The 137,512-nt window shown below is 35.6% G+C and overlaps 1 protein-coding gene across 4 annotated transcripts; it reads right to left on the reverse strand.

The window, feature by feature from the left end:
* Window positions 1–12,651: 12,651 nt before the first annotated feature.
* LOC149540080 (uncharacterized) lies at window positions 12,652–121,661 on the reverse strand. Of its 4 annotated transcripts, none has more exons than XM_089801275.1 (13): window positions 120,264–121,661; window positions 120,135–120,167; window positions 120,005–120,037; window positions 119,879–119,908; window positions 119,748–119,780; window positions 119,619–119,651; window positions 119,485–119,517; window positions 119,355–119,387; window positions 63,840–63,987; window positions 63,331–63,507; window positions 63,087–63,170; window positions 13,911–13,992; window positions 12,652–13,787 (listed from the first exon to the last, which is right to left on the reverse strand). In XM_089801275.1, exons 1-13 carry the CDS (start codon window positions 120,596–120,598, stop codon window positions 13,261–13,263), a joined length of 1,581 nt encoding a protein of 526 aa, XP_089657401.1. In that variant the 5' UTR covers window positions 120,599–121,661; the 3' UTR covers window positions 12,652–13,260. The 4 variants fall into 4 exon arrangements, with proteins under 4 accessions (XP_089657401.1, XP_089657403.1, XP_089657402.1 ...); XM_089801277.1 differs by having other exon boundaries at window positions 12,652–13,728; window positions 120,264–121,660; XM_089801276.1 differs by having other exon boundaries at window positions 12,652–13,728; window positions 63,840–64,005; window positions 120,264–120,735.
* Between the last annotated feature and the right edge of the window lie 15,851 nt (window positions 121,662–137,512).

The following is a 137,512-nucleotide window of genomic DNA, read 5'->3' on the forward strand; positions in this document are numbered from 1 at the left end:
ACCAATTGGATAACATTATTCATAATAAGCACAAAGACATATTTTGCAATATGTATTTTTTTTCCATCAAGAACTTGTGCTTCCCTTGTTCACATTCAACATACATGCGTACTGGACTCCTCAATTGCCCATACGCACATCCTCACACACAACCTCTCTCCATCTCTTTAAACTCTTCCTCTCACATAACCTTGCCACTGGTTTCTCACATGCAGTATTTCTTCTTTTGTTACTCACATGTGCAACTTAATTATCCTACTACACAACCCAATCAATCTTGTGCATACTCTTCACCATCTCTAGCTTGCTCACAACATCCTCTCTCCTTGAAAGTTGTTGCTCAACTCTTTGGACATTTTCATCTATCTTCATATTATTAGGCCTTCATTATCTATTATTGCCTACCTCACCTACAACTAAGCCCCAATGACTTCCACACAACTTTTCTATTATTCCTCCTCTACATTTGCACTTCTTCTATCTTGTCAAATTGACCAATTCCTCTCAATTAATATTCCTTCCTATTACCCTCTATCCTAGGATGTTTGTCCAAATTTCTTCTTTGGCTATTAATGAACGACCTCACCTTGGTTCCTTATTGTCTTCTAAATTCTCACACGCCCTTCTTCAACTCCTATTTACAGACCTCTTCCTCAGATCCTACTAAAAAATCTTAGCATTCAAACTCTATCTAGATCCTTGTCCTCTTCAATCATGTCATCAATATTGAAATGCCAATATTCTATCTAAACCTCTCGAAGATATCATATTATCATTATTCTACAGACTCTAGCTTTCAAAAAATGTTGATAGTTAGAGTTGTTGCACCAAAAGATTGACCTATCAATGCCTGATACAACCACTAGACTTATAGAACACATGAGGCAATTAAACCATGTCATGAATCTCGAAAGGAACGTTGGTAGTTAGTCCAACAACTTGATCACCTCCATAATGATTCATACCAATCTCCATCCTACATTTTCACATTCACAATTAATGTGCATCTTTGCGGCCAGTTCATCATTCATGCCACCTAATCTTTGATATTTATATGAATTTTATGAACATGAGTATTTCATTTCTTGTTGACTAATTGTACACTTTGATATCCATATTAATACTTCACAATCAACTCAAAGTATGGAAAATGTGTATTTGAAACATTTTCCCTTATTTTGAACTCACCTCAATGCATTTGTCCTCAATGCAAAGCCCAATTTACAAGAGGATTGTTTCCATATAAATTTGTTGAGTAATCAAATTATGTTCTAGATTTGACTCTCCAAATCCCAAAGATTTAAGTTGAATCTACAATTTATATTCAAGTTGAATCTACAATTTATACATTCCATTAGCTAGACCAAATCTATTCCCTCCAAAATAAACTTTATTCAAAATAACATTGTGGATTTGATCCATTAAATTAAATTTAAATTGGCCACTAGTCAACTTATTACTTCTTGATCATGAAATGTGTGATTTGCACATTGTAGTGTTATATAGAAGGACGAGCCTTATTTCACTTTTAAGAAATTTAATTTGTTAATAATCCGTCAGTTTAAGAGAATCCATAAAATTATGTTGCATAATGATCTTACATGAAAATACATCTCAATAGCAACAAACAAGGCATATGACTCGACTGCTTGATCCATCTTCAATCATTATTTAAATTGTTTGACCAAGGATATCCTTGCGTAGAAAGCTCCTAAAGGTGTGCCCCAACACTTCCATTCTTTAGACGCATGTTAAAACATTAACTTAAACATGTTCTAGACATAAAAAGGTTGGTTACGGTCGATGAGAGCCTTGCAATAAAGGTCACGTGACTTTCTATGGAAGACATGAAATTCTTTAGGGATAGAAATATTTCTGCAGTTGCCATGAAAAATTTTCCTAAGTCTATTAAGGAAAATAATTTGTTGGCAAAGGTGAATAAAAGTTGTTGTGAACCTAAGAAGATACAATTGATCTAGAGGGAGCTACTCAAAGCTATTATGGAGTAGTTCATGCTTGATGGTCATTTCACTAGGGTTTATGGTTATCATTTCATGTTTCTCAACCATTTCATATACTAGGTGAATATCTCCTTTCCTTTCTATTTACTTTCCTCTCTCAATTTAGCATTTAAAACCATAGAGATAACCCTCATAACTTGGTCCTTCATGAGGGTTTAATCCTACTATTTTTTTAGCACTTCAAAGTCAGAGCTCTTGGGCTCCATTCTATGCCTATTTCATATTCTAAAGGGTGATAGGAAGTATAGTGTTAGATTTGGTGATAAGGATTGGGACACAAACATGGATGAGGAGGGGGCCTCCCCACTTCCTTGAAGAAACCTAAAAAGGTAGCTAAGGAAATTGTTAATCCTTTGTCTACAAGAAAAGGGAAGAGAAAGATTTCCTCTCACTCCCTCATTTCTAGAAGCAAAACTGTGGTTAAGAGGAAACAAGGTTGTGGTAAAGGGAAATAAGTAGTCTTTAATGTGTCTTTTGGTTTTCAAGAGCATGATGAGACCATTTCTCTAAATCCTACTATGGACAAGGATGGCAAGTCTCAATCCTCTATTGGTCTGAGTGAGTCTAATTTTTAGCCTAATAAGGAGATTAAGATTGGAGTTTTGGATACTACTAGGCAAGGGTCAGTGGACTTCTTTCACTTGATAAGATGGGCTTTCCATGCAATTAAGAGCCTAAATATTCAACAATTGATTTTTTCTAGTAATGTTGAGTTGTAAACCATTGGGTTTGTAAAGGAGAATTCTTAGAATGTTGTCAAAAAGATATTTGGATAGTGGAGAAAAAGAAGTTTGTCTCTGGTTTTCCTCTTGAAGATATTTGAAGCTATGAATAAATTTTAAAAAGACTATAATTTGAAGGTTGGAGATTGGGAGGAGAAGTTGAAGAAGATTGAGTCCACCCTACAAAATATTATGTCTCACAATCGCAAAGTGCTCAAGTCCTCAACAAAAAACATGAAAATTTTGGTCACTAAGATAGAACATCTACACCAAGATCAAGAGAAGGATATGGTGCATGATGTCTCATCTAGCCTTAGCAAAATAACCCAGACTAATATGAAGAAAAAGACTACTAGTCTTCCTCGTGACATTCCTGACCTTAAGAAGGTTGCAGAGAACATAAACCAAATAGAAGTTGTAGCGGCTGAAATGTTGAAGAACTTATGTGTATCTTGTTTTCTAGTATTCACTTTTTGCTATTGGTTCCTTTGTTTTTGTCATCTCTCTTCTTTGATGGCTTTTTGTCATGTTTTATCTAATAGTGTTCTAGTGCTTTATCATTTGTAATCTTATTTTAGAAAGTTTTGAGTCCCTTCAAAACTTATTTTTGCCTTAATAAAAAACTTACTAATTTCAATTCTAGTTGCAGAAAGTTGATTAGAATCAGCAAATAAGTCTTCAACAAATTTCTCCATTATTACAATCAAAATATAATCTTTGTTCCCTCTTTATCTTTTCACAAAAAAAAAAAAGAAGACATTGGCACGATCTTCTTACATTATTGCTAGATTTTTTATTTATGACTATAATTAATTAGTTTAAGATTAGAGTAAAGATAAGACACCATTTTAACTTAGAATAATGACAAAGATAAATGACTCTTTTTTGCTCCCTATTATCCTAAGGTGAAGTGAAACAAGTAATTAAACTAATAATAATGTGTATGTTGAAATAACTAGTGCAGATTGTAGTGTAGAGATGTTACAATTCATGTTTGATGGTCTATTGATCAGTTATTGTGTTGTTGTTAATGTCAACTTAAGTTGTCTATTAGTTGTTCACCGAGGATCATTGTTCTAGACTATGCAGATTACAAATCAATTATGGCTTATTTGTGTATTGAGTTAGAGTTTACACTTGCTATGGGAGGCTCAACGATGTTTCTAAATGTTGTATGTGCAATTTCATGTAGTGCACACAAGTATGGAGAAATTTATGATTGATTAAAGTGTGAAAATTTTATTGGGTTTAACAATTTTAGAAAAACTGAATGATTTGATTAGTTTACCAAATCTATGATGATCCAATTACTATTCAAGATTTTTTTTATCTATACTCAATTATGTGATTATTGCTACAATTGTGCATGATTTGGTTTATGGGAAGACATGTTTGGGTTTGATTGAAGTATGAACACTTGAAACAATTTAAGTTTGAAATAAACTGGTAGGTTCTAGGTTGACTTTGGTAGATCTTCAATGATGTAAAGTTGAGTGATGATGTGGGACCAATGGGTCATGATGAATTTGTCATACACTAGTCATTGTAATCAAATTTCTCGAAGTCAAACATGTTCATTGGAAAAAGTGTAAGGCTAGATGTAGATGTTGAATCAATGAATGATTCAAAATGGTGATTATGTGAATCTAGTATAAAAAAAATTAGGGTTTGGTAAGATGTTTTGGGAAGTCTAAGGTGAAATTCAAGTGTAACACATTTTGGCTAAGGCAAGGGCCAACCTACAGATTGAAATGTGTATTTATATGCCTAAATGTTGTAGTTGCGAGTGTGATGGTCATGAATGGTGTGTGTGCTCAAGCTGGTAGATGAGTTCCTATAGTCAAAGGCATATGTTGAGCTAATTTGGATCTTTGCAAGCAATTGAGAGGTGTTATTCCTAGACCACTTTCCTTTTTGAATCCTAATAGATTCTCAAGTATAAATTCCTTAAATAGGTCACTCTTAACAAGGTGAGCAAGCTCCAAACATGTTTGAAGATTAATTCTCGTAACCAAGCTCATCATTAGCTTAAGTTTGAAATCCTCTAACAAGATTACTTTTAGGATGAGACAGAAATAACAATTATAGGCAAATATAACCAATATCACAAAGGAACAAAACACACATAGAAGACACAGATTTAATGTGGTTCACCCATTCCCTTAGCTACGTCCAACAAACAAGTCCAATATTATCATCCAATGATTTCGACCTGATTACAATTTGCAATCTCTTGCAACTCTATAATGTTGCAAGAAGCTAGTAAATCATCATACATGATAAAATCCCTAAACCTAAGCCATTTATACAAGACTTATGTTGCATCCAAAATCAAGGCTAAAGTATGTCATCCAATAGAAAAATAACTCTCGATGCCTTTTACCATAGTAAATACATTTTTAGGTTTAAAGGCATTGCCCCTTGACCCTACCTTGTATCACGACATGGAATGCGCTTGGGGAGCAACCTCAGGACCCTGCCTTGGGCGCCACCCCTAGACCCACGTAGAAAAATTGAAGGGAAACTATGCCAAACAAAGTGGGAAAATATTAACCTTTGAGTCTGATTAGACTCCACATAACAACAGTCTCTCCTAACAGGGCTAGAGGCAAATCCCTTAACCGAGTGACTCCTAACATGACTAAGTCTTTAACTAGGTACATTTTAGAAGAGTGCAAAATACTAGTGGATACTAGCTCCCAGCGTGATTTTTCCCTTTGACCAATGGTTTCCACGTGAAAAATACTAGTATCTTTGTGTTACTTGTGTGAATGTTCTATTAATTGTCTTATTGATAGTTTCATAAGTTTATATTATATACATGTAGTGAGTGGTTTAATTGTTAAGATCCGATTTAGTTGATGTTTATTTGATAAGTTAATAAAAGCTTGAATATGATAGATTACCCCTATAGTAGATTAGAGTAATCTTAAATCTTAAGTATATTAAATGTGTGTACAAAATAAAGAGGTCTTTAGATAAATACAAATATATTATTCTTTTATTAAGATATTAATACTTTAAAAGGACTTTTTAAAGTATTGAAAAAACATGACTAGACTGATAAAAAAACACTAATTAAGGTGAAGTTGCGTCTCGCATATAGTATATACGTACCTATTCATCAGAGCTTTGGTTATTGTAACGACCTTTAAAAAAAATCATTATTTAAACTTTGCTCTCTTTCTCTAATAAGAACTTCTGCCAGCCCTCTTCGCAGGCTGCCTGATTAGCAAGACTTTTTATAACTATTAATGATATGATATGATAGATTTTAATGACGTCCACGAGACTAAAGTAGTCTATGGGACCCATGCAATCGCCCTCCCGAGTCAGGAGCCAAACTAGTCAGTTGCAAAGTTTTGGTTAACTTGTCTCTTCTTCTCTGAATTTTGATAATCAACTCCGCTGTTCTCTTCACTTGATCTTCCTCAAATAAATAGTTGAAGTCCTTATTCTGTAGAATTTTTGTATAATCAGATCTGATGTCGTTGTAAGCCAAGCATTCCATGACAAAGTGTTGCTCTGTCTCCACTGTTCCCATATTGCAAAATAAACATGTTCTGTCTGCCCACTCTTCCTTTGGAACTTGCCATCTACCAGTTTCACATCGCAGCTGATGTGAACTAGTTCTAATTTGTGCCATCAACATTTTTGCTTTCCAGTTAATAGGTGCCCTTATATAGGCCTTTTCATCATGACTAGAAGTGGGATTAAATTCTTTAATGTAATAAGATTTTTTCCTCCCTATGTGTCTTGTCCACAGAATATTGCGAAATTTTTCATTGACAAACTTTTTTATTTCTTTAATGTTATCCGGGCAAGCTTGGATGTTGATATCCCATTTTTGCATCCATTTGTCATTTTGTTTCATCCATGTGCTTTTCCGCCTCACAAGTTTTTCCTCTATTACCAACTTGGGCCAACAATGTGTTTCTAGACCTTGGGTTTTCTTTAAATAGCTTAGCATTCGGGTCAATGCGACGGCTTCTAATGGAAAGGAACCCATCTCCGCCAAAAGGATTTCATACGGAACTGTGGTCTTGACTTTAAGATTGCATGTGATAAAGTGTTTTTGAATTCTTTCTACTTGCCGCCATTTCTGTTTGGACATACTACCGCCCCACACTTCACATCCGTATAGAATAACCGGAGTGACCAGCAAACCAAACAGAGTTTTCATGGTCGTCCAATCCCATAATTCTGCGTTCCTGCACTTGTTTTGTAAAGAGTATAACGCCTTCCAGCCCCCTTGGATTCTTTTTGATCTACAAGTATCCCAGTTGAGTTTGTTATGAAAATCGATGCCCAAGTATTTGTACTCTTCCACAATCTCAAGGGGGCTATTTTCAAACAGGAACTTGTCTTGTATGCCCCTATTCTTCTTTAGTGAGAAGATCATAATTTTGGTTTTGCTAGTGTTAACTTGCATTCCTACATCATGGCAAAAAAATTCTAGTGCTTTCAAGTGCTCTTTCAAACCTTTAGCTGTTCTAGCAAGAATTATGAGATCATCTGCATATAAGAGCAATCTTATCACGAAGTGGGCCAGCTGCACCCTCTCACCATTGGTCTTGTTTATCCACTCTTCTAACTTGTCAATATAAAGCCCAAATAGTGTGGGAGAAAGCGGACACCCTTGCTTAACCCCGATGTTGCTATCAAAATCTTCTGATAACCCTTCTGTTGTTCTGATTTTAGCTTTGACCTGCTCATATAATCTGTAAGCCGCTGACGTAAGTTCTTTAGGGACATCCAGCTCTACCATTCTATCCCATAGTTTATTACGTGGCACTGTGTCGAAAGCTTTTTTAAAGTCCACGAAACAACAAAAAGCCTCGTTCCCCGGAGTGTCCCAAACTTCCTCTATCAAATGCCTGAGAGTGATGCCGTGATCTCTAGTAGAGTGTTTTGGTCTAAAGCCTGCTTGCCCTTTTGCACGTTTGCCTTCTGTTTCAGCCCAGTTGCTGATTTTTTGTTCTACCAAACTACCAAATAACTTGCCAAATAGTGGATTGATCATGATGGTTCGGTAATTAGAAGGATTGTTTATATCTCCACTTTTGTGGAGTGGGATCACCACACTTGTAGTCCATTTTACAGGGAAACCTTCTCTATTGACACTGTTGAAAATCTTAGTGATGTGTGGTGTGAGGATTTCAGCACCCCATTTTAGGTATTCCGCTTGTAGCCCATCTATATCTTGCGCTTTACCAACAGCTAACCTTTTGATGCCTTGAATAATATCATTTTCACTGAATAACTCCCCTGTAGTCTCTGTTTCCATGATACTATGCTCTCTTAGATCACATTCGTAGAGAGTCTTGGCATATTCCAGCCATTTGGTTCCTGTTATGTTATTCACTATCTGAGTTTTTCTCTGCTGAAGCTCTTTCCAAAATTTTCTGGGGTTGTTTTTACCAAGATTAATCAACTCTATTCTTCTCTTGTTCACATACTCTTCTTTCTTCTTTTTAATCAGTTGATTATACTCTTTTCTACTTTCTTTGTTCATGTTCTTTTTCCAATTCCTTTTTGCCATTTTGCACTCCTCATCAAACCAAGGATTGGCCGGAAAAGTGTTCTTGGCTTCTTTTGTGGCCCTAGATCTTTTACACTCCTCCAATGCTTTAATGATAGTAAGAACAAGATTATCCTTGTCCATGAAATGTTGTTTTTCAGACTCTAGATGGTTTCCCGGAACCCTAGACAGCCGCAAAAGAGAGTCTTGAAAAGTATCATGGTTTTCTTGTGTCATTAAAACTTTGCCAGTCGGAATCATCTTCCTCTTCTGTAAAAGTTTTGGGACAATATGTTGATCTTTGAAGTGAGTAGTCACCCTTATCAAGATGGGGTTATGATCAGATTTTAACTCCATGGGGCAATCTTCTATGTCAAAGTTAATTATCTTTGCGACATAGTCTTGCGAGCATATAACATAATCAACAACACTTTGTCCATTGTGTCTTTTGCATGTGATGCCTCCTGATTTAGGCCACTTTTCCATACCATTGCATAAAACCATGTTGTATAGGCAGCATAAGCCTAGTAATTCAGCACCAAAATGATTAATCTTTCCCATGCTATCCTGTGAAGATCTTTCCCATTTTTGTGTCCCTTCTTCTTCGAGCCAAACTGGATCTCTGCTTTCATTGTAACTCTCCTTAAGATTGAGAGTTTGGTTGTTTGTTGTTCTAGCATTGAAATCCCCTATTAACATTATTTCCCCTAAAGAGCTAAAGGCTGTTATGTCTTTTTTTAGCGCAACAAACGGATCTTCTCGATCCAACCTATGTTTTTTATATATTTTTGAGCCTTTTGGAGCGAAGTAACATATAACCACCCTTGTAGAAATCTGATTCTCTGTTATTTTTATCCAAATATACTGCTTGTTTACATCTTCTTTCTCTAAGTTTACAAATCTGCTCCAAGTTTGTTTTATTAGAACGGTGATGCCTCCATGCCCCTTACCATTATCTATATTTTCATTCCACAGTGATACCTTCTTATATCCTTCAAAATCTGGAACTCTACATCCATCATGCTCATGAGTCTCGGTAAGCATAATGATGTCATTATCTTTAGCTATCGGCCCTAACCCAGGTCCTCTTCTCCAAGGATAACCTCTACAGTTCCAGCTAACTATAGTTAAATGTTCCTGGGTGGGCCCGAGTTCCTATTTATTGCGTGTGATTTTGTCGCTGATTTGGGCTTTGCCATCTTGTAACCACGCCCACTTGCCTTTTCCTCTTGCTGTTTTCACTTTTTCCCATTCCTTCCTCCTTTCTTCTTGCTGAGTTACGGTGAGATCATCATCAAGATATATGCGTGTGCCTCTAAGAAACTTCCTCTTGCTGAAAATGTTATTTTTATCTCCTATATTCTTCATTGTCACTCTAACATGTCTATCTTTGCCTCCTCTAATCCATTTTCCGATTCTTTGAGCTTGTATGGTTGTTCCATGCCAATCTAATTGGTCTTTAAAGAAGTCTTTAACTAAATCCGTTGTTTTCTCCTGTTCTCCATAGTCTCGTAGCCCTTTGACAACAATATTTGTTGCTTTCTCATTTCTTTCTTTTTCCTCTCTAATCTGTCTCCGAACTTGTTTTTCTATGTTGTCAATAGGAGTGTTTGCTGGCCCCTTTACTATGTTGGCCCATGATCTAACTTCTTCAATCTGTTCTCTAAGTTGATTCTCTTTTATTTCCATATTGGCCATGGCATCTTGTATATTTTTCATTTGCGAGTTTTTGTCTGCTTCTGTAGCCTCTCCTTCTCCCATAGTACTTGCTGATGTCCTCTGTTCCCCTACTTCTTTCTTCAACAATATTAATTCATACTCTCCTTTTTCCATATTAAATTGCAATTTTTGAATTTGTTCTCTAAGTGACTTGACCTCCGCTGCCAGCTTCCAGTTATCTTCAGTAACTCTTTTCATTGTGATACTTTCTATTTGGTTCCTCTCCTCAAGTGCCCACACCCTTTCCTTCATAGCTACTAAATCATTCACAAAAATGTCTGGATACCACGTCATAGGTGTCCTTGTGGGGCTGTAATTATTCGGTAGCCCATCCTCCACCATGTCTATCACCTGAGAATTATCTGGCTTCCCTTTACCGTTAATATCTCTGATATTATCAAACTGCTCAATTGTTTTAGAGATTTCAGTCGGCCTCAGACTTTGTTCTCCCTCCCTTGTGCTGTCTGGGGTTTGTGGAATCGGTTTCGGAAGTAAAGCTGCTAACTTCCCTCTTTTTGCATTTTTAAACTTTCGTATCTTTCTTCGCCTAATTATTCTTTTATATTGTTTGGCATTCACATAGATGTAGTTGCCTCCTGTGAGTGGTCCGCTAGTTTGTGATAAGCTCAAAGTGTTTGTGGGTAAATTACCATTTGTCCCTCCAAGATTGAATGAACTCGTGTGTCCGGCTGAGGGTTCTGGAATAATGAGGAAGCTCTCTTGATTCCACTTGATGATGCTGCTGTGCATTAAACTATCTCCGTATGTCAGGACCAAGCCACTATTGCCAGAGATGTCGTGTTTCGTAGCTTCTTTCAAACTAGTTTGCTGTTCTGCTGTTACGGGTGCCCTGACTATCTGATTCTCTGCCACCCTGTTACTATCAGATCCTGTGTTATGTAAGGTGGACCCATCTAGTTCTGACTGTTCCTCTCTTATCATAGGTTGATCAGTCAATGATACTTTTACAAGTATCCTATCTGCAGATGTATCTGTGATTTCCCCGTTTGTTCCGTCCATGAGGACCATATCATTCCCACCGGTGCCTTGTTTATATGTTTTTAATAGTGTTTTACTGTTGTAAACTTACCAATCCCAGGAGAAGAAACAAAGGGAGCCTGAACAGGTGCAAAATCATATGCAAGATAAAAGGAAAAGGCGTACCTGGGATCTGCTTGTCCGCCTATTGGAGGCACATATTGTTGTCTTCAAATGGAACCGAGCTGGAGCCCACTGAAAGAGAGGGACACCATATCAAGTAAAATCATCATCTGGAAGCCCGCCAATATCAAAGTCTTTAGTACTGGATGGTCCCACCGGTTGCTAAGACTACCGACCAAACCCTTAAATCTGCCCCTGCACTGATCCTGTGTCTTGTGGACCCCTCAATCAGAATGCTGGACCCCTCAAATTTGTATGTAGACCTTGTTACGTGGCAATTCCAATCCCCACAAAAATAAACAAATCGCCAGTTTGGCTCACACCCGTTCTGTTCTGTTCCACGCTCACGAACCTGCAATGACGTGGAGTACCTCTTACCTCTTGCTCTGAACCTGCATGTGGATACGTACCTGGTAGATGCTCAACCTAAAACACTGGAAGATGAAGATATTTTTCTTTAATTTCGAAGAAGTCAGTACTCGCGTTGAACAGGCGCGAGATGAAATCCTCTGAGCTTCAAAACACTGAACGTTTGGAACCGCCTCCGCTATTTAGTCTACGCTATATCGCGTGCAAATTCAGCCCTCGTTTGCAATACTTTTTTCTCCTTTCTGCAACTTTGCTCGCCAGCTGAGAAGTTCCAACTCTTCTCTTCACATGTCACTGCGGAATATGAGATACGTGGGTTCCGTTTTATTGTTGCGGCCACACAAACTGTTTCAATCGAATCAAACGTGAGCATGTAAAGTTTAAGCGCAGATTATAAAACTGCATATGAGCTTTGACACGCTATTGCCGCGTCCGTCTCCTTGCATAAGAAATCTACCAAAGTGAACTTAGTTCGATGACCTGAGAATTTTTTTATTTTAACAACATAACTTTTCATATGTCTTATGATATAACAAAGTTGTTTGAAGTTTAATTTTTTCTTAATTTATTGGTCCACAAGTTACAACAAAAATAAACCCTAGTTCGTCCTAAAATCTGCAAACCGATTGAGCTACAGAGCTTTAAACATATATACAAAATATTTAAAGGCATTAACCAGTCTTGAATTACTTCTGGGTAATCAGCAGATATCAAAATAAAGGTTAGAAAAAAATTATATGGCAACTATTGGACCAAATTCACATAAAAATTCAGTCACCTCTTAAAAAACCAGGTTTAACAAATTCTATGGTGCCCTTGCTCTTTAGAAGTATTATATATTCTCAGCCTGTACTGTACTGGGGCGAGCTCAGGATTCTCAACTTATAGGCGAAAAGAAATATATCGGCATGTCAATCAGTTACAGGCTAAAACCAATTCCATGTTTGCTGTGTGGTCCAGGGTTTGAGTCCCAGATGGAAGCCAAGTTAAAAAGATTGCTCCAAAGTTTGAAAAAAAAAAACTGTAATATTATTTTTGGAACAATATGAAACACAAGATTAAAGTCCCAAAATACATTCTAATATACGTTCCCAAACAATTGCAGATGAAAGGAAAAAAATAAGAAGGGAAACTATCATAGTCTACGAGCTGTCTTTGAACTCTTTATTTGATCTATAAAAGCAATATAATCATCATGACATCAGTAAGATAATATACATTATCTCTTTGTGACAAATATTTGCCCCCGTGTCGTACTGGTGCAGCCAATTCATGTAAGATAAAACCCCCATTGAAAGTATTTTCTAATTAATTTATTAGATCCTGACTTAAGATGTTTTGTGGCTTGTGGCTTGTGGCTTGATTCTCAACTCTTGTAGATGGAGAAGCGCATTGAACTCTCAAAACTCATCTTGCAGTGACAATTAGGAACTCTTGCACATGCTACACAGAAATCTGCATTGTTAACATGAACAGTTTGGAAACCTCAGATCTGTATTTGACCATCAAGTTTTTCACCCACATCTTGTGAGGATACCTGGTTGAGCTAAAAAGTGCCTCAATTTTGGCATAAATAATGACTCCTGATATTGGAGATCAACTCTTTTAGTGACATCAATGTGTAATGACAACCTAGCAACATTATGACAAGTCCAAAATATTCATAGACTTTTCAAGTCTATTTAGACTGACGATAAACTTGATGAGTGGACAGTGTTGTGCAATAAAGGGGAAAATAGTATATTGGTCATATTCTTCTATCACAGGTCATTCTTTTTCTAAGCTTCTTTAGCCTTCTTGTTGCCCCAAATATAAATGCTTTACTCAAAACTCCCTTATCAAGACAACATGCTAGAACTATAATGCCTCCTACAATGGCCCATTTCCATCTGTTCCCTTTCCGCACATTTGATGAACCTCGAGCTGTTGAAACTTCATCTGATGAGATTTGAGAAGGTGAAGCTTGAGCTGATGAAACATGGGGAGATGAATCTGCCAATACATCCTCTGTTTTTATGGGACTTCCCAAGTTGCTCAAAAATGCAGCAGGCACCTTTGTATTTATTCTAGCCATGAATGCAAAATGTGACATAGAAGCTCCTGACATTTGTTTATTTTGATAAATGTGCAACCCATGGCATAGCTTTTTAACTTGTGCCCACATTCCTTGACGGATTGCAAACTTCACAAGCTCCTTTGGTAAACCTGTATCTTCCTGATGAAAAAACATCACCTCACAGGCTGTTAACTGCCCACCTCCTTTCCTTGACTCCACTGTAGTGTAATGCAAGAGAAGAGTAATAAAAATCAGGGGAATGAATCCACCACTGATCTCTACTAGTCTACTGAAACTTAAATGTATATGTAGCTTTAAAAGAAGGGCATTATGAATCCTACCTGCCTGAATTCTCCAACAGGAATGGTAAGTATCAACACGTTTTGGTTTACTGCGCCTTGGTAGTGAGGGATATGGTACAGCCTGTGAACATTAAAAACAAGGATCAATGCCTATTGTCATCCAAAATGTCGATTTACTTTAACATTTTAAGAGTCCGTTATGCCAATAATACAAAGATACAGCTGTAATCATAAATGATCAAATGTACCATAAAATATTCACCATTTTTTATTGGCCATTTACAGAGTGATTCACTGAGGAGAAAGATGATTAAGAGATTTTGTATCTGCATTAGCCAAGCCATGTATAGACATTGAATCAATAGCCTCACCGTGTATGATCTATATGAGGAGTGAATTGAAAGTTGAGAAATGTAATCTATTAGAGATATGATAATTCCAGAGACCATTAGATAATGTGGAATTTTTTCTTGTTTAAAAAACCTGTGCAGAATTTTTTCTTGTCGACTGCGAAAGTATCATGTCCCTTATGTTGTAAGGCTACAGATTCAACGTACCAAATATCTATACATGGCTTGACCAACGCAAATACAAGATCTTTTAATCATCCTTCACTGTAAACTGTCCACTCTGTGGACATCAATGCTACACACCTTTTAAAAGAAAAAATCTACATAATGTAAATCTAATCTAATCACTCCAGGAGATCAGAGGCAAAACCAGTACATCTTTTGATCACATACCAATAAAATTTAGACGTGCCAAACCCTTTGAAAAAAATAAAGAAGTCACACCTCTTAATGAGATGAAACCTAATTTTTAGTCAATTAATGAGATGACATGTAAGATTTGGAGGCTGAATTCCATTGAGAGGATGGCCTTACCAAGGATAAAATAGTGGTATCATCAGCCATATTCCCCCGCTAGCACACAAAAAAGTGCACTTTATATAATCTTTGATGTACCACACAAGTGGAGAAATATACTGTAATGACTCGGGAACTTCCTAACAATTTGTGGCACTGAAAATTTGAAGTTGTTTCATCTATTGATTCTCTAAGAAAGAGAGACTAAACATTTTAAGAATTAAATATATTGAATGTGGCAATGATTTTTTCTGAATTTGTCTCAAATTGAAGCAGGGAATAACAGACTCGAGAAGACCCATGCACTTCTCCACAGATGCAGGCCAGCTCAATGGGAGGGATTGTTTATTTCATTAACTTCAACAATGACTTGAAAAGTAGGGTAAACTCTCAAGACACAAGTTGCATTTGAAGCTTTCAAAGCATTTAGAGCACTGCTCAGTCGCAAATAAAGATGACGAAAAACAAACTATGGAGCAAAATATATTTTTGATGCATTCAAAAACTTTTCAAAGCATAAGCACCACAGAATGAAGTTGCAACGAGAAACAACACAGGGTGACAGCAGAGAACTTGCAAAATGCTGAAAGAAAGAACCTTTCTATTTTTTCCCTAAAGAAAGAATCTTCCTGAAAAAAATTGCTGAGAGGTGAGTACAATAACAATCCACCAAGATGGAACATATTATTCCTAAAAAAGGCTTGATCTAGAAAAAGTGTAAGTGAAATATATGAAGCTACGTCATATAAGCTATGTGGAATCCTGGTGTATATATGTAGGAATTGCACAAACACATAAGTGCGTGCACACACATACGCACATGCACACATACAAGTGCATTCACGCACATACACACACGAGATGCTAAACTTCTTAGTAGTTTTCTCCTTCAAATGAAAAATGATTACTAGAATAGCACGTTACAATCCAAGGTGTGTCAAAAGATTACACCATCAAAAAAAGATTTTCAATAGATAACTACACAGAAATATATATTAGGTATGCTAAAAAATTTACTAGTTTTCTCCCTCAAACGAAAAAAGTTTACTAAAATAGCAGGCTATGATCTAAGTTGTGTCAAAAGAATACAACATCGACAAAGATACTTGATTCAAACCTGATAACCAATAAAGAACTAGATCCAACAAAAATGAAACACCACCAAGGCCAGCAACTAGGCCCTGGTCCATAGAAAACTTTTACTTATCATGTCTGCAAGATAACAACATAAATACAGCATTCAAAGAGACCAGTTACAATATGCCCCATTAACACAACATTTTGCATGATTGCTGCAATTATATGAGTCAAATTCAAAAGCATCACTGGAAGGAACAAATACGACATTGCTGCCATCAATGTTGTTACCAACATGTTGCATATCCTCCATAACTGTCTGATGAACAACTTCCAACTCAGCCTGCTAGTTCTAAACATAGTCAGCCTCAGTCCAATTCTGGAATGTTATATTTCTGAGTTTAGTATTATTTTTGAAGTTCCATGCATTCTTAAACGAACTGTTCATTTACTTTCCTCCTATCATGTGGCCAGAATAGTGCACTTTTCATCTCTTTTTCCCATATATTAGCGGTTGCTTCTTTCAACAATTTATAGAACCCATCTTAAGGGATTTTCATTACCATTGTAACTTGCATAACAACATGAACAAACATGAGCCCACCAAGAGATTCTGCAAGATACCTTTCCTCTGTTCTGGTGTCAAATATGAAGGGTGACATAAGAAAACAAAAAAAGAATCTAAAAATGAGGATGAATTAAAAATTAAAAAGAGGAAAAAAGTATATTAAAATAATCAACAAGGGGAAAAAAATTTGAAGGGACAATTTTTTTTAGCAGTATGGAAATTAAGAAAGGAGAGTACACTCTTTACTTTTAAATCATTGTACAATCTTTGCTCACTACCATACATTTTCCTTATTTTTTCCACATGCCTCCCCAAATTTCATGATCTTCGTTTCCTTTGCATAACACAAAACCCACAGTTCATCAACACGTTGCTCACTCGTCATCATCTTTGCAAGCTGTACGATCAATATTTAATTTTCCAACTGTAAGATTCCTACATACTTTGTCTACCATGCAACCTGTATTTTGTCACCCGTATGATTCCTACATATTTTACCAGCCATTCAACCTTTTTTTTTTTTGCCAATTCAACAATCCCTACATGCTATGTCATGCATGAATTCACCTTATTTTGTCTTTAACATACACCTAATCGATGTATCACATGTTTCAATATCATTGCTTTGTTTTTTATCATGTGACATATGCCTTTAACTCATTGTCCCTGTTGTATGTCATACCCTCTCAACTTATTTTGTCTCCACCATACACTTTGACAACAATTGTCCTACATTTTTATTGTTGTACAACCTATGATATTGTCAAATGTAGTGTACCAATCACAATTTGCCACTAAAGTGTGACGAAAATCCATTCCACACCTTACTATCACAATTGTACAACACTCCGTTGGCACTCTACCACAACCATACGAACAAATACACTCAACACCCAATAATGTACTCGTATGACAAGTCATACTCAACACTTGGCACTTGGCACTTGGCACTTGGGATTGGGCCTTCAGCAATCAACCTTCAGCAACACCTGATACTTGATCTTCAACACTTTCGACACTCAACACCCTCTGACACTAAACAATGTTGATTTAGTCTTCCAATTTGATATGCAATATTATGAGATGGCTTCAAAATGACAATAACAAAATGTGCACACATATCCAACAAACAATAATATTATAAAATTTGTCAATAGATCTTCAACACAAAAGATATCTATATTTTTTATATAATGTTCAAATTTGTCTATGAAGGAGACTTTACAAATATGCGCAAACAGGTAGACTCAAGTGAGGAATCACTCCCAACGAGATTGCACATGCCAAACTAGGGAAGGTCTTCCACCTCCAAAATAGCACACAAACTCAATTCCAACTGGAATCGCAAATACACAAGAAAAGATAACTCCATGATGATTCCCTAGAATCCAAAGTATCCAGAAGGTTATAATAGGCCAACATAATTTATTTTTTACTTAATAATTAAAATAGCTTGTATGATATTATTTAAATTTGAGACACCTTAAACAAGTAATTTAATTAAGTCATTTACATATGTCCACGATATATAGTCTTCTTAGCCCAAGAATTGATTACCCTCAAGCAATTGCAAACTCGATGCTTTTAAATCTGCTTGTTCTCTCACATGGCATCTTCAATTGGAAAATCCTTCCAATGCACTACGTATTCCTTGATGGTGTGTGACCTTAACACCCTCTCCCTAACATCAATAATCTATGCAGGCTTTGATGCAAGTGTACTCTCTTTGTCGATAGGTGGAAGCTCCTCATAGTTTATGATATGTTGCCTAGCTACTTTTTTTTGGCATAAAACATGAAACATGTTATGGATCTAACTCCCTATAGGAAGCTCCAACTCGTAGGAAATTTCTACTCTTTGTATCAAATTATATGGTCATGCACCACTCTTCAAGGAAGATTGTCTGTATGGTTGTGGTGGTGGTAGAGGAAATCTCCCACCTCAAAACTTTGGTCAATCATGTGCCATCGGTGTACATATAATGTTAATTTTGGGTCTATTGTAGATTATCCACCACCTTATACCAATCATCATGTATCTAACTATCCATCAATTGGAAAGCAAATGGGTTCTTGGATTACTCGATCGACAAATCAGCCCTCCAATCAACTGAAATCCATATCAATGAACATATGGCAATTCTCTTGGACAATGTGCTAGCCACCACATTCTTCTTCCCCTTCACATACTGTCAACATCATATGCCTATATTTTACTTACCCATTTCTATTGCCTCTCATTCAAATCCTCATGTTCCAAGAAGTATCTCAAACTATGGTGGTCACTCTTTACCACAAATTTTGCCCCAATGAGGTACTGTCAAAACTTGGCCAACACGTGCATGACGGAAAACATCTCATTATTATAGACCAAGTACGATTGCTTGTTTCCTATGAGCTTCTAACTATGAAAAACAATGGGATGACGGTCCCACGTCACACAGCGCCAATATCTTCTCCTGATGCATCACACTCAATGACAAAGGGTCTACTCAAGTCTGGTAGTGCTAGAGCTGAATACTTATTCGTGACTTTCTTTGACCTATCAAAAGCTCCTTCTGTTTCCTCATCCCAATGAAATGCTCCCTTCTTCACAAGATCTACCAGTGGTGCCCCTAGTTGAAAAAACCCTTTACAAATGTCTTGTAGTTACTAAACAATTCAAAAAATCCACGCTACTCTATGACTTTCTTGGGTGTAGGCCAATCAAGAATTATCTAAATATTCTCTTACTGTACGTAAATGCCTTGAGCACTAATGACGGGACCGAAGTCTACAACCTCAATCATCCCAAAATCACATTTGGACCTCTCCCTAAACAAGAAGTCATGATCCCCAACACCTCATCCAAATGCCTCGAATGTTCCTCCCATGCCTTGCTATAACGAAGTGCATCGCCAAAGAACAAGAAAACACAACTAATTGTTGAAGATTTTGTTTGTGCAAGATTGGAAAGTGAAAAAAGGATTTTCAAAAGATTTTAACTTTTATTTCATCACAAATCTCTTGATTTTGACTTCACATCCTTCACTAGTTTGGCCCAACTCTCATTCATACCCTCTAACTAATTTGACTACCTAACAAGCCAAAGTTGCTCAAACTCATCTCTTAGACATGGAGACTAGAAAATTGCTACCAACCAAGGCCACCTAAGATCACAACTACAACTAAGCAAAAAGGTGTCCCCATTTGCAATGGGGCGATGGTATGTAAACCTCACAACACCACTTAACCAATTAATTTAATTTACTTAGATATGTCAAGGACATTACATCACCCCATTGTGCTTCTCAATCTGTTGTACAATTACCTTTCTCATAATACTTATGTTGCATGCCCCACTCCCAATGCCTATTTCTCTCATATTGTCGGCCTCCGACCAAAACACTCTTGCCATAAAATTTCATTATTCTCAAGATTGGAATATTGAGGACTTCATAAAGAAATGTAGAGTATGTCACCTATAGTCATGTTTCATATCACTATCGATTCATGTATTTTGATTATAAACGATAGTCGATACTTGATCTACATTCGGTCTTGATAACAACCGATACTTATTATGTTTTCAATAATGTATTTTGGAATATATGTGTGTGTGTGTGTACATATTAAATCAGACTTTCATATAATAGATTTACATCAACACATATATATTAACATATATTGTATATATAGAATTTGCTTCAATTTACTATGAGACTAAATTTCTCAACAATTTCAACTATAGTATCCGACACCATCACCACAATGAAATAGATGTAGTCTTTGTAATTGAACCTCCTTCAAAGATCTCTCCATTTTTCTTGAAATGTCATTCGATGCTCATTCTATAAACAAGCTCCCATTCCTTGAGCTTGAAGACTTCCATCACGGTGAGGACACTAGTTAGATGGTATGAAGATGTCATAGCACAATATTTATAGCTTTTAGAATCTTTTTAATAACACATCAATGTATATTCAGCTATCATTGCACTTAAGAGGATACTTCAAGTTATTTTATCGAGCTGACTATTTGCCGTGACTTTTGAGAGATTTTGCCATATACTTTTCTTGGACGAATCCCCATCCTCTTTTGTGGATTTATGATGATGTTCACATTCGTTGGCCCTCAATCCAATATGTCTTCAAGACTTTATACGCCTTCTAAATATTAATACATTGATCAGAGTTCCTAATTGAGCATGTGATTGGAGGATACTACTGTCAATTTCATTTTAGGTGCATCCCGCCATGATGGAAGCCAATGAGATATTTTCTTAAGGCATTGTTTGAAACAATTCCCTAACCTTGTTTATGATTACACATTGAATGCATTTGAGGCATTTAGTCAAATGATTACTATGCTCAACCTAGCATCTACAAATATTGTGGCTCACAATTATAGAGTGGGAATGTAATGTCCCCACCATTAGTGTTACATTAGAATCCCTAATAATTATAAAAGATCGATATGATCACAATAAATCTAATTAAGTAACTTATATCCTTAAGAAGTAATTAATATTTAAAACAAATGTTCTCCATCAAGTTTATCTTGGATCATGTTATGACATTCATAATGAATGCCCTCCACCAAGTTTACACTTGGATCATTTTATGACATTCTTAAAGAATGCCCATCACCAAGTTTACACTTGGATCATTTTATGACGTTCATAATGAATGCCCCTCCACCAAGTTTAGACTTGGATCATTTTATGACATTCACAATGAATGCCCTCCACCAGGTTATACCTGGATCATTCTCCACCAAACTATTCTTGGATCATCATGTCTTTAGTTTATTATACAATTTATAAGAAGGATAATTATTCAATTAATTAATCATTGATCATGTGTGTGTGTGTGTGTTATATTAAAATCATAGAGGAAAGGAAGATTCATTAAATTGATGATAATACCTTAGAGGTTATTATGGGGCTTGATGATCTTCTAACCCTAGCCGCTTACACTATATTACCTTTACAAGAATCCAATAATGTTTAAATAGTGTGGACCAACCTTGGCCACGTCAGCGGTCTAGTTGAAGAAAATTTCTTTACTCTTGATCTTGGTGCACGTGCTTCTCTTGCCACGAGGTCCAATGACCCGTATTCGCTCGTCACATCGGTGACCTTTCCCAATTCGCTCGAACTATGTAACGGTTGCTGACAGTATGTACGATCCACGTGATTGTCAGTTTTAATTGTTCCTCTCTTCATTGTTGTCACTCGTATTTGCGTGTTGGCCCACTTGTCTTATGTTATCACCTTTCCTTGTTACTGTGATTTGAATGACTCTGTTACTTCCACAATGAGGTGGACACTTGTACTGCTTGTTGATATTTGGCACTGACATGACTTGTTTTCTCCAACTACCATTGTCAAACCTGTTCCCTTGTGACTCGTTCCTCCCTCTCTTTTCTTCTCCCCTTCACCTCTTATATGCCGATATTTATATTGTTAATTTCCATCGGTAGTGGGTCACGAACCTTAGTCTCATTATTATAATTGTATCTATTTATTATTATTAGTAATGTTTTAATTTGGGGTTAGATATGAATTAGGAAGAATTATAATATTATTTATTTGAGTTTGCATAACATAGTGGCATTAGACTTTTTGATATATTTAAATGAGATTACTTATCATTATAATTAATAATAAATAAATTTTTTTTAAGACATTATATATTCATTTAAGAAATATGTTTATACAATAATTTGGGTTCATGACAGGGAAGCACCTTTACTGATATTGACGTCCATGTTTATTCTACGTACATTGATCATGTGTTTCATTTCTATGTAATACTTTACTCATTGAGACGACACAACATTACAAAGAAGACCCATGCACTGTTCAGAGTCTTCATGCACCGTAGATCATAGCTACCCGTGCAGAGCACTCCATTTGCCTTGAGGGAGAGTGAAAGTATGCAAAAATGCTTTTCCAGTTGGACATTCTATTGATGAATCATATTACTACTCCCAATGGCATTTCATCAAATACTCATCTTACTTGCAGGTTATGTCGCCTTTCACGAGGACCACAAGAACAAAGCATGACAAAAGAGGTGGCATGTTCATTATCTAAGTCACCCGGACTTCTTTCACCATTCAATGAGTTACTAAAGAACTTATAAAACTTGCCTATGCTGCACATTGAATTGAGGACAAACTTCATATCTTGCTGACATCCACTTAAAACGATTCAAAGCTTTCCCAAAGCAATCAGTATGAGCATGGCTTGTGTATGACTTGCTTCATTGGATTGCATAAAACCAATAGCATGCTTGCCAATGCCATGGTACCTTGTCAACAATGCAGTGTGTTTAATTGCTCATTGGCTTATTCAAAGCTTTACATCCTAATCACATTTGCATCTACATCTTCGAATCATTCTGTCAAACAATTCTCGTGTTGGCTATAAAATTGGCCACCTACAAATTGATTCCACTTCGGACGAGATAGGCAGTGCCTATTTGGGCACTTTGGAGTTTGTGTTCGTACCATTATACTCATTAATGAATCACGAGCATTCCTTGAGGTGAGATTTCAATCAATAGAGGTTTAAGCATTGTCAATATGAATCTTCAGCCATGATGATATGTTTTGATAAGCAAATAAACACACGCTTTTATTCAATTTAGTATCTAATAGGATGGCAAGGATGGCATTTGGATAACCAATTCATCACTATTCCTTATGTTCATCTTTTGTGCCTTTATGCCTGCGATGGCATGCCTTATTCAATAAGTCTTGTGCATATTCTGCTATCATTTCATTCGGTTTGATTCAATTTAGTATATAATAGGATGGCAAGGATGGCATTTGGATAACCGATTCATCACCATTCCTTATGTTCATCTTTTGTGCCTTTATGCCTGCGATGGCATGCCTTATTCAATAAGTCTTGTGCATATTCTGCTATCATTTCATTCGGTTTGAGGCATCCATTTTGCTAGTAAACAGATTTGTCCTCTCACAAACACCTTCACAAACGACCCTTGAATGCCCAAATGAGAAGACAAACTGAACTAATAGTTGAGTCATTTACAATGTTATGTGTAAACACTCTGATTTTTGATACAAAGGCTCAGCTCCCTTCTAAAAGATATTCAATGAATTAAATACGGGTTTTGTCTTTAACCTGAAGACACAAAGGCTTTTGACATTCACTTATTACTATGAAATGAATGTGTTTTCAGACTTAGATAATCGAAGGAGAACTGACAAATGACCGTAAGATCACTCACTAAATCCTCCCCATCGCAGAGAAATTGAAGCATTAAATATCTCAATTCACAAAACATGAATACACAACTAATAAGTTCCCTTACTTGAGTAATTCCCTTGACATGATAACAGAACTATGTTCGAATATGAAAGAAATAACCACAAGATTAATTTCAATCAAAAAGATAAGGAATCAGACCACAGGATCTAGAATGCATAACCTTATCTTTAGCTCAAACACATAGCCAAAATAACCATGATTATTCATCCTTGCAACCCTATCAAGCTATCAAACTAATTAGAAAATGTAATATATTAAATTCCCCCTCTTCCTTGCTACAAAACAGGACAAATATATTCTTCCCCTTCTCTTTAGCTACAGGACCTCTGCAAAAAAAGAACCCTTGACTTGGCATTCAATTGCATATTTATCTTCTCCTCTCGTTAGTTCTCTTTCAGCTATGAAAATTAATTCTTGCACATCGTCCCCTTGCAAGTATTTTGACAAATTTATGTTCAGTTCCAAGAACATTATTTAGATATCACCGATATACCCATAGCTTGAGCTTGTTATATGACACACATATAACACATACATATTTGACATGTGATACAACGAACATTCCTCATGTCATTCTAAAGGGAATGCTTTATTCTGTAGAACCAAGTTGTTGTATGCACAGAGATACGACATTTGTCAAGACACTATCTTTGACAACCCACACCAAGATGTTTCTCAAGAAGACTTCACATCTATTGCCATATCATGTGGGACAAAAACTAAAATATGAACGGTTGATTCATCGACCTAAGAGCTCCATTTCCAATTAGAATCAGTTCTCACTCTAAAATGAGTTACAACTGTGGGTTTTCCATCATTGCTAGGTCGTTTTCTTTATACTGTGGGTTTCCCATTTCCACGTGCTTCATATTTGCATAAGGATACCTCTGTATTTTCTAACTCGTACGCCCGACTTACGTATTTGGAAGCCATTGTGAGCTAGGATGACTTCATACTAGCTCTTACCTTAGTCATCAAACTATCTTTCGCCCTTTATGTAATGTCCCCACTATTAGGGTTAGTTTGGGACAAGTAATCCCTACAAAATAATGGTTAGAATCACAACAATAACAAAACTAACTATATTATTCTACCCTCTAAGTTTACCAACCTTAAGGACGTCTCCAAGTCGGGCTTCCTAGCTCATAACTACCTCGTCGTCTTCCTGAGAGAGCACCCCTTAAGATTCTTCTTGGACGGGCATCCTCTATCCAAGGCTACTCACATATGCATATGTTGACAACATCAGAATATTTTGGCACATTGATTATCGGCCATGGCAGACAATGGAGATCTTGATATCTCACATGCTCTATGGTTTGAGTCTCATTAATATCCATGGTGCTAACCACATAAGTTAACACAATATTATCTACAAGTATGATTCATTAATATAAATAAATTTATAAATATAATTAAACAAATATAATCCATAAACATACCTTTCATACCTTCTTTTCTTGGTCCATGTGGCTCTATCTTTAGTTGGCCCTTCAATGAATTATTCCTTATAAAATTATCTCAACTCTATATTTACTTTCCAAATTCTTCCTTTTATAATTATAAGGAAAGGACAAAATATACTTTTTTTGTTTCTTCTTTTCCAAGAGTCACAACCTTTCATCATACAAATCCTTTGAAAAGTTACAACACTTCAGAGTTATAATCCTTTCGAAAAGTCGCATCACTTCGTAACTAAAATCCTTTGGAAAAGTTTCAATACTTTATAATCAAAATATTTTTGAAGTCTCACAACCATTCATAATTACGACCCTTTCAAAGGTTCACATCCTTTCAATATCATTGATACCTTTTCGGAAAGTCACTTCCTTATTTTCTTCATATTACTTTCCTTTTCCATTTTTCCTCTTTGAACTCCCCTCTTCTTCTATCTATTTTTCTTCTCTCTAAAATAAACTATCTTCACTTTTATATCTTAACTTTAAGGAGTCATGTCTTTTTGTTAAACATCTCTTGATGTTTCATTAGATTTAGTTAAATTACATATTCTATGTTATATTATTTATTTACTTAATTATTTGTGTTTATTATTATTCATTATTAAATTCTATTTAGAAAGTTAACATACTTTCTATAGTAATGTCTCTAGTAATTAATTTTATTTCTTTATTTACTCATTGAAACTTTATTTTTATTTATTTATTTAAAAGATCATACTAAATATTATTTCATTAATAATATAGATTAAATAATTATTATTTCCTAGTTTTATATTTTAGTATTAGTTTTAATATAACTTTATTATCATTATTTAATTAATAACATTGTATTATCTAATTATTATTAAAATCTATTCTTAAAAATGGAATATGACACTTTGCCCACTGCTAGACATTTCTAATGGCCAACAATCAAATTATTGCCTTCCCATATCGGAGAATGCCATTGGTAAAAATCATCATTGCATACATAGTTTCTTGCATTCAAATTCATTTCAAATTCACTATTCTTGTCTTGGCAAGGCCAGTTACTCTTAGAAATTTACGGCATCCTCTTCAATGTCGCCTCCAATTCAATAACTTGTCGAGCATTAGAAATACACCTTCCATGATCACATGATTACCAACACATCGGATTGCAATCAACCGTATTTTCTCATTCCGACTCCATGTGTTTGTGAGCAGGAGAATAGATAAAATTGCCATTGAATATGCTTTGTAATGAGTGTAGTTCAAACATTTGAACATTGGATTAGTTGGGAAAAGGTGGATTCGCATTCCCATTTCTCATGAATTGGGCAAATACATTGGCATTTTGTCAAATAATTGGTAAATATCATGCTTGTGGAGTTCCATGCCATTGCTTTTATGGGATCCTCATCCCAAAGTTTGGGTAATTTGCAGCTAGATGACTCTATCGATGGATTCCATGGGGAATGCTCAATCCACGAGCATTTTGCCAAATAGCTCAAAGCACATTCTCCTATCGGTGCCAAGCACGTTGAAGCGGTACATTCAGGCCGGTGTTTCAAAGATACCACACAATACTCGATAAAATGTGCCATAGCATTCTGTTTTGAGGATGTTGCTATTGGAAATGCTTTAAGTAATTGTTCACTTGCTACACTTTCATCAATGGTGATGGTTCATGGATTATGCTAGTAGAGTTCTGATTCTCATTGTCGTTTCACCCTTTGAAGCTTTGGGTTCTTAAAGGAATGTTTTCTGCATATAACCGTATTTCCTCTTCGATCATGAACAACGATGATGCCTGTGCTTTTATAAAGACAAGTTCGCTGAACTTGAGGCTGATTCATGTGAACTCCAATTAGGGAAAACATTAGAATGTGGGTGTGTTGAGAATCTAGATGTCAAAACACCTCTTTCTCTGGTGAGAGCTATGTCAGAACTCAATGGCACGAGGCAAAGTTGTGAGAGAGACATGTTTAATGATCTTTATCGACAAGTAGAAGACTTTCCTGACATTTGATTTCAGTGACCATGTATGACGAAGCATTCCATCAAAAGCTCGTCTTCTTTCCTTGATAATATGCAGTGGTCGACGCAGTCAATGAAATCTATTTTTCCATTGTGTGTATGTGTCATTGGGTATATGTTATTCCAATGCAGCTTGATGTCTTAGGCACAATTTACACACAAAGAGACCCGAAAGTCTTCACAAGCTGACCCCTTGCTAATACTTGGACATATAATGTGAATGTCAAGCTATTGACACCGTTTTTTTAACCTCGAGATTCAACTCTAAAAAGTCCCATGGTAATAAGACTTTAGTGCGTCGAACGCAACAATGTAATATACCAACTTTTGATCAAACAGTTGTCTTCTGAACAATGTCTCTTCTAAGATTATATTCGCAATCCTTTGAAATACCATTATCTGAAAATGGTTTCTCCTTCCGAAAGCTTATCACGTCTTCCACCTTCTGGGTTAGATATGATATGAACCTTGGAACAGTGGACTGCATCAACCACATGCCTTTGAACTTTGACCTTTGTATGGATGGATCTTGACTTTTGAAGACTTGAATTTGAACTTTGAATGAAGAGTGTTCAAATCTTGAAATTTGATTTAGTGAGCATGGATTTGAGTTCGGAACCTTTAACTGCATATTTGAACTCATCACTTGTGTTCTTGAATAGATCACTTGTATTCTTGAACTCGAGCTTTAAACTGAACTTCGAACTTTGAATCATTGAATTTGAACTTGTACCATATGAACCCTTGAATCATTACTTTTGCATCAAACTCTGAATTTGGGTAATGAATCTTGAACTTGAACTAAACTACCTGACTGATGAATCTGCATTCTGGAATCTTTTACTTTGAACTTAACCGTGAATTGTGTCGCGTGAACCTACATACCAAGGTTTTGAATTGAATGTTGGCTTTAGAGTTAAAAATTCAAGTTCAACGTACTACCCTTTTACAATTTACACTTCACAAAAGTATCATTAGCAAGATATGGGGACAATTTCAAGGGTTTCTTTCTATGGGACTAGTATCAAATTTTTTTAAGTTGGGTGACACCAACACATTTGAAGAATTTGATTAACTGCATGCGGTGGTAATGATGTTACACAGACATTTTGTCAAACACCTCGTGCAGTTGGTCTTTGGTTCCACGTTCGGCATCTTTGCTTACCAAAGTATTTGCAAGTGCCACTCTTTATAAAAATATTTCAATTGCCTCCCAAACATTGTTTTAAAACCTCCACTATTGTACAGGCTTGAAGGATGGTGCAAAGCTTGTGGAATTAAGAATTTCACTTGCTAAATACATTGCTATGATTGCTTAAAAACCCATTCACACTTTACGCGTGATGGCATTGTCTCAAGTAGTTCATATATTTGCTTCATTCCTCACCATCCCCACACGTGTATACCAGATTATTTGAGCTATACTGGCTGACTGAAATCCAAATCGTAATGCTTCGAAAAGGTATATGCCAATGTGAGAGATTGTATTGTAGGACCAACATGTTGGAGTGTTGGCTACATGTCATTAACTTGAATGGAAGTATTGAATCAACAAAGTAGGAGCTGAGAATCTATTACACATCAAGTATCTCCCATTTGCTCGATCAATGATAACTCTCTTATATTTAACATTTTACTAAATAGTCAGCGCTCAATCAAGGAACCTTTGCATCTTTGAAAATTTCCACCATTTGCTTTATTGCTCGAATTAACATTCAAATGAAGCACTCTGTCAAACACTTAGTGAGGGACCTTATTGATTTGCAATTTGTCAATTATGGACGAAATTTTTCCTCACAATTCGAAATAAAAATGGGTCTATGCCACTGATGCTAGCAAAGTTCACTGGCAGCTTACTCAATGTCTGCTCATACTATGTGACTTTGCTCTTTGTCTTATTAGTACAGCCAAGCCATGCTCATACCCATTTCTCTATTGCCTGCCACTTGATTGGCAATTTCTACAACCATTTATTGAACATTCTGTGGAACATAGGCTAGCCTCACCCATGTTTCAATAGATTTATGTACTTTATTCCACAATTCCCATCTTGGCACAAACTGCTCAATGCTCAAATTTTTCAAGATCATGTCATTCAAACCTTTTTACAAAACTAAGTCCCTTGGTGAGGTTCTTTGAAATAACTAGCTTCTATAGACGTTTATTAACCTCTTGAATTTTAACCTTTTAATTTGGCAAAGAGGTTAAGATTTTGTAGGAAAATATGTCTTTTGAATTTCCTGCTTAATCTCCCCCACTTTTAGGAGGTTAATATTTTTGCCCAAAACACGTTTTTCAAAGTATTTTACTTAACCTTTTTTTTCGGTTAGAGAGGTTAAGGATTGGGATGGAATTACATGTTTTGGGGTAGGTTCCCTAACCTCTTTCCTCTTGAATTTTAACCTTTTAATTTGGCAAAGAGTTTAAGACTTTGTAGGAAAATGTCCTTTGAATTTCCTGCTTAATCTCCCCTCTTTTAGGAAGTTTACATTTTTGGCCAAAACACGTTTTCCAAAGTATTTTTCTTAACCTTTTTCTTGGTTAGAGAGGTTAAGGATTGGGATGGAATTGCGTGTTTTGGGGTAGGTTCCTTAACCTCTTTCAAATTTAAAGGTTAATATTTTGATTGCAAATAGGTGTTTTCAAAGCTTTCCTTAACTTCTCATAACTTTTGACTCAGGCATCGGATTCCTAAAATTCAAAGTACTGGACAAAGTTGTGAACGAGCTGGAGAACTTGGAATTATAAAATCACTAAAGAGTTGATAAATGTGTGACCATTTTAACACTCAAAATTAGGCATGTTCTATCTTATTTTAGACTAAAAATAATAAGGGATTTTGGATACTTGACCCACGCGCACAATATTACATATCAACCACAACGCAGCTACTATTTCCCACAAGTAACCTTAGTTGACATGATGAAATTTTTAAAATTTTGGGGTAGGTTTTATACCAAGGCAAAGAGTCAATTCTTGTAAAGTTTAGTAGATCGTGTTTGGTGTAGACCTATCAAAGTGTTTGATATGTATTCCGAAATATAATGGATTGGTGTCTTCCTGTTGACAAACTTAATATATTTGCTGTAAACTATAATAACCTTCTCTCAGATCAGTATTGCTGGTTGTGATTGATATGATCTACAAAATGGAAATTATACTAATATATATATATATATTGAAACATGACGTAATAGAGTCATGACTCTATACGTTCATGTCTCAACATACATACCGGTTTATTAAGTTAATGATAACCGGTGTCATATACAACTAACATATTAACCCCAATATTAATATCTATTAGCATAAGACACCACCCAATATAGAATCGAAGATGGCGCTTCAACTTATTTAATGGTTTGCCAATACATATATAAGCGGTAGTGAAAATAATATGATCTAGTGTTAGTCGCCTGAATTAGTACTGTTATGTAGTATTAACAGATAAAACAGATTTCAATACTGCACCATAAATGTTAGAATATATATATATATATATATATATATATATATATATATATATATATATATATATATATATATATAAAACTTACTAGTTTAAGTCAGATGATTCAACACTCAATTGCTAACTTCCTTAACACTCCCTCTTTAGCAATGAGAGATTGAAACTTCTGTATGCAATTGAGTAGACTTGATTATATTTGATGAAATATGATATCTGGCAAAAATCCGGTCTGAATAACCATAATAATTTATTTTCATGTTGTCCGGACAAAATTTGGCCTATAACCATGATGGATATCAATGTGTCCGGCAGAATCCAACATATAACAATGACACCAATAGTTTTCATGATGTTCGGACAAAATCCGGCCTGTAATCATGATGGATATCAATGTGTCCGGAAAAATCAGGCATATAACAATGAAACCAATAATTTTCATGATGTCCGGACAAAATCCGGCCTATAATCATGATGGATATCAATGTGTCTAGTAGAATAACCTTCAATTGTTTTGGTATTTAAAGGTTGGTCATCTATTGATAAGATCGTCACCTTATAATAGAGACCTTTAATAAAGAATATGAAAGATCGTCATCTTTCATTTAACAAGTTTGCAAACAATAACCTTCAATTGTTTTGGTATTTAAAGGTTGGTCATCTATTGATAAGATCGTCACCTTATAATAGAGACCTTTAATAAAGAATATGAAAGATTGTCATCTTTCATTTAACAAGTTTGCAAACAATAATTTATTATAATATTCATGAATAAAATTTACAAAAAATGTAATTACATATTTGTAATACCAAGTTTAGATCTAAAATACTCTATTTTCACTCTTGCAAGAGGTTTAGTGAAAATGTCAACATTTTGATCATTTGTGTTAACATAAATTAACTTGATCATATTCCTGTCAACCATGTCTCTAAAGTAGTGGTAAGGAGTCTCAATGTGCTTTGACCGATTGTGGAACACTAGATTTGTTGAAAGTTTGATGCAACTTTGATTGTCACAATGGATCATAGTGGAATCTAGTTTCTTCCCAAATAATCCAAATAATAGCTTCCTTAACCAAACTGCTTCACGTGCTCCCATGAAGGCTACCATATATTTTACTTCAGTAGAACTCAAGGCAACTGTAGGTTGTTTTCTACTGAACCATGACACCATTGCTGATCCAAGACTGAAGCAACATCCGGTGGTACTCTTTCGATTTAAGGAACAACCAGCCCAATCAAAATCTATGTAGCCTTCAAGTTTGATTTCAACATTTATGTACTTTAGTCCAAGACCAATAGTGCCACGTAGATATCTCAAAACATGTTTAGCCGCCATCAGATGTATTTTCTTAGTTTCACACATAAAGTGACTTAGAACATTTGTAGCGTAGCACATATCAGGTCTGGTGTTAACCAAAAGCATGAGAGATCCAATAATCTGTCTATAGAGGGTAGGATCAATAGATTTTGAATGTGTTGCTTCCTCTTTTAGCTTGTGTATATTAGTTTGCATTGGAATTGAAAGTGGCTTGTTGTCCATCATCCCAAATCTATTCAAAATATCCTGAGTATATTTTCCTTGGTTTAAGAATATGTAATCCTCCTTTTGACATACTTCTAGGCCCAAAAAATAATGTAGTAAACCTAGGTCTTTCATGTCAAATTCAGCAACAAGGTCTTGTTTGCATTTAGCAAGTAGATGATCTTCACCTGTTATTAAGAGATCATCAACATAAAGAACCAATATAATCATGTCTTCATTAGATATCTTGAAATAGATGTTTGGATCAACTTCATTTTTAGAGTATCCTTATTTGATGAGATAACTGTCAATTCTTTCATAACAAGCTTGAGGGCCTTGTTTCAGGCCATACAATGCTTTCTTTAGTTTACATATATAAAGATTTCCATTTTTATTACGAAACCTCCAGGCTACTCAATAGAGACTCTTCATTTATGACTCCATTTAAGAATGCAGTTTTCACATCCATTTGATGCACCTTCCATCCTTTTGCTGTTGCTAAGGCAAGAACTATCATGACTGAAGTAAAACGAGCAACAAGGGCAAAAGTTTCTTCATAATCAATACCTACTTTCTATGAAAAACCTCAGGCAACAAACCTCGCTTTATGTTTCTCAATGCTTCCATCTGCTACATATTTGATTTTATAGAGCCATTTAGGAGAAACAAAAAATTTGGCTTTAGGTCTAGGTACAATGTCCCAAACATCATTTTGAAGTATTGATTGATATTCTTCAACCATAGCATCTTTCCATGCTTGACAAGTTAGAGCTTCTTCAACAAATGTAGGTTTAGATTTAGTGAGCTCAGTTACTAGTGCAGTATAACATGATTTGTTTCTGGTTTGCTTGACTTCCTTAGTGATTTCATTTGGTTCAATATTATTTTCTTCAATCATTTTCCTTGCCCACAATGGTCTTTTTTTGGTATTAGAGATGTTTATTTTTTCTGTATCTAGTAATGAACTCGTTTCTTCTAATATATTCTCCCTCTGAATTTCAGATTGTGGACTTTCATCTAAGTCTATTGAAGGCTCATCATTTGTGCTTATGGATAGTTTTAGAGCAATGTTTTCCTTAAATATGACATCTCTGCTTACTTCTATTGATCTTTGTCCAGGAACATAGACTCGGTATCCTTTTGCGTTTTCACTATACCCAACAAAAATTCCTTTCTTTCCTAAAGGTTCTAACTTATTTCTTCTTTCTTTAGGTATATGTACATATACAGGACAACCAAAGATCCTGAGATAACTTAGGTTTATTCCTAGTGAAGACTTCTTCAGGTGTTAGATTTTCTAGGATAGAGTGTGGACATCTATTTTGAATGTATACAACAGTATTAGTAGCTTCTACCCAGAATGAAAAATGTAGGTTTTGATCATAAAGCATAGCTTTAGTTGCCTCAACAATAGTTCTATTTTTTCTTTCTGCTACACCATTATGTTGAGGATTACAAGGTATTGTATAATCCCTCTTAATCCCAACAGATGTACAAAAAGCTTTGAAATTCTTAGAAGTATATTCTCCCCCATTGTCAGATGTTAGTCTTAATTTTCTTTGACACTTGATTTTCTACCAATTCTTTGAAATCTTTGAATTTTAATAACACTTCATTTGATTCCTTAACTTTTAGAAAGAAAATCCAAGTCCTCCTAGAGTAATCATCAATGAAGATTATGTAGTAGGAGTAACCTACTAGGGAGAGAGTTGGCATGGGCCCACATAGATCAGAGTGAATTAGTTCCAAAATTGATTTAGACTTGTGTTCACTAGTAGGGAAAGGTTTTTTAATGTTCTTTCCTAGAGCACAACCTTTACATATACTTGTATGGGTAGAATTTAAGTTAGGGATTCTAGAGGTGATTTTGCCTATCTTGGGTAGTGAACTGAAACCAATATGTCCAAGTCTCCTATGCCATATTTCATTAGAATTTGTTATTTCATGATTAAGAGCTTGATTTTGAATATTACATAGTTTATATAAGGTCCCATCTCTAGTCCCGATAGTGATAGCATTTTTAAGACGTGTTTTTAGGCCAGTACAAGACTTTGTCTTCGTTGAAAGTAACTTGAAAACCTTCATCCGTAAATCCAGAGATTGAGATTAGGTTTCTTTTTATTTCAGGTACAAATAGAATATCTTTCCTTTAGTGTAACTCCGGTCCTTAATTGAATATAACAGGTCCCAATGCCTCTGATTGGATGAGTGGAGTTGTCTCCAATAGTAACTCCTTTAGATCTGTAATTTTCAAGTGTTTCAAATTTGTCTCTAAATCCTGTGTTATATGTCAAGAAGCGCCACGATCTATTATCCACACACTTTCATTAGAATTTATCTTGCTTGACAAAGCAGAGTAGAAAACTAGACTTTCATCTTTCTTACTTTCAGCTAATGAGGCTAAAATTCTTTCCCTTTCAAGACATTTGCTGAAGACATGTCCAAATTTCTCACATTTAAAGCATTTAACTTTAGAGTGATCAGCATTGTTGACCTTGTTATGCTTTTTCTTATAGTCATGTTTCTTTCCTTTAAATTTCCTTTTCTTTCCTTGATGATTAGGAGCTGAGAAAAGAGCTTGATTTTCACCCTCTTGATTTGATACAATACCTCTGGAGATTAATTTTGACTCTTCTGATGTACAATCAGTTTTTAGTTGATCAAATGAAGGGATTGAAGGTCTACTGACAACTTGAATAAATGCTTCCCATGATTGTGGTAATCCTCTAAGTGCTAATATAGAGAGTTCTTGATGTTCTACTTTGTTTCCAATGGAATTTAAGTGATTCTTAATTTCAGAGATCCTTCGAAAAAAAAGATGATGATTCTCCCTTATTCATTTTTGTATTCACCAATTGATTCTTCAGAGTGATCAATCTACTTGAGTTCTTTATTTCAAATGCATTTTTTATTGTAGTGAAAACTTCAAAGGCTTTCTTCAGATTTGCAATGGAAGGAAGAATGTGATCCTTTACGGAGTCTATTATGATTTTCTTCGCTTTAATGTTTCACCTTCTCCAAGTGATTTTTTCAGTTTCATCTTAAGGAATTGGATTATCAGATTCAATGAATGATTATAATTCTAGTTCTTCAAGAATTGTGGTAATCTGGATTTTCCATGAAAAGAAATTTACAGCACCTTCAAGGCTGTCCTCTACTCTCACATTATTTGACATATTTGCAGTACCTCTGATAGTCTCTTTACCAAGTAGGCTCTGATACCATATAGATTTTAGTAGATCATGTTATCAAAGTGTTTGATATGTATTCTGAAATATAATGGACTGGTGTCTTCCTGTTGACAAACTTAATATAGTTACTGTAACTGTAATAACCTTCTCTCAGATCAGTATTACCAGTTGGGATTGATATGATCTGCAGAATGGAAATTATACTAATATATATATATATATATATATTGAAACATGATGTAATAGAGTCATGACTCTATACGTTCATGTCTCAACATCATACTGGTTTTTTAAGTTAATGATAACCGATGTCATATACAACTAACATATGAACCCCGATATTAATATCTATTAGCATAAGACACCATCCGATATAGAATCGAAGCTGTTGCTTCAACTTATTTAATGGTCTGCCAATACATATATAATCGGTAGTGAATATAATATGATCTAGTGTTAGTCACCTGAATTAATACTGTTACGTAGTATTAACAGATAGTGCCATGTAGTATTAACAGATAAAACAGATTTCAGTACTACACTATAAATGTTAGAGAATATATATATATATATATATATATATATATATATATATATATATATATATATATATATATATATATATTACTTACTAGTTTAAGTCACTCAACTGCTAACTTCTTTAACAATTCCAAGTTCAAAACGCTGGAGGAATAATTTTCAAATTAGTTGCAATTGCTTGAGTGATCCAAGTACAATTAAAATTGAGCTAATGTACATTGTAGTTTAGGAAATTCAATATTCATCTATACTAGCTAGGAAAGAAAAGGAAATAGAAGTCATTGAGAGTAACCAAGCAAGATATCCAACACAATGGAATCACTCACATTGGAGAGTTTGATGGCTATTGAATGTCAATTATCATGGGAAAATAGTCCTAAATACCATCCATTGAAGGATGAACTATGAGATATGCAAGTAGATAAAGTCATAGAAATTCCTTATTTGAAATTTAAGGAACTTGAACAATATTTAACAAGCATGGTTGCCAATGACATTGAAATATTTATCATATAGTACATGGACTCCAATTTATTATTACATATACTCCACAAAAATTTTACCGACTATTGAACATTTCATTCTTAGATATTTTAGAATCTATATTTTCCACAAATATAAACCAATGCTAAAGACAAAGCCAAAAAAGAAGCAGCTATTCAGCTATTGTGTTGAGATAATCCAGACCCGTGCAAAGACTACCTAGCAACTAATCAACTAAAGTGTAAATTGGACCTCATCTTGAGTAGATTAATAGGGTCAACATGAGCATCAAGTCTGCTGGTTTGGATGTTCGAATATAACGTTGGATTCAATAAAACGGTATTCTTTTATTGGGCCAAGATTCTATCAGCATGTGTTCACGAATGTTTATCTTGAAACACAAGATCTTTTATATGACACAATAGATAATCACCCTATTCTTGGATGAGTCTCACATAGGTACCAATAGTTGTTGAGGGGAGATTCAAGACAAATATACAATATGATCCCCTTCCTTCTGGGTATTGGTGACAAAGATCGTGGCCAAATAGTGTAAAGGGAAATGAAGGGCTACCGCAGCAGGGTGACCTCTCGATTGTCATCCATAGAATAGTTGAGCATTAGTTATGAGCCGACCAATGATTTATAAGGGCAGCTAAAAATATATTTCTTTATCCCCCGCCCTCGTCTTCTTTATTCTTGTACTTTGTATCCCTCGGGAGAGTAATCCAGATTGTCTTGCCTCTATATCCTACTACCTATAACGAACATGGGAAGGATCAATGTCTTTTGAATTTCCCACTTAATCTCCCCCTCTTTTAGGAGGTTAATATTTTTGGCCAAAACATGTTTTTCAAAGTATTTTTCTTAACCTTCTTTTTTTTTTTGGGTTACGGAGGTTAAGGATTGGGATGGAATTACGTGTTTTGGGGTAGGTTCCTTAACCTATTTCATCTTGAATTTTAACCTTTTAATTTGGAAAAGAGGTTAAGATTTTGTAGGAAAATGTCCTTTGAGTTTCCTGCTTAATCTCCCCTCTTTTAGGAGGTTTATATTTTTGGCCAAATACGTTTTTCAAAGTTATTTTCTTAACCTTTTTTTTGGTTAGAGAGGTTAAGGATTGGGATGGAATTGCATGTTGTGGGGTAGGTTCCTTAGCCTCTTTCAAATTTAAAGGTTAATATTTTGATTGCAAATAGGTGTTTTCAAGCTCTCTTTAACTTCTCATAACTTTTGACTCAGGCATCGGATTCCCAAAATTCGAAGTACTGGACGGAGCTGTGAACGAGCTGGAGACCTTGGAATTATAACATCACTAAAAAGTTGATAAATGTGTGACCATTTCAACGCTCAAAGTTACACATGTTCTAGCTTATTTTAGGCTAAAAAAATAAGGGATTTTGGATACTTGACCCACACGCACAATAGGACTTATCAGCCACAATGCAACTACTATTTCCCACAAGTAACCTTAGTTGACATGATGAAAATTTTCAAATTTTGGGGTAGGTTTGATACCGAGGCAATGAGTCAATTCCAAGTTCAAAACATTCGAGGAATAATTTTCAAATTAGTTGCAATAAATGCTTGAGTGATCCAAGTACAATTAAAATTGAGCTAAGGTACATTGTAGTTTAGGAAATTCAATATCCATCCATACTAGCTAGGAAAGAAAAGGAAAGAGAAGTCGTTGAGAGTAACCAAGCAAGATATCCAACACAATGGACTCACTCACATTGGAGAGTTTGATGGCTATTGAATGTCAACTATCATGGGAAAATAGTCCTAAATACCATCAATTGAAGGATGAACTATGAGATGTGCAAGTAGATAAAGTCATAGAAATTCCTTATTTGAATTTTAAGGAACTTGAACAATATTTAACAAGCATGGTTGCCAATACATTGAAAATTTATCATATCGTACATGGACTCCAATTTATTATTACATATACTCCACAAAAAAATTTTACCGACTATTGAACATTTCATTCTTAGATATTTTAGAATCTATATTTTCCATAAATATAAACCAATGCTAAAGACAAAGCCAAAAAAGAAGCAGCTATTCAGCTATTGTGTTGACATAATCCAGACCCATGCAGAGACTACCTAGCAACTGATCAACGAAAGTGTAAATTAGACCTCATCTTGAGTAGATTAATAGGGTCAACATGAGCATCAAGTCTGCTGGTTTGGATGTTTGAATATAATGTTGGATTCAATAAAACAGTATTCTTTTATTGGGCCAAGATTCTATCAGTATGTGTTCACGAATTTTTATCTTGAAACACAAGATCTTTTATATGACACAATAGACAATCAACCTATTCTTGGATGAGTCTCACATAGGTACCAATAGTTTTTGAGGGGAGACTCAAGACAAATATAGAATATGATCCTCTTCCTTCTGGGTATTGGTGAGAAAGACTGTGGCCAAAGAGTGTAAAGGGAAATGAAGGGCTACCGCAGCAGGGTGACCTCTTGATTGTCGTCCATAGCATAGTTGAGCATTAGTTATGGGCCAACCAATGATTTATAAGGGCAGCTAAAAAATATATTTCTTTATCCCCCGCCCTTGTCTTATTTATTCTTGTACTTTGTATCCCTCGGGAGAGTAATCCAAATTGTCTTGCCTCTCTATCCTACTACCTCTAATGAACATGGGAAGGATCACCCATGTTACATTGATAGTAAACACCAAATAGGGATGGGTGGGAAGACCCCTCTGCATGGAGGTTTCTAGTTGTTAGGGATAGCTGCCTAACATTGATTTCTATCTAACTTGTCCTGAACCCCAACCCCAATATCCAACCATATATTACTCACCCAAGATTTTTCTCAAGTGAGAGGGCCCTTAGGTTGAGTTGACCATTTGCCCATTATAGCCCCACCCATACCCTTAGCCTATTAGAAAGGTATTTGGGCAAAGGAGGGGTGATAAAATTTGGGAACCAATCCATCTCGATCTAGATCAGTCACCTATGCTTATAGCCATACACAACTTGTCTTGAACTTCACCTACCAACCACTACCATAGAAGTCGTAGGCCCCCCCTACCACACATGAGGAAAATGTGGTGAAACAGAACCATTTGTTGAACCCCTAGGGGGATATGGGAATAAACATTTTCACTGAACCAGGAGCTAATAAAAAAACCTATTCTCTTGGTCCAACAAAGCAACGCAATAGGTCCACCGAGCACAACCTTGTAAAGGGTGTGCTATGCTAAAAAGAAGCAAGTAGGTGAGGAAGTAGTGTGGTTAGCAATGTATGTGCTACTGTTACAAGGGGAGGGTCTCCTTAAGGGTGTAGACACAAGTAGTCGTCTATCACCTCATCGTATTATTTCTACCCTACGACTATGGTCCAACCAAATCTCCCCCCTAGGGACTTCACCATTTCCCTATCTTTTTCTGTAGTCATCTCCTCTGTGTGGGTAGCCTTCTTCCTTGTAGAATCTTGAATTCTTTACTTTCTTTTCTATGATAGATGTGGGGTATTTCCATTGATACTTCTTCATTGATCTTCTCATGGTAGATGACTTCCTATTTAGGCTCTTCTTGGGACAAATAAAGAACCTAAGTATCGACTAAGAGCGACACCTCTTATCCTTCTTCTACACGTTACAAGCCTCTACCAAATTCACCTGAGTCTGACTCATTCGTGGACCTAGGAATGGGAATCAATGAGGTTAACACAAGGGTAGGCCATGGTATAGTGATCACCATACATAGTTGTAATGTTGGGCTCTGGTCATTGTTGGTAGTGTTGGCATGAATCCTCCTTCACTAGCCACCGGCTGCTAGAACAACTAATGAAGCTGCAATATCCATGACATGATCCTTGCACTTTTTGTACGAGTCCCTCCTGGTCCAAGGTAGTAGTGCAAAGGATAGCAAATTAATTTTTGACAAGAAAAGGATAGGAAACCAAAACAACCCCACAAAAGTGGAAAAATAAACAAATTAATTCATCTTTTAAGATGAACCTACACAAGTAGGCAATAGTGAGGAAGATAAAATTATCAACTACATCTTTCTTTGATGCTTCACTCACGAGGCTTCCTCCAGATACCATGTGGATTGAAATCTCTAAGGATTGATGTCATATAACTCAGTCATATACCAATTTATAGCATTTTGGCTACTGTCATAGCCAAAATTAATTTATAGCAGCTAGACGACAATTTCCCATAGCCAAGAGAAAACTATAATTTCCCCTTTTGGGTTCGCCTTATACTTTTCCCTAATTCACAAGTCCAAAATGAAACAGAAGCGAATAATATGGTGAATATGTAATTTTTACTCTAAAAAGATGAGATACACTATATAATATTTGAAGTCTGGTTTTTCATATCAGGTTGATCTATAAGATCAATCTTCTTTATTGAATGGAATTCTTTTCTCTATCTGATCTAAAAATCAGAATAATACTCTTTTATTTTGCCCCTCCTTTTTGGCTTGGAATGTAATCTCTTTTATTGGCAAAAAGATCACCATCTTTCACTAGAATTCTCACCACTTTTCATTGTTTCCCTTAAGATTAATATATGATTCCTCAAATCGCTCTCCCTTTCATCTCCCTCAAATAAAACATTCTCCCCTTCATATCCTCCAATGTGAGGAAGAGTTACACCTCTTCAGCACATTTGCCCTTTGCAATGATCACAACCTTTTTATAATTACCACCCTTTAGAAGAATCGTAAAACGTTCATCATTGTTTCCCTTTGGAAGAGTCGTAACCTTTCATATTACTATCCTTTGAAAAAGCTACTAAACTTCATCATTTCTGCCCTTTGGAAGTGTCACAATCTTTCAGAATTACCAACCTTTATCATTGTTCCCCTTTAGAAAAGTCACAACCTTTCATCATTGTTGCCCTTTTGTAAGAGTTGCAAGCATTCAAAAGTATCAACCTCTTAAAGAGTCACAACCCTTCACCATTGTCGCCCCTTTGGAAAAGTTGCATCCTTATTCTCTCTAGCTTCCTTTCTTTTTCCATCAACCTTTCCTTAATTCCTATGCTCCTTTCTTCCTTTTGTCCCCCTCAAATGAAGTATTATTCTCCCTTTTTACATCTCATATTTAAGGGGGGTCACAATTTTTATATTTAATTATGTTATTTTTATTTTTATTTTTTATTCTTTTATATTTGATTTTACTATTATTAATTTTTAATAATTTTATTTTATTATCATTTTATTATTTCTTTTATATTTTTTTGATAGGTAATAAGTCAAAGCCAAAATTAATTATTATCATTCTTTGTCATGATTGATTATTATTTGTTAAGCTTTGGTAAACTCGAACCCAAGACCTCTTGGATAAGAGGTTCACAATTACCATTGTGTTGTAGGCTCTTGCCTATTATTTATTATAATATTGTTATCATTATAACATTATTATTATCATTATAACGTTATTATTATCGATATATTATTATTGTAATAGTAATTAACCATAGGGAAATTTAATATTTCCTCATTTTTTCCTAATAACTTATTATATAAATTTGTCCTTTATAATTCTTTTGTATTTTATTATAATTCATTTCCATTTATTTATTCTTGTATTTAATTTATCATTAATAATTTATTTCTATTTTAATTTTCTTATTGATTAAAATTAATATTTATTTAATAAGCTATTTTCGAGAGTAGGGACATCACAAACATTTACCATTGCCATGAGGCAATTCCCCACAATTGTCGGTAGAACTTGATTTGAGGTTTTCAAATCATCTCCCCATTGCAAATGAAGACCCCCTCCTTTTTCTTTGCCAACAAGGGTAGTTCATCATCAAATCCCAACTTCCACCTTGTAGACTCATACATTTCTCCCTCCTTTCAAGACATAGTACAAATTGAAGGTAAAGTCGGAATAAGGTGGTGAAGTTAGGGGGCAAATGGAGATTATGTTTGATTGAGTTAAAGTATTAGAATCCTCTAGTAGGAGCTGATACTCTAACAAGAATTAATCCTCACAATGTCCAAATTTCGGCCTAGCCCTAGGCAAATTCTCAAACCTCCTAGTACTCCACTTTAATGTTGGGAGCATGACTTGAGAGCACCTAAGTTTGGAGAAGTTCATGAGAAGCTGAAACCAACGGCAATCTAAGACAAAGAAGGCAACAAACACTGGAGTGCAACTGGAATTATCCTCTGTGGAAGGCAGACTTAGCCCTCCCAAGAGGATTTTGTCCTCTTCATGTAGAGAATTCCAATATCCAAGACTTGCTGATTATATTTATGAAAGTGCACAAGGTGGAAGGCAATAAAAGATCGACCAAGTCAGGTTTAGTGATTGTATAGAGAAGGTCTGAGTTTGATGAGATACAATGATTCCCAAAAGAGGGTAGAATCCACGCTCTTATGGGGATACAATCCTCTAACCCCTTAAGGTTTCACCCACCCATCTAAGTCCTCTTGCAGGATGAATTCTGCCTTGGAGAAATCTTGTCTTCAAGATGATTAATGATGAAAATCTGTGAGGTAAGTGAGGTAATGGAATAAAGAGTTTTTGGCATGGGGTAAGATATCAAACTCAGAAAAGTATCAAAATGCAGTCGGATCTGTCCTCCCTTGAGGATTTTATCCTCTTACCTTGAAAAATCCCACCCATATTTTGATCTCAGATGTGAATATTTAAATGTCAAACATCTCATCAATGTCGGCTTTCCCATATGAGGAGAAACAATTAATATCAATAAATTCTATGGAAGGACAGGTTGGCCTGTCAGGGGGCCTAAAAACAAGTAAATGAAATCGATTTTATTGGCTGACTAAGGTCAGGTCGGCCTCCATATTGAGGTGCCACATTCCTATGTAAGAACAAGTAAATAAATCCATTTTGATATTAAAACTAGCAAATTTCCCCTCTGACTTTTGTAGGCAGCAAAATTACATCTTTTAGGCAGCAAAACATCCCTTCTTTCCAATAGCCAATTGGCCTCCTGATTGCCAGTGAATTCATCCTTATAAAAGGACAGATTTTGCTTATATCGTGAATGAAGGGGGGATAAGAAAACAAATCTGGGCATGTCATTGCAGCCTCGGGTCCATTCAATCCCAGATTTCAATGAAAATTCATTTCAGGATTGTAATTAGATCGAAACTTAGGGGATTTTGTAGCGAAGGGGAAGTATGAGCTCAAATTGGAGAGGTTTCATAATGGCAATTTGAAGAAAATAGAATCTGAAAGCAATTTGACTTTTTTTATAAAAAATCTGAGTCTTCTTTTATTTTGTTTATTTGCTCATCAATTTTATAAACTTAATACCCCTCTTCTTTTGTTTTTTGCAAGGTGAATTAAACAGAGAGGAGTTGGGATCAAGTTCAAAGGGCTTCAAGTTCGAGCTTCAAAACTCCAAGTGAGTGGAGAAATGCAAGAACAAATCAACAAAAGACAAGTCCGATTACATGACAATACCTTCAAGAATAATTAATAATGACATCAAGTTTATATATCCAAGTCAAGCCATGAAGAAAACTCAAAGAGGATGGAGAAGATTCAAGAGATGAACCAATTTGGAGAACTGAACCATTGCAATCATCCTCAATAGATTGATGGTTTCAGAGGAGTTAATCAAAGTTATAAAGGTTGAGAACCAAGAGATGTCCTCTCTTCATCAAAGGATACTTTCTAACAATCGAGCTAGACATATTTGCAGCTTTAATAGACATATTCCACGACCCAGGAGTCAAAGATCATTTTTGTATTATATTTACAAGATAAGGATGATGAGGTGGCATCTAGTTGTCTTCTCCACTCAAAAATTACAAATTCAAGCACAGTCAATCAAATCATGCCAAGTGTCCTATTTTCTCGTTGGCTATCAAAATCATTGTAGTTTTCTTATCAGCCCATGAATTGGTGCTCTCGTGTAATTGGTTGTATATTTGGAAACCCTAATTAGGTTTGTGGAGAGAAATCTTGGCCCTTGATCTTCAATCGAACTTGGCCCTTCATCGTAATTGAACATCACAAAGGCCAAGGCCTTCTCATTTGTAAATCCATTAGAATCAGATTAGTTTAGGAGAATAGAGTAGGCCAGCTAAGGGAGAGACTTGATCAAATTGTTGCTATGATGTTGTCAAAGTAATTGACATTTCATTATCGGTCTTCATGGCTAACTACTTAATATTGCTTTGAAGTGTTGCATAGTTTCCTCAATCTTTCACTTTGAGCAGGTTTCTTCTCATGTTGAAAGAGTTTAGTTAAATGGAAGTAATTGTGGATGTTTACTTGACTTGACAAATCCAGACCACTAGCCTCTTGTTGATTGTAAGTGTGTCTTGTGTGGTAAGCCGATGATTGAAATCACTTAAACTTCAATTCATATTCATCTTTAGTTTGCATCCATTTAATGGGATTGAAGATGAAATATTGATTTGAAAACCATCTAAGTGCTCCTTAGAAGCTTACACTAGGTGGGTGGAGTTTCTGATTAAGCTACATCTAGTAGAGTCCAGGTTTATCCATTCCTTTCTTTCATAGTTACGAGTAGTAGAAATTGAAGATAGCAAGTTTGAGTTGAAGTGGAAATTGGAAAACCGGTGATATTGTCATTGCACAATGTGAAGAAAAATCTTAAGAAGTGCAAGAGTTGATATCATTAAATGAATAGCGGAAGTCCGCTAAGTGATTTCCATCAAATCACATCATTTCATTGCGCGAGTATCCATAGTTAATGGAACCTTGAAGTCATTTCATGATCTTACTTTGCAAGTTTAGAATGAGAGATGACCATATCTCAAGAGAGAATTGAATATCGAATGTTTCATCTCAAAACATTGAGCATTTGATTCTACATGTTATAGTGGAATAAAACTCACATCAGCAAAGCCATAGATGCATGAGGAGTCACCTACTAGACTCATCAAAATGATGAGTAAATTCCTACATAGCTATCTAAACCTGATCCAAGTGATCAATTGGGAACTATTCAATGATATATATAGAATTTGAAGACTATGGTAGATATGGTAGATTGGTCTTACAAAAAGCTAATCAAATTTAGAGGTTTTTTAAAGGTGGGTGTAATGAAGAGTTCACCAAAAACATTTCTCTCCTGGGCAGCAGACCATTGAAACACTTGAGATGAAACAAACCTTGCATCTCACATGGATAGTCCCTTCGATGTAGGCTTGGATGGTAAAACTATAAGAAACTCTATACTCCATTAAGTCTAATTTCTGCCTTTTATATCTCTTGTTACAAATTGAAATAGCTACCCACAAAGCAAATGAAGCATTGATTGATGAGCACACATTGAAATATAATAAACATTGTCTTAATTAGTATTTGTTAAAGTAGAATAGATTTATTGCAGATTAGGAATGTAGATATTTTAATTTTATTGTCTCTAGAATACTGCTCTTACTAATCTGATATTTCTTTGCAGGTTGTTGCTAGAATAATGAGGCAATGTTCACAAAATTTTTAGATAATTCTGATAATAATAACACTTAAATTATTTCTGATTTTGTACCACAGATTTCTGAATGTAGATAAGAGAGATGGATCTCCAAATGCATTGCACCAATGATTTCGGTACTTCACATTTCATCGATCAGGTTTGAATATATATTAATTTGGAGATACATGATGATGGATAGACATGCTTACAGATCAGATTTGTATCTGATTTAGGTTACTACATCACTAATAACAATCAGTTATTACTATTAGTTTCGAATAAGAAAATTGATTGGGAAACCGTATATAGACATGATGATGGAGAGACATGTCTCCACATGTTATCAGTGATGTAGTGTGGAGACATGTCTCTCCATCATCATGTCTATATACCATTTCCCAATCGATCTCTATCATTCAAAACTGATAGTAATAACTGATTGTTATCAGTGAAGCAGTAAACCTAAATCAGATACGAATCTGATCTGTAATCACTGAAAACTATTCATTATCGATGGCAAGTGATTAATGTCTAATATTGATTAGATTGGTATTCATTAAATAGAAAAGATAATTGTCTTCAATATCGATTAAATGCAGATCAATAATTACAGATTTGTTCTTGAAAAATAACAGTAATGATAATCAATTATCGTGAATGATAATTTTCTCCTCAAATAATCAGTATAATGATATATGGCTTAATATGTAATTATGCATATATGTATATCAATATGCTTATTGTATATGGATATAGATACATGCATAGAATCATAGATCATTCTATTGATATTTTAGATTCATTTTTATCAACCGAACCTATCATTATCAACACTCCCTCTTAGCTAGGGAAGATAAAAGTTATCCAAGTATCTAACACAATAGATCCACTTATTGTGAGAAAGATTATCCCCTTACTGTGATATTAGGAGATATGTATTCACAAGAATATCAAGTCACATGATATTCTCCATAACTCAAAATATCCATATTATGGTATGTGCATTGGCATCAAGTCTCGTGATACCTACCATATGAATATTTGATTATGGCATGTCTATGGATATATTATCCACTATGATTATCTCTTACAGATCATTACAATCTACCAAATGACATCAAGTCTCATGATATCTATCATAATGTCTAAGAAATATTTATTATCATGATATGTGCACGGATATCAAGTCTCGTGATATCCATCATGATAGTGAAACAGATCACTGTAAAGTTGTCACCTTACAATGTCAATCAAATACAATTGTTGAATATTAAAAAGTCATCACCTTTCAATAATGTCCACAGAGATTCATAATTAATGGAGTCGAACACAACAATAAATGAGTTTACACATAAAAATCTTTAGGTATTAGTATGATTTACATTTTCAACCATACCAAGTTTATCTCGAAAGTGTTCAACTTTTACCCTGGAGAGAGATTTGGTTGGAATATCTATTGTCTGATCACTTGTACTAATATACTCCAACTGAATCCTATTCCTTTCTACCATGTCTTTAACATAGTGATAAGGAATCTCGATCTGTTTTGATCTATCATTGAACATTGGATTCATTGAAAGCTTGATGCAACTTTGATTGTCACAATGGATAATCATAGGATTCAAGGGCTCACCAAATAGTCCTACAAGCAATTTCTTAAGCCCCACTGCTTGTCTGGCTCTCATAGAGGTTGCAATGTACTCAACTTCTATAGAGCTTGCAACTGAAGATTGTTCCCTACTAATCCATGAGATCATTCTTGATCCTAAACAAAAACAAATCTTGATGTGCTCTGGATGTGCTCTTTCAAGCAACCACACTTCCAACACAAGTTGAGTCAATGTATCCATGTAGATCTAGGTCTACACGTTTGTATCTAAGACCATATCCAACTATGCCTTGAAGATATTCAGGATATGTTTTGCAGCAACAAGATGTATCTCCTTTGGTTCACACATAAACTAAGTGCATTCACTGCATAATAGATATTAGGTCTTGTGTTGACCAAATACACCACAGATCCAATTATCTATCTATAGAAAGTGGGATCTGCAAATGATGAGTTTACTATTGCTTCCTTTAATTTGTGCAAGTTTGTTTCCATGGGTGTGGACATGGGTTTGCACTCCAACATTACAAACCTCTTCATAATGTCAATAGTATATACTTCTCTAGAGTAAGAGTGTGACATCTAACTGCTACCAAACTTCTAACCCGAGGAAGTAATGTAGGATATCCAAATCCTAAATATCAAATTCTTAAGCTAAATCCTTTTTGCATAGGGAGATTAGGTGATCCTCTCCTATGATTAATAGGTCATCAACATATAAAATAAGAATTAAAATTTACCATCAATTACCTTAAAATAGAGGTTTGGATCTATATCATTCTTGAAAACCCCTAATCCCATGAGATAGTGATCAATCCTTTCATACCAAGCTCTAGGGGTATGTTTAAGCCCATACAAAGCCTTCTTCAATCTGCAAACATATGATTCAACATTATGTATGACAAAACCTTCAGGTTGCTCTAAATAGACTTCCTCTTCAATCGTGCCATTTAGGAATGTGGTCTTAACATCCATTTGATGGATCTTCCATGCCTTTGGTGCTGCAATAACAATTACGACTTTAACTAAAGTACATATGGCAACAAGGACAAAAGTCTCTTCATAACCAATTCCCTCTTTCTAAAAGAAACCTCTTTCAACAAACCAGGCTTTGTGTTTCTCATGCTACCATCTGTAGCATGTTTATCTTGAAGAGCCATTTTGATGATACACCAAATTTTCCTTTAGGTCTTGGTACTGTCCCATACATCATCTTTTATAATGGATTGATACATTTCTGTTACACCCCAAATTTTGCCCTAAATTTTAAGTTGAACATAGCCATTGTTTTAACGAAACAATATCATGTGAAATTGAGTTAGTTAATTATAGCCATTGTTTATTTCTTCATATCATGTGAAAATGAGTTAGTTAATTATAGCCATTGATTATTTCTTCATGATCATGTGAAATTGAGTTAGTTAATTATAGCCATTGCATTGATTTATTTATCATATGAAAGTGAGTTAGTTAATTATAGCCATTGTATCAATCTATTTATCACATGAAAGTGAGTTAGTTAATTATAGCCGTTGTATCAATTTATTCATGATCATGTGAAAGTAAGAGTTATTTATTCTAACATTGATGAAATCCCTAATAGGCACTTGATGATTTTGAATTAGCAATTTTTAAATCTTGAATTGATGTCTTGGTGAGAATGTTGTTTTGAATGATTACAGGAAGAAGATGAAAGAGAGAGGGGAAGCATTGCTAAACGGGGTCATTGGAAGGGGATGGTCGAATAGCTTAGTCATCAAAATCAACAGGTTTGACCTAAAACTATCTTGGCAAGGTTACTAGAACTTGGCAACATATTTCATGGTGGAACCACATGAGCTATAAGAACATTTAAATAAATAAAGTAAAATAAACATAAATTCTTACCTTTAAAAGACTTATCAAATATTATTATTTAACTAGTATTTTATATTCTCAAATATGAACATATGTAAATAATAATAAGATGACACCAATACATTATAAATAATAATCCACTGATGCCACCTTATCATTACGTACACATAAGCATAGATGAGAAAATATAATAATAATAAAATAATAACTTTTAAAACTTTTCATCGTCTTTCTTTCTTTCTTTCCCTCCTTTCTTTTTATCCTTTAAGTCGATTTGAATGGCTTTCAAATAGAGTCTTGTAACTGAAGGAAGCCATAGAGTCAAACTCATTCTATATATAGATTCTCTTAATCGTTTATTGGCATTCCTACTCCCTTTGCATTCGAACTCCATGCTGTTAGTTACCTTTGTAATTACAGAGCCAACCCGATAACACTCTGTCCAAATCAATTTAATCTCTCCTTACCGCGGGTCTCAGAGTAGGGTTGATGGATTATTTCAAGCGCAAGGTTCTTTCCAAATTATAGTGGAAGAGTCACGTAAGTCTTTTGCTGCAAACCGTGTACCTCTTACACTTCCTTCATGTTAAGTTGGATACCATATTTAATTCTTATGCTGTCAGCCCTGATCATAATCTCTCTCAGTATAATTTCAGCGTGTGATAATATGGCACCAATTTTACAACATAAAGTTTGTTAATCTTTTAATACAAATATGTGAAATAATAGTTAGATTTACTCTGAATCATTTATGGTCCATGGCAAGAAAGTTATCATCCCAGTTGGAATCAAATGCATCCTGATATATATATATATATATATACCAAGGAATTCACCAGGCAATGATACCAGAATATGGTGAAAGTGTAAAGTAGCATTGTGATTTTAATTTGAAAGCACCAAGGAATCACCGGCTTGATGGCCTGAAAATGGTGAAAAGGTGTAGAGAATCTGCAAATCAAGAATGACATCAGAATAAATAAATTACATGATCAATAATGCATTAGCTCATGCATGTTCCACTCATGAAGAATGTTGTCAAGCCGAGTTGGTGGAGATCGGGTTTGTAGACCCAATTTTCAAATCCTTGGCCAGAGTGGAATTAGGCAGATTTGCCGAACAAGTGATCTTTGTTGATTGTCCAGACGCTTCAGTTATTTTGCCGAATAATTGTTGGGACTTCAACCCACCCGATTACTCTGATGGCTAGACTTATGAACATCCCAAGCTTGATTCCAAGGTAGGGAGGGTCGTTCTATTAAATTAGAATAAGTGGGGATAAGTAATGGTCCGCAGTTGGAAGGCTAACCTATGTCAATACTTCTCCTCTCACCAATGTCAGGGCTTGGGCAACGAGTTAAAGAAGTTTCTCAAATTATACTATATGTTCTTTAAACCTCTGAATGTTTAGTTATTTCATTTCAAGATATAAGTCATTCACTTTACAAATAGCTGTTAATTAATTAGAAGAAGTTAAATGTTTGCAATTATCTCAATTTGTAATTAGATAGATATTTCATTTCAAGAACATCTGTTATTTAATACCAGCTAGATATTTAGAAGTAGTTAAATGATCGCAATACATAAATATCTCATTTTGTATTTTTAGATATTTCATTTCAAGAATATCTGTTACTTACTTTCAGCTGAATATTTAGAAGAAGTTAAATACATTAATATCTCATTTTGTATTTTCGGAAAACTCGGTAGAATATTTATTGTATATTGAATAGAGTTTTATTTCAGTTATAAACGGTTGATGGAAATCAATGTCATGTGATATGAATTAGGAAATCAATTGATTCAAGAATTAAAATTTGTTTAGGACAACTTGTATGTTATATATGGTATCAGAGCGTTGGGTTCGACACTGAACCTAGGGCACTCTACCTTCTTAGAACCTAATGAAAATCTAAAATGACTACAGGATGTTAGTACATAAAACTCCTCGCAAGAAAACTCGGCATCCTATCTTCCCCTATCTTATTAGAAACATGACTAAGTATGGCTACTCCTGTTGTTCTGAACCTCAAGATAATGAAACCCCGAATCAGGCAATTCTGCAAATGAAAAAGGAAAGAGTCAAGTGGGCTCTTGCCAAAAAGGCGGCTTATAGAGACAAGCTGATACAAAGCTAGAATGCTCAATAGAGCAACCCCCTATTATAGTTTCATAGATCCTGGATGGTACGAGATATGTACCAATTTGAACCAAAATGTCATGTTGTAAAGCAAGATTAAAATGCTATGTAGACTTCCTCAATAGAGGAAAATTTTGTAAATAAAATTGCTTAGTTGAGCAATGGAAATAAAATTAAGTTATTGGAAATATGTGTTGAGAGACTCTATCTCTACTTTTTTTTTTAATTTCTTCTTCCACATAATAACACAATTGTAAATTAACAGGTGGGAAACCTAAAATCTAAAAATGAATAACAACAGGAATGCAGAAAGAAAATCAAGATATAATACGCGAAAACCCTCAATCTTCCAATGAACTACTACTCCAAATCTTGCAAGAAATGCAATTAAAGTTAGAAACCATGGAAAGGAGGATGAGTGAAATGGCAGCCCAGATGGGGCAAAACCGTGAAGAAGTGCAAACCACACCCACTTTTAGAGCAGAGACAAAAGTCTCTAAACGTAATGAAACCCCCTCTCCCAAACGATCAAAAAAGCAAAAAAAGAAAGAAATAGTGGCTGATTTATCAGCAGACAAAAAGAAAATTAAACCACCTAAGTTTTCTGGTTCTGAGTCCAGAGAAGAAGCAGAAGCATGGTTGACAGAAATGGAGCAATACTTCAAGATTAGAAACTTCTCTGAGACCTCAAAGGCAGTATGGGGTATATATCATTTCACCTGGGAAGTTGCAACTTGGTAGGGAAACACTAAGGTCGAGCAAAACATTAGAACTATTGATATCATCTGGGAGAAATTCGTGGGTATATTTTGGAAACGATGGCTGCCTTAGACCTTTTATGATCGGAAACTCTTGGATTTCCAGAACTTAAAACAAGGAGATTTGTCAGTGCATAAGTATTGGGGGAAGTTTACTCGATTTCTTAAATACGTACCACCTTATCAGCAAGACATCAATCTAAAGGTGAGAAAGTTTATCATGGGACTAACTAACAGGATAGGAGGAGCTGTTGATGTTCTTGCACCTTGGACCATGGAAGAGGCTTTAGAAAAGGTTGTCCGACAAGAGCATAAGATTAGAAAGGATGACTCCATCTGGGACAACAAAAGAAAGACTACTTAGAATTCAGAAGGCGCTGATTTTGGACCGCCGAAAAAAACAATTTAAGGATTATAAGAATACCAAACCTGAAATTAAAAGCGATGGAACAAGAGATATCAAAGGTAGTTATTATGTGAACAAAAATGACAGAAATGATGAGAAGAAAGGACCACCGAGAGGATGTTTTATTTGTGGAGGAAATCATTATAAGAAGCAGTGCCCTAACCTTAGCCAATCACAGCATCCACCTTTGCTGCAACTGTAGCAAGTCTTTCAGTAGAGGATTCATCCAGCCTTGGATAATAGGCAAGCAGAGCAGCAGACAGGCCCCATTGAAACCCCGGGTAAGATTTACGGAAACCTTGTATCCATATTAATTGATGCTGGAGCAACTAAATGTTTTATATCACCTAGGTTGTTAAGTAGATTTTTAAAAAAATCTAGTTTTATGGCAAAACCATGGACAGTCGAGTATGCAAACCAGTCAAGGGCCAAGGTAGAGCAATGCATGTTTGAAGCTCAGGTTGATTTTCTGAATTTCTCTACAGAATTGAACTTATATGTAGCTTCGTTAGGGTCATGTGACATTATCATTGGAATTACTTGGCTCAATGAACATAACGCTAAGGTAGATTGTCTTGCCAAAACTGTAAACTGTGTGGATGATCAAGGTAGACCCACAAGCATTTCAGGGATTAAACATGAAATCAAATCAAAACAGATTTCTGCAATGCAACTTAAGAGATATGGGAGAAAAGGCTGTGAAATTTTCACAGTTAAGATTGAAGATACAAGAGAGCCTAAAATAACCACATATGGGGGGATGACTACATTTATGAAGATGGAGAAATTAGGCAAAAATTAAAAGAATCCTTCGAAGAAAAAATCCCTATTTGAAGAATTATCAAGATGTGTTTCCTGAAGAACTTCTTGGATTACCCCCTTCCCGGGCATTTGATTTTACCATAGACTTGATACCGGGAGTGGAACCCATATCCACGGCCCCATATAGAATGACCACCACAAAGTTAATGGAGTTACAAATTCAACTGCAGGATATGTTGGATAAGAAGATGATCCGACCAAGTGTCTCACCATGGGGAGCTCCAGTGTTATTTGTAAGAAAAAAGGCTGGAACCATGAGACTATGTATAGATTATAGGATGCTTAATAAAGTCACCATAAAAAATCGGTACCCATTGCTAAGGATAGACGATCTTTTTGATCAAATGAAGGGGGCGACCATATTTTCAAAAATTGATTTAAGGTTAGGATACCATCAACTACGAATTAAAGATGAAGATATTCATAAAACTGCCTTCAGAACTAGATATGGGCATTATGAGTTTACAGTGTTGCCATTCCAATTAACTAATGCCCCAACAACTTTCATGAATTTTATGAACAGTATATTTCAGGATTGTCTAGACAAGTTTGTATTGGTCTTATAGATGACATCTTAATATACTCCAAAAATGAAGAAGAACATCAAAGGCACTTAGAGATAGTTCTGCAAAGACTTAGAGAACACAAGTTATATGGGAAATTATCTACGTGTGCTTTTTACCAAAAGGAAATTCAGTACCTAGGGCATATTATCTCAGCACAGGGTATAGCAATAGACCCATCTAAGATAAAAACAATTAAAAAGTGCCCCATACCTAGAAACGTATCTGAAGTCAAGAGCTTCATGGGATTAGCTAGATTCTAATAAAAATTTGTTAGAAATTTCTCGAGAATAGCCTATCCAATCACTTCACTCCAAAGGAAGGGGAAGAAATTTGTTTGGACGGAAAAGTGTCAATCAACTTTCGGGTTTTTGAAAGAAAAATTGACTACTACACCTATTTTGAGGGTACCAGATCCACGAAAATAGTTTGTAGTTATCACTGATGCATCAGGTGAAGGTGTAGGGGGCGTGTTAATGCAGGAGGAACAAGTTATTGCTTATGAGTGTAGGAAACTGAAAAATTATGAACAAAATTACGCACCCCATGATCTAGAACTAGCAGCAATAGTGCATGCCTTGCAAATGTGGAGACATTATTTAATTGGAAAACCTTTTGAGCTTAGATCTGATCACCAATGTTTAAAATATATTTTCACCCAACAGAATCTTAATGCTAAACAAAGGAGATGGCTAGAATTTTTAGCAAATTATGAGTTTGACATAAGCTACATTAAAGGAAAGGTAAAAAAAGTGGCTGATGCCCTAAGCCGGAGAAGACACATCTCGGCAATCACTATGGTAAATTTTAGGTTGAGAGACCAAATTTTACAACATTTGGAACATGATGAGTTTTATATAGAAATCAGCATGGCACTTATTAGAGATCCATAGGATCCCAAGTATTCAGAGTTTAGCCTAGAAGAAGATGGATTGTTAAGATATCGCCACAAAATCTATGTGCCAAATAACCCTAAACTCTAAAGATTGATTTTAGGTGAATATCACTCAGCTCCATACTCAGGACATCCAGGAGTAACGAAAATGTTATCTGATATAAAACCTTTATATTTCTGGAAGCGAATGAAAAGGGAAATAATCGAGTTTGTTGCAAGTTGTTTAGAATGTCACAGAGTGAAGGCAGAACATCGGTACCCAGCAGGTTTGTTGCATCCAAATAAGGTACCTGAGTGGAAGTGGTAGATAATATCCATGGATTTTGTACAAGGGCTACCTATGACTCGAAATCGGCACAACACCATCTTGGTCGTGGTTGACAGATTGACTAAGGTTGCTCATTTCATACCAAGGAATTTATCTAATGGAGCACCTGAAATTGCTCATAAGTTCATAAAAGAAATTTTCAGATTACACGAGATTCTAGAGAAAATTATTTCAAAAAGGGATGTTAGGATAACTTCCAGATTCTGGCAAACATTATTTTCAGCTTTGGGCACCAAATTGAATATTAGTTCAGCCTATCATCCTGAGACAGATGGTCAGACCGAGCGAGTAAATCAAGTATTAGAGGATCTCCTAAGAGTATATTGTATGGATCGACAGTATCAATGGGAAACCCACTTACCTTTGGTAGAATTTGCATATAATAACTCTTACCAGCCTTCAATTAAAATGGCTCCTTTTGAGGCTTTGTATGGTCGTAAGTGCAGAACTCCAGTAAGTTGGAATCAATTGGAAAACAAGGTAATTGTCTAGCCTAAAATGCTTCAAGAAATGGAAGAACAAGTACTTCAAATTCGTTAGAGATTGAAGGAAGAAAACGATAGATGGAAGAGTTATCCTGATGCTAAAAGAACACCCAGAGAATTCTTAGTAGGCGACAAGGTGTTACTAAGAGTTAAACCTCAAAAGAGTACTATCAAGTTCGACAAGAATGTGAAATTAGCCCCCAAATATGTGGAACCTTTTGAGGTTTTGGAGGTTGTCAACCCAATGACTTACAGGATTGCTCTACCACCAGCCCTTGCCAGGATGCATGACGTCTTCCATGTATCGTACCTTAAAAAGTATATTAGCCACCATGAGCATATGATTGATTGGAAATTACTGCAGGTGCAAGAGCCAAGAGTGGTAGAGGTAAAACCGCTCAGAATACTCAAGGTACGTAAGCTACGCTTACAAAATCGAGAAGTATCATAGTGCAAGGTCCAGTGGACCAGTATACGGAAGATAATGCCACCTGGTAAGATTATCATGATATTTTTCAAAGATATCCCTACCTTTTCTCTGAAGTTGAAAACTGAATACTTTATTTCTTTTATTTTAACTGATAAAGTACAATTTGTTATTATTTTCATCGAGGATGATGAAAAATCTAAGGGGGTGGGTATGTTACATCCCAAATTTTGCCCTAAATTTTAAGTTGAACATAGTCGTTTTAATGAAACAATATCATGTGAAATTGAGTTAGTTAATTATAGTCGTTTGTTTCTTCATATCGTGTGAAAATGAGTTAGTTAATTATAGCCGTTGATTATTTCTTCATAATCGTGTGAAATTGAGTTAGTTAATTATAGCCATTGCATCGATTTATTTATAATATGGAAGTTAGTTAATTATAGTCGTTGTCTCGATTTATTTATCATATGAAAGTGAGTTAGTTAATTAGAGCCGTTGTATCAATTTATTCATGATCATGTGAAAGTAAGAGTTAATTATTCTGACATTGATGAAATCCCTAACGTTCCTAACGGTCACTTGATTTTGAATTAGCAATTTTTAAATCTTGAATTGATGTCTTGGCGAGAATGTTGTTTTGAATGATTACAGAAAGAAGACTAAAGAGAGAGGGGAAGCATTGTTAAACGAGGTCATCGGAAGGGGATGGTCAAATAGCTCAGTCATCAAAATTGGCAAATTTGACCTAAAACTATCTTGGCAAGGTTACTAGGACTTGGCAACATATTTCATTGTGGAACCACATGAGCTATAAAAAGAACATTTTAATAAATAAAGTAATATAAACATAAATTCTTACTTTTAAAAAACTTATCAGATATTATTACTTAACTATTATTTTACATTCTCAAATACGAACATATGTAAATAATAAGATGACACCAATACATTATAAATAATAATCCAATGATGCCACCTTATCATTACGTAAACATAAGTGTAGATGAGAAAATATAATAATAATAAAATAATAATAACTTTTAAAACTTTTCATCTTCTTTCTTTCTTTCTTTCTTTCCTTCCTTTTTATCCTTTAAGTCCATTTGAATAGCTTTTGAATAGAGTCTTGTAACTAAAGGAAGCCATAGAGTCAGACTCATTCTATATTACAGATTCTCTTAATCGTTTATCAGCATTCCTACTCCCTTTGCATTTGAACTCCATGTTATTAGTTACCTTTGTAATTACAGAGCCAACCCGATAATATTCTGTCCAAATCAATTTAATCTCTCCTTACGGCAGGTCTCAGAGCAGGGTTGACGGATTATTTCAAGTGCAAGGTTCTTTTTAAATTATAGTGGAAGAGTCACGTAAGTCTTTGCTGCAAACCGTGTACCTCTTACACTTCCTTCATGTTAAGTTGGATACCGTATTTAATTCTTAAGCCGTCAATCCTGATCACAATCTCTCTTAGTATAATTTCAACGTGTGATAATATGGCACAGATTTTACAACATAAAGTCTATTAATCTTTTAATTCGGATATGTGAAATAATAGTTAAATTTACTCTAAATCATTTATGGTCCATGGCAAGAAAGTTTTCATCCCAGTTGGAATCAAATGCATCCTGATATATATATATATATATATATATATATATATATATATATATATATATATATATATATATATGTATATATATATATATATATAAAAGAGTGATATTGAAATCAAAACATCAAGGAATTCACCAGGCGATGATGCCAGAATATGGTGAAGGTGTAAGGTATCATTGTGATTTTAATTTGAAAGCACCGAGGAATCACCAGCTTGATGGCCTGAAAATGGTGAGGAGGTGTAGAGAATCTGCAAAACAAGAATGGCATCAGAATAAATAAATAACATGATAATAATGCATTAGCTCATGCATGTTCCACTCATGAAGAATGTTGTCAAGCCAAGTTGGTGGAGATCGGGTTTGTAGACCCAATTTCAAATCCTTGGCCAGGGTGGAATTAGGCAGATTTGTCGAACAAGTGATCTTTGTTGATTGTCCAGACGCTTCAGTTATTTTGGCGAATAACTGTTGGGACTTCAACCCATCCGATTACTCTGATGGCTAGACTTATGAACATCTCAAGCCCGATCCCAAGGTAGGGAGGGTCGTTCTATCAAATTAGAATAAGTGGGGATAAGTAATGGTCTGTGGTTGGGAGGTTAAGCCTTGGTCAATGCTTCTCCTCTCACCAATGTCGGGGCTTGGGAAACAAGTTAAAGAAGTTTCTCAAATTATACTAGATGTTCTTTAAACCTCCGAATGTTTAGTTATTTTATTTCAAGATGAAAGTCATTTACTTTACAAATAGTTGTTACTTAATTAGAAGAAGTTAAATGTTCGCAATTATCTCAATTTGTAATTAGATAGATATTTCATTTCAAGAACATCTATTATTTAATTCCAGCTATGATATTTAGAAGTAGTTAAATGATCGCAGTACATAAATATCTCATTTTGTATTTTTAGATATTTCATTTCAAGAATATCTGTTACTTACTTTCAGCTGAATATTTAGAAGAAGTTAAAATACATTAATATCTCATTTTGTATCTTCGGAAAACTTGATAGAATATGTATTGTATATTGAATAGAGTTTTATTTCAGTTATAAATGGTTGATGGAAATCAATGTCATCTGATATGAATTAGGAAATCGGTTGATTCAAGAATTAAAACTTGTTTAGGAAAATCTGTATGTTACAATTTCTCACATAGCATCTTTCCATACTTGATGTTTGAGAACTCCTTCAACACAGGATGGTTCTAATTTTATGATCTCAGTCATCAAGGCAACATAACTAAAGAATCTGTGAGGTTTCTTGCTTTCCCTGAAGTTCCCTTTTCCTAGCCCAAAGTGGTCTCTTTCTATTATTGCTAGGTTCATCTAATGGAGTAGTTTCATTTTTGTTTTCAATCTCTTCGGAAGTCTCTTCTCTTGAGCCTCAGGAACATGATCCTCTTTCATATCTTTAGGACGATCGTGACCCTCTATCTCATGAGTGCTCTTGGATCTCCTGAAAGCAATGTCTTCCTCAAAAATGACATCTCTATTGAATTCAATTAATTTTTGTCTAGGTATGTATATCCTATAGGCTTTAGATGTTTCACTATAACAAAAATTCTTACATGATTTATATCGAGATTGATGTCAATGAAAGCTTCTTCAAGGGTTTAATTGTCTAGGAGTGAATGAGGATATCTATTTTGGATGTAGACAATTGTCCTAGAGGCTTTAGCACAAAATGAAGTTTCTATGCTTTAATCATACAACATAGCTCTAGCAGCTTCTATAATGGTCCTATTCTTTCTTTCAGCTGCCCCATTTTGTTGGCGATTATAAGGTACAGTAAACTCCCTCTTAATCCCAACATTCACACAAAACTCTTTAAAGATGTTTGAAGTATATTCCCTCCCATTATCTGTTCGCAATGTTTTGATTTTCTTCCCAAACATGTGAGTTTTGAATTCCTTGAACCTCATAAGGATTTCTTTAGATTCTTTACATTTAAGAAAGTATATCTAGGATTTCCTAGAGAAATCATCTACAAAAATTATATAGTACAAGAATCCTCCTATAAAGGTTAATAGGCATGGGTCCACATAAATAAGAATGAATTATTTCTTGTACATTTTTAGATTTGCTAACACTATTTTGGTCTTTCCTAATACACAACCTTTGCATGCTCCTCCATGAGTTTGAATTTGTTTGAGCAAACCGGTCAACATTTTTTCGATTGAAGATGGGGCTCAAAAATGAAGATGCCCTAATCTTCTCCGCCAAATCTAATTTGAGTTTGGGGTCTCATGAATTAGGGCTTGATTAGATTGTTGCATAATTTGTAAAGACATCTATGTCTTATTCCCTAAGTATGAGCCTTCTTGATAGTGGAGTTCTTTGGCCATGCCAGAACTTTGCCTTACATAAAGGTTATTCCATACCCTTTGTCTTCAAATGCAAAAATGGAGACTAGATTTCTTTTTATTCTTGACAAAAACAATACTTGTGTGAGTTGAAGAGATATGCCTAATTTCAAATTTATGGTACAATTTCCAATCCCTTTGATTGAGTACTTAGAATCATCCCCAATAATTACTTCCTCATCAAAATTTTCTACCAGTGTCAAAGTGTTCTCTGAATCCAGTAATATGGGGTAAGGATCCACTATCAATCTCCCAGGTATTGAGTTTGTTTGAAACTTGACTTGATAAGGCTGAATAGAAGACGAGTTTCTTTGAATCATTTTCAATGCTAGCTTTTCCAATTTCAGCAAAGGAGGCTTGTTGCTTTATCCTATCAGGAAACTTTATGGCATAATGTCCACATTTATCACATCTGAAACATTGTATTTGAGATATGTCCTTCCTCTTCTTGGAAGATCCTTATCCATAGGTGTTTTTTAATTTTAAAATTCTCCTTCTTTCCTTTCTTATGAGAGTTACTGTTCAACACATGAATGTCTTCATTGATGGTATTTTGTTGATCCCCTAGTGATCAACTTGGATTCTTCTTGAATGCAATCCATTTTTAACCAATCGAACTTGGGGAGTTTTCAATGTGCACTTATTCCTTGAATAAATGACTCACATGATAATGGGAGTGTATAGCTATCAATGTTAACTCCTTACTGTCAATCAAAAGACCAATTGTAGAAAGTTGATCTTTCAATTCAGTGATCCTCATAAAGTTTGTTGTGACAATTTCTCCCTTATTCACCTTCAAATGATGGAGTTGCCTTTTCGATGTGAGAGCTCTGTCGGTATTGTTTATTTCATATGTATCTTCAAGTGATTTGAACATGTGGTATGTAGTATCACATTTTGATACAATTGGAACTATATGTTCCCCAACTGCATCCACAATCATTTTCAGAGCCTTTTCATTGTTCTTGTTCCATTGAGTGTTCTCGGGATCATTTTTTAGTGCAAGTATGTTTGCTTTTACAAATTAGTCTAGTTCATTTACCTTCAAGATTAGCATAACCCTGAACTTCCAAGATACAAATAAAGTTTGATGCTCCTTCGAGACGATCTTCGAATCTGATTCCGCTTGTCATTATGAAGAATGGAATGTGATTTCTCCTTTAAGAGAAAATTGATATTCTAAATAATCTGCTATCTCAAATATAATAGGAACCTTAATGTGACTCTAATACCATGTTAAAGTAGAATAGATTTATTGCAGATTAGGAATGTAGACATTTTAATTTTATTGTCTCTAGAATACTGCTCTTACTAATCTGATATTTCTTTGCAGGTTGTTGCAAGAATAACGAGGCAATGATATTTCACAAGAATTTTGGATAATTCTGATAATGATAGCACTTTAATTATTTCTGATTTTGTATCACAGATTTCTTAATATACATAAGAGAGATCGATCTCCATATCCATTGTACTAATGATTTTGGTACTTCACATTTCATCGATCAGGTTTGAATATATGTATTAATTTGGAGAGACATGATGATGGATAGACATGTCTCCACATATGTGGAGACATGTCTCTCCATCATCGTGTCTATATACCATTTCCCAATTGGTATTTCTTATTCAAAACTAATAGTAATAACCGATTGTTTTAGGTGATGTAGTAACCTTAATCAGATACGAATCTGATCTATAATCGCTGCAATATATTCATTATCACTGGCAAGTGATTAATGTCTAATATCAATTAGATCGATATTCATTAAATAAAATAATTGTCTTCAATATCGATTAAATGCAGATAAATAATTACAGAATTGTACTTGGAAAATAACAGTAATGAATGATAATTTGCTCCTCAAATAATCAGTATAATGATTTATGGTTTAATATAGAGTTATGCATATATGTACATCAATATACTTACTGTATATTGATATAGATACATGCATAGAATCATAGATCATTCTATTGATATTTAACATTCATGTTTATCTGACCAAAGCTATCATTATCAACAGTTGTTTGTAGTCAAATTTATCCAGTTATGAAGCCGTTATTTAATTCAGTTATCTCAAGGGTGTGTCTGATTAAACCCTCTGTCCTCATAATCAAATGAATGATTTTATGGAGTATTTACTTTTCCTCGTGTTGATGATATCCATAAATCATCATATTTAATTTGTTTTGTTTTCTGTAATATTTGATATCTTCACATGCATATCTCTCACAATCTAAGACAAGAGCTAGATGATTAAAGTTAAGAGGTTTTAAGCCCATCTTGCAAAGACAACACTCATTGAATACGACTTCTGAATTCCCAATGATTATTGGAATCTTGATTATAATGAGGGGGTGATGGGGAATCAGGATATAACTCTCGAGTGTGCCAACTTAGATCTCTTTAGATGAGGCAACTGCCACATATGACATGGCTAGTGGATGTGACATTATAACTCATTTAGGTTGAGCTTGTTTTTTGTCTATGGTATGTACTAAATTCTAATTTTGATTTATATGATGGAAAATGTCAATATGTATGTTTTTGAAAGATATTTTGAACATTTATATATTCAGCAAATAGTCAACACCTAGGCGTCCTCCCATCGTCAATAGAGGTGGCAGAATCTAGTGGCGCCACTAGGGATAGGGAATGGAGTCCCCAAGTCCCCAGTGTGTCCCCGTCTCCGAGAAATGGGAGCAAAGTGGGGGGGGAGGCGCATCCCTGTGTTACTATGCATACCATCGTATGTTACTGAATCGATCAATTTCTTTGAATAGGGTAAATGTTATCACTTTTTCTATGGATGAGCAAAAATAGATAAATGTTCCCCCATCTTGGAAACTTGTCCCCTCGTTCCACCGTCCCCCAGTCCCCCAGGACAGTGTTACTATGGTTTGGACCTTTCTACTGTTCATTTAGCAGTAGATTTCAATATTCCAACTTTAAACAGAAGTATCACATGCCTTTTAAATTAGAGAGGACATGCTAGAACCAAGCAAGGTCAAACAAAAAACAAGAATAAATAAACTTTACAACATTATGTGGTAATAAGGCATACCTTTGTCACACAGAAGTATGTTCTTCCAGACTCCCAAATTCTACGACCAATAATGTATTCTCGGTCACCACAGAAAAGGGGAAGCTGCAGAAAAAAAGCAGTTGATCAAAAAGAAACTCAATACTATTCAATAAGAGAAAAAAATAGAACTTCTAATGCGATTAAGTGTTAGACCATGAGAAATTGGCATATACACTAGACAATGAAGCATAGTAAATTTGTGACTGCCGGATGTGTATCTGACCTTTCTAATCCAGCAACTGATCATGCATCCTGTGAGAGGGCATTCTTCCAGAGTTTCACAACGAATAAGCATATCATCCCACTGGGGGCGGAATTCATCATCCCAAAAAAAGTCCCTCGCTAGTTCTGGTGTCACATCCTCAAAGATTGTTCTTGTGCGGTACTGTGTGGGACCAATCTAGATAAAACATGACAAGATAAAACAAAAAAACATTATAGAGTAGATCTCACCAAGTTCCAACTGATCATCAGTTAGTCTATCAGTGCACACAAATACTAATATTCTTTTGCACAATGGAACAATTATTATGTAAACAGTAATAAATATTTGAAATTTCTATGATCAGCTTGGCATCTAGAACACCTCTGTAAGTAGATCAATTTACAAATAATATGTTACAAGGACAGGTTTTCGTGAAATTGAAAATGGCCACAATTCTTTTTGTACTTCTATGATTTGGTGGAGAAAAACTAACAAGAGTCGACATATACCAAAATCTTCACCATTACCTCTGGGTCACGACGCCAAGCTTGATAGGTGATGTTTTGTGTAGATTTGTCCATCATTAATTGCCACTCTGGACCTTCAGTTTTATCTTCCAACAGACCGAAAAAAAATTCTAGATCCTCATAAGTCACAATTTCTGGCTCCTGCACACTGGAAATAAACAGGCGCCTGTCATATTTACTCTGTCAAAAGTGTATCATACAAACCAATGCAACATTGTAATATAATTCAAATTAATTGTATCATTAAGTCTTTGAAATGGCACAAGCACATCTTGAAATATAAAACATAACTAAAGCTATAGAACATCAGTAGCACACAGGAAATGAAAGGTCCTGAATCTTGAAATCATGTCTTAGACTTCCATCCTTTCCGATATTCATGAAAGGTAGTCCAAAGTTTTAAATTGAACAACAATGAAGCTAAATGGAAGGCAGTCCTTGATGGTGTAAATTCTATGTAAGGGCGTGCCTTCCATTTAGCTGCATCCCTATCTTTAAAAATTATGTAGGAGATGTTGGAAATAATGAAGCTAAATGGAAGCACTCCTAGCTGACATGTTTTCTATGGAGGGCAACTCTTCATAGTTGTCAATGCTTTGAAAGTAATAGATTGCCACAAGTGGAAGGTACATGCCATTTGGATGATTCAGATTTTATTTCATAAAGGTGGTAAATTTCTGTAAGCAACAAAAGAAAATGGCAGAGTTCCTTGATAATAGAGAGGATGATCTTCAAAAAGTATCCTACTTAGAAAGTCGTGCAATGTTTGATCGGGATTGGTCTTGCTAGCCTTATTCATGATAATATGTAATGTCCATTCTTCAAACATAAGCTATATGCACACAAGATTCCAGAGCGCAATTGATAACAGTGACATTCATGACCTGTGGCGTGATCAATTAAAGATATATATGCCAGCACAGCATAGAGGTATTCTGCAACAAAATGTGATTCCCATCCTTCAGAAAAAACACGAAAGAATAAAGTAATTAAGATCAATTGCCACATACCATAGACCCACTGGCAATAGAAGACAAATGTTTTAAATAAAATAGAAAGGACATAGGTAAGGGAGTAGTTATTCAGTGGAAATTGCAACTTTATAAAATAAGAAGTTATTGGCATATTAAGAAAATTATCATACTTAAGCCTATCACAGTGAATAAAAGTTTAGTTATTTGGCTGCGATTTTTGCAAGAAATACCCTTGATTTTTTGTCTTTCCTATTGAAGTTTGGACATACAATGTTTTGCCAATACCAATAAAACAAGCATTATTCTGATCCAATTGGTTTCATTCAACTCATAGCAATTACATGTCAATGGAAAGCATAATAATCATTAACTAAAACTGAAATACAAGAACCATACAAGCTCCGGTCTCAAATCGAGAAAGTTTGGCATTCAACATGAACAATACAACTGATATACGATCTTGGCATTTAAACTGCACATGATCACTTTTTAAATAATGTGTCTTCTTGCTGCTACAGGTCTGAAAATCCTCTCGATCACCAAGTGCTCAAAACAAGAATACTGCAGGTCTGTCATCAGTTTCAATCATGCACTAATCAACGTTCAACATAACAAGCCCTTTAGTACTAAGAAAATCAATTCAACAGTCTGCTCCAGCCAACTGTGAGAAAGAGGGGCACAGCAACAATTGACCAAAGAAACTCCTGTAAAGTTTCCGCAAATTCTGTACCTTTTGATCAGACTTGTAATCTATCCTTGATTGCTGAAAATAAACTTCTTAATAAACTGAATTATGAAGGAGTTGTTTGCTTTTATCTTGAACTGAAAGCTGTTTTATCTCTGCAATAAATTGACTGGGTATCATTGCTTGAGGGAGCAGACTACTTGTATTTTTGTGTGTTCTCAAACTACAATAACACCCTCCCTAAATATCATGACTAAAGGGGTCCCTTCCTAAGTCGGCTCAAACCCTTCTCCCAGAGATTGGCAATTTGCAAGAATGGTTAACAATTAAACAGCAACTAACACAATGTGTTAAGTTAGCATTAAATATTAAACAATCTTTAGAAGTCACCGCCTATCACAAAAGGTGTTTTGGAATGTATTTAATGCCTTTATATGATATTTAAGAAGAAGAAGATTAGGTGTGGTCTGCACTCTCAGACCAGTAGATTATCACTGTTACAAACTTGACACTCCCTCTTGACTTGATAATCATAATGAGAGATAATATATCTAGCATCATCAATTACGATGAATAAGCATAGATTCGTACTCTATATCTATCTGAATCATCCTGAGAAAATAGCATCACAAGATACTAAGTCATATAACCATCTTGTCATATGACTCATCACTTATACTAGTGATGTCAATATTGCATATAATGCAATACCTACAAGATAAAATCTGAAGAGTGATCAAATTCTTCATTTATCCAAGTTGTGACTCATAAGAATTGGTAATCCTATATCACAACTTGATCTTCAGTTAAGATCTACCAGAAAACAAGATAAAGACTGAACAATGAATTCTTCCTTTATCCACATTGTGATAAATAGGCATAGAAATACTTATTCCATAAATGATCTTGGACTCACCTAAATCTAACAGTAGTTCTCTACCATTCAATACATTATCTGAGGGATCGTCACCTCTCATAATGTCTTTTATACAAGTATTCATTATCTCAGAGATCGTCACCTCTTAAATAATGAATACAGATGGTGGAGCCCATAATAGTCAATAGCCTGACAAATAAAATTATTTTATTAATAATTTAAAGAACACAACCATACCAAGTCTTCTCCTGATGTGATCACAACCATACCAAGTCTTCTCCTGAAGTGATCTATCTTCACTCTAGATAGAGGTTTGGTGAGTATGTCTGATGTCTAATCTGCAGTGCAAATGTATTCTAATTTTACAGTACTCCTGTCTACCATATCTCTTACATAGTGGTAAGGAATTTCAATATGCTTGGACCTGTCATGAAAAACTGGATTCACTAAAAGATTGATGGAACTCTGATTATCACAATGAATAATCGTAGGATTCATGGCTTGCCCAAATAATCCAACAAGTAACTTCCTTAGCCAAACTGCTTCTCGAGAGACCATTGTTGTTGCAATGTATTTGGATTCTGTGGAGCTTTGAACTATTGAGGACTGCTTTCTGCATATCCAAGATATCATTGCTGACATGAGACTAAAACAGGATCTTGAAGTACTTTCTCTGTCTTTAATACTTCGACCCCAATCTGAGTCAGTGAATCTATGCAAATCTAAATCAACTTTGTCATATTTGAGTCCCAAATTAAGAGTGTCTTGTATCTCATAATGTGTTTAATTGCAATTAGGTGAATCTCCTTTGGCTCACACATAAACTGGCTTAAAGCATTAACAACATAGCAAATATCAGGTCTTGTATTTACTAAGTACAAAGGGACCCAATCATCTGTTTGTAGATAGTGGAATCTATGGAAGGTGATTCTGCAACTACTTCTTTAAGTTTATGTAGATTTGTCTCCATTGGAGAAGACATAGTCTTGCAATTCCACATTCCAAATGTCTTCAAAATATCCGATGTATACTTCCCTTGAAAAAGTATGATACTGTCAGAATTCTATCTTACTTCCAATCCTAAGAAGTAATGAAGGAGTCCTAAGTCTTTCATCTCAAATTCTTTGATTAGATCTTTCTTACATTGATCTATGAGATGATCATCACCTGTTATTAGTAAATCATCAACATATAACATCGGAATTGCCATATCATCTCTATCTCTTTTATAATATAAATTTGGATCAACTTCATTCTTGGAAAATCCTAAGCCGGTGAGATACTTATCAATTATTTCATACCAAGCTCCTGGAGCCTACTTAAGCCCATAGAGAGCTTTCTTGAGCCTGCAAACAAAAACATTAGGATCATGAGTTTCAAATCCTTCAAGTTGCTCCAAATATACTTCTTCTGCAATCTTTCCATTTAGGAATGTTGTTTTTACATCCATCTGATATACTTTCCATCTCAATGCTGCAATTGCTAGGACTGCTCTTACAGAGGTATATCTGGCGACAGGAGGAAAAGTTTCTTCATAATCGATCCTTTCTTTCTGTGAGAATCCTCTGGCTACAAATCTATCTTTATATTTCTCAATGCTACCGTAAGCAGCATGCTTTATTTTAAATATCCACTTGGAAGAAACAACAGATTTTCCTTTAAGTCTTGGAACAATTTCCCAAACATCATTCTTCATAATAGATTGGTATTCTTCTATCACAGCTTCTTTCTAGGCTATATGTTTAATAGCATCTAAAGGATTGGTTGGTTCTGTTTTGGACAAATCATTCATGTTTGTTGTATAACTAGAAAATCTTTTAGGTCTTTTCTTTTCTCTGATTGTTCCAGAAAGTGCAACAAAGTCTTGTGTTTCCTCGACTGTTTTAATGGCCCAAAGTGGTCTTTTCTTTGAATTTTGAGTTTCTCCAAGATTTAGATTTTGAATTTCATCTTCAATTTCTTCTACGTTCTCCCTCTGAGACTTAGACTCACTATTTCTTTCAGAACTAGGTAAAGGAGAAGGTTCTTCGGAACATAGGGCTCTTTTGAATACTAGATCTTCTTCAAAAATTACATCCCTACTAAGTTCAATACTTTTTTGTCCAGGTATGAAAATCCTATATGCCTTAGATGTTTCACTATACCCTACAAAAATACCTTTCCTCTTAGCGACTTCTAACTTGGTTCTCTTTTCTTTTGGAATATGGATATATACGGGGCACCGAAAATCCTAAAATGACTTATATTGGGTTTAACCTTAGTAAAGACTTCTTCAGGAGTTTTATCCCTAAGGTAAGAGTGAGGGCTTCGATTTTGAATATAGACAGCAATACAAGAGGCTTTTGCGCAAAGATAATATTCTAGATTTTGATCAAATATCATAGCTCTAGTAGCTTCTATAATTGTTCTATTGTTTCTTTCTACTACCCCGTTTTGTTCTAGATTATAAGGAATTGTGTACTCCCTCTTAATTCTTGTTTCTGTACAAAACCATTTAAACAAATATGTGGTGTATTCTCCTCCATTATCAATTCTAAGAATTTTAATTTTATGTCCTGACAAGTTTTCAGTTAATGTTTTGAATTCTTTAAATCTCTTTAAGATTTCTTTTGATTCTTTGCACTTTAAGAAGTAAATCCATGTTTTACTATGTAATGTCCCCGTTTTGGAAGTAATTTGATTTAATTAATTTAATTAATTAAGTTGTCCAAAATAATGAGTATTTTATGAGGATGACTAATTAATTATTTTAATTAAATAAATAAGTGGTATTAAGTTAATTATTTATAAAGTTATCAAATAAATAAATATTAAAAGGTAACTTTATACTTAATTTAATAAAGTGACTTAAATAAAATAATATATCATAAAGTCACTTAATTAAAAAAAAAAAATTCTCGAAGCTTCTAGATTTTGGGCCAACCTCTTGAGGAAAAAGTATAAATAGACATCATGGGCCTCATTCTCATCATCCAAGAATTGTTGTTTGAATTGATGACTTTTTGGTGGTGGAAAAGCCAGCTAGGGTTTCAGCCATTGGAGGACCCTTTGAAGACGAAAACTCTTATTGGTTACACAATTTTGAGGCTATGAGATACCAGTTGAATTATTGTTGATTGTGGGTTTTACTTCAGAAGTCCAATCCTGTGCTTCACAGTGGAGATTATTTGAGTACAATAGTTGATGTATTATTGTACTTGCAACAACTGATGTATTGTTGCATTTGATGGAGAAGTTACTTCAGCAGCTGATGTATTGCTGAGATTGATTATGTTATTGAGCAAGATCATTACAGACCTTCATAATCCACTGTCATGGAGGTTGATCAGCCTATGTGAGTCTCATGTTTTTTCTCATACCTTTCGATTGAGGAGGCCAATCATTCTGGGTATTGTTGCATTCAATTCCTATCGTCAAGACAATTGTTTTAGGGGCAAATTGGAAGGCGTTTGGTGCTGCAATTAATTATCTAAACTTTTGCCGAGCAAGAATACGGGCAGCAGCTTGAGTATTTTGATTTGAGCTTGGAAGGTGCCTATCACATTGAATTTTTATTGTTTCTTCATCAACAACATTGGGCGTCATCATTACCAAGTTCTTCTTGCATTCACTAAGTAGTTTGCATTGTCATCATAGGCATTTTAATTGCTGCTATAAGTGAATACTCAGAAAATCAAATTTGGCACTATTGTCAAACAATTGTAAGCCAAGAGTCTTGACCAATTCATAGCATCATTGTAGTAGACATTTTATTGCAAAGAAGGAGATATAAGTTGTTGGTCAACTACTATTGTAATTGAATATGTTATTGCCATTCATGATCAACTCATTAGTTTGTATGCCAATTGTTTGTCAAAATGTCGATTGGCTGTAGGTTCTCTTTTTTGGCATAAATAATGTTATAATTATGCATACCAAATGTTTGTTAAAATACCACTTGGCTGTAAGTATATAAATGTCATCTTAGGTTGCATCCAAAGTGTTTGTCATAATTACTAGTTGCTGTAGCTGCATATTGCAAGTAGTTACAGTCTCATATATGCATTGAATAGTGTCAAAATAAGTTGCATATTCATGTTAGGTCATTGTTTAGTCAATTTAGAGTCATTTGTAAACATTCTCATTGATGCTAATTGAAGAAAAGAGTCATTAAAGAAAATTAAAATGTTATATCAGTCATATGACCCTTGTATGTGAAGTGTTTGACGAAATTCTTTGAGCCTTCAATCAGCATTTTAAGGTTAGATTTGAGTAGGGTCATTACATACTAGAGAAGTCCTCTATAAACAAGATATACTACCAAAATCCTCCAAGAGAAGGAACAGACATAGGTCCACATAAATCTAAATGAATTAATTCCAAAACATTATTTGTATTTCTAGTGCTATCATGAAATGGACTTTTGGTGTTCTTAACCAATGCACACCCTTTGCATATGCTTGAGTTGTCTTTATTTAGTTTAGGTAGACCAGTAACCATCTTCTCCATAGTTGATAAGGTTTTGAAATTTAGATGCCCTAATCTTCTGTGTCATATTTCATTTATGTCTACAATTTCATGAATTAAGGCTTGAATAGGTCAACTAGATTATGAATTCAATTCATACAAATATCATTTTCTCTGACCAATCAACTTTGCTTTCTTGATTGAGGAGTTCTTTGCCCAGGTTATTACTTTACCATCCACAAATGCAATGTTATGCCCATCATCTTCAAGTGTTGTGATTGAGATTAGATTTGTTTTTATTCTTGGTTCGTAGAGTACACCTTTAAGAAGAGAATTTCGCGATTTTAGTTTCAAGGTGCAGTTTTCAATTCCTCCGACGGGATGTGTTGAATTATCACCAATGGTAACTTCGCCATTAACCTTTTCTGAAATAGTCTAGTGCTTCTTTGAATCATGTTATATGTCTAGAAGACCCACTATCAATTACCCATTCTTTGCTTGAAATTTCATTTGATAGTGATGAATAAAATACACGATTTTCAGAATCATAGGTATCTTCTTCCCTAGTAACATTTGTACAGTTTGTAGCTTGTTTAGAATTTTCAGGACAATTAGATTTGTAGTGTCCAAACTTTCCACATTTGAAACACTTTATTTTGGATAATCTTTCTTGGGTTTGCCATTCTTTTGATTTCCCTTTTTCTTCTTGAAATGCTTCTTCTTGCCCTTATAGGAGTTTGTATTAAGGACATGAAGTTCTTCATCTTCTGTTTTCAGTTTCCCTCCTTTCTTTAATTTTCTGGATTCTTCTTGAAGACAGTGCCCCTTAAGTTTTGTTGAAGTCGGGAAGTTTATCTCTGGCACTTATTCCTTGTGCAAAAGTTTCCCATGAATCTGGTAATCCATCTATAGCCATTAGTGTTAATTTTGTGTCACTAATAATGGTTCCTATACTTGACAGTTCATCTCTAATGCCGGCAACCCTTAGAAAGTAAGAATTCATTGATTCTCCTTTCTTTATTTGTATGTGATTTAGTTGCCTTTTTAGTGCGAGAACTTGTTGCATTGTTGACCTCATATGCATTTAGTAATGCATTCATCATATCAAATGTTGTTTGATGTTTTATAAGCATAGGTATGATATCATTTTTTACTTCATCTAATATGATTTGAATGGCTTTCCTATTTCCTTTGCTCCAGATAGATTTATGAGGTTCAACTGAAGGTTGTTTGGATGTTTTATGAACAAATTGTTTTACTTCATTTTCTTCAAGAATCATCATGATTCTGAATTTCCAGGCATCAAAATGTTCTTTCCCATCAAACCTATCCTCGGGTCTGATTGTGTATGCCATTGAAGGTAGGAGAAAGGTGCTAGATATGTTTAAGGTCTGATTACTTAAAATTTGCAAAGCCTAAGTTCGACTACCAGAGCTCTGATACCTTGTAAAGTTTTTGCAAATTCTGTACCTTTTGATCAGACTTGTAATCTATCCTTCATTGTTGAAAATGAACTTCTTAATAAACTGAATTATGAAGGAGTTGTTTGCTTTATCTTGAAGTGAAAGTTGTTTTATCTCTGCAATAAATTGACTGGGTATTATTGATCGAGGGAGCAAACTTACTGTATTTTTGTGTGTTCTCAAACTACAATAACACACTCCCTAAATATAATGACTAAAGGGCATGTCCCTCAAAGGGACATGACCCTTCCTAAGTCGGTTCAAACCCCTCTCCCAGAAATCGGCAATTTGCAAGAATGGTTAACAATTAAACAGCAGCTAGCACAATATGTTAAGTTAGCATTAACTATTAAACAATCTTTAGAAGTCGCCGCCTATCACAAGAGGTATTTTGTGATAAATTTTATTGCCTTCATATGATACTTAAGAAGGAGAAGATTAGGTGCGTTCTGCACTCTCAGGCCAGTAGATTATCACTGTTACAAACTTAACAACTCCTGCTAGTTCTAAATCCTTCGATTCTGGTTCAGACCTGCTAGGAACCCCTAGGCCCCAAATATTGCATGTTTTGCAACCTTTCAGACAGGGGGAAAGCCTCGCTAAAAAACATACATCAATCAACCAAGCTGGTCACTCACCTCAAGGGACGATTGCATGCTAGATATTAAATGTCAACCCAAACCCTTATCTGGTATATCAAAACTCATTGGCTAGCAGCAATGAATCCAGAAACGAATTAAAACTCTCCAGGGGTTGTAATAGAAACATGCTTCGGCCACCAGAAAAAGTCACTTCCAGATTTCTGATAATAGCCTCCAGCAAGGAGTATGTCATAGTCACTAGCTCCTCCTATTCCTCAAATCATCCCTTCAAACTTACAATTATGTGCTGATAAAACCAGAATGTAGTATAAAATTTATAATGTGCAAAACGATCATATCTATCATGCAAACACCAAACTAAATCTCCAGACTATATCTTCAAATAGCATAGAGATTATTATCTATGAGGGCTTCCATCCTCAAAAGTTCTTGAAACAAACTCTCCAAAGACATCACAATGTCTCCAAATTCTCTGACAAAAGACATGCCAGATGAATTTCACTAGTTTTCTTTTATAGCAAACTTTACAGGTTTCACTCTCTCCACCAATCCATGTGAGAAAACATTTCTTTGTAAATAAGCCTCACATAAGGACATAAAAAGGGTCCCCCTTTAAACAATGTTGTGCAACTAGACCAAGGTGTACAATTCACTTAAGTCATAAAGTGACAATATGATAGACTTAACTAAAAAACAAGATATATTTCTTCTAACAAAATTAAACTTCACCCAACATCCAAGAATGACATAATTCACTGCTAGAAATAGCAACCACTAAAAATTATAGAAGTGTCCAAACACCAAACTTCTCCAATTTGAGATACACTGAAACTTACTATAAATATTAACTGCTAAAAATGGCCATTATTAAAATAAAAAGTATTCAACAAGTTGTTCACAATCACTCCGCAAGGTGTTGTTCATACCCATTAATCCATCTGAACTCACTGGTGCATCAGAAAAAATCCTCAAAATCCAACACCAACTGCACTATGAAAGAACAGTGAAAATGGGGACGTTACAATTTCCTTAAGAAAGGTTAAATAATAATGAACTAAAAGCATAACTAAAATTTATTTTTGTAAATGTCAATCGGAAGAAATAGATGTTTAAGAGAGAATAAGAAAGGATAACAAGGGGAGGATCCTTGAGAAAACAATTTATTACTTGATTTCCTGTTCCTTGGGGAGCATGGAACTAGGTTTTATATAGCCTGAGGACAAAAGCCCTCTAAGTCTGGAGTTGTAGAGCGGCGTTTGGAATTGGAGTTCAAAACCCACAATTCCTTAGTTTGAATATACATAGAAATTATCCTAAGGTAGATAGCAGGCAGATTTGGAGTCATTTCCTTAAAGAGTAAATTGCTGCAGACTCAGAGATTTACTAGCAGATGTTGCAGAAGATGATTTGGCCTTTTTCTGAGCTATATTCTACACCTTATATCTGAATTAGATAATGAACTATTAAGCTGCAATTTCTGGTTGATTTCAAATTTATGTTTAATTGTGCAAACCATAATTTTATTGTGAGCTAGGATTTGTTATGTTATAGGCCACCATGATTATTGGATAGCAATATTGGCATTTTAAGCAAGTGCATGCAAAATGAAATGCCCCCTCTGAAATGGGATTCAATAATAATTAATAATAATAAAATCAAAATATCCTCCACGTTGTTTTGACCCAGTTTGAGGCCCACCTTTTCAAGCTCATGGCCATCTTTGATTTGGTTCGGCTCCTTCATTGTTTTCGGGAATTTGTCGACTCGGTCGAGGGTTGTCACAAATAATCTTATCTAGCCTATTGCTCCTTTGAGGTAGTTGCAAATTTTGATTCCACTAGCACAACCCATTGCTGGTACGTCTAGGCATCTTCCTTGTTGGGTTTGGTTGGGATTGAGATAGATTGTCTTCCCTATTACGATAATAGATAAGCTTCTATTATTAGTTAATAGTTATCTATTTCTAATCTATTGTAAATATTAGAATGTTTCTAATATTTAGTTAGTTGTAGTTATCAATTAGCTTTCTTTAGCTTTCTTTTAGCTACAATAGAATATTTCTATTCTTTACGATCGTTTCCTAAGGAAACATCGCTTTATTCTTTTTGTATATATAGACCTCTCAATCTATGTTAATAACAAGCAAGTAATTTACCAATTACTTTGTAATATGGCTTCCGAGCCAACTCTTTGAATTTTTTGGAAAAATATTATAATTTCTAGTTCAAAATTATCAGAGCGATATTTTTCAAAATTATTTTCCGTGATATTTGCTTCCTACAACCATTTTTATGCGACAGTCGTCTATTTTTCTATACACTTCCGCCATTTTTTGTGGTTTTTTTTTGTAGTATGGTCGTTTCTATTCAAAACCCTAATTTTTTGGCTCGAAAATTTTTTCATTACAAATTTGTGGTGGATTTTTCGAGACTCATCTGGATAGTCTGATTTTTCTAGGTACCTCAATTTTCAAGCCAACCAATCCATAAACCAACACCATCTTCTTTCTAACTTTTTCGAGCTCTCTTCTAGGTCACCCATCAAATTTTCTGGATCTCCAATTTTTTTGTCTCGAAGAGCGTGGCTTCACATATTTTCACGCTTTTCATTGAAAAATGTGCTATGGCATCATTGACTAATATTCTACTCGAGAGCAAATCAAAATTCAATGGTTGAAATTATGGCACTTGGAAGCAACGGATAATAGCAATTTTTGAATGTTGGAATACTGATCAAATTGTTTTGGGTGTTCCATAGCATCCGATTACCCCTAGTGCTAATCAAGATACATGGGATCTGAATAATCAAGAGGCAGTGATGCTTCTCAAATTATCCGTAGCTGATGATCAGGTCTCACAAATTCCATCTGGTAAGACAGCTGCTGAGATATGGGCATATCTCAAAAATCTTCATGACACTTCCGACAAAAGCAAAGCTTTCTTTTTTAAGAACACCCTAGTTTCTGTTATCATGGATGAGCAAACATCGCTTCAGGCTCACCTAAATAGGATTCAAGAAATTTGTGATCAGTTGCTTGCCATTGGTCGCAAGATAGAGGAAGAGGACATTGTGGTTATCACTCTCTGGAGTTTACCCAAATCCTACGAACATTTTATCAAGACTCTCAACATCACGTCTTCTCATGTTGATCTGAAGATCACCAATCTCTGCACACTTCTGCTTCAGCAAGATTTATGGAAACAACAATTCAGTAGTAGTTCTAGCTCCACCTCCACAGAGCAAGCCTTTGCTACTAAATCTTTTCAGAAGGATAAAGGCAAGTCTCAGTAGTCTTCTTAGCAAAAATCCTTTGCTCTAGATTTAGAAGGTTCCTGGAAGAACATTCAATGCAACTATGGCCGCAAGTTTGGTCACGTGAAGGTTGAATGTCAGAAACACTTAGCTACCCAATCTAAGCAATAAGGTTCGTAGCCCAAAGCGAATAGTGTAGAGCACACTGAGCAGACAAAATCTGTCTTTTACACCTTCAAGGCTTAAAGACCAGCAAATCATGTAAAGCTATGTGACTGGTACATTGATTCAGGTGCCTCTCGTCATTTCACCCACCACAAAGACCGGTTCACTGACTACTAGCCTTATTCAGATTCTATTATTTTTGGTGGCGGAGAAGAGTAAACCATTATCGGTAAAGGCAACATTCAGATCTAGTCCATTGGGAGGAATCTCATTTTCTTCAATGTGTACTACGTTCTAGGGATGGAACTAAATCTACTCTTACTTAGTCAGTTGCTGCAACATTCTCCACAATTGGATGACACCTTCAGTTCACATCAATGTACCATCACTGAAAGGGCGACTCAGTCTACTATTACAGTGGGTCTTGAGGATCATAGTCTTTTCCGACGTACTGATTCTAGTGATTCTCGAAACTTAGCTATGGTTACTCGGCGGTCTTCTCTTAGCACAATTTGGCATCAACAATATGGACACTTAAATGTGCATTATCTCTCTCAACTTGCTCGGGAAGAGCTTGTCCTTCATTTGCCAGATATTTAGACTCAACAGCTTGAAGTTTCTGATGCATGCCAGGCTGGGAAGCAACATCACACACCTTCCCTCGTGGCAATTCATGGCGAGCTTATCAAGTACTTCAGCTTGTTCATACCAATATCTATGGCCCTATGGCCACTCCTGTTCTTGGGTCCAGGTATTTTATGTTTTTTGTTGATGATTTTAGTAGAAAAATGTGGGTGTATTTTCTTTTAAAAATATCAGATGCATTTCCTGTAATTCAGAAGTTCAAACCTTTAGTGAAAGAGTCTAGGTAATTTGGTATTACTCTTAGGTCAGACAATGAGGGGGAATTTTGTTCTAATGAATTCTCTAGCTTCTTGGATAGTCATGGCATCAAATGCTAGTTAACCACACCCCATGCACCACAACAGAGTAGTGTAGTTGAACGTCGGAACAAAACAACCACTGAGATGGCTCGATTCCAAAGAAGTTCTAGGCAGAAGCAGTCAAAATTGTAGTTTATCTTTTGAATCGGTCACCCATAGTACCGGTCAAAGGTAAGACTCCAAAAGAGGCCTGGTCAGGTCGCAAGCCCAGAATTAGTCACTTGAAGGTTTTTGGCTCCCTTGCTTTTGTTTGGATCCCTGATGGGTCATGCACAAAGTTGGATGCCAAGAGTCAAAAACTCATGCTTGCTAGATATAGTAGTCTTCACAAAGTCTACTGCTTGATCGCCATTGAGACATCTTTTCTCCTGTACAGTTGTGATGTAGTCTTTGATAAGCAACGAGGACCATTCATGTATGTTTCTCTTGTTCCTAATCCAAAGACCAGCCTATGAAGGCTCATGATTGGGAGTTAGGCTTCCATTAGGTCCACTGATGAGGGAGCTCCAATAGCTCCTATAGCTCTAGCTATATCGCTGATCCTTGTACAAACACCTCCAACTCCTATAGGATTACCTTGATTTATAGATGCTTCACCTGAGTTTGATTCAGATTCTTCTGATGACGAACTTGATCACAAAGCATCTCCTGATACTAATGTCAGCCATTCTCCTCTTTGACCTAAGTGGTGGGCTAAGACACTTGTTGATCTTCGTGATGATAAGCTCATTTATGGGAGAACTGTTCGGAAAAAGAGCAAACTTACAAAATCTGCTAACTTTGCTCTCATGGCCAACATTATTACTCTTAGGTCAGACAATTTGGGGGAATTTTGTTCTAATGAATTCTCTAGCTTCTTGGATAGTCATGGCATCAAACGCCAGTTAACCACACCCCACGCACCACAATAGAGTAGTGTAGTTGAACATCAGAACAAAACAATCATTGAGATGGCTCAATCAATGCTCAACCACAACCATGTTTTGAAGAAGTTTTGAGCTGAATCAGTTAACACTGTAGTTTACCTTTTGAACTAATCACCCACTCTAGCGGTCAAAGGTAAGACTCTGGAAGAGACCTGGTTAGGTTGCAAGCCCAAATTCAGTCACTTGAAAGCTTTTGGCTTTCTTGCCTATGTTTGGATCCCTAATGTGTCATGCACCAAGTTGGATGCCAAGAGTTAGTAACTTATTCTTGTTGGATACTTGCAGTCTTCACAAAGCCTATCACTTGATCGACTTTGAGACATCTCACCTCCTATACAATTGTGATGTAGTCTTTGATGAGCAACGAGGACCATTCATGTTTGTTTCTCCTGTTCTTGATCCAGCAGATCAACCTATGAAGACTCGTGATTTAGGAGTTCAACTTCCATTAGGTCCACCTAATGGGAGGGCTCTAACAACTCCAGCAACTCCAGTCATATCGATGATTGTTGTGTGTTTGAACCGCAGACATACTCTGAGGCTAAAGGAATTCCAAAGTGGGAATAGGTCATGACATCTGAACACCAAAGCCTATTGGAGAATAATACCTGAGTCCTTTTTGATCTTCCACCAAGAAAGAAACCCATTGGCTGCAAATGGGTTTACAAAATCAAATACAAATCTGATGGTACTTTGGATAAGTACAAAGCTCAATTTAGTTGTGAAGGGCTTTTCTTAGCATTAGGGTAGTGATTATGAGGAGACCTTTGCTCCTACTGCAAAGATGAGTATAATCAAATTAGTCCTAACCATGGCAGCACAGTTTGGCTGGAAGGTCCATCAGATGGATGTCAAGAATGCTTTCTTGAATGGTGATCTCCATGAAGAGGTCTACATGACGTAGCCTCCTAGTTTAAAGGTTGTTGGTAAAGACTATCAAGTTCTCAAATTGGTAAAAGCTCTCTATGGCTTGAAGTAGGCCCCTAAAACATGGTACATTAAATTTGATAAGTACCTCAATGATCCAGGCTTCCAGAGGAGTTCTTCAAACTCAAATTTTTACATCAAGACTACTAATAGTGACATCATCCTTCTCGTTATTTATGTGGATGATTTGATCATTACTAGCAATTCGACATCTTTAATTCAGAGAATCAAACACAATTTATGCCAGTTTTTTAATATGACGGACCTTGGGCTCATGCATTATTGCCTAGGTTTTGAGGTTTGGCAACAGTCTTTTGGTATATCCATCTCTCAGTCCAAATATTTCAAGGCTTTGTTAGACAAATTTTGTATGCAGGATTCCAAGCCTACATCTACACCCATGGAGAAGGGTATCAACTTATCAGTCAAGTACTATTCTACCTTGTTGATGATACTACATACAGGCAAGCAGCCTAATCTATCTCTCTACTACTAGGCCTGATATCGGCTTCACGGTCAGCTACATCTTACGCTTTATGACAGCTCCTGTAATATCCTTCTAGGTAGATTTTGAAATGAAGTTGAGTTTCTACCCACAGAATTTTATCAAACAATTGGTAAATGTAATTCTTGTGCTTATTAGTGACTCACTGAATCTTAGTTAGTGACCATATGCCAATCCCACCTTCAAATGTCTAACACTTTTTATTTATGTTTGCAAAAACTTGCAAGAGTGATATCTTAGATAAATAAAATGATAATACAGAGTTACAATAAAATAAGGATGCAGCAACTCAAAATATCTGATAACCAGGCAGTTTCCTAAGTGTTATTGAAATTCATACAAAGCCATTTGAAAGTTTAAGAAATCAAATTGAAATACAATAAGTAAGCTTCATGATAATGAAATACCCGTTCTATTGGAAGCATAGTCCGATATAAATCTGAGGAAGTATCAATACTGCCAGCAGGAATGTGGTCATGGCCTAACTAGAAGTTCGTGAGTGTTCTCAGACTTCCGTCCCAATGTTGAGTGTCAAGTCGATACTGCTACCCCGTCTCTGGTGTATTACGGCTGAGTAACCAAATACAAAATGTAGTTGGACGTCGTCCTACATACTTGCCTCCATGATGTCTGCCCGATATATGTAGTAACAACGGCCTTTAAATCAATCCTATTTGGTGATACTTGCTCTCATGGTGCTCTGTTATTCCCTCCTTGGCTGCAGTTAACTTTCTTACTATGCATGGTCCGCACAGGGACTGTCTACCAACGTTCTGCTATAATTACCAACTCTCCTCTAATTGATTCCTCGTGACTTCTAGTGGTAGGTGGTAGGTATTAGACAAGGTTCAGTTGTTATATGAACTGCTCAAGACTACAAGATGTATCTATATCATTGCGCTGGCTACTTTTGTAAAGTCTAAATGTATCATCTGTTATTTCTACTGCCAGAAGTACCAGAATACCCTACTGGGTTTATATGTACTAGAACTTGAAGTATCTACCAATATTTATGCTCACTGTAATTGTTGAAGTCCCACAGTTTGTAAACCTTCAATGCATCAATCTAGAGCTACCATTCAGAACTGTAAATAGTAAGAGGCTAGGTTGGCATCTAGACTCCTCTTTTTTCCATGAGGGGTTTTGTCCTCAAGAACAAATCCAGTCACATTAAGCAACCATTAGGATTTCATATAAATGACATATATTCGTTGTGTCGTTCCCAAGACTGAGCCTCCTTTTTATAACCTCGAAGTGAGGAAAGAGTGTTGGAATAAGAGTTGTGGGATAAAACACCAATTTTGTCTTCTAATCACTTAAGTCACTTTATAAAGTGAATGTCTTAATAAAACATAAAGTGACTTTAATAAAATACTTTAATACAATAGATGACGAACTTAAATCTTCCCTTGTGACTAGCAAGCATCCTAACTAGAAGTGTCATTAACCTATCTAGATGTGGAGATAGATTAACCAGGCACCAAAAGAGCTAGCACGAAAGAGGGGACATGACAGTCCTCCCTTCCCGGGATTGCTTGCCCTCAAGCAATCTCAATGCTGGATGCTGTAGAATAGACTCACTTTCCCAAGTGGCATCTTCATACGGTAAATCCTTCTAGTGCACTAGGTATTCTCTGACAGACTTGTTTCGTAGCTACTTTTCCCTTGTCTCAATCACCTCTGTCGGCTCCAATACAAGTCTACCCTCATCGTCAAGTGGAGGCAAGCCCTCTAACGGTACAACCTACTGACCAATTGCCTTCTTGAGGCATGAGACTAAAACACATTGTGGATTCGACTATCACTAGGTAAATCCAACTCATAAGCCACCTCCTCTTGGTGATGCAATAAGGTCCGTAAAATCTGGGTTTAAGTTTTTTTGATACCACTTTTCTTCAGTGAGTTCTGTCTATATGGCTGGAGATGAAGATAAACCATGTCACCTATCTCGAAGCTTCGCTCTATATGATGTCAATCAATTTATAACTTTTGTTGGTTCTGTGCCTGCTGAATATTATCTCTACGGGATCTAAGAATATCTTGTTGATCCTGGATCCAATCTTTGGCTAAGGGAGCCCTGTTGTCCTATAAAGCCAAATCAATGAAAGAGGGAGGTTCGTAGCCATAAAGAGCGCAGAAAGGAGGCATCAGAATAGACATATGATATGTGGAGTTATAACAATACTCCCCCAAATACAACCATTTAACCCAAGCTCTTCGCTAACTTGCAATGTAGTTCCTCAAATACCCTTCCACCCATTTATCCACTATTTCAGTTTGACTGTCCATCTATGGGTGATAGCTAGTAATGGGTGTCAACTCTATACCTACCAATCTGAAAACTTCCTACCAAAAGGTACTAAGAAACTTGTTGTCCCTATCACTCACGATAGTCTTGGGTAATCCATGAAGACGAAAAAACTCTCAAAAGAACAACTCTACGACCTGAGAGGCTGACCAATCCGCCGCAATAGCAAAGAAGTGTGCGAACTTAGTCAATCTGTCTACCAAAACAAAAATACAGTTCCTGTCTTGGACCCTCAGCAACCGCGTAATAAAATCCATGGAAATACTCTCCCACCTCTGAACTGGAATAGGGAGAGGTTGTAGTAAACCTACTTGAAAACCTTGTTCTGATTTATTCTACTGACAGGTCCGACACTCTCTAACATGCTGCAATACATCATCTTTTAGCCCCTTCCATGAGAATCTCTCTCTAACCTGCTTGTAGGTTTTGAAAAAAAACTTGGGTGACCCGCTAAAGGTGCATCATGTATAGTGTGCATAATATTCATTTTAAGTTTAGATTCTGGTACTAGGTAGATTATATTCTTATAATATATAATATCATTCATTACCTTGTACCAATCATCCTCAAGTAAACCATCCATAATCTGACAAGCACAAATATTTTTAGAATACTCAACTAACAGCTGGAACCTCCAATCTGCTGAAATCTCGGAAATGGCACAACACTCCATCACTGAGGGTCTCCTAGAAAGTGCATCAGCAACTATGTTATTTTTCCCCTTGACATATTCAATGTGAAAATCATATGCTTGAACCTTGCTGACCCATTTTTGTTGTCTTTCATTCAACTCCTCCTCTTCCAAAAAGTAACGTAGGCTGTTATGATTTGTCTTTATTGTGAACTTGCTTCCTACCAAGTATTGTTTAAACTTGGCTAAAGCATGCATTATGGCCAGCACTTCCTTATCATGGGTAGAATATAATAGCTCGCTGCCCCTAAGTTTTCGGCTCTCAAAAGCTATGGGATGACAGTACTGCATCAAAATTGCCTTGATTCCGCTCCCTGAAGCATCACACTCCAAAACAAATGGTCTAGAAAAATCAAAAAGTGCTAAAACCAGGCACGTGCTCATCACCTATTTCAGTCTATCAAAGACTGCCTCTGAATCCTCCATCCATCTAAATGCCCCTTTCTGTGTCAGATCGGTAAGGGGGGTCGTTACCTGTGAAAAACCTTTAGCGAATCACCTATAATAAGAACAAAGAACAAGGAAACCCCGCAACTCAGATACATGTCTCGGTGGTTGTCAGTCAAGAATTGCATGTATCTTCTCCTGATGTACCTTAACTCCCTCTGCACCAATCACGTGACATAGATAAAGAATCTCAGTTAGTCTGAATTTGCACTTAGACTCCTTTGCAAATAAAGAGTGTTCTTCCATGATGCTAAGGATCTCATCTAGGTGCTGCAAATGTTCCTCCCAAGCCCTGCTAATGATCAATATATCATCAAAGAAGACCAGCACACTCTTTCATAGCTGCTTTTTAAAGATGTGGTTCATACATGACTGAAAAGTAGCTAGTGTGTTAGTGAGCCCAAATGGCATCACTAAAAAGTCATAGTGTTCGTAATGACATCTGAAAGCTATCTTATGCACATCCTCTTCCCAAACTCGTATATGATGGTAACTTGATCGAAGATCTATCTTTGAAAAATAAACAACTCCATATAGCTCATCCAGAAGCTCATCAATGCAGGGAATTTGATACCTATTTTTAATGGTTCAATTATTAAGGGTGCGGTAATCGATACACATCCGAAGAGTACCATCCTTCTTCTTAACCAGTACCACTAACAAGGCAAAAGGGTTGGAACTGGGCCTGATATGTCCCATATCTAATAATTTCTTAATTGTCTTCTCTATCTCCTCCTTGCAGTGCCTGGGGTGACAATAAGGAGTGGTAATGACAAGTTTTGCGCCCTCCTCTAACTCAATGATATGCTCAAACCCTCTATCTAGTGGAATACCTAGAGGAGGGTCCTCAAATACCTTCTTATGTTTATCAAGTATCGTTTGGATGTCACAATGATACTGTTGTCCTGTACCTAGTGTTTCCTTGGAAGAGATGAAACACTGAGTAGCCCATTCAACATCATCATGCCTCAAAATGGCTTCCATTCGGTGAACTATAATCAACTTGGGTCCACTATCTGGTATGGCTTTTAGGACTATCAATTGATCACCCTATAAGAATTCTAACTGCATTGTCTCGTGATCAAATGTGTACCTGCGGAGAGTCCTTAACCACTGTCTACCCAGAATGGCATCCAACCCATCCAAATCAAAAACATTAAAATCATTCTCTAAAAGATAATCATCAAATTGTATCTAAAGACTAGATACCTTCTCTGTGCAACTCAAAACTTCACCACCTGCTACCTTCACTTCAAACTTGGGTATGCCAACTGTCTGCAATCCTCTTTTAGATACCATCCGTGTGTTGATAAAATTATGGGATGCTTCTGTATCCAAAAGGCAAACAATGCATTGTCCACTAACAACACCCTTCACCCTAAAAGGATGACATGCTGGATCACTAGAAAGGGTGGATATAACATGAGGTTGTTCAGTAGCGGTTTTCTTCTTTTTAACCTTAAGAGGCTGCTCCTCAACCTCTTCCTCTTCGCTGTCCTCAACATCATTACCTTCCTACTGCTCTCATTCATCCTCTGAAAGAACCTCAACATAGTGAATCTTGCCTTTACCAAGGCATCTATGATCAGAAGTCCAAAGTTCCCTACAAGTGAAGCACAATTTCTTCCTCCTAAGTTCATTATGTGTCTCAAAATCCATTATGAGAGGATTTGGTTTTTGCTAGTTTTTGTTCCCTTGGGACGATGTAGACCCTTTATAGGGTTTCTTCGGAGGTTGCAGTACCAAAGAAGGTGAATCCAAATCATGGGTGATCTTAATCGCATCATCCAAAGTGTTTGGTTTAAGGACCTTAACCAAACCCCTAAATCTGTCCTGTAACCCTTCTGTGAACAACATCACCTTACGTTGTTCTATCATATCCAGTACCATCACTGATATCCACCAAAACTCATCAATGAAGTTATCCAAGGACCCACACTCTGTCATAACTGAGCCAAATCCCTGTAATAAACTTCAATATCCTTCCCGTCAAAACGAGTAATCAGCTTGGAGCTGAAAATCTCAAAGTTATGAGGCCATGATCCTGGGTGACTAAACCATGATGTCACCAATCATATGTTGCTCCCTCAAGGTGCATCATGGCAAATCTAATGGCTTCTGTCTCTGCCATGGGTTTGAATGTCAAGTAGGTATCAAGCTTGTGAATCCAAGCTCTAGCAGATGTCTTACTGTTGCCATCAAAAGTAGAGAGAGATAACTTGTTCATAGCACACTTTAGGTCTCCTATCCTATTGTCTATCTGACTCCCTTTTCTGATTTGGGTACTAGACAAAGGTCAAATTATGTTTAATAGGATCGGGAATCAAATCCCATTCATCATACATTGCCTTAACATTGTCCGGTAGTAAATTTGGTGTTGCTAGTGGTGTTGCCTCTTCTTTTGCATTAAACACTAGCATTAAAGGTCTGTCAATGTTACGTGTGGGAGCTCTAACAGCTCGAGGTTATCCAGCTACACTATTTCCTCCACTATGATGGCTCGAGGCTCTCCTATTAACAGGAGCTAATTGTTGTATATTGATTGCAAGTTGTTGAAGCGCATCAGCTATGTTATTCTGCCCATCTCTAATAGCCCACAATGTTTCCCATACTTCCCTGTCCTGTTCAGTTTCATTATGTGCTATTTGAATGTTGTTTACTTGTTCTGCCTGTCCAAAATGATCAATTTGTTTAGTTTGTTCACCTGTTCCAAAAATTAATTCCTCATCCACTGAATAACTATTTTCAATCTCAATATATTTTGAAGAATCTGCTTGTTCCAGTTGTAGATGACTGAATTTATAATGTCTTTTACTCATTCCCGATTGTCATTTTTGGATAAAAATTAGTCTGCAATTATTCTGTTTTTCCCACATGATGGCAGGTCTTGTGCTCTAATACCACTGTAGTATCCTTCCAGGTAAATTTTGAAATGAAGTTGAGTTTCTACCCATAGAATTTTATCAAACAGTTGGCAAACGTAATTCTTGTGTTTATTAGTGACTCGCTAAAATCTTATTTAATGACCATATACCGATCCCATTTTCACATGTCTAACACTTCGTATTTATGTTTGCAAAAACTTGCAGGAGTGATATCTTAGATAAATAAAATGATAATACAGAGTTACAATAAAATAAGGATGCAACAACTCAAAATATCTAATAATCGGGTGGTTTCCTAAGTGTTATTGAAATTCATACAAAGCCATTCAGAATTTTAAGAAATCAAATTGAAATACAATAAGTAAGCTTCATGATAATGAAATACCCGTTCTGCTGGAAACGTAGTCTGATATAAATCTGAGGAAGTATCAATACTACCGACAGGAATGTGGTCGTGGCCTAATTGGAAGTTCGTGAGTGTTCTCAGACTCCCGTCCCAATATTGAATGTCAAGCCAATACTGCGACCCCATCTCTAGTGCATTACGGTTGAGTAATCCGATACAAAATGTAGTTGGACGTCGTCCTACATACTTACCTCCATGATGTCTGCCCAATATATATAGTAACAACGGCCTTTAAATCAAGCCTTTCTAGTGATACTTTCTCTCGTGGTGCTCTGTTATTCCCTCCTTGGCTGTGGTTACCTTTCTTACTATGTGTTGTCCACACAGGGACTGTCTACCAACGTTCTGCTATAATCACCGACTCTCCTCTAATTGATTCCTCGTGACTTCTAGTAGCAGGCGGTGGGTATTAGACAAGGTTCAATTGTTATATGAACCACTCAAGACCAAAAAATTTATCTATATCATTGCGTTGGCTACTTCCTTAAAGTTTGAATGTATCATCTGTTATTTCTACTGCCAGAAGTACTGAAATACACTACTGGGTTTATATGTACCAAAACTTGAAGTATCTGCCAATATTTATGCTCACTGTAATTGCTGAAATCCCACAGTTTGTAAACCTTCAATGCATCAATCTAGAGCTACCATTCCAAAGTGTAAATAGTAAGAGGCTAGTTTGGCATCTAGACTCCTCTTTTTTCCATGAGGGGTTTCGCCCGTAGGAACAAATCCAATCACATTAAGCAACCATTAGGATTTCATATAAATGAAATATATTCGTTGTGTCTTCCCCAAGACTAAGCCTCCTTTTTATAACCTCAAAGTGAGGATGAAGTGTTGGAATAAGAGATATGGGATAAAACACCAATTTTGTCTTCTAGTCACTTAAGTCACTTTATAAATTGAATGTCTTAATAAAACATAAAGTGATTTTATTAAAATACTTTAATACATTAGATGACAAACTTAAGTCAAATCTTCCCTTGTGACTAGCAGGCATCCTATCTGGAAGTGTTGTTAATCTATCTGGATGTGGAGATAGATTAACCAAGTGCCAAAAGAGCTAGCGCGAAAGAGGGGACATGACAGTTCCTATGGTTGATCATTAGATGGCACCAAAGCATGTGCTTCGTTATGTGAAGGGCACTTCAGATTATGGACTTCTTTACTCTCGAAGTTCTAGTCCTAGACTTAGTGGCTTCACAAATTTCAGATTGGGCAAGCTTTGTTGATGATAAAAGTCAACTTCTGGATATGTGTTCAGTTTGGGATCCAATGATGTCACATGCACCAATAAGAAGCAGCAGGCAATTTCCTTCTCCACAAAGGCTGAATATAGAGGGACTATTAAGGCAAGATGTGAAGTTGTTTGGCTTCGTTGGATGCTTGGGGATATGTAGATGTCACCAACATGACCGACCACTTTGTTGATAACAAAAGCGTTATCAAATTAGCACAGAATCCAGTCTTCCATGAATGAACCAAGCATGTGGATGTTCATTGTCACTAAATATAACAACTGGTTGAAGACGAGACAATAATCTTGTAGTATGTTCCTACCACAGATTAGACTGCAGACATTCTCACCAAGCCTCTCAGTCCTAATAAGTTTGTTGAAGTCAGAGGATAGCTTGGTGTTGTGGATAGATTAACCATTAAGGGAGGGTATTACGATAATAGATAAGTTTCTATTATTAGTTAATGGTTATCTATTTATAATCTATTGTAAATATTAGAATGTTTCTAATATTTAGTTAGTTGTAGTTATATATTAGCTTTCTTTAGCTTTCTTTTAGTTAGAATAGAATATTTTTATTCTTTACAATTGTTTCCTAAGGAAACGTTGCTTTATTCTTTTGTATATATAGATCCCTCGGTCTCTGTTAATAACAAGCAAGTATTTTACCAATTACTTTGTAATATTCCTCCTCTCTTAGTTCTCTCTCGATGCCCCCACTCACCTCCTTCCTTCTCAGCACATGAACATGTCAAACTTGGCACATACATAAAGTATATTATCACGACATGGAGTAACTTCCCAAGGGCTCCATCCAAGGATGTTCTTTTATGTTGAGCACCATATGGATATTCAAGATGCGATTATAGTGTACCCCCTTTACCTTGCTCATCGTTGGACCCACGCCTTTCGCATTTATATAGCTTATTTCAAAGTGGGCTCCCACAGGCTTTGTATTCAAACGGAACTGAGACACTATCCTTCAAGAGAAGTGAAAACTGAGACACTTTATTTTCCATTGTCCCATCTACTACGAGATCAGGGGGAGGTTTTACTGCCTGTTTAGGGAGTGCAAGTCTTTTTCTTCTTTTTTCAAATACACCAATCAGTGGTCTCTTGCGCTTTACCTCCAAGAGGCCACACAGCTCTCGGATCACACCTTGTAGCTTAAGTTTACGTCGACACAGGCTCCAGGTTAGCTTATCACCTCCTTCACATGTGTGTCTCTTACCTAGGGCACGAAGCAATCACTTGACCCTCCTATTTCGGGACACACCAGATCTGTGAGATTTGCAGACGCTATACTAAACAACAATACACCACTACTTGTGTTTCCCTGAAATAGCTCAGGGACCACTCTCGCTCTAGACCTTATCCTTCAGTTTTGGTCTACTCCTTATCGAAGAGGATTTAGTTGCACTTTCTTTGGTTGTTTTAGGCTCTTGTTTTAATTTTTTCCCGCTTGTTCATTCCTCGAGCACTATCCAGTGTTCTTATTGCTAGCTATTGCCTTGTTGTGACTCTTCCAGCCCCCAAGAATCTCTTGGGGTCTCTTGTTGAACACTAATAAATTTATCTTATCTTATACAAACTAGAAATGAGGTATTTTTTTAATAATTTGCATACTTTTCAAGAGTAACCCAAATGCAATAATATTCAGATTTAGATACCAAAGAGATGAGTTTTTAGACCTACAATATGAGTGTCCTTTGAATTCTGTTCACTTTGCCACTAAATCTCTAACAAAACAAAACTCCTTTAAGAATCAATGTTACAACCAGATTATTTTATGCATATTCCATCTTGTTTCATGTGACACATTCTTCGTACATTAAGAAAATGCCAAACATGATAAACACGATTGGATCCTCACATGTCCCCTCAAGAACATATATCATGGACTACTCTTCTTGATAAACAATATTTGTGGATGAACATGTTGACGAAGGAAATAACAAAAACATGGCTAAGGCATAATGTCCCCACTTTTGTGAGTGTCAACTTTCAAAGGATTGGCCTATTTCCTAACCCTCCTAGATTAATAAAGTTGTTCAGAGGGTCCAGTTGGCAGAGTTGAAGGCCAATTCCCACTCCAGAGTTCAAGGATGTTTAGGATTGCTCTTCATTTGGATCAGTTGGAAGACTTCCCACTTATAGTGTCTATTTCAAGAAATCAGGGTTTTCATCTTTAGCAAAGCACCTGACCAGTTTAGTGGCATTGTTAAGAGTCAGTATCATTGACTAGAGCAATTATTCAAAGACTCAATATTTATAATAAGTTACTGCTGAGGAGTTTCTATATCTAGCAGGAGCACCTAGACTCGTCGCATGCATAGTGATTGACTCATTTGTTAGTTGACACGGTTTGAGGTACTTGCCATTTATTATTTAGAGTAAGTCAAATATTGTGATGTCCCCTTCCTAAGCTAGCCATGGGTATTAATCATTAGCCCACACAATAGTGGTCTCAAGAGCTAACTAGGACTATCTAAGGGATCGTGGAGGAAAATGACCTAAGCAAAATTAATTTTATGTCAATTGGAGCTCATTTTCTACTTCAATTTAATGTGCAAGGTCATGATCAAAAGAAAGATTGTTTAAATAATATACCTCCTATGTTTATTAAGTGAATAATAAATTATAATCTGACCTGGCTGGCTCTTTCATATTTGGGAGAGCAATCATTAATAATTCACGGATGCCACTTAAGTGATTAAGAGGAGGATTATTAAGGCTATGTTGGTAATCAAGAAAACAATTAAAATAAGGATTAGAAACTGCACCTGATGTTTCAAGGAGCAGAATAGATGCAAGTCTGAGAATACATTGAGAGTGGCTGGAGGAAATACACATAGAGAGAGAGAGAGAGAGAGAGAATCATCGAGGATCTAAACAGTTTGTTGATAATATGGAGACAGGAACGTCAAGGATTCAGGAGAGGAGAGATTTCTGCAATTATTGGATACAATAGCATAGGAACAGTGCTTAGCTGAACAAAGAGCACAGAAGCAAGATCAATGAATGGATATTTTGATACAAATGATGGCTAGATAGCTGAGTATTAACGTGAATGCAGGTGATAATAATGTTGGCAATGAAGGTGGGAATAATACAATGCAAATAATGGAAGTAATAATGGGGTACATAATGGGAAAATTTGTGGAGGAGCAGACGTGGAAGATAAATTTGAGTAGGTGCCTAGACCAGTAAGAACGGTATGCTCAAGAACCATTCTACCTACCTTTCCACCCCAATTTCCAGTTCAACAAGGACGTGAATGTCAAATTACTAAATTGCAGGCTTAGTTTAGGAGAGATTAGAAAAGTAGTGGAGAAGATTTCGTGGAAGATCATGAATGGGAGGTTGAAACACGTGCCTCAAACAGGTGGTAGGGGACAAGATGTTGATTTGCAAAGAAAGTTCGTAAACTTTATTTGCTTTATTTTGATGGATCCATTAGGTTGACTACCAGGGCATGGGTATAGAAGGTGGATATGTATTTTCAGATGAACCCAGTGCCGAAAGAAGAGGCCACATGAGTGGCGGCACCATGGCATGGTGACCTTGGGCCATGACCAGATTACTTCCTATATCGATTTTACCAAGATGCTGATTGAGCATTTTCACAATAACCCTGAATTACACTTTAAGGAATTAGCTTAGTTAAACAATGGGTTCAGTAGAGACTTACATTGCAGAATATCAGAAACTTAATTTTGGTCACAGATATCTCTCTGCAGAGGTGGTGGTTGTTATTTAAGGATGGACTTGTGGAGCCTCTTCAGGGATGGATTAAGGATTTAAATCCAACCACCTTGCAAGAAGCTTATAAAAAGGATAGAGACATGGAGCCTTCATCTTCTGGAGATAAATTTCATTCTAAGGCATCCACTTCAAAGAAGATAAGAATAAGAAAATTGTCCAAAAAAACTTTCCATCTAAAAATGAAACAGCGAGGTTAGATAATGATCAACTCACTGATTTAAAGAGAAAGAAATTATGCTTCCAATGTAGAGAGCCATGGGACCTATCTCACAAATGTCCTATGAAGGCCAAGGCAGCCCAAATAGAGTATTTTTCAATAGAAGAATCCGTTTCAGAGGATGAGGATACACAATCAGATCCAGGTGACAGAAAGGAGATAAAACCCTTAGGAGATGAATCAGGTGATGGAAAAACAATTGTGTGGCTCTTTGATGATGATCAAGCAATAACATTTAGAGTGATGTATGCTAAAATGTTGAAGTGTGAATTTGGGATAACTGAACTGTTATATTTAGGACATATTATTAGCGTTGAGGGTAGTCATGTGGATCTGGAGAAAATCTGGCCTATTTCAACTGGCCACCACCCAAAAATCTTTCACACCTTACAGGATTCATAGGTTTATGTGGGTTCTACCACCACTTTGTGATGGGGTATTCATAGTCAACAGGTCCTCTCATTGATTTAACTCAAAAAAAAATGTGTTTGAGTAGACAAATAGATCACAGCAGTGCTTTGACAAGTTTAAGGAGTTGAATAGCTCTTGCCCAATTTTAGCCACTCCAGATTTCAACAAACCATTTGCGTTAAATTGGGATGCTTCAAGAGAGGGGGTTTAGCGGTTTTGATGTTGGATAACCACCCTATTGCATTTGAGAGTAGGTAGCTAAGAGTTGTTGAGAGGAGTTATAGTATTTAAGACAAGGAGAGGCTAATCATTATGCATGCATTGGCTAAATTCAAACAGTATTTAGTGGGCAGCAAATTCATTGTTAAAATGGAATATAACAGTTTGAAACATTTCCCTGGGCAAAAAGAGTTGAATGATAGACAACAAAAGTGGGTCGGCAAATTTCAAGCTTATGACATTGACATAGTTTCAGTCAAAGGAATGAAGAACCTTGTTGTTGATGCTTTGTCCCAAAGACCTCAAGTGTACGCCTTAGGGGCTATATCAGATGATTGGAGGGAGTTGATTTTAGCAAAGTATGCAAAGGATAAGTGGGCCATGAGCATCATTAATGGTACTACGAAGGATGAGGAATGTTCGGTGATGAATGATCTGATCATGCATAAGGATCAGATTTGGTTGGTACCTGGATCTGTTATTAGGCAAAAGATTTTGAGAGCTTTCCATAACTCACCTATGACGGGTCATGAAGGATACTTCAAAACTTACAAGTAGGTGAGAATGCACTTCACATGGAAGAGGCTCAAAGCAGATACACTACGACATCTAAGGGAGTGCGTCGTTTACCAGCAAAATAAACATAAGCATAAATTCCTAGGTGGGTTGTTGCAGCCCCTACCCATTACAAAGGAGACATGGGACATTGTCTCGATGGATTTCACAATGGGCTTGTCTGAGGTCCAAGGCAAGGATTGTATTTATGTATTGGTGGATCTCTTAATGAAGTATGCACACTTCTTGCCATTGCATCCACATATATGGCACTACAGGTAGCAAAGTTATTCTTCAGGGAGATTTTAGATTGCATGGATTGCCATGGACTATTGTTAGTGATCAAAATAGCAGGTTCACAAGTACCTTTTGGCAGGAGTTTTTCAGGTTATGTGGGACGGACCTTACCCTAAACACTAGCTACTGCCCTCAGACCAACAGTCAAATAGAGATTGTAAATGGATTGAGGGATATCTTCATAATTACATAGTAGGGCAGCGGAAGGCGTGGGTGAAATGGTTGCATCTTGATGAGTACTACTACAACACTACAAACCACATGTCTATCCAGATGTCACCATTCATGGCTCTCTACGAATATGATGCTTCAAGCTACTTATTTTTTGTGCAATGATAGCAAGGTACGTAGGGCTAGAGATTTATTGCAAGAGAATCAGGATAAAATGAGATCTGAGGGAAAGCATGCAAAAGGCACAAAACCAAAGGAAATAGTATGCAGATCAAAAGATAGTCGAGCAATCATTCAAGGTGGGAGAAATGATTCACCTCATGCGACAACCCTATAGGCAATCCATTCTTAAGAGGAGTGGAGCAGAGAAGTTGAAGCCTTGTTATTATGGGACCTTTGGAGTAAACAAGAGGATTAGAGAGGTGGCTTATGAGGTTGAATTACCAGCGGATAGCAAGATACATAATGTTTTTCATGTATTAGACCTCAAAAGGGCATTGGGGCACAATGTGACACCTGTAGTACAGTTTCCTTTTCTTGATGATGAAGGGAAATTAGTATTGGTTTCCGAGGTGATACTAGACACTAAAGAGTGTGTACTCTGATGGAGGACTATTAGAGAGTACTTGGTGCAATGGAAGGATTTGTCGAGTGATGATGATGCATGCGAGAGCGAGGCCATCTTACAACATCAAGGATTGAGATTTCTTGAGCACATGCAATTTCAAGGTGATGAGGCACAATGTGACACCAACTATAGAGTTACCTCCTCTTGATGATGAAGGGAAATTAGTATTGGTTCCCGATGTCATATTGGACACTAGAGAGCGTATACTCCAGTGGAGGACTATCAAAGAGTACTTGCTACTAGAGAAGGATTTCTTGAGTGACAATGCTACATGGGAGAGCAAGGCCATCTTACAACATCATGGACTGAGATTTCTTGAGAACAAACAATTTCAAAGGGAGTGGACTGTAATGTTCCCTTCTTGAGCTAGTCATGAATATGAGTCGTTAGGTCACATAGTAGTGGTCTAGACGGCTAATTAGGAGTATTCAAGCAATCATGGAGGTAAAAGACCTAAGTGAATTTGGTTTCATGTCAATTTGAGTTCATTTGCTACTTCAATTTATATTGCAAGGTCATGATCAAAGGAAAGTTTATATAAATAATATTCCTCCTATGTTCATTAGGTGAATAATTAAATTATAATCTTATGTGGCATGTCCATTTATATTTGGGAGATAATTAATAATTCACCCATGCCACTTAAGCAATTAAGCAGAGGATTATTAAGGTTATGTTGGTAATCAACCAAATGATTAAAAGACGGATCAGAAACTACACCCAGAGTTACAAGGAGAGGAGCAAACGTAAGTCTGAGAATACATTGACAGTGGCCGGAGAAAATGCGCATACGAGAAAGGAAAAAAATGGCTTTTTATATTGAGGTATTGATAGTGAAGTAATGTTAGAGCCAGAGGACAAAGACCCCTTTTGCTAATAGACTCGATACCATTTCAGATGACCTTGAGTCTTGAGAGAAGACGGTGAATGTGTGTGTTGTTTTTGATTAATGAAAACGGACTATAATCGAAGAATCACTAGGTGTCAAAGGCTAGAAAAAGAACTGCGAGAGTGTGGTTGCCATTAGAACACCTACACATGTGAGCAAGGAGAATTAGTGGGTATCGAAGACTGCCTTGAATGTTAGAAACGTACAAAATGCAAAAGTAACAGCTTAGAAGTTCACAGATATTGCTCACCAAGCATATTCAGCTGTGGCTTGGTAAGGAGAAGTGACATCATACTCGTGGTTTGGACAAGTACCACTACATTGTATTGCCTGATTGCTGAGAAAAAGAGGACTACAGTTTGTATACACCGGGTGTCTGGAAAAGTACTGCTCTCATGACAATACTGGACATAGTTGACTTCATTTCTGCTAAAGACATTCATTTAGGAGGTATTGGGAAGGTTAGAGAAACCGGTCAACCAAGGTGAGGCTATACTGAAACATCTCAGATTCACTGCATGCATTTGAGACCAGAGACAGTTCAGTTTCCTTGTTGCAATCATTGCATAAATACCTTGGTGCTCCATGAAGTTATTGTTATTAAAGGGAACTGTTGCATAGTTTTATCAATATTGTTATTGTGATATTTTTACTGTCAAACTCTACACACACACATAGTTTTATCAATATTATTATTTTGATATTTTTACTATCAAACTCTACACGCGCGCGCGCACACACACACACACACACACATGAGCAACAACATTGTCATAGCATTGGACAAGAAATATAAACCATTCCTGCAAGCAAAGTCCTAAAAAAAACTCTTAACTGAGCAGAGTACTAAAACAATCTTGGGCTTGAAAATGGAGTGGGTCATATCAATTAATGCCCATGTTGCTATTTTTGGCAGCGTACTTGGACTTGGTATTAGCAGAAGACTTCATGAGTTGATTAAGCAAAGTAAATTTATTAGGCTCAAGTTCAAGGTACTAATTATTAATAAAGAAAACATTATTAATAAATGATTATTTTAAGTAAAAATATAAAGTAAATGGGGCCAAGTGAATTATAAGTGTATTAAATGAACGTGATAAAATGAGGACCTATTAAGTTATTATCCTAAGTCAATGTGAGACTTGAAGAAGCACACATATTAATGTTTTTTTAAGTCAATTTAATAGCAAGTGGTTTTGGTGTCAAGTATTTAGAAGGGAATCATGAAATCTATTGAATTTAATGAGGCCTAAGTCATCATTAAATTTTAGTTAATGATTATTTTATAAAGTTCGAATATTGGTGCCTTACTTTGGAGGGAAAAGTAATTATATTTATAATTTCAAATGCAACAACGGTAAATAGACTTTTTAAGTTATGAGAAGTGTAAGCATGAAAATACGACTTAAGTTATGAGTAGTGTGAGTAAGAAGGTATCTGGGCGGTTTTCTACTTGTGAACTATAACAGCCAAAGCAAAGAAAAATGGATTCATTCATGACTTGGTATTTGCTTTTGTTGTGTGAAGAGAAATTGGGAACAAGGGTTTCAAGTTCTTATCTTGAAATTTGTATATTCTTTAGTGTTATTTGCACTTTGAGATGGTGAAACTATCCACTGAGATTGTGAAAGGAGGTGGCATCATTCAGCGCCATCCATTTGTGCTTCAAATTGTGAATCAAATCGAGGAGGAATTCCTATGTTTAATTCCAACAAATGCTATCAAGTCTGGAGGCCACAATTGAGTGCAGATCGAGTGTACTAATTGACCTACATTTTGAGTTTTGCTAGCCACGGGTTATATAGAGCAGCATCAGAATTGGTATAAAGTTGCATTTGAGTATTTAGTGGCAGCATTATTAATTCTAGGCCAGCATTTGAAAAGTATGGCACTTTTTTTAATCTATGGTTGCCAACGTTAAAGATTATGTTTGTTGGCAGCAAAGAAGACTCCATTCCACAGAGCTGTGATATCTCTTGGAAATACAACAATTACAAAAAATTCAGATTTCCAGGTGTTGTTTGAAAATGTAATAATTTTATTACTCAATGCATTCATTGTTCATTGTATGCAATTTGATTCCCTAAAGTGAAAAAAAGAGGAGTAATGTCATATCTTAACTATTCATAATCAGCTTATCAGATTGCATGCCAAGTGTTTGTGAAAATGTTCATTGGTTGTAGGTGCACATTTTACATGTAGAATCATAGTTATGCATTAAAAAGGCTAAAAAGGATTGCATTTGCATTTTAGTTATTTTCATGGATAAATTGGTAATCATTTACAAGCATTTAAATTTCATTGAAACCATTCCAAGCAAATAAAAACAATCTAACAATAAAAGCTAGCAAGATAGAGGTTTCATGCAAAGTGTTTGAGAAAATACCAAAAAACAAAAAGGTGTAACAATTAAGCAGGGTTCTTATAGTGGTATCAGAGCGGTTTCCTGTCATCCCATTGGGAGTTGGGAAAAATAATAATACTGATCCTATTGATGATATTTGAGTGATCAACACTCTTAAAGTTGTCGTAGTCATGGATATGATCAAGAGATTAATTGAACAAGATAATCGTATGAAGGTTACACCACAGGATATGATGGGTGACAAAAGGAATGCAATGTTTAGCATGTTTAACAAATATAATACTCTTCCTCAAAATATTATGAAAGATTTAACATTCTATCATTTTATGGAATTTCATCCAAGATTATGTGGTATTATCACAGGACAGCTCGAGATCTTTTTGCAAGAAGAGTTGGCTGGCAGGATAACAAGCAAATGTTGTTTGTTGGTAGGAGCATGAAAATTGAGGAAGAAGTGGGCAATAACAGTTCTGATTTTTATGACATAGTCATAACAATGAGCCTACTCATGTGATAGCAGCCATTCCATGTGAGAAAGATGGTTGCATGGAATTTTCTAGTGCAAACACTCAAGTTTTGGGTGTTAGAAATGAGTTATGTGATGCAGATTTAGGCCATAGAAAATCTGATTTTACAAATCAGACCTCAGAAAAGAAATCAGAAAACTGAGTGTTTGGTAACAGGTCCCAAGATCGTGACTTGCAGGGGCTTACAGTTACATTGGAGGCAGAAGTGTGCAAAGAGATTGTCAAAACAACAGCTTCTTGTTTACCAACTAAGCCATTTTTTGAGGTACATAGTAGCAATACCTTGATTGATGTTGTGTGTGCTAATGACGGCATACATGATACTACTTTTCACAAGGTGAGCAATGTAGATATAACCTCATTTCAGAGTGCAGATTGTGGGTCCGAGAGTTTGCATGGGAGCCATGAATTTCAGAGACACACCAAGATGGACAATTAAAAGTGAATGACAATACGATCGCCATAGCCATTGAGCATTATTATGTTGCTTGTCAAATGTTTAGTCTTTCCCTTACAGAGTTTCACACCTGTTAGAACCCATCGGAATAATGAAACAAAACTATTTGCAGTTATTGGCTGATGAAGACTATCTTTTTTAGTGAGATTGGACTTGCTATGATGTGCTAAGGGGAAAGAAAGATGAGGTATATGAGCTCACTAATGAGTTAGAAGTGACTACAGGTTCATTGGAGAGAACACAGTTGGTCTTCCATGAGTCTCTATCACAAATTGAGGAGCTCATGATAGAGTTGCTTCATGGACTACAAGCACAGTGAAGCTTTCTACAGTGGAAGTTGTGATAACCTTATACCTGCAGGTCATAGTTGTGAACCTGTTGAGGATGTGACCGCACTTATCACATCTGCAGGTGCAGTTGATAAAGATGTTATGAGTGGATCTATTGAGAATGGCAGGAAACCACATGTTGCATCAAGTTCTCTTGTGGTTACATTCACTGTAGTGTTGTTGGTGATCAGTCAGATGACAAAGGTCATATTCAAACCTATGATAGTCAGTGCTTGACTAAGGTAGGAGCTTTTGATCATGACTGCTTTTGTGATCCACACACAAAGGATTTGATGATGCCTTAGTATAAATTGGTTCTGCGGTTGTACCATCCTTTGTTGGATGGGTATTTTCCATATGGCATATGCTATAGATGGGATCAATGTTTACAAGTTGTATAACTTGCAGAGTCAGCACATCCATAGGAGACTAGCAGAGGATGGAGATAGTGGTTGCATACTAAATACCTTCATACGCTCTTATATCCATAGTACAAATGGATGTGAGTTCAGTTTTCTTGGGGGTCTGAGTGATGACAAGGTTAGCACTGCAGTTGGAATGGGTATCATTGGTTGGCTTCACCACTCTAGGCATGGCAAAGCTGAGATCATAGTTGAGCAGCAAAAGTCAAGGGATGTTCTTTTTGGTGGGCTTTTGCTCAGAGTTTGGGATCCCTCTAGTGCATCGGGATATCAAATAGAGCTCACTAAGGAGTTTCTAGGAGTTTGCATAATTAGGAGCGCCTACTACCATGCATGATCCCTTTCAGATGCACAATTTAGTAGTGCAAGTGTTGGACAATGTGTAAAACAGCTCATCTTGCACAATTCTGGAAAGCAAGCTTTGTCAGCCTTCCAAGTTGCTTCCCTACAAGATGTCCGCTCATGTGACATCTACAGTCAAATTTATTCCAATTTGACAATTTATGCAAGTTAGATTGGTGATGATGTTATAGGAGCTAGTTGATGATCAAAGGGACATTACACGATTCTACCCTTGGATCCGAGTGGACTGATGTGTTTTGTTTTTTTGAGATTGCTTGGGAACAAGCAATTTCAAGAAGGGGGAATTGTAATGTCCCCACTTTCGTAAGCGTCAACTTTAAGTGGATTAGCCTATTTCCTGACCCTCGTATGCTAATGGAGTTGTTCAAAGGGTCCAGTTTGCAAAGCAAAGTTGTGAGGTCAATTCTCACTCCAAAGACCAGGGATGTTCAAGATTGCTCTTCATTTAGATCAATTTGGCACACTTAGTGTCTATTTCAATAAAGTCAAGGTTTCTATCTTTAGCAAGGAACCTGAGCAGCTTGCTTACAATGTTGAGAGTTAGTATAATTGACCGAAGTTGTTATTCAAAGCCTTACTAGCTATAGTAAGTTATTGTTGAAGAGTTTCTTCATCTGGCAGGGGCACCCAAACTCATCGTAAGAGTAGTGATGGACTCATTTGTCAGTTGACTCGGTTTAGGTACTTATAGTAAGTCGATTATGCCCATTTTTTAGTTTTGGTAGTGCACTTCGACTTGGTATTACCAAACTTCATGAGTTGATTAAGAGGAATAACTTCATTGGCTTGGCATCAAGGTATTAATTATTAATAAAGGATTCTTTTTTTGAAATGATTATTAAGAGTCATAATATATAGTAAATGGAGCCAATTAACTTATAAGTGCATTAAATGAACGTGATAATATGGGGGCCTATTCAATAATTGTCCTAAGTCAACGTGGGACTTGAGGAAGCACACATATTTATGTTTTTTAAACTCAATTTAATAGCAAGGGGTTTTAGAATCAAGTATTTAGAAGGGAATTATAAAGTCCAAAACTTCAATGGGGCCTAAGTTATCATTAAATGTTATTAAATGATTATTTAAAAAGTTTGAATATTAGTGCCTAACTTTGGAGGGAAATCGGTTTTATTATAATTCAAATGCGACAAAGGCAAATAGACGTTTAAGTTATGAGAAGTGTAAGCAAGAAGACATCTAGTTGGTTTTCTACTTAAGAATTATAAAAGACAAAGGCAAAGAAAAGTGGATTCATTCATGACCTGATATTTGCTTTTGTTGTATGAAGAGAAATTTGGAATAAGGATTTCAAGTTTTTAGCTTGAAGAATTGTAAATTCTGTTGTACGGTTTTCACACCATCGCCCCAAAAATTTTGGGGACCCCCTTTTTCGGGCAAGCCTTGGCAATTTTCACAGGTTGTTTTTTTTCAGTTGCCTTGGCAAAATTTGGAGTTGTCTAGAGGTTTTTGAAGTGGTAATTTTACACCTTGGATGCCTTCAGGCCAAGAGAGGGATTTGATTTGTTTTCACCTGGTGCTAAAATTGATTTTTCGGAAAATGTAATTTTGTCCTTAGGCCAAGCAGAATTCAAAAACAACATTTTTTCGACGGTTAAAATGATCTGGTAGGATAAATTTGCAAATTTGGACTTGGATTTTTTTTTAAAATTTGATATAATTGTATAAGCTTGAGCATTTTCAAAATGGATTTTAGATTTAGTCATTCTAGAAAATCTTGATTTTTTCCGGTGAAAAGAAATTTTGATAGTGATATTGAAAATGGAGTTTGAATTTCAATTGTCGGGAAAAGGATTTGTTTAGTTAAAAATTAGAAATGGTATTGCAAAATTGAAATTGGATTAAATTGCAAAATCTCATTAATTTGGTTGAAATTTAGCATAGAGGATTTTAGAAATGTTAAAGGAAATTGGCAATTTGGAATTGAAAACCGATTTTGGCTTGCTAGATTTGATTTTAATGATATTTTAATTACCAAAATGTTGTTAAATGAAAATTTTGACATCTCTTAGGCTTACCTTGTTTCTATTTTGCAATTTCTGATCAAAACTAGCAATTAAATGGGCCAATTTCACTATAGGGCTAAGTAATTTTAATGTTGCATTTAAATCTAGGCCATTAATAAATGGACTAACTTAATTTTCTTTTCCCTCCAAGCAGGTCGGCCCACTTGGAGAGGCAAAAAGTTTGGTATAAGAGGGGCTTCCCCCCTCTTATTTCCTCATTCATTTCTTTCCACCTCCTAGGGAATGATTTTCTTCTAGGGAGCAAATTTCCAACTAGGGCAACTTTGTGAAGCCTGATTTTTCCATTTCTTGGCAGCATTTTTCTCCTCCTTTGCTTGGGCAATTTTTGCCCTAGGCCAATTTTTGGGGGCAGATCCAATTTTTTTCTAGCTTGAGCGATTTTTTTTGAGGTATGATTTCTCCATCCTTGGTAGCAATTTCTCCTTCTAGAATTGGGCAATTTTTTTTGGTGAAGAAGCAATGTGATTCAAGGTCAAAATTTAGTGGCATGGGCAGATTTTGCAAGGTTGGTGAATTCTGATTTTTGCTAGGGCATCATATTTTGTGGAGGGACTGAAATTTCTGAGATATGATTTGAATTTGAAAAGGGCCGATTATTGGCAAAGGCAAATTTAAGGTAAAATTCTATTCATTTTTAAAGGTGAAGATTGGTTCTAAAGGCAAATTTTATTCCTTGTTCTTGCTTGGTTCGTTTCCCTGATCTTCTCTTGCACTTTTCATCCACTACTTCATCATTTCCATTGATAGGCTGAAGTTGAAAGATATAAGTGTAGATTTTATGATAGGACACTTGAAGAGGCAAAAATAAGCTAGACCACCATAGGATTGAAGTTGGGAGATATGAGCGTAGTCCATCTTAAGATAATGAAGAGGCAGAAATAAGTGGTAGTCCCATCCCTAGGAAAAAAGTTTGGAGATTGATAAGTGTAAAGATAGGACTTGGAGAGGCAGAAATAAGCTAGATTCCATTGATAGAAAAAAAGTTGGAGATTGATAAGTGTAGTCCATATCATTTAGAACGAAGGGGCAGAAATAAGTGTTTAGGATGGTAGATGTTGGTGCAAACAAGAACCAAAAAGGAACAAATACCAAAAAAGACAAGGAAGACATGATGCCTAAGACCACCTTCTTCTCGAAAGTGAGCCAAATAAGTGATACCAATATCGACAACGTGAACATGGTACAATTGAAGGATAGACTGAAGGAAGGACAATCTCCCATGGCAAAGAAGATTTACAAGAGCGGAATTGTACACTTGACGGCCTTCCCTCCTACCTTGCCTTGTTTGGAATTGGTAATAGAGTGTGCATCTCAGTTTGATACTGTGACCAAGTCCATCATTTTTGATGAAGAGAAGAGAGTGTTGGCTAACATCAACAGACAAGTGGTCGAAGAAGCGTTCAATATTCCCCAAAATAGAGGCATGATAGTGGTAACGATAAATCAAACAACCAAGTTCTTTCAAGGTAACCAAGAGGCCTACTTCATTCATTTAAAGTAGAATTGGTTAAAAGAAGGTAAGAAGGGGGTCACCAAGTCGTCAAAGCTCACTCAGTCAGATTTCAAATCGAAATACGGCGATCTTATCGTGCTTCTCAGCCAAATCATGGGCATGGCTCAAGGTATGCAATTCGAGAACTGGATGTATTATTTTATGGATGAAATTGAAAATGGAAAGAGAAAATTTGATTGGGCTAAAATTATAAGTGAAAATTTAGAGTTGCAACTTAAGATAGTGCAAAATCAAAAGCAATTCTACATGGGGTCCTATCTTTTCTATTTGATTGCGAGACTATATGAAAATCTTGGACTTAAATCCTTAAGAGTGATTGGCAATGGGTCTAGGCAATGTTTGGTGCATGAATGCTATCCACAGCTTCATTTGCACAACACCAAAGATTATAAGATGTTTTATGACGCCTTTGCCATGAAGATGGTAAGGATATTACGACACCTGCTAGGAGGCTCTCATTGGAAGCAGAAGCAAAACTTAAGAAGTATGGGAGTTGGTTCATCCAATTTCCGCAATTCACATATATTAAAGTGGCAGGAAGTACAATTTGTCCCAGGAGACTTCCAAGTTACCCATCTAACAAGGTCGTTTTGATGGAGTTGGCTAGGCAACTTGAGCCTTATGACAAAATGATGAAACTTAAAAGTGAGACAGGGATTACCTTCTCATTTGGAATAGGCAATGATACTTGCCCCAATCTCGTCGCCTATGCAGCTATGGAGGAGTTAGAACGATATCATCTAGGATGGTACATAGAAAGACAGGGATTCGATCCTAATGGTCCTATCAAGGCATCTCACGAAAACACATTTAAACATAATCCTACTATAGAAGATTTTTGGGCCAACGCACATAATGACTTTCATGTGAGAAAGCTAGCTTTCTCAAGATTGTCAGTGAGCATGATGAGGGCAATCAGATGGAGAGGCCTTGATATTCCCAATCAACTAGAGGATGATGAAAATGTGCTAAGAGAAGTTTATGATACAGTGGATGGAACAAAATTGGGTCTAGTGCATTGGGATGATCATCAAGATCCTTCCTTAGAAGCAATTACAAGGATAGTTGATCTACACACTGAGTCATGGTACAATGAGAAGTTAAGGCAATTACAAAGTCGAAAGGTGTACACACCTTACTTATGAGAAGATGAAACTGAGGGAAGAAGGTCTAGCGGAGTTCGTCGGAGAGAAAGGTGGGGGCAATGGCCAACAAAAAAGAGCCCTTAAGAACAAGAAGAGAAATTTGGAGGTTGAGAACAATAAAGAACATCAGGAGCCTCCAATAAAGAGACAGAATGTAGCATCGTCAAGGGAGAGCATAATTGAGGCCAAGAGGTTAATACAAGTGGACAAAGGGTCTAGGTAGAGGTCATCTTTGATCCAAAATCAAGTGGTAACAATAACAATACCGAGTACTCTCCTCTCTCGGAGAACATGGAGATGATGTGACAGTCACTAGTAAAGAAGAGGATAGGCCAATTGATATTGAGGAAATACACTAGGCGCCGGAGGCTATTGGTGATGCTTTGCTAGTCAAACCAAATCTAGATTTAGGGAGATGCACTGCACCACTATGGTTGAGGGAAATGCTTATGCCAAGAGGCGAGGTGGTGACTGCCCGAACAATTGAAGATATTCAAGGGTTAGTGGAGAAGGAAGATAGTGAGAAACAGAGAGAAATTGCAAAAACGATGGCGAAGGTAATCAAGAGCGATGATGATGGTCACTGAAAAGTTCATATTGTTATACCAAAGGTTAGCAAGGCAATGGATGAGATTGTAGCCCAGGAGTATGAAATAGTACAGCATAACTTGGGAAGAGTCATAGATGACATGGAGTGTGAGGAGATCCAGTAAGGCATGGTTTCAATTAGAGAAAGGTTGAAGAAGGCAAACGAGAGCATTGTAAATTTGGAGGCCGAAAACAAGTATTGGAGAAATTGCCAGCCTATCCAACGGTTGCATCAGGCAACCCTTCCACAAGACAACAGGAGCAATATAGAAGAGATATCGGCTCAGCTGCACAAAGTCGAGGATTAGATCAATGCTATAATTCAAGATGAACGAAATTTCTTGCCTTCCTTTATCCCGACATTCAGGTCATTAGTGGCTATTAGAGACAAACTTAGAAGATTTGAAGGTGAATGGAAGGATTTCCTTCCAGTTAATGACTTAGCCATTCCTAGGCCACGGGCTGTTATTGGGCTATCGGAGTTTGGAGAGAGTCAAGTTGGTGGATGGAGGAGGAATGAGTACAGTGGAGTCTTGGTTTGTTGCCTTGACTATCAGATTGAGGATACTTGAAGAGATACGGAACAAGATCGCACAGCACAGCCCAGGCGTTGACACTTCCATTTCAACCATGATGAGCAATGTTGGGGCTGTACTTGATTTTGAAGACATCAAAGAGGAGAACGTCAATGAGACACAATTGTGGATCAAGATTGGATGAGTTGGGGAAGGTTTCCATCAAGAAAAAGCATTTGGGCACCCTTGCCTCCCTCAATCCTTTATTGGATATGTGAAAGAGTATGAGAAGGATCATGAAAAGACACTGCAAGCAGCGAGCAACATGATGAATTCAACTGAGCTCAAGATGAAGCACACGCTTTGCCCTCCCATGAAGGAAGTCAACAACAAGCTAGCCAAGTTCATTGCCTTGGCTAAAAAGATGAAAGAAAATGGTAGAATTATATTAGAAGATCATTTGATGTAAGCCCAAGTGGCAATTTCTCCTTTCTTTTGGGTAGGATAGGTGTTTGATTTTGATTGGCTAAAATTTTGGTGTCTTCTCATTGGTTGCCACTTTTCCTTTTTTCATTGGTCTGTTGGCCGATGGGGTGAAAACCCTAATTAGGGTTTCTAGGATCTAATGTGGATCGTTGATTTAAACTCTTAACCTCTACTGTTGGTTGTTATTTTGGCCCCTATATAAGGCCATTTGCTCTCATTTGTAAAGGGTTGAAGAAAATTGTTGCTTAAGATAATACCAAAATAGCTTCTCTTTATCATTGTTGTGCCTTGCATGGTGATTAAGAACACTTGGTGTTATTGCATGATTTCTACTTCCAGTAAGAGTTAAATTTCCTTGAAGTTGTTAAAGTAGATTTTATTCAAGAAAGTTGTTAAGTAAGAGTAAGAATAGATGGATAGTTGTATGGTGATATTAGTGGATGTTTGATAGGGATCTATAAACTAGGCCACTAGCATCCTAGTGGCTTGTTAGGAAGCCTTGCATGGTAATCTAGTCTTTTTTCCCTTTAATCATTGCATCTATAAAGGTAGAGTCGTTGGTGAGCTTTCATCAGATTTGATCCCAGTCCATTTGCTAATCTTCCCATTCATAAGAGGAGTAAGGCAGCGAGTAGTGTAATAGTTGGAGTTCATTTTTGGGACAACCCCTAACCAGCTCCCAATTTGATAAATGATGCACAAACTCTTATTTACAATATTTAATTGTTCTCCAATTTATTTTGAATTTTCCTAGATTGATAAGTGATAACAATTACAAGAAGTTTGAAATGATGTTATAAATTTAGACTATAACTGGAAAGAGATTCTTTGCTTTTGATATGAAAACCACAAATCAGAAATATATGTTTTAATAATGGCATAGGGCTGCAAGTAATTTATTAAGTTGAGATAAAGAACAATGCATACATATATTCTCAGTACAATTTCCAAATAATAGTTTGAACCTGGATTGTAGTCAAATATGCCTAGTCATGCCACCAAAATGTCTTCCCTTTACTGCCAATTCCAACCGCAAGTAGTGAATACCCTTGTCATCAACAAGTGTACAGATTTATGGGCATGTGTAAGGGGGCTGCAGCTGTGGCGTGACTCCTACACCTTAGTACGGCTACCTCTATGTAATGTAGGTTCCAATAGATGTGACGTGGCCTCCCCAGTTGTTCCAGTACAAAACGTAAGTAGTAGTATACAATGCCATTGTCGTACTATCTCTTCCTTCACTAAGGCTGCCAGTATGCCAACTTCCAACACAAATTCGATCACCAAAGTAACCTTCCAGCAAGGTCACGCAACCTCCACAATTCAAAAATTAAATACTTGCAGAAATCTCCACAATTCAGCCAACGTCTCAATTTCCAAACTCCAATATCAGCTTCTCCGCAGACACAGGCAAAACAGTAGAAGTAAAGTAGCAAATTATTATAAATCAGCAATAATTTGCACAACATTCAGAATTAAGAAGTCAATCCCCAGTCATTGAAAAACACAATAGGGAGATCTATCCAATGAAGCCACTATACATCAGCAGTAACTCCAAACCAACTTTAGAAACTCAGAGACCCTTATACATCAACAAGGGCATATAGTTAAAAACCCAAGAGAAAAGCCATAAAGGCACAAAATCAAATTTATAATCAAGCGGATGCTTTACTCATCAAAAGGGCTCATGTTTATAATCTCCAAATGACACAAAATTTCCCAAATGAACTTCACTTAAATAAGCTTCCCACACACAACATTAAAACATAATAAAGTGTCATTATAAACTAATTTATTAATTGCTTTTGGCTCCGAAAATGACCTTTTCCACCATAACTTCACATTCTGACATGTAAGGCCACTGTTTCTTGTTCCCATAATTTAAAACTTTTCGTCCTGGTTCCAACGAGCTATGATACTGAGGTGACCAACCAACAGCACTAACAAAAATAACAACCTTAGTGTATTTAGATGAATAATAATAATAATTCACCTTTCTTGTGAAAACAACTGAAGAAGCATAAGAATCAAAATCTGACAACACCAAAGTGATCCTAATGATGAAAGATGACGAATGAAGCTGACGGTGTGACTTGCTATAAATGGACACTCCCTCCAAGATTCTTAGAGCCCAAACCAGAAGTCTGAAATAAAAACTGAGAGCATTCTCCAACTCCTCTGACTCAACTCAGCTCATCGGAACCAACAGATTGACTTACTATAAATAGTAAGTTATAGTAAGTCTCTCAAACGGAGCCAAAACACACCATAGGCTACTAGAAAGCCTATAACCACACAACTAAGACCCTCAAATCCTACTGTCAACTCACGAGGGTCGCAATGGTGAACTGACCAGGCCAACCGCAGTAACCTGCTAAAAATGGGGACATTGCATAGGAGTAAGGAAGCAAGTAGTGTAGTAGTTGGAATTCATTTTTGGAACAAGTTAGAAAATCAGAGCATTGCTGGTGGACATTCCCTCCATCATCACCATCAACATCCCTTGGCACTAGTATGCATTGCAAAGCTAGATTTCGTCATAATCACAGCAAAGTCCAACATCCTTGAATGAATAACGTAAGCCTGCCTACGTGATAAACCAGCAAATCACATTAATATAACTCAGTATCCATAGGTGCAAGGAACATTGGAGTTTTTCTCATTTCTTCATGAGTATTTACTCTTCAAGAGAGGGATTGAGTGTTTGATATTCCGTATCAAGTATTCAATTGCTATATAACATCAACAAATTCTTCTAAGTGTCTTTTTATTAGTGAAACTATCGAGTGAGATTGTGCCTAGAGATGGCATCATTCAGAGCCATCCATTTGTGCTTCAAATTATGATTCAAATTGAGGTGTTCCTATGTTTGATTCCATAAAATGCTAGCAAGGTTAGAGGCCACAATTGAGTGCAGATTGCAGTGTACTAGTTGACCTGCATTTTGAGTTTTGTTAGCCGTGAGTTATATAGAGCAGAGTCAGAATTGGTAGAGGGCTGCATTTGAGCATTTAGAGGCAGCGTTGGTAGTTCTAGGCCAGCATTTGAAAGGTATGGCACGTTTTTGGTCTTTGGATGCCAATTTTAATGGTTATAGTCATTGATGGAAAAGAAGACTCCATTTCAGAAAGCTGTGATATTTCTTGGGAATTCAACGGTTACAAAGAATTCAGATTTCTAGGTTTTGTTTAAAATTGTAATAAATTTATTCCTCAATGCATTCATTGTTCATTGCATAGATTAGAGGCTCTCCAAGAGGTGCTAGATATCTCTACTTCTCACGAAAAATTTTGCAAAATGAGAAAACTTATGGTTTTTTAGCGAGAAATTGAAGCTGAGAATGTTGATGTTTTGATAGCTTTAGTAGGATAAACCTTTGAGATAAGAGATAAGTTTATATAATTACAATTATATGTATACACATAACTCTAATTAAGTCTACTATTATATTAATTATATTAATGAATAGACATGTCCCTTCATTGGACATGACTGTTCTCGATTTATTCCTCATAGAAATTCAAAGAGATAAAACATTATGGCAGTGTCATTACAAATGCAGTGATCCCAATAAAAATCCAACATGGCATCAGAGCCAAGTCCCATGCTGCAAATGAAGATGCATATCAATTGTAGATAATAATCACGGCATTTATAACACGGCATAATAAGATCCAGTAGAATATTACATAGAAGACTATCAATACATGACAGATAGGGGCAGCATAAAACATACATCATATTGTATACAAAAAAACATCAAATTAATGGTACTAGCTTTGGTTAGGAAAGAAATGATCTAAGCAAAACACCTTAACCCTTATGCTTTGTCATTTAATGTGGAATAGATTGAAGCAACTACTGTAGGAACAATTGTATTTGTCATGGGTTGAGGATTGTGGAAGATTTTTGAAGGCTTTGGGGATATTTACCCACACATATCAAGGGCCAAGCTTTGTTTGATATAGATCCTCACACCAAGTGCTACAGAAAAGGAAGTGTTGCATCTTATTCAAGTATAGAAGTCACGTTGCTTGATATAGCCTTTGAGAAACAATATCTCCGGACTGCTTGCATTAAGATCTCTTGGCGCATAACATAGACTTGGTATGTGAATTGTTTCACAAAAAAGTTTTCTCCTTGAATATTACCACAATTGTAGCGGTATTCTTTAGGAAAACTCCACATGGATGTGTGATTTTGTTTCAATATGTCCCCATGAATTAGACCTTCGCCAAGGATGCCAAGGCACAGAGAACATTTGCAATAATGAGCTCTTCAGGTCCATTGGGACAAGCCTTCTCTAGTAGGGTTTTCAATGAGCCTCCATCCATGAATTTCTCATTTCGCCAAATATAATTTTTAGACATGAAAGTCAGCATATTCCAATCAACCATTTTTATCGAAGCATTTGATAGCAACAATTTGACCATTGCTTAGATAGTTGTCGAGATACACAATGGAATTTGCCTCCCCCTTCATATTTCATCAATTAATTGGTGTTTGAGGGTCTCCTACTCATTCCTCCAACCAATTTTAAGACTGCTTTGGGGCTTCAAAGACGAAGAAAATAGTAATAATCACAGAGTGCCACAACGTTCATATTGTTATAATCATTAATGGTCTTCATCGAATGGTTTGTTACTTCCTTATGGTAGTCTCGTTAGACAGGAAATAATACAGGGAAAATAGAGGGTAACGAAGATTATTCTTCCATAGGCGGAGCAAACATAAAGGCAAGCGACGACATCTTCTAAAGCGAATATACACTAGTTGATAACAAGAAGTCTTCATATGAGAGAAGACCAAGACATTGGTCCCATATACAACAGATAAGAAACTCCCAGTCGTAAGGCACATCTACATATTCAAGACTTACCAATAGTTACATAGCGAATCCAGGTGCAGAAATACTAATGACATCAACATACAAATAGAGAAAAGAATTCAAACAAGTTTGTGATTTACTATAAGAAACAATGGGTTCTTATACCACAAGCTAAAGAGAGGAACCACCACATGAGCAACGTATTAAATGAGTAGATATAAGGGTAGAAAGAAATATATATTTAAACAAAACACTGGCCACCAAGCATAGGATGCAATATACTAAAAGATAAAATATTATACGTGAGGAATGGAATATTGTAGGAAAAACATAAAGAAGTAAATGCATGAAAACTGATGAGTACGACCTATTAGTGGCCGCCCACTAGTATTGACAGCCCTTGACATCAGCAGGCCAAGTAAGGAATAAAGTACATGAGGTTCATGCATATACTAGTGAATTTCAATCAAAGGATATTGAGATTAATTAATTTGGGACTAGTAACATCGTAATACAAATTGGTAGTATTATTATGAAATAAATTTCAAGTGTTATAAAATGGAATGAAGTTTAAATAAAATGGAATAAAATTAATAATAAATAAGAATGTCATTTCAAATATCATGTTATTTGGAGGATAAGGACAATATTATTTATTATTATAAACATTTTTTGAATATTATTACTCTTGAATATCACATTAATCTCTCTCATATTTGTCATTTCATTATAAGAGCTATTTGTCTTGATATTTTCCTCCGAGTATGTTAATGTAGGAAGAGGGAGATTGAGATTCAGAAGGAGCCTAACATTTCAATAGAGGAAACCTTGAAAGAGAGGAGTAGATAAAGGATGTGGTTTAATCAACCTTCAGTGATTTTGGTCATATTGATTCAAAGGGAGTAAACCATGTTGAGATTAATTCTCTGGTGATCAACAAATTGTAGCAGTCAAGAGGATTGCAATTCATTAATATACTTTGTGACTATGTGATGGACCTACCCCCTATGTACATCATGAGGAAGTGACGACTTTCAAATGATCATCACTTGAAATTGTAGAAGTTATTGAAAGGTGACGATCTTACAATCACTTAATTTTCTATTATGATGCATATCTTACAATGTCTATGCAGACCATGATAGATTATACTTTGCTTAGTAGATGTTTATATGGTAAGCATTATGAGAATGCATGCGTACATACCTTATAAACATTTTTGAGCACATGGTGAATGTTATCGATATACTAGAAGGCCATTACTCACAGAGCACTTGGTGAATATTACGCGTCCTGATGTTGTGGGAGGCCATTACTCACAATATTTGGTGAATATCATGCATTCTGGAAGGCCAACTCAAAGAGTATTTGGTGATTATAATTGATATTCTGGAAGGCCAATACTCATGATATCATGTGATATCAAGACTTTTGAGTATTTGGTAGATATCGAATGTCAATATTCTAGGAGCCCACGACTCATGATAGCAAATGTGATATCGAAATGTTGTATATCTTCTGATCTGTAATAACCCCAATAGGTTATAACTTCTTCCAACACCAAAAATTTTTATACTTCAGTTGTTTGACATTTCGTCAAACACTTTGCAAGCAAGGGTCCTCTGACTGATATAACTTTTCAGATTGCTGCAGTGATTCTTGCTTGGATTTGCCTCAAAGAGAATGCTTACAAAAGACTCCAAATTGTCTAGACAATGACCTAACATAAATATGCAACTAATTTTGGCAATAGTGAATGCATATATGAGTTCTAATCATGAAAATGATCACCTACAGCCAACTGGTATTTTAACAAACAGTTGGTATGCAAGCTAACTGGCTGATTAAAAATGATATATTAACGCTCAAAAACAACTATTAATGACCAGCAATTGTATCTCCTTAATTGAGAATGAGTATCCAATACAATATTCATACTAAGTTAGCCAAGACTCTTGGCATTTACAAAGATATCAAAATATGATGAATGCTGGTAAAGTAATATGCACCTACAGCTGCCAATGAAAACTAATGCAACACTAAATATCTAACTTCAATACTCCCCTACAGCAGTACGCTAATCACATGCATGATTAAATACAACTAAAGCCATGGATTGCTGATACCATTGTGAGGAATGTAAAAATGAATGATGTATCTATTAATGAATGATAGGTCTGATAGGAAATGACAATTACAACAGCACTCTATAGTGAAAGGCAACTATGAAAATACACATCAGACCTGGCATATGAAGTCGCCTTAGAGAATAGATGTATTGCAATACCACTGAACAGAAAATAACCTCCTCAAATGCCCAAGTCGTGCCTCTCTAGCTGCCGCCCCTGATTGTAGATGGCTGTAATAATTTTTTTTGCTTTTTCGAAAAAAAAATTTCGGATTTTTTTTTTTTTTTTTGGATTGCTTTTCCGAACCTGCTTTTTCGGCCTGCTTTTTCGGTTCTGCTTTTTTGGCCTGCTTTTTTCGAACTACTTTTTCGGCCTACTTTTTTCGGACTGCTTTTTCGGCCTGCTTTTTCGAACTACTTTTTCGGCCTGCTTTTTTCAAGTCTGCTTTAAAATGGCTTCCTATAATTTCAGACCTGCTAGAAATGACCTCCAATAATTTCGGCCCTGCTAAAATTGCCTCCTGAAATGCTGAAATGTTGAAAATGGCCTTAGGCCCAATGATGCCCTAGCTGAAGTGACTGAAGTATCACCTCCAAATGTGCAACCCTTCAGAAGATATTTCACTTCCTTAGTTATGCTAATCCAAGGGAGTTTTCGTTCCCAAAGATCAATTGACTATTTGAAACCACTTGGCTCCAGAATAGACTATGTGACTGAATCACAATTTGATGTCAAGAGAGAAATAAACAACTGGATGATTAGAATGAAGCCCGGGGTGCCTATTTATTCTTTTTCCTCCACTTTCTCCAGAAGCTTCTAGAACATTATTTTATTTTATCTATTAAGTGACTTTATAAAATAATTTATAATTCAAGTCACTTTATTAAATTAATTAAATATAAAGTTACCTTTTTATATTTATTTATTTGATAACTTTATAAATAATTAACTTAATATCACTTATTTATTTAATTAAAATAATTAATTAGTCATCCTCATAAAATATTCATTATTTTGGACAACCTAATTAATTAAATTAATTAAATCAAATTGCCTCCAAAATGGGGACATGACATGATCAAAGATATTAGTATATTACATTGAGTTAATATATTGTCATGTATTTATCCTCCCTAGCTAAGAGGGAGTGTTGATGTTTTGGTAGCTTTAATAGGATAAACCTGTGATATCAGAGACAAGTTAATATAATTACAATAATACACACACACACACACACACACACAATTCTGGTTAAGTTTGCTATTATTATATTAATTACATTAATGAATAGAAATGTCCCATGAAGGGACATGTCTTTTTTTGGTTTATTCCTCATACAAATTCAAAGAGATCGATGCATTTGGAAAACACATACCAAACATTATGGCGGTGTCATTACAAATGCAACGATCCTAATAAAAATCAAACAAAGAAGACCTCAAATTCTTCTCGATAAGTTGCCCACTTCTCTACGATAAATCATGAACTTCTCGTGATAACTACTTCTCTTGGGTGGCACTAGTAAAACTAAGACACCCAGCGACTTGCCTATTCATTGTTTATTTTGTGATTTTGAGTTTTTGGAGGAGAGGAGAAAGGTTTTGCTGGAGAGAAATGGTTATTGGCAGCCTTGTAGATCGATCACAAGTGGATTTGAAGTGGATTCAAAGCAAATTCAACTAGATTTTTCAAGCAAATCCAGATTCACAAGTAAGTTTTCTAAATTAATTTTTTTTTAAGTGGGAAGGGTAAGGAGAAGATGTAGATTAGTTTCATATTTTATTTGACATTTGTATTTGCTTATCGTTTTACAAAGACAATTTTCTATTTCTATTTTGCTTTAGAGTTCAGAGTCGTTGAATATGGTTTCCAGCCATTGACATTCCACATGAGGATGCAATTTTGTTACATATTGCATTTATATATATCTAGATCAGCTTGTTTGGTTTGTTTACTCATTTACTGACTCATTAGATGCATATCCTTGTGGAGTTTTGCAAAAAAAATGCATTACTAATTAAATTGAAGTCATTTTTTAAATTCCCAAGAAGTTACTGATTTATCTCCGATATTTTCTGAGAACTTTTTTTTTTTGCCTCACTGATAAGTGGCAGAGAACGAGATTTTGAACTATGGTTCATTCTATGCAATTCGATTTCCTAAAGTGGAATAAGAGGAGTAATGTCACATCTTAACTGTTCATAATCAGCTTATTGGATTGCATGCCAAGCGTTTGTGAAAATGTCCATTGGCTGTAGGTGCACATTTTACATGTCGAAATCATATTTATGCATTCAAAAAGGATTGCATTTGCATTTTAGTTCTTTTCATGGATATTTTGGTAATCATTTCCAAGCATTTAAATTTCATTGAAACCATTCCAAGCAAGTAAAAACAATCTGGAAATAAAAGCCAGCAAGATAGAGGTTTTATGCAAAGTGTTTGACAAAATGCAAAACATCAAAAAGGTGTAACAATTCAGTGTTTGTAGGAGATAGAACCAGCAAGGGTCTTACATAGGACAAGTTGCTCCATTAGATGGATGAAATGATATTAGGCATTGGGCTGCTCATTAAAATTACTGTTAGATGTTCAGCTAGCTCATATTTTCTTGGGGTTGTTGATTGCTTCAAAAAGCACACAGTTCCATACTATTAATTTCATTTTTTTAAGGGAGACCACAAAGGAGATAAGAGCTTCGAATGTTGTGCAGATTGTGACCGATTCAGCTTGTAATTATAAAATAGGTAGTTCAATGGTGAAGAGCACTCAAAAATCAATTTCCTGTACCCCATGTGTTCATTCATTGAAACAATTGAACAATATGTTGAAAGACATTAATAAGACAGGTGAAGAAATTGGTAGCTGGTGCTAGAGATAGAACTGGTGCTAGAGATAGAATTTTTGTACACAACCATCACACATAACCTGCAACCTTAAATAATTTTATATGGAAGGAATTCCTCAAACTAGTGGTGACAAGACCTGCTAGTGATTTCCTATTATTGGAGGGTATTGGAGGTGCAAGAAGCTCTACAACCATGGTGGTTTGTGGAGTTTTAAGAAAGTGGGCCAAGGCCAAGTTACGAGAATGAACAAAGGTGAGACAAGAGGTACTTGATGATGCTTGGTGGTCAACTGTTAGATAATAAATCTAGAATGATTGCAATCTTTTCATCATTAACTTTTTATTTTAAGTTTTTATTTAATATTTACCACTTTCAATTTGTTTGCAGATGTTATTTGCAAATAAATTTTCTTTATGATCTCACCTATTGTGAGGATAAGTGGGCTCCTGATTGGAGAGATCTATGCGAAACATAACAACATTCATGATCAAATAAAGCAAACAATTCCGAGAAAGGAGCTTAGATTAGAAATTTATGAGCATTGAAGACCATATTAGGCCTATTGTGCAATAGATGTAGAGCACAACCCCACTTGACATGGCAGCATATGCTCTTAGACCCAAGAATTATGCACCTAGGGCTGATAAGTTCCCTATTCTGACAATAGTGTGGGAAGCAAACAATTCCAAGAAAGGAGCTTAGATTAGAAATTTATGAGCATTGAAGACCATATTAGGCCTATTGTGCAATAGAGGTAGAGCACAACCCCACTTGACATGGCAGCATATGCTCTTAGACCCAAGAATTATGCACTTAGGGCTGATAAGTTCCCTATTCTGACAATAGTGTGGGAATAACTGGTTTTTTTACACCTCAGGGAAGATGTTTAGCATTAAGGATACATCTATACTTTGGCAGAAATGAATTGATTTTGTTAATATTTGGGATCTAGCATTCAGTAAACCTAAGGCTAAAGATTCTCTTGCTCAAAAGGAGGCTATCCGATGGTTGACATGTCATGGAAAGGACAGAGTGGAACTAAAGTTGTATGCCACTCACATAAGGTCCTAATCTCACAGGCAGCTAGTTGATAAGTAAGAGATAATTTCCACAGCAAGTCAAATTGTGATATTGCTAACAAGATTTAACTGTGTGATTTTTGAGTCAAACACATTGACCCATGTTTCATGAGTAGTGATTCAACATGAATCCATCTCTCATGAGAATAAATGGAACACTAAGCACTCACTGGATCTAGGTGATGCTCACAGGGGTGAAGCACCGGGACTTCCCAGGAGGTCACCCATCCCAGTACTACTCCAGCTTGAGCGCACTTAACTATTGAGTATCCTCCATGGTTAAACCCAAAGCTTGCAACCCCATTTGCAAAACTTTCACCAAGTGTTGTGCCTTATGAACCACTCATTATAAAGCCCCTTAAGCTCATCAATTGATAAGTAGGAGATAATTTCCATAGCAAGTCAATTTGTGATATTGCTATCAGGATTTAATTGTGTGATTTTTGAGTCAAACTCATTGACTCATGTTTCATGAGTAGTGATTCAACATGAATCCATCTCTCATGAGAATAAATGGAACACTTAGCACTCATTGGATCTAGGTGATGCTCACAAGGGTGAAGCACCGGGACTTCCCAGGAGGTCACACACCCCAATACTACTCCAGCCTAAGCGCGCTTAACTATGGAGTTTCCTCCATGGTTAAACCCAAAGCTTGCAACCCCATTTGCAAAACCTTCACCAAGTGTTGTGCCTTATGAACCACTCATTATAAAGCCCCTTAAGCTCATCAATTGATAAGTAGGAGATAATTTCCACAGCAAGTCAAATTGTGATATTGCTATCAGGATTTAACTGTGTGATTTTTGAGTCAAACTCATTGACCCATGTTTCATGAGTAGTGATTCAACATGAATCCATCTCTCATGAGAATAAATGGAACACTTAGCACTCATTGGATCTAGGTGATGCTTACAGGGGTGAAGCACCAGGACTTCCCAAGAGGTCACACATCCGAGTACTACTCCACCCTGAGCGCGCTTAACTATGGAGTTTCCTCCATGGTTAAACCCAAAGCTTGCAACCCCATTTGCAAAACCTTCACCGAGTGTTGTGCCTTATGAACCACTCATTATAAAGCCCCTTAAGCTCATCAATTGATAAGTAGGAGATAATTTCCACAGCAAGTCAAATTGTGATATTGCTCTCAGGATTTAACTGTGTGATTTTTGAGTCAAACTCATTGACCCATGTTTCATGAGTAGTGATTCAACATGAATCCATCTCTCATGAGAATAAATGGAACACTTAGCACTCATTGGATCTAGTTTCCAAGTTACAAAGAGGAATTGGTTCACCAATAGCTTCATCTATCTGGTCAAGAGGAAGAACCTCGGCTCAAGGGAAGGAGAGATGTTCATTCCAGTTCATAGTTCTTGCAACTTCAGCTAAACATACTCTTAAAGAATTTGGAGACTCTAGCCATGCATTTGGTATGGATCCTAAAGATGTTGTGCATATTGATGATGTGGTGCAACACAAGTTGATTGAGATCTCATGGGATGAGTCACAATTTGGTAAAAGAGCACAAAGCCAAGAGACCAATTTTGATGTTAATAGCCTGAATGAGACCTTGCTTAAGAAGGTTTACCATTTTACAATTGTATATTTCTATGTTTATATTCCTATAGTTATACCTATTATTGAACATTCTGCAATTTTGCAGCCTTGGGGTCTCCTGTTGTAATGAAACCAATGAAGTATCTAAAACCATTATACTTGAATCAATAAACAGTCAACATTGAATCTCTTGTTTGATATATTTGGTGAATGCCTAAAATTAAATCTCAAGAGATTCCATATATCTGAAAATATATCCATCCCCCAAAAATAGCCTCATGGACATATCGCAATCCCAGAGGTATAAAATAATAATTAAATTCGTTTTGAATGTAAATTTCTTGTTATGAAGGGAAAAAAAATGAAAACTGCCTCCAACATAGAAAAACATTCTGATGTGCAAGTTACAAATGCCCAAAGTTTTGAATGCAATTTTACTTTGTCCATAACCCTGTAAGAATGGAACACATGGACTCACAAATATAATATGCAGGTTGGTTTGCCCTCTAGGCTAAGCCTCCTTTGTGCTTTCAGCATTGAAAGACTTAACATAAAATAGGATAAGGTACATGTCAATGAATTTCATTTGGCAACAACGAGAACCCTGTAATAATAAAATTGGTGTCATTAAGAATGCACCACACCAATTTAATTGACCACTGAACTAAACCATTTCTATCCTTTCTTCAGTTACAATCATAATTGTGTAGGCTATCAATAGAATTAGCATAGCTGATTAGTTTGATTCATATGTTCTTTCTTATAAACTAGTAAGAATTCAAAATGATGGCCCTAAAATACAGGTTTAGTTTGAAATTTGAATGATATTCATTTATCAAACCTTTCTGTCAGTTCAGTAGTCAAATCATTATATAAATTACCATATAGAGTTATAATGGTTGATCTGGCTTTCATTCCAAAATTGGCTTTGACTATAGCCCTGTGGGAATGAAACTGATGCCCTTAAGAATGCAACATACAAGTTTAAGTTCAAACGCTAGGTTAAACCCTTCAGTCATTTCAACATAGGCTACCAAATAGAATTATAGTGCTTATTCTGACTTTCGTGTGCCTAAATTCAATATCCGAATGGATGCAACATGCCGATAATAAAGTTTCAACAGTAGAGGAAATCCTTCAAGTCAGTTCAACGGCTAGTAACATAATAGAACAGGTTAACATATAAATTATAATGCTTGTTCTGGCGTTCTAAAAGACACTTGAGTTGTGCTCCTTGAATGTTAAAAAGGAAAAGCTGACAAGACCCAAATTTCAGTTTTTGGAGAAAATTCATTACAGAAATTGGCTATCAAAAAAGAACAGATGCATTTATCCAATTCAGGGTAATTCTTTACCATAGAAGAACCATTTACACAGCAAATTGCGAAGAGAAACCAAATTTTCCAATCAGGTTTACCTTTCATCACCTGGAGGTTCTTCGCATTTGTCCCTGTAAGATTTCAAACAGTACCAAAGTTTTTCAAAATTGAAAAGGTGTGCAAGGCAACCAATTGCAAAGAGAAACCAAATTTTCACATTAAGTTTACCTTTCATCACCTGAAGATTCTTCGTCTTTGTCCCTGTGACATTTGAAACAATACCAAAGGTTCCATCAAGTTTTTGGAAAGTCAGTAAAGGCAGCAAGTAGCAAAGAGAAACCAAATTTTTCCATCAAGTTTACCTTTCATCACCTGTAGGTTCTTCACATTTGTCCCTGTAAGATTCAAACAGTACCAAAGTTTCTCAAAATTGAAAAGGTGGGCAAGGCAGCCAATTGCAAAGAGAAACCAAATTTTCACATTAAGTTTACCTTTCATCACCTGAAGATTCTTCGTCTTTGTCCCTGTGACATTTGAAACAATACCAAAGTTTCCTCAAAATTGGAAAGTCGGCGAAGGCAGCGAATAGCAAAGAGAAACCAAATTTGCACATTGGTCTTACCTTTCATCACTTGGAGGTTCTTGTTTGCCCCTGTAAGATTTAAAACCATACCAAAGTTTTCTCAAAATTGGAAAGTGGGAAGGCAGCAAATTGCAAAGAGAAACTAAATTTTCACATCAAGTTTACCTTTCATCACCTGGATGTTGTTTTTCTTTGTCCCTGTAAGATTTGAAACATTACCAAAGTTTCTCAAAATTGCAAAGGCGGGCAAGTCAGCAAATTGCAAAGAGAAACCAAATTTTCACATCAGGTTTACCTTTCATCGCCTCTAGGTTGTTCGTATTTGTCCCTGTAAGGTTTGAAACAGAACCAAAGTTTTCTCACAATTGGAAGGTGGGCAAGGCAGCAAATTGCAAAGAGAAACCAAATTTCACATTAGATTTACCTTTCATCACCTGGAGGTTGTTCGTCTTTGTCCCTGTAAGGTTTGAAACAGTACCAAAGTTTTCTCAAAATTGGAAACGCGGACAAGGCAGTCACAGCAAACCAGAGGCGATGAGTACCCAAACCTGGAAGAGCAGTAATCCATGACAGTATGGGCCTGCTCTTCAGTCCCAGGATTCCCAAACTAGCCCATTTTGGTTTCCACAACCATCCAATTACAATTCCTACCATAACTGCCACCCACAAAGGAACCAAGCATAATACAGCATGCATCAGAGTTTCTACAATGACAGGTCTTTGGAAAATCTCCGACGTATCAAAATTGAGTGTTCCCATTGCAGACGGCTCTGCACCTGCCTGAGTTCTATATCCCAAGATCAGAGCCGGAAGCTATTCTGCGATTGATCAGTTATGGTTCGAATTGTATCTTGCCTCGCAATATGAAAGCGTATCTTCTAAAGCATATTGCGTCCTTGTTTGAGGATAACTGGGGTTCCTTATGCTGCAACCACAAATCATGATGCACTGACCAAATTCGTCTATCTCAATTCGAGAAGGAATTGGATATCGTAAAAGGACGGGGGCAAAGTTAGGCAGGGGACAGAACGAAATAAGATTTACTAATACTACTTTCGGATACCAATTATATTAATAAGGCTTCTGTGTTGAGGTAAACCAGACAATGTAGAAAGATTGTCTACTGATACAAAATTTTGGTAATCGTAAGTCTACCGATATAGTTTTTTGTAATCATAATATAGGTAATATGTCCATACTGCTAAAGAAACCACTAATAAAGAAACTGGACCTACTTATGCTGATTTTGGTAATTAGATTATAGGCTATGGCGCATGAAAAGCAACCAACCAATAAAGAAATTGGATCCCTTAACACTGATTTTACGTATGGAACTTACCGAGCAATATGAACCCGTACTAGATAAAAGCAGCCAATATCAAAATGGGAGAGGTTACTGAAATTGGCTTTGGGTATAGAGATTATAGACGTTACAAAATTTAACAATTGTGTAATAAAACACCAACTAAAACAGAAACTGGGTATCCAGATAATTTAGGCAATAGAAATTTATTTTATTAAGTGAAACTATCCCTTTTCTCTTTAGAATTTTGAATTTTCTGCAGAGCATTGAAACCTCTTCAATTCCATTAATAGGGAAATCCCAAAGTATATCCGAAACTTGGAAGTACAGGAAAGGCGGTCCCCGGAACAGAGGAAACACCTGAAGAAAACATCTATTTCGAACATTTTGTCCTGTTTTTTATCCAACCCCATGTATTGTAGAGCAGGGTAAGCTAAAACCTACGAATTTGATAGTTTTGAGAAAAGGCCCGCCTAAACCATTTGGGTTGCGTGTTAAGTGAAGAAAGAATGATCGGTGCGAGTAAACCGATGAGTTCCGATGAGAATATTGAGAATATTGCGTGAAGAGATTTATTCCACTTCTAATCATGATGAAAAAGCTTATATAAGAGCACCTATTAATCGGAAAGTAAAAATATTGATGGCACAATTTAGAACTAATACACATCAGCTGCGATGTGAAACTAGTGGATGGCAAGTTCCAAAGAAAGAGTGGGCAGACAGAATGTGTTTATTCTGTAATATGGGAACAGTTGAGACAGAGCAGCACTTTGTCAAGGAGTGTCTGGCTTACAACGATATCAGATATGGTTATACAAAAATATTGCAGAACAAGGACTTCAACTATTTATTCGAAGAAGATCAAGTGAAGAGAACAGCGGATTTGATTATCAAACTTCAGAAAAGGAGAGACAAGTTAACCAAAACTTTGCAACTTACTAGTTTCGCTCCTAACTCGGGAGGGTGATTGCATGGGTCCCATAGACTACTTTAGTCTCGTGGACGTCATTAAAATCTATCATATCATATCATAAAATACTCTCCGGCAGACAAAAGGTGAACGAGACGTCCAGTCCAAATTAGGCAATTCTAATTTCTCGCTAATGTCGTCTATCTTTTTGGAAGGAGGCAACGAAGTTGTTCTGGCCCCTATGAAATTTGTAGTTTCGATCAACGGGAAGACGGTGCAACGATAAGTTTTTTACAGTGTTTAAAGCAATTAGAAGCACCACATTTTCATGCAGACTCGATTTGTGGAGCTCAAATTTCAAAGTGTCTGTAAATAAATAATTAATAATTCTTGATTAATCTATATGACTGAGTTGAAATTAGAAAATTAAATGTTAAGGGATTGTAAAATTTATATGACTTTTGAAGGAATTTTAAATTTGGTAGCAGAAGTGTTTTAGAATGTATTGATTATAATGTGTTTTGGTCATAATGTCTAGATTTGAACAAGTTCAATGGCAATCTTTAAAAAAGAAATTATGTAGGTAGTAATAAGAACAATGATAGAAAGAGTTGAAAGGAATTTTAAAAATGTTAATATTTATATTATTTTAAGAAATATATAAATAACAATAAAAATTATATTATATGAATGAATTATTTATTTTTATCAATTTAATTATAAGTTGAAATATTTAATTTTAAAAAGTAAATTGTTAATTACTTAATTCAAACTATCAAAATATCTAATAAGTTTGACAATATTATTAGTTTTATAATATGTAAAATTAAAAAATTAAAAATAAGAACAATATTGTAAAATAATAGCTAAAACATAAATTTTTAAAATAGCATTTTACAATTGAAAAAAAAATAAACATCAATGTAAAACTAACTAGCATATTGGAGGGGGAAAAAAAAGGCGAGTAGAAAGTGCAGTGTGAAAAATGCGAATAGCAGACTTCATATGAAAAACCCCAAACCCTTTTCTAGGACTAATCTAGGTAAAGATCATCAGCATCACTCTCAGACTTCCAAACAGTCTGGCAAAGCTCCTTTCAACCATTGTTTCCAAAGCAAGGCAGGCGATCATGGCTATCTTGGCACAGAGAAGGTTCACATATCGAATTATTATGCGCCATTGGCAGATCTGCAAATGGAGAGGGAGGAAAACATGACAATAAGATCTAGCTGAGAGATGTCATCCAAAATATTCTTGGTTTCAAGCTTAGATAAACAGATTGTTGTGTTCAATTTGACCAAGTACGCTAGGATTAACTAGATTTCTCCTTGTCTAGGGCTCAAGGGTTTCTCTCGTCTTCATCAACTAGTAATACCATCTCATTCACCGATTCGCCCTTCTTCACCTCCGTCCCCTCCCTACATCCCTCCGCATTGCAAAGCTAGCAAAAATCCCCATCTCAACCCTAATTTTTCTAAACCCCTCCACCATTCCTCAATGGCACACGACAACACGGTTCTCATCATCAGCGAAGAGCAATGGGAAGAATGTCAAGAGGAAGGCCTTTTTGCCTATTGGAATGGCCCTCTTACTAATTTGCATAGACTGATCAACTGGCTTGAAGAGTTTTGTGGCACCCAGGTATGTATTTCTAAATTCTCTAATCGAATCCTTTATCTTCGTTGCTATGATGATTTAATTAAAAAAGAATTTATTAAGGCCTCTGAATGTATGTTCAAAGGCCATGCTATTCATTTCTTTGATTGGGTTCCTAATTGTAATGAAAGTGTTTTAGATTTTTTAATTCCCACCTGGTTTTTAGTTTACTCATTACCTCCAGAATTAAAGCACATTAACATCTTAAAAAGGATTGGTAACTCTCTAGGAAACCTTATTGGATTGGATTTGGTTTATGAAAATAGCAATAATGTGAGACTCCTTACTAGTGGTCAAATCAATGAATCCAATTCCAAAAAATTAAAACTTATCACAAATAGATCCAAATATGATTTAGAATTTCTCAAGTATGAGGGCAAAATCTTGGATATCATCAAACTTGATGATGAAAGAAGACAGTCTTTTAACATGATGTCCAAAACATCGGATCTCAGTGAGTCTCTTCCCCTAATTAGAAGAAGACATCTCAAAATGCTTCGAGAAGATCAAAGTCCAAAGGAATGTTTCACAAGAATGGGTTCAGATTTGTTTAATTCATCGTCATTCAAGGAAGATTTTAGGACAAGGCAAAAGGCAAAATGCCTTAAAGATAATGCAGACAACTTAGCAAACAAGGAGAACAGCTTCATTCATCTAGAAAAGCACCTTTTGGAAATTAATGACAATTCCACTCAAGAGATTGTTAAAAGAGCCAAGGATAACCATACCGACACATCTAGCAAACCCAGGTTGTAGAGCATAATTGTAGACAACAGGAAACATAGAAAGAATGAAAGGAAAAATAAAAGAAGGAAGAGCAAAGATAGGTTAGTTCAGACTCCTTAGATTTCTAAAGAATCGGGACTATTGGTTAACAGGGAGGAAGCTTCAAGGATTAACTCATCCAATCAAATGGGATCAAATGAGACAGCCCATGAGAAAGATACAGAAGACAAATTGCACCAGACATGTGAAGATAATCAGCTGGTTGTGATCTTTGGTCTTCAACAAATAGGTTTTTCATAAGATATTCAAGGAAGACATCTAGAAGAGCTTGAAAATCTTATGTTGTTTGCTTCATGCAAGGAAAGCAGCAAGAAAGAATCCCAAAAGGAAGCAATCTCTCTAAAACCTTACCAACCCCAGCTGGATGGTAGCATCTTGGAGACCCTTGTCAAAAATAATAAGTTTTGGCAAACTCTAGCTGGAACAAGTAGTTCGTCATTCACTCCTATTAGCAAGCACCATTGTAAAGATTTAGATAGTGAACAAGCAGATAAGTTATCAATTAAAGAACTTCAAGAATTTCTGAATAAGGAAAGCCTATTTGATTCTTCAAATGTTGAACTCAATATGATAGAATCAGAAGAAGTGTATATTGATCAGCTTACTGATGAATTAGTCCAAGTTTTCAGTACTGAAGGAGTTGGCAAAACCTCGGCAGCTCAAAAGGAAGAACTTATTCAAAGAATCCTCAAATTAGATGGGGGGGGGGGAACTATACCGATGAAGATCTCAGAAGAGACATATTAAATATTCAATTGGAAGACATGGCATCAGAATTTGCTAATTAATTTGGTCTCTCTAATAAGCTCAATACAGAAGTTGAGTCAGAGGTACAAGAACAACCTCTACTAGAAAAGATGGATATAGTACAGATAGTGGAAGCTAACCTAGAACAACTAGGCATCTACATGTCTCAAGAAGGGCTTAAATCTCCATGTTGTGGCAAAGTGAGGGGCAAAAGAGGAAGAAAATCCCTTAAGGAGCTCAAGAAAGTAGAGGGTCTTTGCAGGGAATAGCAGAAGATAGATCAAAATTTCTACAATGGGAAGGGGAAGTGCCTTCCCAATTAGGTAAGAAGATCACTACTTGGAATGCTAGGGGACTCAATGCCCCTAGCAAAAAGAGGTCACTAAAACATAACCTCAAATCATTTAATTCTGATATTGTTCTAATTCAAGAATCTAAATTAGATAAATTAGAAATAGCTAAAATTAGTAGGCTGCTAGGAGTTTGGTGTTCTATGTTTCATGAATCCTCAGGGGCATTCGGGGGTCTAGGCATCCTCTGGGATCCAAGGAAGGTTTGTATTAGTATCATCCATAATTCTAACAATTGGATAAGTGGTAATATTCATAGTTTAAATTAAATCTTGAATTTATTGTCATTAACGTTTATGGCCCGGTTAATAATTTTGGTAAAAAATTAGTTTGGGAGGAAATTGGTCAATTCATGGATAGTCACTTTAACAATTTATTCCTTCTAGAAGGTGACTTTAATACTATCTTAGATATCAATGAAAAGGTAGGAGGTATTCAGGTGCTATCACAAGCATCTAAAGATTTAAAAGAGTGGTGTGCTACGTATAATTTGATTGATATCCCCACCAATAATGGCATATACACATGGAATAATAGAAGAAAGGACTTTGCTTACATTGTAGGAAAACTGGACAAAATTATGATTAAGGGTGAGCTAGATGTCTGCAATCTTAATATCCAGTCTTCCATTTTACCTATTGCTGGGTCTGATCACTTCTCGGTCATATTTGAATTCATTAAGCCCCTCAAACCGGCCAGAAACCCATTTAAGTGTGAGAAAATGTGGTTCCTAGACCCAAACTTTATTGATAATATCAAACCATGGTAGGCACAAGATAGCTTCAAAGGGTCCAAAATGTTTGTCTTTGTCAACAAACTAAAGATGCTTAAAGAACATATCCTTAAGTGGAATAGAGAATATTTTAACAACATCAAAGAAAAACTAGTAATTGAAAACCAACTTAAAGAACTGAACTCTGAAATAATCAACAAGGGCATGGATAATAGGAGTTATCTTCTCAAAAAAGAATTGCTAGCCAATCAAGAAAACATATTATCCAAAGAAGAGATGTTCCGGAGATAGAAATCTCGAGAAAGATGGCTAGCAAAAGGTGACCATAATACAATTTTTTTTCACAACTCCTCATTATACAACAGAGCTAAGAACAGAATCACATGTGTTAAAAACCATCAAGGTGTTCTAACAGAAAAACCTGGCAAAATAGCTGACACTTTTGTTAAATATTTTTAGGATATATTAAATAATCATGAAGGCTCAAAAAGAAAAGCTCAATCAAGCCTGCTAAAAGTTATCCCTAAAGTTGTAACTCAAGAATATAACGAAAAATTGATCAAACCCATCACCCTAGAAGAAGTTAAGAAAATGGTCTTCGATATGAATCCAGATAAATCTTTGGGTCCCGACAGATTCCAGGCATTCTTCTTCCAAAAATGCTGGGACATCATAGGTGTTGACCTCTGGAAAGCGATCGAAGCCTCCAGAAATGGAGGCTCTCTCCTTGCTGAGATCAACCATTCATTCTTCACATTGATTCCAAAGAAGTCTAATCCTGAATCTCCAAGAGATTATAGATCGATTTCCTTGTGCAATAAAGTTTATAAAATCTTTTCCAAGGTTATAGAAAATAGGCTTAAAGAGATCCTTCCCAAGATTATCTCTGAGAAACAAACTGATTTCATGCCAGGTAGATCCATTCTTGATGGTATCATCACCATTCAAGAGACCATCCACTCTGCATGTTTAAACAAAGAAGCCTGTATGCTCATGAAATTGGATATCCAAAAAGCATATGATATGGTAGATTGGAGGTTCCTATGTAAGACGTTAGAAGCTTTTGGGTTCTCCCATTAGTGGATTAATCTAATCTTCAAATTTATATCCACTCCAAAGATCTTTATTCTTATCAATGGCACACGAGAAGGTTTCATTGATATATCCAGAGGAATTAAATAGGGAGACCCTGTATCCCCGTCTCTTTTCATTATTATGGCAAAAGCCTTTGGGAGAGTTGTGACAAATGCATATAATAAGCAAAGGATTATGGGGATTAATGTCTCCAAAAATATGCCTAATATATCCCACCAACAGTTTGCTGATGATACTATTCTTCCTAGTAAAAGTACAGTTTCAGAGGCTCGCTCTTTCAAAAGAATTATAAATACATACATGGAAGCTTTGGGTTAGAAGGTTAATGACCTCAAATCCAAAAATTTCTTCATTAATACCAAGCCAGAATTAGAGCAACAAATTTGCAAGATAATGGGTTTTAAGAAAGGAGCCTTTCCTTGTAAATATCTTGGCATTGCCCTAGAAAAAGGGTCTAAATTAGGTAAGGTTTAGGATAGTAAGTTAGAAAAACTAGACTCCAAGCTATGCTCTTGGAAGGACGGGTGGCTAACAAAGGTTGGTAAATGCACTAAGATCTGTGTAGTTCTTTCGGCTATTCCAACCTACCCTCTTTCATGCCTTCCTCTCTCTACGCAAAATCTCAAAAAAATAGAATCTAAGATGAGGAATTTTCTCTGGAAGGATCGAGATGAAGATAATAAACTAGCCCTCATCAAATGGGACAACATTTGTAAACCTAAAGAATTAGGGGGTTTAGGGATCAAGAATCTACAGTGGCAAAATGAAGCCCTAAGGGCAAAACTTATTTGGTGCCTCTATAACGAAAGAAATCATAAATGGGCCAAGATTCTTTATAACAAATATCTTTATGCAGACAATCTTCTTTCAATTTTTAGAATTATCTCTCCTCCCAAAGGGTTAGAATGTTGGAACTTCATGATAAGATGTCGTAAGTTGATTTGCAAATTCTTAACATGGGACGTTGGATCGGGTGACGAGCCCCTTTTTTGGGAGGATTCCTGGGATGGTAAACCCCCCCTTACTCTCTACAATTTCTCTCTAATTCTTAAAAATAGATTATCTATTCTTTGGGGTAACACAGTTAGGGATTAGAAGACTTTGATAGATTCAGAAGGAACACCTAAATGGACGTGGAAATCTCTAAAGGGTTTGGATTTTGAAGATAAATTAGTTAATGAATTTGAAAAGATTTTGGAAGGCAGGACACTTAAGCAGACAGATAAAAGAGACACCTTAATTTGGGTTGCTTCTAATGATGGGAAATATAATGTCAAGAATCGATATAGGGCCATTCTAGAAGCTCATAAACCTAAACTGGTGGATATCCCATTAAAGCTCTGCTGGGATTCATCTTGTCTTCTAAAAGTGGGCTTCTTTCCTTGGCTAGCTATTCAAAATAGGATTCTTACTATGGACAGATTAAATATTCTTGGCATTCAAGGTCCCTCCTAATGTGTTCTTTGCAAACTTAGCATTGAAGACAATGACCATCTTTTGTTTAATTGTCCTTACTCTCAAAGTTGTTGGGAGTGGCTTAGGCAGATGTTGCAATGGTCGACCCCCTTCCCAAAATCGTTGTTTGATTTTCTTATGGGTTGGCCCGTTAATCTAGTCAAGGGTGTTTATAGAAAACTTTGGAATATTTCCCCTTTTATTTTGTTATGGGAAATCTGGAAAGAGAGGAACCGTCGTATTTTTCAAAATTTGGAATTCAAACCTGAAGATCTTATTGCTAAAATAGAAGCTAGAATTGTAGAAACGATCAACTCTTATCTTAGAAACTTGTGGCTAGAGGAAGGTTCATTCTCAAATTGGGATGGCCTCATGAAGAAACTTTGGCCCATCTTGATTAATCCCCCATTATTCTACTCAAAGAACAATAAAGAGGCTAGGAAAAACTGCAAATGGGAGCCTCTGTCTTTGGGATGGGTCAAACTAAATTTCGATGGAGCAGCTCATGGTAACCTAAGTATAGCTGGCATCGGATGTATAATAAATAATGAGGCTAGGTGTTGGATAATTAAAAAAGTGATGTCAATTCCACCTACCTCTAACAATCTAGCAGAACTCGAAGCTCTATATCAAGGTATTTAGTTATGTATTAAACTTAAATTAACTAAAGTCATCATTAAAGGAGATTCGCAAATTATTTTAAATGCCATTAGGAAAAGGTCTACTCCTAATTGGGTTCTTAATTCTTAGTTAGAGGTGGTTCTCTCCTTAATAGATAAGCTAGAAGATTATAGGATCTGTCACATATACAAGGAAGGCAACCAACTTGCGGATCAGCTAGCTAACTTGGGAGCAGATGGAGTCAATTCATTGTTATTTAACAATGATTACTATCATCCTCTTTGAACTTTTAGTTATCTTTGGTCTCAGTCTTTTAGTTTTTTATTTTATTTAATCCAATTAGTATATATTTTTATTCTTCTCTTTATATCATCGTTGTATTCTCATGCCTTATTTATTTGTTCGGTCTTATATCTATCAATTCCTAAGTTTTATGCTATATATATTGGCTTATCCTTGGCAATTTCAGAGTACAAAATATTTATATCATTCAAGTGGGATTCTGTACTCTCCTAATTATCATATCGTCAACCATAGTTTTTAGGCAGCTCAGAGTATCGTGTAATCTTTCCTTCCTTTATGGTGATTCTCGTGTACTGGTACTTTGCATGTAAGTGCCATCTGATGTATTCCTTTTGTGATATCAAGCCTGTGACTCCTATGATTGCATCTAGATGTTTCTTATTGTTATTTATGGGTATTTCTTTCTGTATCTTTCACTTTCATTCTTGACGTTAAGCATGGAGTCCAACATTCATCTATTCCATGCCACCGAGAGTCACACAATGGCATTCCATGGGTCGATGAAACTAGAGAGGTGGAATTGGATTCTTTATCTGGTGGATGATATTTCTTGTATTGCAATCAATCCAGCTCTTGGAGAGGGAGTTTTTGACTATCGATATACTTGGAGGACCAACAGTAATATAATTGGGTCATTCATCGGTTGTCTAGTAAGAGCTAAAGTGGAAGCAGATGACATCATCAGGCTTTGTCATGACCTATTTGTCCCAACTTGGAGAAAAGGATTGGAATAAGCAGTGTACAGTATTGATAACAAATTTAGGATTCCCTTTCCAGAAAAGTATATGAATCTACCATTGGGGCATCTGGATTTAGTCACCGCTTATCGACAGTCATCCTTGGTTATCCGAGAGAGCTTAGCATTTTATCACAAATGGCCTAAAATGAAGGCTAGTTTGCAGTTTCTCCTTCATTGGTGGGGGATCATTGCAGAAGAAAATATGGAATGGCTTCTCAACTATCTTCATTTATCCAATGCTTACATCTAGTTGGGGGTGACATTCGACAATCTCGATGATCCGGACTTTTGTACCCCTAATGCAAAAAAAACAAACAGAGCAAAATTTGACTTCAAATTTCTTCCCAATTTCCAGATGGAGTAGCCCAATGACATCATAGAAGTGATCATGGTTCTTTGGAAGGAAGGCAGGGCCCCGACTTGATCGTTGGTAGTCTATTTTGGTTAGGATTAGTACTTTAGCGTTTCAATGTTTATATATAGGTAGCGATTTTGTTAGTACGCTTAAGTACCTATGACATAAAAAGACCCTCATTTTAAATCAGAATGTAATATGTTATATCTCTTTGTTATAAATACCTAAGACTTATCTTATGTTGTTCAATGGACTTTATGAAATATATATAATGCATGGTATTTGGTCTATGCCCTGTTTCTATCATGGCATTTTTGTGTCTCATGCTTTAATTCTAATCTTTAGGTTTAAATTCCTTTATTTCAAATTAGGGTTAATTGCTTGGATGAAGTTTCGAGCAGGGCTTCAAGTTATGATTCGGCATTCTGCATATTGTTTAGATTCTTTGCTTGCATTTGACTTCCTTTACAGTATATTTGAATAGGCCGCTTTCAGCATGCGGTTGCATCTTGTTATGCTATGAATTTTTCGATTTGTTTCCTTATTTTACGCTTTTATTATCTATGTGGTTTATGATTTAATGGCAATCTACTCATCAAATCTTTGCATCAGGATAATCTGGTGGACCGTTGAGATCTCTCTTGTGAGATTTGTCTTTCCTGCCTCGCCATCAGATGGTATCGTGGTGGGTAGTTTTTTATAGACTTAAATCACATGATTGAGAGGTTGATTTCTTTCTAGCAGATCTCTGACTACCAGATTTATTTTAATGCAATATGTAGTTTGATTTGTTCCTCTTTCCTTTAAATTGTATTAACATTTGTGAATTAAAGCCATAATCTGCAACTGACTCTTGTAGTTCCTCCTTAGCCTTAAATTCAACTATTGAAATCTAGGGCAAGTAATGTTTTAAGCATTACACTTCTCCTGCCCAGGCATGCTTTGTGAGTATGCTTCGTATAATGGGTTTCCACTGAATTTTGAGGATTATGAGGAGTGGGAACCATGGTGGCTTCATGATTATGTTTGTATCTTATTTGGGTTCAATGTCTTCATGAGCCAACAAGATCTATTGTTCATTTTGGCTAATCTTCTCATGACTCTGTGTTTTAAGTGTTTCCTATCAGTGTTCTATGACGTTTATGTAATATTCGAAGTATGGGCTCAAGTGGGGTCTGTCATTAGATTTAATAGGTTTATGTTATTCACATTCTTTAGTGATGTATAATAGTCTTCATTCGATAGTTATTTAATTTTGTTATCTTTCTTCTTAGTATTTTAGGTTTGATTTATTTGATTTTTTGTTCGAATTATTATTGTTTTTCTTTCACTAATTATGTTATCGATGTTTTATATTTTGTTTCTTTATTTACTATTTCTTAAGATTACTAACATTTGTTAAAGGTAACTATGATGCCCCTAATATGGGTAATTAGTCTTTCTTGGATATTAGTTTAGTAAGATGCTTTACTTGATTTCTTAACATGCATTTCTAATATTTGTTCTGAGATGGACAGGACTATAAGAGTTCGATTTGAGCAAGATATTTTCAATTAATAGGCCTCCTTCTACAAGTTTTTTTCCTTCATTATCTTTTCAGAGGTATGCCCCTGTGCATAAATAAAATGTAAATTTATTTTTAATATATTCTACTAGGGTATGCCCCTTTTAAAATGTAATAATATAGGACATCTGTCCTGGGCTAGCCTGGAGGTTTTCTTCTCTGTTCTTTCCTATCAGTGCCCGTTTGAACGAAGAAAAGCTATTGTAAATTTTATTTAATTATTTTAATAAAATTAATCAAGGCCTTGGCCATTTATCGATAAAAAAAAAACTAACTAGCATATCTAAAATTTTAATTTTAATTTATTTTTTGTAAATCAAGTCAAGAGATAATTAATTTAAAATATGTAAAGTTTAGAAATATAAATATTCCATCATAAGAACATCATAGAATTGATTTATTTTGGTTCTTGCACCTTTTAGTATTTTAAAAAAATGTTTATGACATCTAAAATACTATTATGTCTATAAGATTTCAAAATTTACTATTTATCTAAAATCTAAATAATTTTTTGTAGCAAATCAAAGATATTCATTTTATTCCGATAAAAAATATAATTTTATATATAGATACCAAGTAGATAAAAATATAGAATTTAGTTACTTATTGATTTTCACAGTTTTTTGTTTCACTATAAAAACAAATTAATTTTTTATATTTAACCAATTAAAAATATTCATTGTATTCTAAATAAAAGAAAATACTAATGAAAATAAAAATAGTTTATGAATTTACTTCCAAATTTTATGGACTTTGAAAAATATTATTAAAATTTACGATAATAATAGTTGTCAGTGATAAAAATGGCTAGTCCTTGTTTTAGTTACAAAATTAATTAAATTAAATCAAATTATGTTAATGTTCAATATTACTAATATGATTTATCTACCATTTTTAATATTGATGACACTAAAATGACTGTCAATTTTTTTTAAATGCTAAAAAGTTTACATTGATGAATGCTTCCACTGTAGAAAGTCTCTCGGCTTAATAATATATTTAAAATAAGAAATATACAACATTTAACTCTATATTTGAACTTGGTAAGAAAAATAGATTGTGATAATTAATATTGATTAGACATTCATTTTTGTTCAAAGTGGTGTGAGGTGGAAGATAAAATGATTTTTTTTTGAAAAATTCAATCAACTTGTGACAAATGTGGAAAGGATAAAGTTGTAATTAATGCATTCATTAATGCATGGTAGACTTGTTAGAAAATATTTGTATTTTTATTGAAGAAAAATTGATTTTCTCTCTACCAAAAATAGTATGGTCCAATAGAAATATGAAATATGTGATTTATAAAATAATGAAAAATACGAAAAAAATATAAACATTAGAAGTTTGTTTTAATTTTAAATATTCCATGAGTTGATTGGTCAATTGCATTGAAAAAATAAACTGAATGAAAGCAATAGCAGGAACTAATAAAAGTTGGGATTGAAATGTTATTCATTACATAGTGGGATGTTTAAATCATGATATTATTGTTGTAGTTACTAAAGCTCAAATCTTATAATGTCAATATGATTGTGAGCATTATGTTCTTATTGATCTATTGTATTATTATTGATCCATTGTACTTACATGATTGAATTTTCGCATTGAAGTTAGTGGTGGTCATGTGGGTGACTTCTAGTCAAACCCTCACTAGGCTAGTGTATTCACGAGCTTAGTATGTTCAGACTACTCATGTTAATGCAATGCGTTCATGTTCAGGATGTAGTCTCGCAGCCTCACCTAGCTCAATCCAAGCTAAAAATTGTTGTGTTAGTGATTCTTGAAAAAGTTGATGATTAATTATTATTTTGAAGGCAATTTATTGTATCCTAACCTCCTTGGTAAAAGAAGTTAAGGTGGTGAAACAACTTTCTACACTAACCTTGATAAAAAGGATATGCAACAAAAATTATATCTTTACAATAGTTGTGAAAATATAACTAAATTAAACATTAAAAATATGCATAATACAATACAATGATTTATGTGGGGAAAACCCTTTCAAGGAAAAAAAAAAAAAAAAAACTGCAAAAGTTTCCCAATATAATACTAAAAATTCAACTATAAAATATAATACACTTGTAGATCAAACTTCTCATGGGAATATCACCAACTGAAGATTTGGGGGTAACTCAACAACTATGACTTATACATAACATTCATCTTGTGCACCAAATATGTATGTCCTAGGAGATACAATACATGAAACCATGAAATGCATTATGAAATCATGAGCCAAAACCACCCAAAAAATGGAGTCCAACTTATCTCCAATCTAGGATTTCCTATGATGTGTTGAAACACAAACTACCACATTTAACTCCCTTTTATGACTCATTTATGTGTCCTACACATTTTTCAATTTCCCATTTTAAGAGAGTCATCTTCTAGGGATGTGGCTGTCCTCCCACGAAAATGTACAGTTGACCAATTTTCAAAAGATCAAAAACATTATGGATTTTTTTGAAAGTTTCAACATTTGATCTTCATGATCTACATAGTTTATAGTCGAAAACATAAAAAAGTTGGAAAAAAAATCACTATGTTTTTGTGAATTTGAAAAAAATAATTTAACTTTGTTTTGTCTTTGGTACTTTTTTGTGGGAGATTAGCCAGTACCATCTTCTAGATGTTGTAGCTTTTGATATGGGAGTCTAATTAATGAACCACTTGAAACATCAAAAGTTCATTAAGTTTTTTGTCAAGCTATAACGTGATTTGTTGATTGTAATCACTTCAGGACCCATACAATTGACTACCTTTCAAAAAATATAAACGTTAATGTCTTCAAATCTAAGGATGATCTTAGAACAAAGATTTATCAAAATTATTATCTAGTCAATTCATAACTAAAGGGAAAATCCTGAACCAATATGTGCTCAAATGTAAACTTTAATGAATAGTACCTTATGTAAATGAAAGGATGAGACATCGTGTTCTAAATATTCTCCCATATTTTAAACAAATTGTAAGAGTAGAGGAATTATCTACACCATATTTGATTGTCAAGGCTATGAGCCCTTAGATTTCAAACGTCATTTGAGCCTCTTTATGCTCATAACCTTAATTAAGGAATCCATGAAATTCATCAAATCTTTGCCTTAATTGGCTTCAACTTGCTACTACTAACCATATCTCCGACAAAATGATAATGAATAGGTGACCACACAATAGTGGGTTACAAATTTTTTAACATCTTGATTTTTGTTGAAATTGTAGGTTTTTAGAGAAATATATAATGAGTTCTATTTGAAGAAAATAATTAAAAATAATTTGATCAAAGCATCTTAGATCAAAAAATATTTGATATAACCTCTCTACTTCTTAGTCATACTTGTAATAGAGTCTCCTTTGCACCTATCAAAATTGGCAAAAAATCACTTTGATTTTATCTTTTGGGGGACTAAGTGAATTCATTAGAAAATATTTTAAGCATCCTTGTTACTATTCAAAAAAAAAAATTCTATTGAATATAACTTTAATATATATTGAGTTTATTATGACTTTGTATTTTTGGTTTTAGTGAACATAGATTTTTCACCATATATCAACCTCTATGCCCAATGTTTGTGGAAAAAAGGTAAGCTAAGCAAAAAAAAAATGAAAAATATCTAGGCACTAGGTATTGATGTCCTATTTCTAACAATAAAGTGAAAAATGAATCTTGATACACATAAAGAAAGTTATGGATTACAAAATGAATTTATGTCCAAATTATGGTTAGCTTCACATAAATACTTTTAAAAATATAAAATGTTTATCATAATAAAATGAGACCAATTGAAACCATTAGATATTTTTATTATAAATCTAAATTAAAAGGAAACACTTTACAAAAATAAATTATGAATTACAAAGTGAATGACACTCCTTAAAAGTCTTGATTTCTATAAAAAATAATTTTTGAAGGAGATGAGAAATGGATATAAATCAATTCCAAAAAAGTTCAAAAAAATATTTAGAATCTAAATATAGAATGTAAAAAATTACTAGTTTACATCATCTTCAAATTCCTGATGATTTTTTAGCAATAGGTGTGTGAATGCAAAAAAAAAAAAATTAATATTCATTTCAGTGTCAAAGTTGACAAAAAATATAGCCCACTATTGTGAGACCACCAAAATATCAATGTTATTAGTCCTAACATGAAAACTTGAGTTCTTAGTTAGGTTAGTCACATTTTGATTGTCATAATATATTGTTACTACACCTTGTTTTATTTGAATATTTGAACACAATCTATTAAGCCAAATGGTTTCTTTAAAAATGATTAGCCACTATATACTCAATTTCACTTGTGAACAAAGTAGCCACAATATGTCACTTACTCATCTAATTGATTGGATCACTTGATAAAGTAAACACCAAAGAACTATGGTTCTTCTACTATCAATATTTTTTGTCCAATCTAAATCCACATAACCATGAATATCAAGGGAATTTTTGTCTTCTATCAAATTACCATGGTAACACAAAAAATAATTTGATATACCCTTCAAATATCTAAAGACTCTTTTAATCACATCTTAATGAACTCTACATGGATTTTGTATATATATTTTAAAAGTACTCTCATTTCTTGGACAATGTTTGGTCTGGTATAGACCATAGCATACATCAAGCTTCCAATTTCTCTCTAGTAAGGCACTCTACTCATGCCTTCCATCTCCAATGGAGATGTAGGATAATTTGAAGTAGATGACTTTGTTCGAGCTATAAAAGGAACATGTAACGTTCTACAGTCCTACATTTAAACCGTTGTAAAACTAGGTTTACCAAAGATGCAGTAGCTTCTGTTAAATTATCTAAAAATATTTTTGCATCAATTTAAATCAAAATCTATTACATCTTATTATTATGTATTGTGGAAATCTTATCTTTGATTAGTTCATTTACATATTTTGGCCTGGTTATAGCATTTTTTTAATTGTATATCTTTTAATTTCCATTCCAAGAATGTATTTAGTTGCACCAAGGTCTTTCATTTCAAATTCAATAGCAAGTTGATGCTTTAGTTTTGAAATTATATAATTCCCTCTACTAGTGGATTA

This window comes from Cupressus sempervirens, chromosome 9 (genome assembly GCF_028749045.1).
Source record: "Cupressus sempervirens isolate cs-2001-9-10 chromosome 9, ASM2874904v1, whole genome shotgun sequence".
NCBI classification, from domain to species: domain Eukaryota; kingdom Viridiplantae; phylum Streptophyta; class Pinopsida; order Cupressales; family Cupressaceae; genus Cupressus; species Cupressus sempervirens.

Excerpts from the sequence above, each read along its gene's own strand:
- LOC149540080 (XM_089801274.1), bottom strand. The coding sequence starts at position 120,598 with ATGGGAACACTCAATTTTGATACGTCGGAGATTTTCCAAAGACCTGTC. Across the intron at positions 64,006-119,354 it reads GAACCTCCAGGTGATGAAAG|GCGCCTGTTTATTTCCAGTG; the intron begins GTAAACCTGATT and ends TAAATATGACAG. Across the intron at positions 63,508-63,839 it reads CTTGGCGTCGTGACCCAGAG|ATTGGTCCCACACAGTACCG; the intron begins GTAATGGTGAAG and ends TGTTTTATCTAG.